Raw genomic sequence first — 144,179 nt, 5'->3', positions numbered from 1 at the left:
TGTCCATTTATTAATTCAGTTATTTGATTTTTTTTTGCTATTGTGTTTTATGAATTCCTTATATATTTTGGGTAATAACCTCTTATTGAATCTGGGGTTTGCAAATATTTTCTTCATTTCCTACTCCACAAGTTGCCTTTTCATTTTGTTGATGGTTGCCTTTGCTGAGCAGAAGCTCTTAAGTTTGATGTAGTCTTACTTGTTTATTTTTGCTTTTGTTTCTTTTGATGTCAAATCCAAAAAGCATTGCCCAGACCCATGTCTGTGGAACTTACTCCTATGGTCTCTTATAGGAGCTTTATAGTTTCAGGACTTACATTTAAGTCTATAATCCATTTTGAGTTGATTTTTATGGATAGCGTACAATAGGGGTCCATTTTCATTTTTTGCATGTGGCAATCTAGTTTTCCCGACACGATTTATTAAAGACACGATCTTTCCCTGCTGAATATTCTTGGTTCATTTTTCATACATTAACCATATATGTGTGGATTTATTTCTAGGTTCTGACTCTGTTCCATTGTTCTATGTGTGCATTTTTATGCTACTAACATACTGTTTTGATTTTGATGACTTTGTAATACAGTTTTTTTTTTAAGATTTTATTTATTTATTTGACAGAGAGAGATCACAAGTAGGCAGAGAGACAGGCAGAGAGAGAGGGGGAAGCAGGCTCCCTGCAGAGCAGAGAGCCTGATGCGGGGCTCAATCCCAGGACCCTGGGATCATGACCTGAGCCTAAGGCAGAGGTTTTAACTCACTGAGCCACCCAGGTGCCCCTATAATACAGTTTTGAAGTCAGAAATGTGATGTCTCCAGCTTTGCGCTTCTTTCTTGAGAATCCTTTGGCTCCTCAGTGTCTTTTGTGGTTCCTTACAAATTTTAGAATTGTTTTTTCTATTTCTGAGAAAAATGCCCTTAGAATTTTGATAGGAATTGCATTGAACCTGTAGATAGCTTTAGATAGTGTGGACGTTTTAACAACATTAATTTTTTGTTTCTTCTACCATTTTTTTCATCAGTGTCTTATAGTTTTCAGTGAATAGATCTTTTATTTCCTTGGTTAAATTTATTCCTAGGTATTTTATTCTTTTTTAAAGTGATTGCAAATGAGATTGTTTTCAGATGAACCTTTTTTTCAGACTTGAAGGATTAATAAAGCACGAGTTTCAGAGAAATTAAGACTATCATTTTTCTTATTCCCTGAACTCCTTTCAAGAAGTTTCTATGCTTAATGGATCCTAAGGAAAAAAAGATTGTTACTAAGATGATGATTGCAAGTATGTACAGATTGCAAACATTTGATGTCAACTTTCATTTTTTAATTGAAAGTTAGATAATGAGCAAATATTTTGTTAAGAACTGCTCTTTCTCTCTGTGTAGAGATTTTCTTTGAAGGTTATCAATTTCTTCTGACAATCTCCTCAAGTTAGTAATATCTCTTGCTTAGACTTTACTCTCAGGAACAAAATGCTGGAATGTTGTGAAGGCAAGGAAAATTTTTTCTTTACTCTCAGCATCTTCCAGAGAGACACATTAACTGGAGAAAAAGCAAAAGTTTTATTACATGTGCACAGAGGCCCAATAATGAAGTTGGGTCCTAAAGAAATGACGAAGGCAGGCAGTTTTTGTACTTTTTAGACAAAGCAACAATAAATCTGTGAGGCGTTGACAGGACAAAGAAAACTTAATTTTGGGAACTTGAATTAGTAAGGAATTCTCAACAGAATTAGGGTTGTGGTGAAAATCAGTAAGAAGTAATAAGTGTTGTTTATACAGCCTTCTCAGCTCTAAATTCCCCATGTCTGATGATAAGGATGCCTCTTTATTTCCTCGTACTGGGAGGGTACCTTCCACGAGAGATTTATTTCTTGCTTCCAGGGGCACAGGAGAGGGTCGGAGTGTCTTTCTTGCCTCGACTGTCTCTTAAGTAAATTTTATTTGGAATAATCAATATGCCAAAGTGGCCCATTTGGGGGTAGCCTACCTCTGGCTCCCACATTTGGAAATAAGAATGAGGAATAAGAGGGACATATATCTATCTCATTATTTGTTTTAGCTCTTGACCATATTGGAGATAGTGTGTGTGTGTATGGGAAGGAGTACGGTGGGGATTGTCCCAGGAAATGTGGGCAAATGACAGAATTTTGAGACTCATTTGGGAAGATTTTACATTTCATTTGCTCTTAATGATAGTTCAGTGTATTTAATGAATGTTATATCATTTGTTTTTGTATAGTTGATGGGACATGTACTTCTCTTATTTTATTAAGGAATTGAATACTTATTTGGAAATGTTACACCATTCCTAAAAGGCAATAAAAAATAAAGGGAAGAGTTAGATTCACTAAGTGGAATATTTGTCCCAGGTTTACTCTATATTTCTTTTATGTGGGTTTTCTAGTCAGTATAATGGCATTGTAAAACTTCCTAAAACTTTAGTAGCAAAAAACATCGTTTATTATTTTCAGAGACTCTGTGGGTCAGCAATATTTTCAGGGCATGATGGGCTGCTTTGTCTCTGCTCCATAATATGTAGGGCCTCACCTGGAACGTATGAAGACTGGAGGCTGAAATTAGTTGAAGGTTTCTCTGGGCATCTCTGCTTCTAGTCTCTCTATGTGATCTTGCTAACTGGGTGGGTTTAAGGTAGTTGGACCAATTCTGACAAATTGGTAGAAGACTCAAGTCTCACAACCAGACAAAGAGAGGGAAAGTCAGCAGAAGCTGGATTGCCTTGATTTGACCTACTCTCAAAAGTCACACAGCATCTCTTCCTGTATTCTCTTTGTCAAGGCAATCACAGAGTCCTACTCAATTTCAAGGGGAGGAGAAATAGACCATACCTTTGGTGAGAGAGTAACAAATTTCCAGAAAATCATGTGGGACCAGAAATCTCACACTGGCCATTTTTGGAAAAGATTATGGTGCATGTGTTGAACTTTCAACTTAAACTATGGTATAAGACTATAAAATTTCACATAAATTACTATGACTTGGTTTGGGAGTATAGGTCTATTTCAGACTACTATTCTAGATTTATTGTTTTTTGGGTGGTGTTTTTTTTTTCCCCAGGATTTTAGAACTTCTTAGTTTTTCTTAGTAAGTTGCTTCAGCAATGGTCATATGCTTGACAGCAAAAAATAAAAATTAAATGGGCATATTTAAACAAATATATACTCCTACAATGATTTCCCCAGAAATAATGACCATGTAAAAGTAATTAGAACTTCAACTGTATTAAAGTTGTCTTCCTTTTGCTGACTTGGTTCAGCAGACGCTAATCAAGCTTAGGAGGACGATTGTAATTTCAGCATACAATATCCAGAAATAAAGTGAACGTGAAAGACTCTGTGACCTTCAGAGATAGAATTATGCCCTTTCTAGCAAAGCCTTTTATTTCTAAAATGTGTACTGTTTCCAGCAGACCTGAGTCATTAATGCCTGTCTCCTTTCCATATTGTTCTGGATGGCCAAAGCATCATTATTGAGAAACTACTTTGTGCAGGGTACACTTTTTTCCTAATTGCTTTGCATAGAGATGAGTGCTTTTTCAAGGTTGAAGGCTTTGGTTGAGATAAAGACTGCTATTGAGCTAATCAGAGCATATGTGGGGAGGGTAAGGGGGTCAATGTTGTTCTAAGAACAGAGCCTTTTTCTCTTTACCTTTTTCTCTTTTTCAAATACAGATCTATTCTAAGTCTTTAACATTTTCTTATTGTTGTTTTGCTTTATTCCCATCTGTATATTCATTTTACCTTTCACAGTAATACCCCTTAGACACACATACACACGCGCGCGCGTGCGCACACGCACACATACACCCACACACACACATATTAATTCTAAGAAAGACTAAAATCTGTATTTCCATGATATGGGCCTTCTTTTAGAAAATAGTTCTTTTGTGTTCTTATGAATATTGCAATCAGTTGGTATATTTCTGTTAACCCACTCTAAATATATACTTTATAGAACTGAAGGCAAAGAATACATACTTTGGCCTGCAACTTTGTGCTTCTAGAGTAGTCAAGCTTTTAGTACATGTCATGCTCTAACTAACCTTTAAAGCATAGTCATAGACCACTTTTTTTTAAAATAGACTTTACTAGGTTGATAGTAAAGTAATAAGTGAATATGTTGATAGTTTAAGTCTATACTTCAAATGCCATTTTATTATTCACTGTAGTTTTTATGCATTTTGATTTAACTTATTGTATTTTTGCCCTGAGATAATTCATGCAAACTGTGCCATTCAGAAAAGCAGAGTATATATATCTACATGGTTTTTAATGTATTTTTTATATGGACTTAGAGAGCTGAAGTGCAAAATGAAAATGGACTTCTTGCTTCAATATTTTGGTCATTGTCCTCAGGCAGGTGAAAGTGCTAGTGATGTAACTTCATGAGGTGCAGGTCTTAGTGTTAACAGTACTTGAAGTAGAAAAACTCAAATGAGGTTTTTGTGATGCACTTTTCTTGCCCACACCCATATTTGTGTGGCCCAGTGACATCCATAATGAGGTATCTCTCAGGGGCAGGGGGCAATATTAGTTACCAGCATTCTGTGATTTCTCCAATAATTCAGTGAACCACTAGTATTTCTAGTAATGAAATAGGAAGAGGAAAAAAAAGAGGAAAGGGGACAATGCAAAAATGAATAAAGGAAAATACAGCTAGATGTAGGCAGGAAAGCAAAAAATTAGATTAGCCATACGGAAGCAATTCCTGTCTGATTTCTTAAATAATATAATTTGAATAAGTGAAAAAGGAAAATTAAGCCAAAGGAAATAGCATGGGCATATGGACCAAATTGAGTCAAGATTATAAAATTAGAATTTAATTTTTTTTTTGCCATCTTCTGTTTCTCTAAATGTTTATTTCTGTTCAGAATCTATGGCTATAAAGACATATGCATCTTTTCTCTGAATGTTTTGAAATGCTTTTTCTGAAGTCTGGGCTGTACTAAAAATTTCAGTTGTTTATTATAAACTTTAGGTGACTTAGTAACTTTCTATATTCAATAATAATAATGCCAACAATATATTAAATATCTACTCTGAACCAGAAATTGTACATACATGCATACACACACATACACACACACACGCAGTCTACTCTGAACCAGAAATTGTACACACACACACACACACACACACACACAAAGAGTAGATGAAAGTGTGCAGAATTAACCACCTCAAAATATTCCTTTTTGGCATATGGGTTATTTTAGGCTGGTTATTTTTAGGAAACAGAGGGCAGGAAAAGCTCTGAAAACAGTAAAACTTACCCTTTCATAAAAGACATTCATATATATATATATATATATATATATATATATATATATATATATATAGGAAAGCCCTCTCTGTACCATGAAGTGGATGACCCCAAGTCTCTAGACACTGCTATTAGTGAGGAAGGCAATGACTTCAATCTGCATAGCAGCTTTACTCTTGTTCACTGTGCTTTTCTTGATAACCTCCCATAATGGGATCCCTACTACCTCAACATGTTCTTTTGTCTTTAGCTGGAGATGGTATTTAATAGCTTGGGCCATTTAGAGTAGTTAATCAGTTTTCCAGGATGTTTCTCATGCACAGTGGAGGTACACATGTTATTAAATTTCTTTTTGTTTTTCTTTTGTTAATCAATCTTATTTTACAGGGGGGTCTCAGTCACGAAACTTGAAGGATAAAGGGAAAATTATTTCTCTTCCCCACATAGATCATTTTGATTCTATTATACATATGGCAAAACTGAGATTCAGAATGTTTGCCCAGAAGTACATATTTTTTAATTGGCAGGCCCAAACTACATCTTCATAAAAAGTCTGTTCTTTCCCCACTGTTCTGTCATATCTGTTGGTCACAAGTAAGTCATAAAATTTAGAACAATAGTTCTTAATGTGGCTTCCCCCTCCGATTAAAAGGACGTTCCATTGTAAGTGGAAAAAAGGCTTAAACTTGTGTCAGGATATTTGAAGTTTCCTATTGGTATTATGGGTTGTTGTTGTTGTTGTTCAGTTAGGTCATCTTAAAAAATGTAATCTTTATCTTTTACTGGCTAACCTACAGTGAAAAGGTCTTTTTAGAAGAATGAATTAGAGATCAGAGGTTTATGTTCATAAGCAAAAAGATCAGAAAAAACTTTATCTCTGCTAATAACCCTTATTCAGGGAAAGATCCCCAATTCAGATTTTTGTGTGTGACTAAGGGAAGGACAGAAATTTCTCTTGAGCCTATGGGGTCTCAAGTGCCTTCTGCTCAAAATAATCCATATTCTGGGGGAGATATTCTGAACCCCTTCATGTTTGATTAATTATTAGTTATTTACAAAAGTCTCTTTTCTGTCTTCTAAGCGTAGCCCTAGGGTCCTCCCCCAAAATTCATCTTACTCTTTCATCCTTAATAACATCTCAAAAAAAAAAAAATGTAGGTTAACCAAAATAAACATTACCACTTCTCTGTGACTTCCTTTTATCCTCACATACTCTTAATTATGTTTCTGTTGGTGCAAAAATAACAAATCGTCTGTTGGCATTTTTAGCATGTGCCTAGCACACCAGCAGAAGAACATAATGGATAAGAATTATTATTATTATTATTTTTTAAAGATTTTATTTATTTATTTGACAGAGAGAGATCACAAGTAGGCAGAGAGGCAGGCAGAGAGAGAGGGGGAAGCAGGTTCCCAGCTGAGCAGAAAGCCCAATGCAGGCTTCAGTCCCAGGACCCTGAGATCATGACCTGAGCCAAAGGCAGAGGTTTACCCACTGAGCCACCCAGGTGCCCCTGGATAAGAATTATTAATTGAAATTTCAGAATCTAATATAAGTAGTCATAATGGGCAGAAAGGTATCTCTGGATAATTTTTATACCAAGTGTATAATTTAGTATTATTTGTGAATTACATGTGGAGGCAATGAGGTTAGAAATGAGGGCTAGGAATGAGACCTTTAAGTTTATAAAGATATTAATTCCTCCCTGATTCCCATTCACGGGTTCACAGATTTCCATTCAGTTTAGATCACAGTCATACTACTTACCTTCTCTCCTGCTTGATTTTCAATGTGGGTTTTCTCCATAATATATCCTATGAACAAAGTAAATCCTTCTATTACTTCATTCAGTGGATCAATGTCCTATGACATTGTATTTATTTCCATATGTTAGTATTCGCAGCTGCCTTTGTTCAACACCAGCATGCAGGGCAGTTTGATATCGTTTGGTTCTCTAGCACAGAAGTGAAGTTGTCCTGTGGCTAAGCAGACACATAGAATGACCTGGTGGTAATTTGTGGATATTTGTTCAGGAAGGCATGTCCTTTAGGGGCTCCCTCTATTCCCTTCAGTGCAGGAGCTGGACTTCCTATTTAAATCTTGGGATATAATGAGCTGCAATGTAGTTATTCTTTTAAAAAGAAGTGTTGAGGGGCTTCTGGGTGGCTCAGTGGGTTAAGCCTCTGCCTTCGGCTCAGGTCCTGATCCCAGGGTCCTGGGATTGAGCCCCGCATCGGGCTCTCTGCTCAGCAGGGAGCCTGCTTCCCGCTCTCTCTCTGCCTGCCTCTCTGCCTACTTGTGATCTCTCTCTGTCAAGTAAATAAATAAAATCTTAAAAAAAAAAGATTTTATTTATTTGACAGAGATCACAAGTAGGCAGAGAGGCAGACGGGGCGGGGGCGCGGGGGTAGCAGGCTCCCTGCTGAGCAGAGAGCCCAATGCGGGGCTCAATCCCAGGACCCTGGGATCAGGACCTGAGCCAAAGACAGAGGCTTAACCCACAGAGCCACCCAGGCGCTCCAAATAAATAAAATCCTTAAAAAAAAAAAAAAGAAGAATTGCTGGTATTTCATTCAATTCCTACATTTCTGAGAAAGGCCTACAAATATTCCTCTTTTCTGTAACATTAGTCTAGTTGTAGTTTTAGTGGGGAAAATGCCTTAAATAACTTAATTTGGGATAGACAAAAATTAGATGAACAGACACAGAGCTTGAAAGGTAAGTAGAGAGCTGAGCTGCTGTAGTTGGTCTTTGTTCTTGAGAAAGTTGCCAGACTGCTTACGAGTGTGAAAGAGAGGATGTGTTAGGGTCCCATGGTGCCTATTAAGGCTTTCTAAGTAACAACTGAACTTCACTGGGCTCTGAGTGCTTGAGGTAGATAGATGGCTGATGCTCAGATTCGAATGCTACTCCTGCCTGAAGGGCCTATTTTTTGAAATACTGAGATAGCTTGTAAATTCGCTGAATGCAAGGGAATAAAAGCGACTGTTATTCACCAATTAAATTCTTTCCTCCCAGTGCAGAAATCAATCCTGTACTTTAGTCAGTGGGGGAGATAAAACTCTAGGACAGCAACCAGCTGTGGTGGCAGAAGGAAAGGCAATGAGAGTTTAGAGACAGGAGCCACGCTTGGCTAAAACAGGGGAAGAAAATGGACTCAAATTGGCATTGGGTGTTCACTCAAGGGCATGTATGCTCTGTCCTCGGCATAAGCTGATAGAATCAAAATAGACCACATGGGGCAAAGGGCTGGCTTGGAAAATCAGTGCAAGCAGCTTGGTTGCCTCTCATAGATGTGGAGGAGCATTCTGCGGTCACATCCCAAGGGCAGACAGGAAACAATACTCAGTTTTCACTTTGTTTGCCGTGACTATTAAAGAAAAGTCCAGGAGATGGCTGTTGGAGTAATGAAACCAGCGTATTATGAGTGAGTGGAGACCAGGTGACTGGGAGCATTGTGGACTGAATGCAAAGTACTTTAAATAAATAACCCAAGGCAGTGATTGTAATTGAGTGAGATTAAATTGGAAAACTTTCAGAGGCCATGATGAAGGGATTACATTGTTCACAGCGCTAGGAGAGAACATGCATGTAAATTAATTGAGCTCACGTAGGCCAGAACTTGGATCAGAACATCTATATTTCACAAATGGTACTTATGGAAAATTATGTATTTTACATAGTGGTACATAGTGGTAGAAAATAATTCTTTCCCTCTTTAGGAAAAACCAACCCAGGAGTCCTGGAATAGTGAATTGGCTCTAGAATTTTCCCCATGATCAGTTTCCCTTCCTTAGCGGATCCCTACCTTATAGAAACAGGGACTGTGATTTATCCCTGCTGTGGAACAGGTGGCTCCAGGTCCTTCATTATAACTGAGCAATTTGTGATGGTCCTGTCACACTCTCAATTTGCTTGCCCATGGATTGGTGGGTCTTTCTGGGTCACAGGAGAAAAAAGCAATCCCAGAAGTTCCTCCTTTTAAAACGGTATTCTTAGGATAATCTAATGTGTTCGCTATTTTACATCAAACGCCACTGCAAGAATAGCTCACAGGATTGCAGCCTTGAAGAAGCATGGGGCTGGAGCTTCAGAAGCCCCAGCTTACCTTGTGTTCTTTTTTGTAGGGCTCTCAATAAGCCATACACAGGGAACATCACAGTGGTAACTCTGCTTAGTGATCACAATTTCCTGCTTTGTGTTTTTGAAAAGTTTTACTTCTCAAAGGGCGTAGATCAGTAAGCCCTTTACATCAAACTTGGACAGAATTTTTGAAATTTCATTTAAGCACAGAAATTTGAAGTTGCCTATGATTGTGGCATGCCTTATCCCCAAAGTACATGAGTTCACTTGTTGGGCTCCTGTGCAAAACAAAATTGTACACATCCACACATGTGTGCATCCACACACACGTTATGTTTAAAAGGTGTTTACTTATCAAAAGTGTTTTTGGTGACCACATGTTCAGCCTATACAGGTAGCAAAAGCACAGTCATGTTTTATCCTCGGAAGTGGGGTAGGTAGCCCTATTATGTCTACTTGGACTTTGGGGGAAATTAGTTTATAACACACAATAGCCAGTTAGGAGCAAGGATGTGAGTGAACAAGAAGCAGAGGATGATACAATGAAGAAAGAAAGGAGAGAAAAGGATGGTGAGGAATGTGTCTTACTTGGGGGTAGTGCTTATATGACCTGAAAGATGATATCATGGGAGGTGGGAATGGAATTTGGGAAGCCCAACTCTTGACAATTATACGTAGCTTTAAATCATCTCTTGCTGTTAGTCATCTATCCTTAATATTGCAAGGTAGCAGAGTTGCTACTCCAAAATATCTCTTTGTATAAGGATTATCTTGAGCTGCTTATTTTTAGGCAACAACGGACACTGGAGAAGCTCTGAAAACTGAATAGAAGTTAACCTTTTGTAAGAGGCATTTAGACTTATAAGGAAAAAATCTCCATTTGTACCAGGAGGAGGAGGAGGACTAAATCTACCCTCATAGGTAGAGCAGGCAACTGACTTAAATCTGCAAACAACCAGACCTTATTTTACTGTGCTTTGCCTGATCATCTCCCATACCTGATTTCCCTCCCACACAATATCTTTCCTCTTTAGCCGGAGATGGTATTTAAGGTGGTAGCTTGGGCTGTTTCAGGGAGTTACTTAGTTTTCCTGGGTACTTCCCGTACAGAAGTGTGGGAGGTACATAGAAGATACATATGACATTAAACTTCTGCTTGCTTTTTTCCTATTAATCTGTCTTGTATTACAGAGGAGTCTCAGCCAGGAACCTAGAAGGATAGAGGAAAACATTTCTCCTTTCTCTAATAATATTTTTCATTTATTGCATTGGAAATTCAAAGTCTACCACCTTTCTCTCTCTCTCTCTCATTCCCTCTCTCTTTTTGGGGAGTCACCCCATTGTTCTACTTTTCTTACTCTATCTGGAAACACAAGAACCAAAATAACATCATCAACAAAAATAATAACTCTTTGCATTTTTAAATTCCTTTCGTTTTGCTTATTTATTGCCTCTTCAGGTGTTCTTCTGAAAAAAGGTTTGCATACAGGAGTTAAGTAAATATGAAGCTGGCCGCATCAGGGGTCATACAGTTGAACCTAGTGATCTCAAGTTTCTGACTTCTTGGCCTGTTTCTTATGCTTCTAAGCATAAAGGCCAAAAACCTAATTTGTGTCTTTGCTCTATTTCTTATACATGAAGAGCTCTGATGCAATGACATTGGTTTGATATCTTTAAATCACACAAAAGTTACTAAGTGTAACACATTTTTCCAAATTTTATTTTGCTTTTTAATTTGTTTTTACTTTTTTGACATGAATGCTGTTCAAGATTTTACATACATGGAAACACACACCTACATATACACATAAATATGTTTTTTTTTCCTTTCTGAGTTATTTACTGTTTTTTAAGCTCTTTCTCTTTCTGAATCAGTTTCTTACCAATGTCTTTATTTTTCCGATACACTTTTTTTCTTTAACTTGAATCATCTGAGATTTGTATCAAAGTGTGCTATGAAGTGTAAATCTGTCCTTTTAAAAAAATAATTGTTTCATACCACCTACTGAATAATTTATCCCTTTGTTATTGGTATCCATGATCTTTTATATCACATATTAAATTCTTTTGTACACAGAGGTCTGTTTCAGGGTATCTTTGTGGTTTTCATTATGTCTGTAAATTTTCTTGCCACTATCACAATATCTTATTATTGTAGATTTATAATACACTTTTGTATTTAGCACAATAAATTTACTTCCATTATTTTTCTTTGTCAAAAATATATTAACTTTTAGATGAGTTAATTCGTGTTTGTATACAAGGAATCGCTGTGCTAACTTCAAAAACTGTCCATCTGAATTTTATAGGCAGTGCCATTAAATCTGTATATTAGTTTGGAAGAATGTGTACTCATAAATAAATCAGTTTGCTTTTTCTTTTTAAGGACTTTATTTATTTATTTGACAGAGTAGAAGAGAGAGAGCACAAGGAGGGGAAACAGCAGACAGAGGGAGAGGAAGAAGCATGCTGCCCACTGAGCAAGGAGACAGATGCAGGGCTCTATCTCAGGCCCCTGATATCATGACCAGAGCCAAAGGTAGACACTTACCTGACTGAGCCATGCAGGTGCCCCAGTAAATCAACTTTCTGATTTATACTAATAGAATAGTTTATGATTTATTCAAATCTTAATATTTTATATGTTTTTCATGAAGATCCTCTGAAATTTTATTCGCTATCTGGAAGAAATTTTTTATTATGGTTTATAGTAGCTAATTTAAATTATTTGCTTTTATTATTTTTTTCTTAATAAGTGTCTATACTAATTAATTCCATTATTAACTATAAAATTTTATAATAGATTATATGGGGTTTTCTCAGAATGGAATTATACTAATGAGAATATTGTTTCCTCCTTTCTAAGTGCTATGTTTTTCTTCTTGTTTCACATCTTGTGTATTTGTTAGAACATTTAGAAAATTGTTAAATAATATTAGGAAATTAAATATGCTAATCTCATTCCTGAAACCTTTAGAATTTGATGACCAAAACTGGTTTTGGTCTGATTTTAAGATACGTTAATGGTGAATTGTTCATTTCTTAAAATACATATCAAGAATAAGTATTGAATATTATCACATGTCTTTTTGGAATCTATTGAGATTATTATTCTCTTATTTGAACATATTCCTGTTAAAAAGATTTTCTATGATTTGTATTCCTGAATTGAAACTGACTTGGTCATGCTAGATGCACTGTTGAATTCAAATTGCTTGTATCTTATTTAGAAATATTCATATCTATATTCATAAATGAATTTTCCTTAAGGTTAGTTTTATGTGTCAAATGTATAATATTAATCAAATTAAAGTTTAATATTGAACAGAATTTAAGTGAATATAGAATAGCAGAACATTTTCAAACTTTTTATGCCATTCTCTGCCAGGTACCCGACCATGCTTTTCTTAAGACAGTATAGTTTTGAAAAGCCACACATTTGCATAATGTCTTTGCTGTTGTTCCTTTGTTCTTTGAGTTGTACTGAACCAATTGCTTTAGAAAGTTATTTCCCAAATTCTTCCCACAGGTAACATTTAGGTAAATAAGGCTCTTCAAAGTTAGAATCAAGGACTTGATACTGTTGGTATACATCCTGGAACATCAAAGAGCAAGGCCAGAGACTCTGAAGAAACATAACATCAAAAACTTCTCCCACCACTCCTTTGGTTAAAATGTCTGTTCTGATTAGAAAGGCATCAAGAAGGAACCAGGAAAAAAGGCAATACTGCTGCTGACAAAGTCTTAGGGAAAGGCATTCCTTCACATTGATTCTGATGAGGGAGTTATATCAGACCGTCAGTAAACTCTCTTCAGATCCTTCCATCCATTGTCCATTTTTCCTATCTTCTTTCTGTAATGGTGTATATTCCAATTATCTGTTCCTTGGGAATGGGAAAGAAGTTACTGATAAAACTTTCTTTTGAGACATTTCATAATTTCTTTTCACATTTCTACTTTATATAATGGCTTTTGTTTTCCTCAGGTTTTCTGCTTCTACTTGAACTAGATTTTGTAACTGTGGTTCCCAGAAAGGAGTATACTGACACTTTTAAATTTATCATCACAGAATTATACATACATAAGTTAAAAATCTTCTCTGTTGTTGCTTATGTAGGTCCTTTGACAATTAATCATTAATTTGGTAAACTATTTCAGGTGGATCCCCCTGAGCTGTAGTTCACTCTGAAGGTTTTGCTGAGATTTTTCCATTAATTTCTAATTACTACAGTGGAATTAAATTTCCTTTTATAAGCTTTCTTGTACTATATATGGCAGTTGTAACTTTGACACCCTTATCGTGTCACTTGGATTTCTGTGTCTGGATGCTCTGTGGGCACAGTGTCTTTTCTTCATTCAGAGTTCTAAATTTGCCCTTGGCAGTGAGCTGTCTCTATTTTATGACATGCTGATCTATGAGCTATGTCTCTCCTTTGTCTGTTGTTGTAAACAAACCTGAGCTGACTGGGAGTATTTCTCTGGTGAATGCATAGTCTGCTTAACATTCTACAGTTTCAAGCATGACAGTATAAGAGATTCATAAATACCCTGGTTGTCTTGCCTCATCTCTGACTTTCAGGAAATCATACTTAACTTTCATATCTTTACTTTGGAATGAAAACTTGGAGGTCTTCTGAGAAGCCTGAAAACAATTTCACTGAAAGATCAGGGAATTCTTTGTATTAGCCAGGTATGGAAGTAAAGTACATCTGGTTATTTTCTACTCTTTCGGCTTTCTATTGACCTTCAATGGATATGAAATTTAATTCCCTCAGTCTCCTCACAGCATATGGTAAATGATTAAGAATCAGTGATTCCCATCAATAGTGGAAAATGACAGGACAAACATCATCTGAAGATGTGAACTTTTTTTTTTTTTTTTAAGTGTAATGACTGATTTGCCATAAGCCACCTACATCTCTCTGTTTTCCCTTTCACCAAAGGCCTGGATCTGCCAAGCAGCTCATCTCTTTATTGGGCATGGAATAGAATTTTTCTTCCAAGTGGTGATTAAAAACCTACTAATTGCTTTTACTAGAATCATTCTATAGTATAGAAGCATAGTCTCTGCTTAAGCCTGATCTATTTTACAGTAAACCTACTGTATATGCTATATATATACTGTATATGCTATATATGTACTGTATATGCTATATTGTTTTATTTAATGATAGCCTTTCTCACTAGCTAAAATTGTATTTTATATTTCAATTTATTTATTTGTATCTATTCTATGAAAATATAAGCTATATCAGACTAGGGTCTTGTCTGTCTTACTCTCTGTCATATCTCTGTTGTCTAGAACAATGCCAGGCATTTAGGAATAAATCTTTCTAGACTTTCTGATATATTTACCCTTCTTTTTATTAGTGTGGATTAATATTTACATTTTAAATTGAATAGTCTCATCTATATGTATGTTAATATTATAAACTATCTCAAATCTTTTTAAAATACAGTAGAGTACAATGAATAATAAATAAGAAGCCAACCAGTATAATGTACTTGCAGATATGGCTTGAATTTTCTTAAATTATGTTGTGATTTAAAAAATATGTCAACAGAAAAGGGAAATAGATACTCTCATGTACTTTTGTTGAGCATATGAATTGGTATAACTTTATGAAGGGTAATTTGGCGGTATCTAACATTATATAAAAAGCACACACCTTTTGACATAGTGATATCATGTTATCAATGTTAGAAATGTTTATAAATATAGTCATTCCAGTGCACAAAGATTTTTGTAAATGAATATATATTTCAGTATAGTTTTAGTAACAAACAAATCAAACCAAAACCAAACCAACCTGCCCCATGCCAAATCTGGAAGAAAATCCAATGACCAAGAATCATTCAAAATTATTATGGGGAATGATCTGATGTAAGATTACGAATCAGTTAAAAAAAAAAAGGAAAAGAAAAGAAGTAGTTCGTAAGTTCTGGCATGAAAAATTGCCCAAGACACAAAATAAACAAATTGCAGAATAATGAGGTTGTATAATTTCATTTTTAAGAGGTTTTTATTTTCATATTTATATAACAGTAATTTATAAATACTAGTACAATTACCAAAGTAGTTAGATTTTGTATTTTAAGATTAGAACTAGTTTGTCAGAAACATAAACCAAGTAAAAAGATTAGTGTAATGACTTAACTTTTGGTGAATGTATCACAGAATCATAGATATTCTCCAGGGGAGGATCTAAGAAGTGATTTTGTTGAAGGAGAGGAAGAAATTTTCCTTAGTCCAAGGTTCTTCCACCCTGACAAAGAATTAAATTTAGATGAAAAAGACTAACAGGAGGAAAAAAACCAAAGTGTTTTAAGTGCACATGGAGGCCCAATAATGAAACTGAGTCCTGAAGAAATGACCAAAGCAGGCAGTTTTAATACTTTTTAGACCAGGAGACAATAAATCTGTGAGGAATTGACAGGACAAAGAAAATTTAACTTTGGGAGCTTCAGTTAGTAAGGAATTCTGACAGAATTTGCACTGGGGTAGTAAATTAGTAAAAAGAATTAAGCATGTTTTTTATGCAGCATTCTTGGCTCTAAATTTCTTCTTATTGGTGATAAGGATGTCTCTTTACCTTCTGGCACAGGCAGGGTACCTTTCAAATGAGAGATTTATTTCCTGCCTCCAGGAGGACAGAGGAGATTCTGAGTGACCTTCTTGCACAGGCTGTCTCTTAAATAACTTTTATTTAAAATAATATGCCATGGGCGCCTGGGTGGCTCAGTGAGTTAAAGCCTCTGCCTTCAGCTCAGGTCATGATCCCAGGGTCCTGGGATCAAGCCCTACATCGGGCTCTCTGCTCAGCAGGGAGCCTGCTTCCTCCTCTCTCTCTCTCTGCCTGCCTCTCTGCCTACTTGTGATCTGTCTGTCAAATAAATAAAATCTTTAAAAAAAATTAAAATAATATGCCAAAGTGGCATATTTGGGGGCAGCTTGCCCTTGACCTCTACACAGTGTAGCAGATAGGAATGTAATTTAGAAACTACAGATGGGGTTGATTTTTAGCTATGACCTTTGATTGCTATGTAATTTCAGATCATTACTTAAATTCTCTGAGCCCCATTTGCCTAATATGTAAACTGGAGATACTAAGAATGGTTGATATGCATTGAGGGCTTACTATGTGCTTGAATACTTGTTTAAAACCTGTATCACCAAGCCTGTAAGAAAGTAATTATTTCTGTCTTACAGATAAAGAAACCAAGGTACAGAAAAATTAAGTAACTTGTCCAAATGATAGAGTTAAGCAAGTGTTAGACTTGACATTCCAATCCCTGCAGCAGGACTTTGTATCCTGGCCACTTAACCAATACTCCATACTGTTCTCTGTCCATACTCATAGCTTGTTTTGCTAGAAAAAAAGTGTATTTGACTATCATAACAGAATGCCTGACATCTGGTAAGTTGTCATTAAATATAGTTATTTTCTTATTCCAGAAATTATGGTACCGTGTTCTGTCAGGTCTAGACAGTAGAGGTCTAAAGAGCCAAGCCTTCGTTTAGTATTTTGGACTTTGACAATTTAATGAAATATATGGTTGCAAAATATAAATTGTATAAAACTGATTTATATGTTAAACTAAAAAATAATTAATACCCAGACTTATGAAGTTTTCCCCCATAATCAACAAGCTAATGAAAGGCAGAACCTCTTCTTCTTCTTCCTTTCTTCCTTCCTTCCTTCCTCCCTCCCTCCCTTCCAATTTCTCTCCCTCACTCCAGTCTTCTTTCTTTCTTTCCATACATAGCGTATGTTGGGAAGGCGTATAGTTGGAACAGGGGTCTAAGCTACCTTTAACATTAAAATCTGAGCACCTAAGTTAATGAACTCTTCATGAAACTGCTACAAGTTTGGCATACCCATAAAAATAGTAACGTAATTTGGAGCTTGGTCACAGACAGCTGGAGGTGTGGATCTGAGGGTGGGAAAGAGTCACTCTATGGCTGCCAGCTAGATGACTGTACACCTGCAGGAAGGAAGGATGGGTGCCAAATAAACTCAGGTGGAATCCTGGTACTCAGCAATGGAGGATAAAACAGATCCCTGGTTAGAAATGTACAGTTGGGAGAACACTATATTGATGGTAAGCCTACAGTGACGTGGCATGTGAGATGGCAGTGCGCTACAGTTATCACACCTCACGTTTGAGGGAGGTTAGCAGAGCTGTCTGTGCACACTGAAGGATGGAAGGTGATAGCTACTGGAAATGTAGTCTAACAACAGTCTTATAGTAACATAGACTATTAGGTAAAGAGCAACTTAGAATCCCTGTTAGTTGTCATGGGCACTGGGTGTTATATGCAACTAGTGAATCGTTGAACACTACATCAAAAACTAAAGATATGCTATATGTTGGCTGATTGAACATAATAAAAATAAATACATAAATAAAAACAATGGTCACCAAAATCAACCAATCAGTCCATGTTTGTTCTTTTTTTTAAATTAATTATTTTTATTAACATATAATATATTATTTGACCCAGGGGTACAGGTCTGTCTTACGGATAAAGAAACCAAGGTACAGACAAATTAAGTAACTTGTCTAAATGATAGAGTTAAGCAACTGTGAATCGTCTGTGAATCATGTGTGAAGGTCTGTGAATCGTCAGGCTTACACACTTCATAGCACTAACCATATCACATACCCTCCCCAATGTCCATAATCCATGTTGGTTCTTAAACTTTGCCCAGTAGCAGAGGTGAATGACTTTATAGTTCTCAGGAATTCATTCCTGGAATGCTTCAAAAATGTTTTAAGAATTTCCAGCATGAGGGACAGTGGTAAGCTGAGAATGTGTGTATGTGGTAAGGGAGGAAGTAAGGAAGTGACTATCCTATAGCAGTGTTAGGCAGGAGCAATCCAGTTTTATTTCCCAATTCTTATGAACCATATGGGTAATTTGACACAGAGCTCATGTGATAGAATTAATAAGTGTAAGTGATGCTCTTATTTCAATTTTGGTCTATAGATCTTTGAAACTTTGATATTTCATTATTTTGCTGTCAGTTTTCCCTGGAGTAGACCTTGGCATAGGATCATTTGATTTTTTTTTTTTGTAGTTTTAATACTACTTCTGCTAGATATTTATTTTTAGCAACATTGTCAGGTTTTATATGATGTATTTTCTCTGCATCTTTGAAGATACATTTTGAGTTTTTAAGGTATGTTTTTGATTGGCATTAAATCATTGTCAAATGCATTACCACACTGCCATCCCAATTCTTACTCAAATGTACAAGATAGTAAAAATTCAGTTTTTTCTTAATAGAAAAAAATAGAGTAATCTCCAAATTGAGGAGGTCAAGGGGGAGAATATATTAATGCATATTTGATATAATTTAGAACATTGATTAGCTTAGTCTGTGAGCTGTTACTCAGGTATTGAAAGTAAACTTTTCCAAACACTGGGATAAAATAGAATGCTGCTTATTATCATTAGAATCCTATTTTTTTTTTTTTTTTTACAAACCGAATTTCTTTGCAACTTTTCTTTTAATTCAAAAAGGTATAGTAATTAGATCGGCTGATGATCTAGATGTTGATCACACTTATTTTTAAGTGAATTAATTTTTGAGTTGTGTAAAAATACACTAAAGCCTATGATATATTTTTTGCTTTTTAAAATTGAAATAACACCAAAATTTTTATTGTTCATGTTTTTTAAAATAATTTTTAATGTCATAGAACCAAATCCTTTCTACCTACAAGTATGTTTTAGAAATTTTATAGTTTTGCTCTTTTGTACCTGAGGATTTCTAATGAAGCGTGTGACAAAGTGTCTACTTCTCTGGGTGGAACTGAGTATTGTTTCTAAAACAAAATGTCTCCCCTCCAGGGTCTAAAGGTCTAAAGGTCTGAAAAGGTCTAGGGGTATGGGTTTATCTAATGAAAAGTAAAAATAAAAGAATTAAAGCTAGAAGCTATGTAAATGAATCAGGATGGCTTTTGTTTAAAAATAAATCCAGCATGTGAAACAATTAGCAAATATTAATATAGACTCATGAATAGAATCCCCTCTTAAATTAAACCCCTTTACCTAAATTTTAGTATCAACCACGTTGATATCATGGAGAACTGTCAGGAGAGCTGACATTCTTAGAAGACATAACATCCCCTGTAACCTTTAAAGAAAGCTGCTTTCTGAAAGCCCTAAAGGCAGACTGGTCAGACTGGCATTTGTATAGTGTGGTAGGAGATGTTAAAATAGCAACACACGGAACCCTTTCAAGCAATTTTTATGCCATGGACAGTGAGGCTTTTGGAAAGAAATCTATAAGTAGTGATTTGTCACCACTTATGTAAAGTGGAATAATTTCGGACATTTTTTTTTCCTAGATCAGAAAGTGCTATACCCAAAGTGAATAATAAATCAAATTTGAATCTTCTCGTCTTGATATATATACCTCTGAGGATATTATTTTTAAACCTAACATTTATTTCTTCATTCTCCACAGAACTAAAGTCCAATTTTATAACTTTGCAAATTTTTTCAATCACTTCCTTTGGTGTAACAATTACAAGTGCAACATATTTGTAATAAAACTGTCAACCATGGTTCAATTCAAAATGTATCATGGGGAAGTCAGACTTCTGAAGTGGAAAAAATCTGGTACTTTTCTTTGAGAACCAGTAAAGGTAAACTCACAGGATACTTCAGAATCAAATAGAAATTTCCCAAACTCAAGAAAGTTTGGACTCCAACTTTTCATAATTACAAAACAGATTTTAAGGGTACTTAATAAACTATTGTCTCCACATTTTTGAGCCAATGTGGTGTGCATCGTTTTCAACTGTTGTCTACCCTGAGAAAAGACTGACTTCATATTAGAGAAAAAAAAGAATATCTATTTATATTTCACCCTCAGTCAGTTGTATTTTTACTATCAGTGAGGCTTCTGAGATCAATGTGACTCTATGGTTTCTTGTGTGTGTTTGTGAAGTACAAAAATGAAGCTATCTATCTCCCCGCTATCTAAAATATCCCGGGAAGACTTGTAAGTCCTCTATTTTGTATGTACTTTATAATCTGAATATACTCTGTAATTATTTACTGAGATTGTCCTCTTCAAGTTTGTACATCAGAGATTTAACTTAATTGCTCAAGATTCCACATTTGTTCACAGGATTCACAATTTCGGTTATTCATAATTGAGTATGTGATGATCTATAGTGTTGACTTTGTTTAATACCTTCCTCTCAACAATAGTTTATAAGGTAGATGCAGGAGGTATTTTAGCTGAGGTTTTGGTTTCCTCACCATCAGCTTTTTGTGCTACAGTACAAAAACAGTCTGAGATTACTGATGATCTTTTTCTACTTAAACCAGGTTGCTGACAAGGTTCAATGCACATAAAGAAGTTGGGATCTGCCAATTCATGAATACATTAACGGCTAAGGTTCAAACCGTAGTATAGTAAATGTACATAGTTAGGGGTTTTACTCTTTGAATGCTATCCCTTAAAACAAACATCTATTTGTGATTTTCATATTTATGTCTTCTCTTGATTACATTTTAACACCTAAAGTGTAGAGGTCTTATTTGTGCATGTTGAATATATATGTAGGAATAGATATTCAGTTGCCAAGGTAAAACTCCACTTTTCTATTGACTGTGAGGATTTACTAAATCATGATAGGGGTATTTCGGTAGGGCATATGAAATTGCTGAGTATAAATGTCAGGATATTGTAACTTTACTTATAATGACCTCATGCCTTCTAAAGTAACCAGGCAGTAGTAGTGCTATGTAGATGTTTTCCTGGGTGAACAGCCAGTCCATCCATAGGGAATAAGTTTAATTATCAGTTTTTCTTTGCCTCTTTGATCATTCTAAACCTCTGAGTTATGAATACTTTACTCTGAAGATACATCATCTGGGAAGGTTTCCAGATTCATCTTTAAAGAACTGAACTCCCAATTTGTGATTCTTTAGGTCATCTTCTTACATTGGAAATATGACCAGTAGCAGTACATTAATACTAAAAGATAGAATAAAAATTCTTTTATATTAAAATCCTTTAGGAATCATTTTGGAAATTACTTGTGAGTGAAAAATGTAAAATATGGTGTGTGTGGTTTTTTTTTTTTATTTCTGGCTAAATTTTTAGTAAAGTAAATTCTTTTTTTCCATCACGTAGGTTTATTTACTGCTTAGAAGTCCATAATTCAATTTCGATAGAGGATCCTATTTACCGATAGCAACATAATGTTTTGAAAACATTTATTAAATTGTTACATATTTCCACAAGTGACTTGTTCAACATTAAAAAAATCATTACTTACTAAGAAATTCTTTATCCTCTGAAGTGGAATAATGTAGAATGTCATCTCATTCCTAGATAATGGCGATACAACTCAGATCCTTTTAGTTTTCTTGTCAGAGGACAAAAAAAACCTATTCTAGAATTTACACACTAGTGAAGTCACTTTGCCGAGATAAGATTATATAATAAGGAACACCCTTTACTTGAGATATTTGAGACAGTGCCTTTTTCCTAAAAGTTAGACAGACAATTGCATACACACACATGCATGCACACACACACAACCTTAGAAAATATATATTGATCTTATGACAGACTTTTAATTCACTGAGTTACTTTTTTGGTAAAGTTCATTATGACCACATAAAAGAGAGAAAGTGATGTTTCCTAACTGTCTTTGAGATAGCTATATCAACTCTTTCTTCTATGGCACTGAAATAAGATATAAAATTCAGTGGGAGCCAACCGGCCCTTACTGCTTTGATGTTTCCTACTGTAGATGTCAGTCTTTTGAACCTTAAACGTTTGACTTGACCACTATTTCTCTTGTGTCTGTACATACTTCCTGTGTTTTTGGTTGCATTTCAGTAATTCTAATTATAAAAAAACAATGCCGTTTTCCTTCAAATGGAAAGGGACTTAGCCAAAAGCAATTTGTTCAAAACAATATTTTGTTAGAAAATACACATTTCTAGTTCCAGGGTTTTTTCCATTCCTTTTTTTGATTCTTTATTGTTTCATATTCCTCTTTTAGTCATTTAATTTTACCTTGTGCTCTTTCAATGCTAAAATATTTTAATACTGAAATATAACATGTAAGTGTATTAGTTGAAAAAAATCTATTAGAAAAACAATAAATTCATATGTTGCATATTTAAAAAGCTATCCTGAAGAATGTGACTTGTGTATATGCATGTCCATACACATGTCTGTATATACAAGCCAGTAACAGAACTGGACTTTGGATAAGTTAGAAGAATTATGGGTATTATAGATTTTCATATCTTGAATTCTCTTGAATGAGCCTGCATTGCTTTCATACAGTGAATTCTGTTTCCATTTTTCATTGCTTCAAAACAAAGAAAGCCTAGTCCTAGGCTTTGCATGGTACCTACAGTGAGAGTTGCAAGACAGAATTGGGTTTGAGGCAGAGAATGAAAATACCTCAGGGAAAATGCCAGTGCTACACAAATGTGAGCACATGTCCATATGTGTGCATATACACACACCACACACACACACACACACACACACACACACACACATAAACACACACACAGTTTGCTTTTCTCACATACCATTCTGTCACATAATAAAGTAGTACTTTGAGAGAAAGATTCCACTAATAACACTCAAATGCTTTATAAATATTCACAGTGGTTTGCAAGCTGGATGGTGATCCATTCTGCCCAGTAGTTTATTCTCCCTGTGACTGCTTTTCAGTGCAAAGGAAACGATACTTGACTAAGCAGACGGGATCAGCATGATGCAAATACTGGTAGAAAATGCATAAAAGAATGTCACTTGAAGAACAAAGTCCTACCTCATTTCAATTTCAAAATATTTTTAAACATTCTGTAATTTTGGTCAGTGTGTGGTTTTGTATTTGCAGTTATAAAGCATTGCATTTACACATAAATTGCAGACTCAATGCAGCGAGCTACTGGCTGGCATAAAACATTGACAACACGTTAGACAGCTTGCATGTTTGTATGAAAGACAGTCACATATAAGGGATGAGTTCCTGAAAACCAAGAATAATTCAAAGTTATCGTATTTCAAGAAAATTTTCTTAGAAGAATAAATGTAAACAGTGAGTGCCTCCTTTGAATGCCTAAATATTTAAGTTTGTAGCCTATTTTAAAAATGCTTTTTATTTTCTCTAAAATAGTTACAGTAATTTCTCTAATAGTAACATCAGGGAGAATCAGAGTCATTCAGTCATCACTTCTGTCAGTCAGTGTCCATTCAGAAGACAAAATCTGTGGAAAGATTTGAAGGAGGAGAGTTATGTTAAAAGGTTTGGTAGTTAGAATTCTAAAGATTATAGTATTACTGATACAAAGAGCGGCTCTTACCCCTAGGGATGAGATAGAGCACCCAAGGAAGAGTTACCTCTCGACCACTGAGAAGCAGACCTTGAAGGAGGTGGCACAGCTGGGGCTTCCTGGATGGCAGAAAAATTATCGTACTGCTGCCCTGGTAGAACCTGCTAGAAACCTGCCCTCTAGAGCTTGCCAGAAATCCACCTCTGAGAGTGCTGGGGTAACCGCTTCACCATGAGGTGTCTCTCCAGAAAATTCTCAACTACAAGACTGTCTCAGCCAGGTGCTATGGAAACTGCTGTGCTCCAGGTGCTGGTGGCTAATAGAAAGGAACCTGCCTATAGTGCAGGCTAGGCGCACACCAGAATCAGGAAGGAACACACTTTTCTCATGCAATGTCCTTCTCACCCTCCTGACAAACCTTAACATCCTGCCAGCAAGCGAAGGAAAAAAAAATACTTAGAGGGTTCTATTTTTTCATTGAGCAGGCAATGAAAAATGTATCAGGAGCCAACAGACAGTAAGTTGGTAACAGGCACAGTCTTTATCTTAATATTTTATTGCCTCTAAATTTTACTACCAAATTATGGATTTCCAGATTTTTTCCCCTACCACCAAGTGCCATTTATGGCTAATCACTTGAAAAATAAAGACTATAAAAAGATTTTATATTACATTGAAGGTGAACATTAAAATAATGTCATGAGATGCACTCAAATCATTAATAGAAGTATTTAAGCCCATAAAAATGTGTTGCTCAGATAATAGGAATCTTCACCGAATGAAATGAAGTTAGAATTTATAGTTCAGTCACCATGATTTTAGAAATTAGGCAATTCTTGATGTGTTTCATTTTTCGATATTGGTGTTATATTTTGCATACAATGAGATTCATAAATATATTTTTTTCATATTACTTTAAATTTTCCAAAATCAAGTTCATGGAAAATACGATTTCACTAAGGATATCCTCCATCATGTGGTTAAACCATTACTCTTTGCTGTTGGACAAACAGACGAGAGTATAGAATGATGATCCTGAAGCTAATCACTGTAAGGGAAAGAAGTTGTTCCATCTTCCATCCATCCCAGTGAGGAACTGGTCATTTTTCAACACTCTAACATTGTCATTTAACCTGTGCTTGACTCATTCTCGCTTACATAGTTGAAATTATACTTGGGGGAGTTTCTTCATCTTCTTAAGCCATTTTACCTTTCATAATTTCACATTATTTTTAGAGAGTAGTAGTCTGGGGCTCTGGGCCTGGAGCCCAGCCCTCTATCCAAACCTCTAATTTGAATTAGTCACCCTATAAAATCATGTAGGTCATTTAACCCTTCTCTTTAGCTTTTCAGCCTCTGAAGAAGAGGTACTGTTTTCACTGATAATGCTGAAACTGAAGTCATTCTACTTTAAAATGACATTAAATTTAGAAAAAAAAAACAGGCTTAAGTCACATTTTATAAGCAGTTTTCTTCACATTGAGCTTTCCTTCTCTAAAACTGGTGCTAATATTACAAGGAGAAAGCATTTTCCAAGACGGATACTTGGTCGACATTCCTGGCTTATGAAAGACAATGATTTCATGTAAGAGAGTGCCAGGTATGCCTTTGGGCTTTATATTAATTTGTGAAACATTCCTTTCATTATGTTTCCTGTTCAGAAATTATGCACATTTGAATCAAAGCCCAATGACAGTGTCTAGTAACTGAAAAATATTTATTTCTCCTTGGAAATCTTACCTGCTTAATTACCCAATCTTTTGGGAACACAGCCAAAGCCTAGAGTGAATCTTTTGTTGTAGGAAGAAAAGTGAAAAATAATTTGGTGCTAAGGGGAAACAACTCTCTTACAGCTCTTGTGGACCATCTTGTCATGTTTGGAGTCGCTCTGCTAGGCTGCTCTTGTTATCTGGCTTTGTGTCATTATGGTTCACATCATATGATAACCTCAAGGTAAAGAACTCATTTCCTTTACCACCCTTCTTTTTTCTTCTGCTCTCTCCTATTCATGTCCAACTTGCTCTGGCTTGTTCATATTCTGGGAGTAATGGGGTGAAGTTAATATAAGACCGTTAACTCTCAATTACTCAGGGGCTAATTATTCAGTCTATTGATTGCACAGTCCAGCCTTTGCTTTTCCTGCCTTTTAAAGGGTGGTTGGCTGCCCGTTAGGACTTGAACCTGACAAGAGTAGGGGGTGGAGAGAGAAAGCGATAAAATTCAAATCTATCTCTTTTGCAGCTTATTAGCACTGGTTAAGAGCGTAGGTGAATGGCAAAAATATAGTTTGGGGACACCTGTGTATTTAATTTAGTCTTACTTTTCCGTGTCATCTTTTACCATGGATAATTGAGTTGGCTTCATTACCTTATGTTCATATAGTTAATTCTCAGAAGTTGGGTTTTTTATTGCTTCAAGGTAGTGACTTAATGGATATTTAAGGCATTTGAGGAAGCTATGGGTAAGCTACATAAACTTCATTTTTCAAATAGGGAAGTGGAGACACAGAGTTTTCAGAATGAAGAAGGGCATTTGGTGGATTAATGGGTCAAGTGATTTTTCACTCTTTGGTCTGAGCTCACAGATGTATAGATGTGCTAGAACTACCTAATGCTCATTTGTCTCATCCAGTGGTTCCCTACAATAGTCAGCAAATCTAATATAATACAGCCATGAGGATTATGAGGAGAGTTGGCATAGGGTTTGTCTCTCGTTTGTGTAACTTCTTCTCTTCTTGTGTAACTTCAAACTCTTCTTGCGTTTGATATGTAAATACATTTCACTTAGTGGGATGTTATGGAATGTAGTAAGTACTCAATAAGGGTCAGCTTAATTCAATTATAGTAATCATAGGTGTAATGGTATTAGTACTACTACTAATGAGGTCTTTGGTTTTTTAATATTTCAAGAATAATAAATAAAACCATGCATTTACCAGTGGTAAGACTGTGTAGGTAATTAATTATATCAATTAATTATGTAGTAATTTAATTTCATAGTATGGTTTTATGAGATTTCCTTAGTTCAACTCCTATATTTTATAACTACAGAAACATGGGTCTAAAGAGTATAATTATTTTTCTAAGTTCACCCTATAAAGGCAGAGGTGCCAATGGAATAAGGATGTAGGACTAGTGGCTCCTAACTCACCCCCCCCTTTTTTTTTTACAATTGTACTGATGTTGGATCACCAGTGATTTAACTCCTAGAATGAATAAGTGACCTTCACTACCAGTGTTCTTGATGTTCTGATTGGAAATGGGATAGAAGAATAACTTCAATGAACTAAGACCTGGGAGGAAGGATAACAGCAGCAAATTCTTAGGTGTTAGTAGGCAAACAAAATGCATGGAATAGTGGTAGAAGTAATGTATGTTACTTCTAAGGCAAGCCTTTTAGAAATATGCATGCCATTTCCATATTCTTTCATGTTCTACCGGCTGGGTACAGAAAACCATGAAATCTTAGGGGATAGAAAACCTATAAGATAGAAATTCCAGTGTCTCTGGATTGCTACATGGAGGAAAACAGCTTTTTAAACAGGAATATCTGCATCAAACTGCAAGGACAATGAGAAAATTCCATCATCATAAGATAATGACATTTGGGGGGTATGTTAGTAGTACTGCAAATAACATCTACACTAATTTTTTGCAAAAAATGTTATAAATTTGCAATGTCTAAACTATAATACATATAAGCATAAATATTATATTTTCTTATGAAATGAAAATTCAGGTTGGCATAAGTAGTTACTGTTTATTTTAAAGAGGCTTCTTGTAGTTATTTGATAAGGCATTCATAGAATACTATCAGAAATAATGAAATATAAATCTATATTCTTCTCAAATAATATCTTGTTACGGCGAACAAAACAAATTACATTTCAAATTATTTGGACTAAAAACAATAGTGAACAGAGCGTGCAGAATGGCACATACAAAGTATGCAAGAATATATGAAGTTAAAGCAACAGTAATGTGCCATAATTTATAATAAGTATAATACTTTTTATTCTGTCAGAGAAAAGTTGAAATTTCACACTATGAAATTTATGTGAATTTCTATAACTAATACATCTCTTTGAAAATAAAATTAGATTTATAGTTTCTTTTTTTGTCTTGTTTTGTTTTGTTTTATCACTTCACCAGTGTCTCAAAACTATGGTAATGTTCACAGTTTCTCCTGGTGCCACCTGCTATTTAATCACATAGATTCACACACAGAGACGTGAGCACATTTTAAAAGAAAAACTCCTACATTTGACTGTCACCATACTCCAGATCCCCGTGCGTTTGTCTTTAAGGCTTTAGCTAAAACCTAATGCCAAAGCTTTCTTCATGCTCCTCTCTTCCTGCCAGTCTCATTTATTCCCTGCTTCTCATCTCAGAGACTCTTTAAGAGTATAACCAGTGGTTCCTTTCCCAGAAGACCCCATTTAGAGGACTGAGGCTTAGAGCTGACTTAGAGAAGCAAAGTCTCTGGGTCAAGAACCTACAGCTGATCCTATGGGGGTGATAGTTAAATCATTCTAGATTGGGGCTGATAAAACCAGGAAGCTGTAAGCTTCCAGACTGCATTGGCTATCAGTGTGAAGAATTGTGCTGCCCACTCCACCCTGTAATGTTGCTGCCCAGCATGACCTGAGAGGAGATTCCACTTCTCTCAGATTCAGTTGCTGTGTGCCTTTCACACTGCAGGCATATCACAACATTGAGAAGGATCCAAGTAAATATTTTTCATACGACGTACTTCCCATACTTCATCTAGTACTCAACTAAGAGACAGTAATCTAAGACCTCTATGACTGGAGGGAAAAAAAAAAAAACTGGCCTGTGTCACTGTTGAACTTACTGAAAAGATCATCATTAAGCAAAATTGTTGATGGTTGATTCTACATGACTTTCACGATATAAACAGACTTTAGAACCTAAGTTCTGAGTAACACATGGGAATCCTGGTCCACTGGGATTGGAAGTAACAGATAATGCTTGCATATGGCTTCCTTGCACCCACTGTCCCTCTCTAGGAATGCCTTTTCCCCTTCCTACTTCTCCCCCTCTCAGCTTCTCTTCTTTCCTCCATTCCTTACTCCTTTTCTTTTCTTTTTTTAACGGAGACAGCTGCATCAGATTTTTGGAACCTGAGAATTAAGTATGCGGCCCTTCTCAGGTTGGTTATTTCTATGATATAGAACATACAACATTTTCCTTCCATCCTTCTGATAGCACTGAATCAAGCTTGACTTCACAACTGGTTCTGAGATGTAGCTGGTACAACTTTTGGCAAAACAAAAAGATTTGCCTGACTTTCTTCCAAAAAATCTATTTTGTTCCACTTTCAGCCTTACCTTTGCCCTTGAATAATACATCTTACCTTTCTTCCTTTCTAGCTGGGGATAGTTTTTCTGTCTCAGGAATAAACATTTGGAATGCAGATATCTCAGGAAAAGTCAATTCTTTGACTTAAAATCATTTGTCCTGGGAGTCAGAAATTGCTGTAAATGTTTGACCTGAGACAAAGAACAGAGGGAGTTTGCGGTATATGTGTCTGTAGGGGTGGGAGTGGGGTAAGTTCTTGGTGGCTGGGGAGAATTCATGACTCAGAAGGATTAGAGACCACAGAAAGAAGCTTGCTTAGATTTCCATCTTCTTTTTACCCATGGCCAACTCTGTTCCTCTTCAACTATGTGGATGCAAATAAAAAAGAGAGGCATTGAAAGTATGCTACTGGCACAAACTACTCTTTCATATTCCTTTGTAATATGGTTCTCTATCAAGTTACAGTTCTAATGAGAAATTGCCTCTTTGCAACTATGGAATATGTACCAATGTTCTGGAATAATCTTGCTGAGAATGCAGGAAAAACACAAGCAATAGACAGAGCATTGCAAATCAACCCATTCGAGTTTTTTGTTATGGGCGGGGGAGGCAATCATACTCCATTCCTGCTGACAGAACTCTGGCTCAGAAATAAATATTGGCAACATCTCTTTTCTATACCAAATACAATGAATAATTTTTTTTCACTATAAATGCCATAATAAACTTGCTCTGTTAGGAAAGAACAGAGATGAATGAAGCTTGACGTTCCCTGGTTTATACTCAGAGAATAGCTATTCATTGTGTTTTATTCTTGTGCTACAAAGTAAAATATGCAAGTTTATCTTTTAAAATTACTCAGGGAAAAAAATAAAATTACTCAGGAAATGACAATGAATTGCGAAATGTAGCACAGGAATCTGGTGGAGAGAAAATAGAGGATATACTAATTAATAGAAATGTCTTGTCTCCCCCATAGGAGATCAAGCTAAAATATAATAAATTTTTCCTTAACATAAATCTGTCTTAATGATCAATAATTCAATGTCTTATTTGTTTGGGTTTTTAAGCTTCAATGCAAGTTGCAGTGCTTTGATATCCAGTCCGAATCTGTTATCATTGGCTGATGCAGTGGGAGAAGTTGCATTCTGCCCAAGGCTCTAACAAGCCTGCCTAGTTTTCCATCAAAGGACTAAAAACAATCAGCGGCTTTTTTGTTATTATTTAAAAAGAATCTGTAGTGGGAAAAGTGACTATTCTGGAAGAAACAGTTAATATATTCAGTGCTTTGTTCAGTTAGACCCCCAGTTTCTTGATGGCTACCATGGTGTTCAGCAACACTCTATAAAATTAACATCTAAAGCACAAAAGACCCCCAACAAATAGTTTTAACAACAACAATAACAACAACAACAACAACAATCCCCCAAATTGGAAAAGAAGCAAAATGTGAACTGAGGAGATCCTTAAGTTTGAGACAAATGTGTCAGGAGATGTTTCCAGTTGCAAATCACACGAGGTAGGAAAAGTACAAGATTATACAGGTGCTACCTCATAAAACTGAACTTTAACACTGTACTTATTTTTTTCTTTAAAATGCAGTACAAAATGGACTCATCCTTATTGTAGTCTTTAAATAATTATTAGGCTTAATTGCCACAGTTTGTAGAAATTTTAAAATTAGCTAGTGGTGCTTATCTCTCTGCAGTGCTTAGTGTTAATAAAACATGCAGCTCCATAAACACATTTCACATCATATTTGTCCATGATTATTTCATTGTTTTTCCAAGTACAGATGCCAAGAGACAAAGTGTTGCTGAATTCCTGTAATTACAAGCATTTCCCTCAATTTGTGTCCATGAAGTATGTAGTCAATCTCTATTGTCTTCTGCCTTAGTTTTGAATCTGTCCCCAGTGCAGGAATGTCAAAAACACCATTTAGCTACACAGCCTGCTCAATTAAAAAGAAAAGAAAAAAAAAAAAAGGAAAACCGTATTCAAGCTACTAATTAAGAAAAGAAGAGAAGTGAGCTGTGAATAAAAAGAACTGCCTTCTAAAAGGCTTTAAAGAGAAACTTGCAACTATGCTGCTTTCAAAAAAGGGATGATTCTTAGTTATCAAAGCTAAATTCTAATATAGCAGTCAGAGGCAAATTTAACTAACTCCTTAATATTTTAAAAGCAGCAATGTGAATGAGAATTCAGGTAATATCCATTTCTTTTCTACCTTTAAAGGGGAGCTTAGTTAATTAATTTTTTTTCCCAGTTAACAGATGCTTGTTTTTCTAGAAGCTGCTTCTGTCTCTTTAAGATCATTTTGACAATTTTGTTAAATATGCATTCCTTTGAAAAAAATGCAGTGATATCCTATAATGCACAGATATCTGGCAAAATTGTCAATAGTGTTGTCTCCTCAACAGATAATCTTCAAAATGATTTATTTCAACAGCTCCTCAGATATACTTAGAATAAACCGTATTGTGAGAACCATAGATATAGGGTAAATGATTTAGACAGGTCAATAAATAGCAAATAGTGAAAAAATTCTCCTTCCATTTAATGTTGCAATGTAGAATTCTCCTGCAAGAAAAGGGTAAAAAATTCCAGATATAGAACTGGAAGTAGAATCTAAGCAGGCTCTATAACCATATCTACCTTGAGGGCAGGAATGTCATATGTTCTTTTGAAATTCATTCTTCATCATTTCAATGCTCTGTGTATTGATTGACAAAAATATGGAAAGTTCTATATATTCAGCAATATGTTACTTATTTTGGTTTAACTGGATAACTGTGCTGGAAGAATACCATATATTAAACTATTTGGATATCTTATGTTTCTTTATGTTCCCCCCACGATGCTTTGAACAGGTAGTAGTCTAGTCAGTTGCCCTTATTTCCATTGCTATTCTCCCAGAAATGAGAAGCCCATTGAAGTCCATCAATAGTTCACCATGTTTATTTACAAATTACAAATTCTCATTTTTGGTACCTTAGGACCTACGTCCAGGAGCACTTACATAAGAAGGCCACTAGATGCTGCTAGTATTCTTTCCATTGCTCAGTATTCCGCAAAGCCTTTCCCTTCCAGGAGGAGTTCTCAGACATTGAAGTCTGCCCTATCAAACTGGAGCCATTTGGCTTCCCACCTTTAGGAGTAGCTTGGTTGCTATCATCAGAGTATTCCTTCTCTTAGGCAGGAGGAATTAAAGAAGGTCCAATTTTGGAGACTTATTGTCAAATGACCTTGTAGGATATTGTACCAAGACCCAGTTTTTACCGAAATTCTGTTTCCTCCATGCCTGCAATTCTGCTTTGGACCTCATGCAGCGTCTATGAAGGGTTGGATACTTGGCAGTCTCCATTTTTCCTTCTACCTTCAGCCCCAAAAGATGGAGTTTTATTTTTCAACCTGATTTTGACAGCTGGGTCCCTGCCACCTTCTGAGAAATGGCCTGTCTTCCAGTTGCTGATAACCATCTGAGTGTTTTTGTTGGTTAAAATACATGGTCTGTACATATATTCATAGTTAGTTCAGATGGAAGGACAATATGACTTCATTCTGGTGACCAAACCAATACAAGGGTTTCATCTGCTAATCTGACTAGCTGGAACAGTTTCCTTTTCCTTTCTGTAAGTACTTCTTATTTCTACATCACTCCACTAACTTATTTACTAGAGTGAAATAGATGAAGATAATGTTTGTTGGTATAGGAAATCATTCTTTGCCCAAGGTTATGCAAGTAGCCCCCTTTCCTATGATACTAAAACTTTTGGTCTTACTTGAGTGAATCATGTTTCCTAAAAATTAATACTTAAGTGTGTTGATTATAATGAGATTATTTTTTAAACTAGTAACGTTTCTTGAGATTACTATTGTAAATAATATATTTTTGTTTCAAAACTACAAAAGGAAATTGAAATAAGGAAAACTTCAAAACTTCAATTATCTGTGCTCTTGTATGTTATTTCTATTATAAATATATCTAGAACTTTTAACTATGTACCAATATTCTACTAAACCCTTTATAAGGAGTATCTTTCTAGGTCACATTATTAGGTAGGTAAAATATTTGCTCTATTTTTTCAGGTGAGAAAACTATAACCCAACTATAACAAAACTATAACAGAGAGAGATTGCCCAACATATCCTAGTTCCTACAGTTCCTAGGTAGTAGGGCTTGAATTAAAATACAAGTTGGACATCAGATTTCAGTCCATCAATCAATGTAGTACATCCCTCCTCTACTTTAAGCAAATTTGTTTGCAAGAATTAGAATAGCTAATAATTCTTCACTTAAATTCTTCACTTTTTATCCTTTAAATATACTTCAGTGAAAGAAATTACAAAAAATGAGCTTTATTAAATTGTTTGCCGTAAATATGTATTTGCTCTTTTTATGCTGGTAGTCAGGCCCTTACAAAGTCTCATGTTTCACACATTTTCAGTGGAACTATTTGGTATGAAATGTCCATGAAGTTCTTAAAGCAAAAATATGTCTTTAAGGAAAGGCTAGTATTATGTTGAGAACATTATTTTTTTTTTTTTCTCACAGGTTTCTGAGTTCTTTAGGGATCTGAATTTCATTTAAATTAGTGGAGCTCTGATCAGATTGTTCACTTTTCACTTATGATGCTTGCTATCTATAATTTAGGAGAAATGCATGGATCCGTTTTGTTCAGTGTGGTCTCTAAAGGACAAGATTGATATGGAAAGCATTGAAAAATGGTAGCATGTAGTAATTTATGGATTTTTAAAATACACCCTCTATAGTAATTGGGTTTCATCTAAAGACTGTAAGGAGAGTTTTCCCCCTAATTCTGACAATAACAATTATTCTTATCTAGTTTAGTTAAGAAGGAAAATAATTCAGGTACTCATAGCTCAGAAATGATAACTTTGAAACCACTCATAGCTCTGCAATAATTCCATAATCTATAAAGAGGATAGGAACATATCCTCCTGCAAACAATACTGAGCTTATTGGGTGAAAATGAATTACCTATTATCATTTGTTGGAAAAAGAATATTCAGATGTAGATCTGAATATGAGGATATGTGGCAGAAAAAATGCAAGTGCCATTAAAGATAACATACTGTGGTGTCAAAGGAAGAAGCCTATCTTCTACTGGAGATGATTTTGCAAAATATACCTGGGTTAGTGGACATCCTTCAATAAATATTTAAAATATGTGCACCGTAACTACAAGTAGGCTTAACAGAAAAAAAAAATACTATACATAGCATATAATATTGTAATAGATTTTAAAGACTATAAAGTCTATTCATTTGCTTTTCAACATTTCTATCTGATTTGATGAACTCTGAGCCCGATTTCTTAAGTGTGTATTAATCAATGTAACTTGGAGGTCTACAGTAGTTGTCAAGTAAGATCTGGGCTCTATGTTTAGACTTAACATGAACTACTCATGATAACTTTGTTAATGATCTTTATGCCTCAGTTATTTTATTTCTAAATGTGGGATACAGTTAGTCCTCACTATTTCAGAGAGAAAATTGTGACACACTCTAAGTAAAAGCTAACATGAATTGTTCACATGGGAAGAGAGTTTACCAAGGGAGATTGTTCAGGATATAGGGAAGGAGGGAAATAAGAGAAGGGAGGGAGGGAGGGAAATAAGAGAAGGTGATTAAAACAAAAGGATGGAATAGACACAGAGAGAGTTGTTCCCAGTGGAATTAAAGAGGAAGGAGAAAATTTAGAGTTTTTTAGGGGTGGAGAACTGATCCCATCTTTCAGTGGACAATTCATCAAGATATCACCAATGAGAGATCTATGAATTCCCATATAGGTATTATGTTTTGGAAGTTTGATTATGAAGTCAAGAGGATGACCTTGGAGGAATTGTTTTCATTGATCCAAATACCAAACGTAACTGCAAATACCAACCATAGCTTTACTCAAAATGACATGAATTATTACTTTCAAATTGATACCTGGAAACATGTATTTAAGTACCAATGATGGGAAGGACTACTCCTAAGCAAGCAAAGAAGGAAATGAAAAATCGTCATATATATTCATTAAATAATTTCTACCCATCCTTTAATTCTTATAAAGATATTAAAAATTTTAAGTTATCTAATTTTTTTTAATGGTTAGATTTCGAACGTATAAAGTCTAACTCCCACATAAAGAGTGAGACTATCTTATTCTAAAGAAAAAGACCAAGGAAGAAGATAGTTAATTTATATATTGAGACAAAGTATTTAAAATATAAGTAATACATATTTTAGAAAGAAGCCGGTCATAATATAACAAAAGGATTGTCAGAGTCACTTATATTAGAAGAAAATCCACTTCAAAAGAAGCAAACAAGAGACTCTCCTCATATTGGCTAAAGCCTGATGAAGGGAGAGAGAATATTTGTATTCTGCTTATTGCTACCTAACTGTAATTATGAGCAAGTGCCTTCATCCCTTCAAGTCACCTTTAAGGGGGAAAGAGTAAGAGGACCATTAACTGCAGATACTTGGTTAGAAAGCATCATATTGAAAGAATGGCCTCCAAAAGGAGGGAAGACAGGCTGAAAATATTGCAGAAGTACAGCTGAAGTTTACTATTACTTAAAAAAAAGTTTTGTTGACACATACTCCATATATAATACAATTCCCCAATTTAAATTATATAATTTGATGTTTTTTAGTATATTTGCAGGCTTAGGCAACCATCCCCACATTCAATTTTGGAACATTTTCCAAAAAGTACCCCATACCTATTGCAATGATTCCCACTTAGTAACCTTCCTTTCAAGGCCATCCCTAGGCAAACACTTCTATCGATTTGCTTATCATGGACCTTTCACATAAAGAGAATCCAAGTAAATGGTCTTCTATTATTGGTTTCTTTCATCTTGCAAAATATTTTCAATGTTCACCCATTTTGTAGCATGTATCAATACTTTATTCCTTTTTGTACTGATATGCCACATTTTGTTTATTCATTCATCAGTTATTAGTTTTTACTTTTTGGCTATTATGAATAGTGCTGCTATGAACATTCCTGTCCAACTTTTTATGTGGAAATATGCTTTTATTTCCATGATTACTTTTTGTATCAGAAATTTTTTATATCTGATTAGTTTAAGGTAAATAAAAAGTATGACAAAGACGCTAAAGGAAACAAACAATACACATTAAAATTTGTGAGGAGCAACCTATTTGCTACATTGTCCTTGAGGAAAATAGTTTATTCAGAATAAGACTTATAAAGACATGAAATAATTATAAATGTAAAAGTCTTTTGAGCTACTCTAACAAAAGGCAGGATATTAATCTAAGTTTTGGGGTACTTATGTTGTGACTCTGGACTGGGAGACATGTTGAAACTGAATTCTATCATAAAGGAGGAGATAGCTGGTATAATTAAGAAGAATGTTTTGCCAATGAAGTCAGGCTTCTGATTATGATTTCAGTGTATTTGAGTTCAGTATCCCTTGATAGTTTATACTGTAGAGGTCATATTGTTACACATCTGACATCATGTCTTTTAGGGAAATTCTGTCTCCACAATACCAGGTGGACTTTCAACACATGATACATCCCTTTGGAGCAAATTAGCTGGGAGCAGAAAGATGTGGGTGTGTATTTTCTTGTTACTAAGTGATTAGTGAGAATAGACTATAGTGATGAATATAAATAAAAAATTAAGAAAAATAAGTAACTGCTCTCTATTTAGATGTGGTAAACATATTTATTCCAAAATGAAGAAAAAGGATAATTTTGATAACTAAGGAAGTCCTTAATAAGTGGGTTAATACATTCTTGACTTTTAAAGTTACCCAAACAAATAACATTCTAATTCCAATACAGAAGTTAACATAAAAATTGAATTTGAGTTTAAACTAAATGCTAAGATGCTTGAAAAATCTTTTTAAAAAAGCTTTTTTAAATGTTGTTTAAGAAAAAACAAAGTTTGTTTTTTTTTTCTCTATCCTTGAAGATGTAGGCTCTAGTCCCAAATAATAATAATCACACAAAATTCATAAGTATACTGAGAAGAGGTGCCCAGGGAAGTCCTAGTAAATGAATAAGCACATGTGTAGTGCTGTGATTAGAATATAAAGCAAAACCCTGGGGTGCCTGGGTGGCTCAGTTGGCTAAGTGTCTAACTCTCAATTACTGCTCAAGTCATGATCTCAGGGTTGTGGGATAGAGCCCCACCTTGGGCTCTGCGAGGGGTTGGAGCCTGCCTAGGATTCTCAATCTCCCTCTCCCTCTGCCTTTGCCCTCTCTCTCTCGCTCTCCAGGGAGGGAAGAAAAAAAAAAAAAAAATATATATATATATATATAAAGCAAAACTCTGAAAGGCACTAAGTTGAAGTTAAGTTTCAAATGTCTAAATACGCTTTTTCTGGGACTGTATTTTTAACTTTAAAAAAATTGATATTCTTCAGACACCTTATCTCAGAGTACATTATATTCTGATACTCATATGCCTATCTGAATGTCAGATTCTGTATTTACATTTATCTTCCAATTGGTATATAGCTCAATTTTGCACTCCCAACAAGAAATCTTTTGTGCAAGACTCCATACAGTTTGTAAAAAATATTTCTTCAAAAATAAAGCAGGTGATATTGCTTTAGTTCTTACAGTTCTAAGCCTGAGTTTAATTGTCCTTGGTCTTCCCTTGTCAACTCTTCTCAGACATAGGAACCAGTTAGATAATAATGACTAAGGTTCCTAGCAATTGATTTTATTTTAAATTTTTCTGGGGGAGGGAACTTAATTGAAGTAAAACACTAGGGAAAACTTGAAATGATACAATTTGATGGATATAAAAGCTTTTATAGAAGATACAAGCATAATGAAAATAATACAAATCTGCATGTTTTTTAAAGTAAGGACAAGCATAAAATCTTACTTCTTTTGCTCTTTAAATTTTTGTTTTTCATTTTGATTGCCTGTTTGCTTAAGTTTATATTCTAGTGTTATAAACTATCTTGTTCCATTTGCATCAGTGCAATGATGATCATAGCTAAAATTTCTACGTAGTTTTTCATATATGCTGTATATTGTTCTTGGTACTTTCACATACATTATAATAATTGTTATCATCAAAACAAATTATGCGAGAGATAGATTATTTTCACGTAAAGAAATGAGAAGTGTGGAAAAGTTAAGTAACTTCTGCAAGGTCATCATACAATAATTGTCAGAGATGGGATTTGAGTTTAAGCAGTCTGATTTCAGAGTTAGATAGTTAAAAATTACTGCATCTGTCTTTCATATGTTAGTATTATAAGCAGTCTCTTTTTGTGTGTGTGTGTATGAAGGGGCTTGATGTGTATCTCTAAAGATACATTCATTATTTGCCACATTTGTGTGTATAATATACTTATTCCTTAGCAGTATTTGGCCAAATATTAAATATTGGCCAAATATCAAAATCAAAATAAATAGTTATTCTGATATTACCTGAGACAGAGGAAACTTCTGAAGGAAAATACATTATTCAGTCCTGTCCTTGCCAACACCAAAGTTTAAGGTTTCAGGTTCCCATCCTGTTCATTACATGGCACTTCCCTCTAGGAATTAAACATATCATCAACTAAGTGTGTCAGATCTAAATCAAAACCTATAGCTATATTTTTCAGGACCTCTAGAAAAATAATAACCTTTGTGGAGTAGAGAAAATAGGGATTTATCATTTTGTTTTAAAAATAGATGTTATGATATTTTAAGTATCCCATAAACTTTACTGTCAATATTTTTAACGGAATAGGACAAAATAAGTCAAACTAATTTGCTAAATTCTCCGTAGTGCTTCAGTATCAATGTCTTTCAAGTATATTTTTTCATAACTCCTCTTCTGAAGACATATCTTTCATTTCTCCAGTGTGTACACTAAAATTAACTATCATTTTTTCTTTTTTAAAATTTTTATTTATTTGTTTGTCAGAGAGAGAAAGTGCACAAGAAGGGGGAGCAGTAGGCAGAGGAAGAAGCAGGCTCCCCACCTAGCAGAGAGCCAGATGTGGGACTCCATCCCCGGACCCTGGGATCATGACCTGAGCCGAAGGCAGCTTAACCAACTGAACCACCCAGGCATCCCACTATCATTTTTTCTAATATGAAATTGCATTTAAATTAATATAGAGCATTTAGTTTTATTTCATGTAAATTTCATAACAACCCTTATCATAATGTTTTATTATTTTTATTCACTTGAAATTCAGATTCCATTTTGTTTTCTTTTATTCCATGTCAGGATGCAGTACCTTCAGCAATGATGAGACCATGGCAAAGGGCTAATTTACAGTGTCCACTACTGTGTCTGTCTCATTGTTTGGTTAATGAGGGCCCCTTTAGGGATCGTAACTAGAAGCTTTGGCAATTTTATAAATTCAACAGAATCAGTATCAAACCATGATTCTAAGGTGGTGGGGTTTTGGTTTTTTTTGTTTGTTTGTTTTTACCTTCCAAAGCATTTTCCTCTCTGTGGAAAAATTACTTTGATGTGGTGTGACAGACTACTGGGTATTGATACCTTTTAAAAATCTACTTTAAAATGGAAAGACACCCAGCTGTGACAAAATGACAATGCAGAGGAAACAGGTTGATGTAGTTACTTGCCTCCATATCTCATTAGGAGCATTTAAAGATGACTTAAAATTCAGGAATTGGGAATGTGTGTGTGTATATATATTTACACCACATATATATATATTTTTTATTAAAAATGATTGGACTATAAGCTTTTAGGACAAAGGAATTCAAATAGTGTTTTGAATAGTCCTTGTAAAGTGTATCTACTCGAGTGCAATTAAGTAGCCACTGTGGTAATTATCTCATCTATATTTTGCTTTCTCTCTCTAGCCTTTGGATACTCTGCTCTCTGACACAGCAGGTAGCTGAGATACAAGAACTTTGTCAAAAGCACTTTGAATATGACTCTGACAGCCTTAGTGGCTAGTAGCTTTTGTGCCTTTTTAGGAGACAGAGTTGTAAGTTGCCAGTCACAAATACAAATGAGCATTGCTTGCCAAAACTAACAAACTAATAAATAAATAAATAAATAAATAAATATTTGAATTTTATTCTAATGTCCTATAAACCAGACTACATGCTTCCTAAGGATGGAAAGATCTATAGCTTTGCAATTCATCTGAATAACAAATATCAATTAGGAATACTTCATGAATAATTCATCTGAGTATTTAAACTACACAATGTTAGGAAGCAAGGTGTCTGTAGAGGTAGTTGGCAGGTGTTTCTGGTATGTGTGAAGCTACCAAAATTGGGCTGTTGAAAAATATTATTCTTTTATAACTACATCTTTATTAGAAATGCAGGAAGTACTTACAATGTTATTTGAAGAGCCTCCCAACACGTAAGTTATGTGGCAAAGCTTAGATGTGGTAAAAATATGATGGATTAGAAAGAGGCTTTACATCTTTGAAAAAGAAAGATGTTCAATTGCATTGTCAAAGGAACTATACTTATTTGAATTAACGGCTGCTGACTTTTGCCTGGGGTTTTTTCCAGATGTCAACAGAAAGGATAAACATAATCCTCAATTACTCCCCCTGCATCTGCCAAGCATTCAAGCCAAGTCCAGGTGAACAGCATTAGAGAATCAAGGGGAAAGGAGCCCTGCCACCCCCTTCCCCATTCCTTTAAAGCAGAATTAATGCCATGCTAATTGAAATGGTTTCATTTGTTCAGAGTATTTCTTGAAAATTCAGGTGCTGTAAAATGTCAGTTGTTATGTTTTGGCTGAAAATGGATTTTAAAAATACTTTAAATGGTGTTGTTATTGATCTCTTGAAAATAACAGTTGAGTACAGTGCTCTAGAAACATACTTACACAATAAAGTCCCAATCTTTTCCGTTGAGATTTAAGAACACAATGATGACAAATCTTCCCTCAAGTGGGCTATGGGGTTCTCAGAAGCATCAGGATTCCTTGATTAACTTTTGCAGAGTGCCTTGAGGAAGCAAATTTCAGGAGCAAGAGATTGCTCTAACAATGCAGTACCTGAGAGCAGTCAGACAATGTAACATTGACCAAGCACCCAACTTTTACCGGGGTCTAGTTCCATTTGTAAAACCAAGAGGAGTAAGGTCCTTCTTTTTGGTGGGTATCTTAACCACCTGAGAGGACCAAATCTCTGAAGGTTCAGTCTTATTCTACATCTGGTAATATTTGTAGATTTTGCAAGAAAATGGCTATAAAAGCTCACTTTAAGGAGTGAAAGAATACACTTCTTTGGTTCATTTTTCTTTTGTACTAATTATACTAAAGCATTTTTTTCCATCTTTTCAACCTCCCTCCCTCCCTTTCTTGCTTCCTTTTTACCTTTATTTCTATTTTTTGTCTCAGATGCTTATGAAAATCAATGAAAGCAACTGAAACATCTGCTTGAGTTAAGATGCTTATTGGTTTTCTTAAACCAGAAGTTCAGAGATACACTGGATTCAATTGATAGTTGATCAGAGGCAACCCCAAGTACTTAGTTTCTTTACATTTCTGTACTTTATCCTCTACAGGGTCAGTTTCATCTTAATTCAAGCTTTTCTCTAAAGACTACCTCTTTTCTGATAGCTTTCATGGGAGATCAGGAAAAACGTTTTCCTTGAAGATCATCTATTCCCATAGCCAAAGCTGGACTGGACCCAATCCTGAACTTCCTGCCAAGCAGATGGAATTTCTGATTTGCTTAAGCCAAGGAGCTTCAGTTAGGTCTCAGTACCACCTGAATTGCCTGGCCACAAATGGAGGATATGGAGAAGTGATTGACTAAAAGGAATCGGCATGCTATACTCAATTTCTACTCGGTTTTACCAGGTCATGATACTTTAAATTTAATTCAACAACAGTGTCTCTAAATTATATATGGATAAGATATATAAAAGGTACTATATATATATGGTACTTTCCCGTGCCTTTCAAAATTATATATAGATATAATTTTACATAATCTATAGTAACCAATTAGACCAGTTCCCTCCCTTCTCCCCTTCTCTCTTTATAGATAGATAGATAGATAGATAGATAGATAATAGATATTATGTTGTTTGTGTACTCAACACCTTCACTTTGATGTGTACATAATAGACCCTTACAACTGAGATTGTCTCAAATCGAACTCTTGATTTCCATTCTCTGTCCACTATATTCTACCTCTATTCTTTCCTGTCAGTAAAAATTCACCCAGTTGCTGAGCACAAACATTTTGAAGTTATCCTTGAGTGCTTGCTTTTCCTGACATTTCATATCTGTTTGGCTCAACATTTATTATGTATCCTGTCTTCTCCTCCCTCCACTGCTACTGCTCTCGTAAGGCTACCAGCCCCTCATTTCTGTAATGACCTCTTGCTTTCCTTGGGACTTAAACTCTCACTACGTTATTCTACTCTACTCACTATTAAAAGCATGATATTTTATAAACAGATTTTTGTCAGAAACAGTAATGGCCTCTGATCACACTGAGAAAAAATTCCAAAAAACATCCTTTATAATCTGCCCCTTGGATATCTTACCACTTTCATTGCTTCCCCACTTATAAGCCTATTTCAGTTTTACATCTTTCTGGTAGTTCCTCAAAAGTAGTAAGCACATTTACTGTATTTCACTAAAAATCTATTTTTAAATAGATCGATAGGCAATTTTTCCAAGTTGTACCACCTTACACTCACTGGTAATGTGTAAAAATTCTGTTCGCTCCACATTCTTACCAAAACTTTTGTCTGATCAGCCTTCCAATTTTACCCATTTTGGGTTCTGCTATTCATTCCTTCTTTTCCCTGCTCTTCTCATTTCTTTCCGTTTTCTTTTCCTTTTCTTTTTCCCTTTCCCCTTCCCCTTCCCTTTCCTTTCTCTTTTTCTTTTTGTGTGTGAGTGTGTATGTGTATGTCTGAAGGGCTTGCCTTTAACAGTTTTGCTTGTGCATAGAAACCATTAATGAGTAGAAATTATATATCAGGGAGATTATTTGTAATGATTAGATTAATCATCTGTTCTATTAAGGATGGATCCTTTTTCTTCTTTTGGTGAAGTATTATTTACTGAGCAAAAATAGTGTCTGCCAAAATAGAGTGTCTTGAAGTCCTAGAGTTCACAATCATGTCAATTTATTATTTTTTTCTGGATATCTATGTTTTTATATAAGAAGTAGTAGGCTCGTTCATTTTGTGTTTAAGCTATTTTGCCTTTCCTATTTGCTTGGATGTTCAGCATGAGTGAGAGTCTATGAGACTTTTCTTGTGCCTTTGAAACATGAATATATATTTGGGAAAGCATTTTAAGAAGGTTTTATTTTACACCATCTATTTGTTATGTTATAATTTACTAGTACCTTGTTGGCTCCTCTCTGTTGAAACATGATAAAAAAGGTAATTAACTATAGGCAAAGTCTAGATGTGGGGATTCTATCTTCCATCGTTAGAATAAAAAATTGCATGGACCCCATTTGTTATGTAGATTCTTATGTATGGATAAAACATGACTTTTTTTTTAGTCTGTAGGTATTAAATTATTTTATTATATAAACAAATAAGTACATGACTTAGGGAAAAAGTTTTATGTCATATTTCTCTTATTTTGTGAATACTAATCTTTTGGAATGGTTACAAATTTATTAAAGGAAATTATTTTCTGTTTGATGAATATTTTGTTTTGTTTCTCTTTAAGAAGTTAGAGTAGTGTAGCTTTGGAAGAAGAAATGGAAATAAAATCTTTCTGAAGTTCGAAATCCTTCAAGATAAAATATGCAAAATTTCTTGTAACTGCTTTTTATATGTAAATCCCAATGTGTAGCACATAGTAGAGTCTCAATAAATAGTTGTTTTCTGGCTTTTTTAATGGTTGAGGAATAAACCACAGAATGAAAAAACCATGATTTATTTATCTGCTCCCTTGTGATAGACATTTGGAATTATTTTTTCTAGTTTTGGACAATTATAAATAAATCTGCAATGAAAAATAATAGCTAGCTAGCTAGATAGATTTCTCACAGATATGTTTTTATTTCTATACTATAAATATCTAGGAATAGACTACATACAGATAAGTATGTATTTTACTTTCAAATAGATTGATTAGCAATTTTTCAAAGTTGTACCACCTCACACTGGCAATGTATAAGAATTCTGTTTGTTCCACATTCTTGCCAAAACTTGGTCTTATCAGTTTTGTGAATTTTAGCCTATCAGGTGGCTGTGTAATTATAGGAATGTCATTGTGATTTTAATTTGCATTCCCCTCCTGATACTATTGATGTTGAACATCTTTTCTTATTTTTTTTCTGGCTATTTGATACTCTCCTTTTTAAATGCCTTTTCTTTTGCCCATGAAAAATTGAGTTATTTTCATTTACATCCCTACCTTGATTTGTAAGAATTCTTTATATACGCATGATACAATTCCTTTGTCAGATGTGTGAATTGCATATAACTTCTTGTAGCCTGCACATTTTTGTGGGATCAATTTTAAGTCAGAAAAAGTAATGAAATGTTTATCCTGATGATACCAATTACTATCAAGGGTGAATAGAGTCAGACACTTTAACTGAATGAGCCACCCAGAATTTCACTTGTTGTTGCTCCATTATTAGTTTATAGGAATGCCACAGCTTTCTATACGTTGATTTTTCATCCTGTGACTGTAGAATTCATTTATCAATTTTTGTAGTTTTTTGGTAGAATCTTCAGGGTTTTCTAAATACAGTATCATATCATCTGCAAATAGAGTTTTACTTGTTCCTTACTAATCTGAATATTTTTCACATCTTTATGTTGCTGATTGCTGTGGCTAGGGCTTCCAGTAGTATATTGAATAAAATGGTGAGAGTGGATATCCTTGTCTTGTTCTTGACCTTAGAGGGAAAGCTCTCTTTTTTTCCCCATTGGGGATGATGTTACCTGTGGTTTTTTCCACATAAGGCTTTTATTATGTTAAGATATGTTCCCTCCAGACCTACTTTGCAGAGGATTTTTATCATGAATGTATGTAACACTTTGTCAAATGCTTTTGTCTGCATCTATTGAAATGATTATATGGTTTTTATCCTTTCTCTTATTGACATGATGAATCATGTTGATTGTTTTGTGAATATTAAATCACCCTTGCATCATGGAATAAATCCCACTTGATTGTGATGTATGATTTTTTAATATATTCTTGGATTCAATTTGCTAATATTTTGTTGAGGATTTTTGTATCTATATTCATGAGAGATAATGGCCTGTGGTACTCTTTCTCTCTCTCTCTCTCTCTCTCTTTTTTTTTTTTTTGGTAGTATCTTTATCTGGTTTTGGTATCTGGGTGATACTGGACTCATAAGGCACCTCTACTCTTAGATTTCATGAAGGCCATTATTTTTTTTTCCTGCTCAATTCCAGTGAATAGACAAAACCAATTTTTTCTTAAAATTCTAGTTACAGTGGCTTCATGATATATTTATCAGCCTAAGATTTCTCAGGACAAGGACATATCCTGCAGAGAATGTGAGTTCCATGGCCCTGGTGGCACTGTTTGGTACTGAGATGTTGTGACATTGTCTCAAATATTGGAGATGTAGATGCACCTGCAGTTACTAAGGAATTGCATTCTCTATTACATTTGACTCTGTGTTAAATGCTGCTGTGAAAAAGGGGCAGATAAGTAAGAGACTCTTGGGTATAGAATATATGGGAAGGGGCATCTCAGCCAATTCAGTGACCATTCTTAAAGTCAGTCCCCCCAGTCCCACTGAAACAGGGCGAACACAGTATTTTAAAGGTCTGAGATTAACACTGTGTCTTCAGGGTGTATCCACTGCTTCTTTAAACCTCTGGAATTGCTTTCACGGTGATGAATTCTGGTGCTACTGATATGCTACATTACAAATGTGACAGGGGACACTTGAGAATTATAGCAGAGTGTACTTTGGAGAGGTCCCATTTTCTATATGTAAAAGCCACTGGGTTCACTCTTTATATAATTCTAACTTGAAATGAAAATTAATATATGGTAATCAGAGTTCATGTCATGAGAATACTTATCTTGAGAATACCTCTTTTATCTAAGTGTTCATTAGCAAAGGTAATAAATCTAATAATCTCTCCCAAATAATCATGCATAATAAAAACTATTCCTGAACAGGGATACAAATGTGTGTCACCTGAATTAACTAAGGAACAATTCTGAAGAATTTAAAGATCAATTTTAAGCAGGTGCTAGGATTTTATTAACTGTTTTTTACTTGCCAGAAAAGAGAGCCATTTCTCTTTATCAATCAAGGCTCATACACTTCATTTAGAATTTTTGACATTTGTAGTTATAAATAGAGCGTGCGAACAAGAACAGGACATTTAGGTGACTCTTTTAGTAGAGTTGTGAAGGATAGGGTTATGCACACTAATAATATGATTATCAAAATTGTTTCTGATGATGTATAGTATTGAAAAATGGGTATGATGATTTCTTAGTCTGTACTCTACCTAAGGGAAATGGAAATAGATGAAAAGATGTATAGCAGTTAAAAAGATCAGGATACGGAAAGAGCAGTTATCATTATTACAGTAAATTTGGTCTGGAACATTTGAAAATGAGCCTGAGCACTTGGTTGATAACCATTGCCCTGAAGAAACCTACAAATGATTTCCCCTGGAAGTAGGCTAAGGAAGATAATTCCAAAAGGACCTTCTTGATTATAGTTAATAAGCTTTCAGCCTGTAATGATGTCCATGCACACGGAATGAACAAATTCCTGAAGTGGACTTCTGATTTCAGTAAGTCCTCGGGATTTTCTTAAGTAAAAATGGTCCTTTGTGTGTATTAACTGTAGAGGTCCATATGTGTAGGTCCATTTGTATATGCAAATTGTAATGCACATGTAGGCTCTATTTAGAGAATACAAATTCTCTTCTCCTGTACATTTAGCTATTTGCATTGATGTCTGTGAGACTGGATATTATTCAGCAGGAATGGCATAGTAATTCTCATTTCATTTACATTTTATAGGTTTGTACCAGGTGTATGTCACTTCATGTATCGCATTTATGACTCAGAAACAGCTCTATTTCAAGCCTGTATTTGTGAGTATATATGTGTTTGTAGGTTTCTATTTTAAGAATTTAAAGGTTAGTTATATTCACCTGAATAGTGTTATTCACCTTTGGACGGGATAGCTTAAGATAGGGAATTATATTAGGCAAAGCTCATGGTAATGAAAATCTCAAAGGAGAGGAGGCTTTGAAGCAAGACAACTTGGCCTTGAATCCTGGTTATAATAATTACTAGCTATTTGGTGTTAGTCCCTAGTTTCTTCACTTGTAAAATGTGAATAATGATGATAATAGCACCTACCCCATAGGATGTTTTTAAGATTAAGCAAGATAAGAAATGAAAAGCACCTAGCACATTACTTGAATGAAACACAGTAAATCTTGAGTAGCCAGTAGATATTGCTGTAATTCTTTCTAGATCAGTAAACTTCATGAAAGCGGTGGTGATGGTGGTAGAACTGCCATCTATTATATTTCCAACACAAGCAGCGGCCTCACCACTGTGTGCTGTGGGCCAGAAGAGCAAAGAGATTACAGATGGTCTGGAACAAGTCATTCCTTCCTCCTGAGAAATAATTTAGAACGAATTTTGAAGTTTAATCTTCGTAATTCATCAAGATTCTTTAATAGACACTTTAATAGACAAAATTAGAAGGCTGAAAGAGGAACGGCATGTTGAGTTTTCAAAATTGGGTATTCCAAGGCGTTTTTGGAAGAACTTACTCAAGATAGACGTCCATGCCAGGGCTGTGGAATCAGAATGAAGCATAGAGTTATTTAGAGAACATTCACAATTCCAAAAAGACAATCTGGGTAATTCATAACAAATAGTGGTGGCTTTAGAAGACAATTATCATCAATAAACATTCATAAGCATTCGCAAGGACCAAGACCATACCTGGAACTAGACGTTACTGAATGATTGATTACTTAACTCCAAGTCTCACTTCAGTTCTGGAGACCAGGTTATCCGTTGATGCATCAGGGAGTAGTTATGATGGGAAATGATCACAGTAAGCTTTTATTGTGGCTACCGAAAAACATGTCACACATGGTTTCAGATTTTTGATGGAGCGACTGAAAATAGGATTATGTTCAAATATGTCCTATTCATCCACATGACTTTATTTAATGGAGGAGCTGTTCCAATGAAATTTTTAAAAGACTTGCAAACAACATTTCTTTGATGTTGTTTTTGTATCACTCTACGCTATCCCGCTTTTCAGTTAGCTTTACAACCACAGCTTTACACATACACGCACACGAAACCATGGGGGAATTCTCACAGAGAAATACTTAAAGATTCCAGCTTTGTTTCAGGCTACAGCAGAATAACTTAGAGCAGACAGAGTGAGTACTAGTGATTGTACTAAGTGAGACTCCCTAAACTCTATTTTGTCAGTGGACTTGGGGTAATTCATATCAGCATGGAAAGAATGGACAGTTTGGGGTTACTCATATATTGTGCTTGGCTCATGAGCAACATTAATGTACCTTGTTAGGTGACTCTATATATCTCAGCATTGAATGCTATGCACATAATTTTAAGATTACCTTTTATTTTCAGAAAGAAGCTCTTAATTACTACATTGGTTACCTCTATCTTTAGTAAAATATCCCCCCCCCCTTTTTTTTAGACCTGGGGCTTCTTAGATTTTGTATAGACACATCATGGGGACCTATTCTATTAAAATGCAGATTGTGATTCATTAGATTTGGGGAGGGACCTGAAATTTTGCGTTTCCAACAAGCTCTCAGTTGAGGCCTTTGCTTGTAGTTCATGTACTACAGTTTGAGTAGGAAAGCCTGAGTGAACACACTGGCAGTTACTCTATTTTAAATGGAAATGCCTCAAATTAGGGAAAAATGTGCCTTTGTCCTTACTGGGATCTGGTTGCTTTCAGTTCCAGAACTATGAGGTTTAAAGACATTCTAATGACATTCTATCAACCTGAGAGAACAAATCCTATATCCCAGGATATTCCTTGTTTTATGTAAGACTTCTTTTAGATTTCCTGACAAATGTCAATAGTGAAGCCACATTTTTTATTTTGTTGTAAATTTATGAGGAGAAGCTTATCAGAAAGTAAGTGTCATCTTAGAAACAAAATCTGAAATGTTTTATTTCCATTCCTTTGCAAATTAACATGGATGGCTGTGTTTTCAATCTTGTATCCTATTTTTATTTTTCTTTTGAAGATTTTATTTATTCATTTGAGAGAGACAAAGAGAGAGAGTGCCCAAGCAAGGAGAGAGGCAGAAAGAGAGGGAGAAGGACTCCCCACTGAGGAGGGAGCTTGACATGGGACTCGATGCCAGGACCTAGAGATCATGACTGAAGTGGAAGGCAGATGCTTAATCTCTGAGCCACCCAGGTGCCCCTTTTATTTTATTTTAGTCCCTCATTTATTATTGGGTTAAATTTTTGAAAGAATACCAGAGGTAAGTTTCCCTTTTACATAGTTCTTTTTTCTTTGCATCCTGTAACCTTTCTCCTAGTAGAGCTTGATCAGGAGGCTGAGGCATACTACCCACTGAAACAAGCATGCAAAATAATCTAAAGGGAATAAAGAGTCAAATTCTTGACTTTTGAGCTCGTAGGTAGACATTTATAAATCTGCTATGAAGTCAAAAGTTTGAAAGTTGAAACTCTTTTTGAGCTGGAGTGGGTAGACTTTAGTCAGAGAGAACAGTTTTGTTTGAATTCCAGAAGATGGGCTCTGAATATCAAGAGCAAAACCTAGGACACTCAGGACCCAGAGTTGACACAGCAAACCACACATTAGGGAAGACTGTATGAATGCCATGAAAGCATTGTGCCCATTCACATGGAGCCAGTTTTGATCACTGGTTGAGAGAAGATCGGAGGGAATGTGACTAGAACTCGGAGGCTGCCTAGAATTGTGATCTGGGTGGTGGGGGTGAGGAGTGGGGCTGGGCAGTTTATACATACACAGATATGTTTAGGAGAATCTGAGAATAGAAGACACATGTGACCGGCTTCACAGAATATAGTTGGTGAGAACTACAAACCTCTTTGAAAGACTTGTGTTTAAAAGTGTATTGTTAAAGAGACAGAGAGGCAGAGGCTGAGAAGAGCACCTCTAATATACCTGGTGGACTGTCTCAAAGTCCTGTCCTCTTAAGATGGGGAGGGATATCTGAGAACAAAGAAGCCTAGGTCAGCATGATGAGTGTATACATGCTTGGGCTGGATCAAGGCTATCCCCAGAAAATAACAGCAACTCATGAGGAGACTAGAAGAGATGAGTTACATACAACATTGAGAGTGGAGCCCTGGACCAAATGCCCAACCATACAGCCAGCCTTTGAAAATAGAGATTAGCTCAAGAAAGAAAGGAAAGGATGGTCAGAATGGAATGGAAGTCGTGGAAGAATCCTAATGCATGACTGCTCTTTGACGAAGTTATATACTAAACGGAGATCAAGATTCAAACTACAAGTGATTGTGTTTAACTTGAATTGCGAAGACCGAGTTACCATCTCATCACTGGGAATTGGGGAATTGAGGCTAAGTGAGCTAAATTAAGTTTAGCAACATAATAATGAAGTTACAATTTATTAACCTGAGCTCTGTGCCTAGGTCAATTCATAATGTCTATAGTAAGACAATGATAATAATAATGCTAGCCCTACTTACTTCAATTTTAATTAGTAGGAAAAAAAACACATTCCTATTGAAATTCAGAGTAGGGCTCAACCTCAGGGATAATCAGGTTTTGTCATTACTCTTCTTACAATCTTTGAATACTTTTCCTCATTTTCTGCATAAAGCTCTAAATCCTTTATGTTGCTGGGAGACCCACAGGATCTTGCCCTTTAGCCCCATCTTTTTCCGGTTGCCCTGTCACTCTCTTTGTTCCAACTACATATTCTTTTGGTTTTTCAAACCTGACCTACACTTCCCCCACCTCAGTGCCTTTTCAGATGTAATTCTCCCTGCTTGGAAAATTCTCCCCTCCAACCGCAGGTGCAAGTCAAGTTTCCTTGTTAAATGCTCCGATATCACCCTGCGTTGCTTCTTTATAGTACTTATCACAGTTGAAATATGTATTTGTTGTTGCTGTGGATAACATAAGTCTTCCCTCATGGTCTGTGGACTTCAGTGCCTCAGAGACCATGCCTATTTTCTTCTCTGACGTAGTCCCAGGGTATAGCAGGGGCCCGACGTGGTTACTTACTCATTAATACTTGAGGAGTGAGCAGGTGTATGAGTGGATGGTATGACCCAATACTCTCATTTTACACATGAATATATAGGGATTGATGCATCTGCATTTTCCAGATGTTGTTGAACTATAACCAAAGGTGTTTTATTATACCTTGGGAAGAAGATGGGAGGAAATTTTTTCTAACCCTCGAAGATACTCAAATGAAATTCAAGAATATCAACTCATTTAAGAAATCATTACCCCATCTCCTACTGTCCCAGCCTTTTAAAATATATATTATTTTATGTTTATTAGTAAAACTTGTTCTTAAAAGAATCGTTGGTCATACCTATATCATATCTTATGTATTGTGTTATGGCTAGAATATAACACTTCTATTTATGAACAGCGAGTTGGTGTCCTTGGCTAGCTTCTTAAATCTTGTGGGATGTTTTGAAAGACAAATACCCATCAGACTGATAATGGCCTCTATAGGTATTTTTTTCCCCATGTTAGCCAGAAAGGTGCATAATATTTTAAAAAGATGTTTGTTATACCATCAATAGTGAAGCGATAGAGACCATGGAAACAGCCATACATGTCACTAGACAAAATAAGAGTCTCAGCTTGTATTCTCTTATACAAAATTACACAATTTTAAATTGCACTAAATTGGTACTAATTTGGCAATCTTAGCTTGGATATGCTTCCAGTCTTAAAATTCTAAGGACTCTAGACTTGAGGGGAATTCACACCAGGTTTAAATGAAATGTATTTACAGCACAGTGGGAGAAAAGTCTTATTTTATTCCTGGTTTTCTCTATGCTTCTTGGTGTGGAAGCTGTGGAACTAACCAATCCTTATCAATATTTAGCATCTCTTCTTTAAAATGACAAGCTTTTGGAAAATAATTCAATATCAAGATAAATAACCATAGTTCTGGCTGCCTAGGTATGTTTTTAAATACTATTGAGGAGAGGGAACATTTCTCCTAAGAAAACTATATGAATGTCAAGCAACTGTTTTTTTCTATAAGGCCTTATAAATAATAACTAACATTGTGCTAGGACAATAGAGGATTTTCTCAATCTCCTCTGGGTGCCAGGTGGAGTACTGGCTGTTAGCTCGCATTTATGACAAAGTATTATTTTTCTGCTAAAACAGATGGATTTTGAATTGACATTTTGACATCACAGGAAAATACATACTGTCCTTTCAAATACTCCTCTCGGATATATCAGGAAAGCAACTATTAAGTGAAATGTATGACAGCAGGACTTCATTCTACTTTTCTTATTCGAGTGTTTATTTGTTTGAATTGGCCATGGATAGGTTCCTAAGGATTTGAACTGTGTCAGAAATGATTTGATTTAAGTCAAACAACGAACGCAGTCACACCTTGTCACCACTCCCCAAATGACTTTTTTGGGGGATGGGCCACCTTCGTGGGCAAAATGTAATAAGTTCAGTAAAGCTTTCCTGGGCATTGTCTCATTTGTAAGATATATTTAAGACTGGAAAATGACATAGGAATATTTACCAGCTACAGATATTAACAAAACAATTTCTACTTCTATAAATGTGAATATGGAGTGCTTAGAGACAAGTATGTGACAGCTTGAAAATAGCATATAAATTATATAGCATACCAGATAGAGATATTACCAGAATAATTTCTGTATCTGTAAATGTAAACTTAGAGATATGTTAGAGTTTTCATTATAGAAGCATTTCCTCAGGGGAATTATCACAGTGGGGATTTTATTGTAACTGTGTGTGTGTAATGGGCAGTTGGTAAAGATTAATTGATTATTGTATTTAATTAGGTATAGGGGAATAGTCAAATCTATTTTATTTTTTTATTTGGGAACTTCCTGTTATTCTTTATGTGCAGACTTCTCCAAGTTTTCACATATTTGAAATTTAGATTTTTTTTCTCGATCTACTTACTAAGTTCATTCCTTTGGATTTATTTTCTATTCAGATATGAGATTGTTTCTAATGTAAAAATACACCTTATGCATTTTGACAACCCCATTGAAGACATACCTTCTGGTCACAGTTGCCTTATCCACACTTATGTCTGCCTGTATGAGCCACCGTAGCAAGCTGTAGATCATTATACCTCAATTCTTCTGAAATCATTCTCAATCATTCTGATAAAAGCTGTCAGTCCTTATTCATTTTCCCTTTCAAAAGGGCTCAAAAGGTGCTGGGTTCTCATTTGCGTGCCTAATCCAGTGCTGTGTTATTAGCAGTACATTTTGCTTCTCCAGCGAGAACTTAGGTATTATTTTGTTAGGACAGTAAATGACAATATAGGCAAAAGTATTATTATTATTACTATTGAGATTACTATTACAGACATTTAGTTGTGACTTTTTTCTCAAGAACTTACTTTGTAAAGCTGGCTAAAAATTATCTTCAGTTTATATTAACTTTACCTTTTAAAAATCATGTTTCTAAATCTTTTGGGTAATATTGTAACAAAAGAGTGTTTCAAGGTCCCCTTTCTTTTACGTGAAACCAGTTCAGTCAGCAAAGTGATTCTCTTCTTAGATGTCTCCTTATTTGAACGATCCAGCTTTGTCTGCAGTGATTACAGTGAATCACAGGAAAATGAATATGCCGAAATATATATTCCAGGAAGTGCGGGTATTTTTAAATTGCCTGTTCATGTAATTTAGACCTCAAATCCATATCAACCTTATAATTTAGTCAAAAGAAAGATGTTGTCAAGCAATTATTGTGAATTCCTAATGTATGCCAGGTACAAGCACTTTGTCATTTGAACCATACTGGTGGGGATGACTCTATGCAGATGAGGATACTGATGCTTATCAAGTTTCAATAACTTGAGTAGTTATTGTATAACTTGACTTCTGAATGACAGAAGTGTGAGTCAAATTTGTGTCTTTCTGATTCTAAAGACTGAGATCTACTGAACTTTTGGATTAGGTTCTTTCACGTTTGTTTTCCTTATCTCTAATGCTTAATGGTATGCTTTCAGACCTTGGTAATGAATCCATGGATACAAGCTGAGTCTTAGATTCTTAAGGTTTCCATTGCCAACATTTTCCTCCTCTTCAACCGATTTTTTTAAATGATTCAAGACAAGAACTAGGTTGGTTGAAACCTAAAATTTGAGATAAGAGACTCAATAGTAATGCATTTCAAAATTCAAGCTTTTCCCATCATATGAAAATCTCTCTTATGGTATTTGGAGATAGCAGTGAGAGAACCTCAGGTTCTCAGGTATCAGCCATATTTTATATGGTCGTTAATATTTGAAGTATTTTACTAATGATCTATCTGTTCAGTTTACTTCTGTTGGGGGAGATTATCAAGAAGATATAACTGCCAGTCGACCTGTGAGCTGAATCTGGGCAATTGGAGACTCTCAACCACCTCACCTGCCTTAGAATGTGTGTTCTGCTTGCTTTCCCTGCTCCCGGAGGTTGCTCCAAGCATTCAGCCTTGAGATAGGAATGTGTTGAGGCTATCTGGACTGGGTATGTGGCTAACCCCGGTTAGGGCCTCTATATAAATCTCTAAGAGTTGGCTGGTGAGTGCAGTCCACTGTTTTGAGGCTGCCCAAGTCAAGCCTCATGCATCAGTTCCTTTCATTACTAAACTGGCTATCCACTAATCTGGATTCATCTGCCTCTTAGGTCTCTCCCTACTCTTCATGTATGGGGGCCAGTTTCAGATTATATTGGGAAGTTTCATTCCAACTTTCCTCTTGTGATTGAGTTCCAGCTTCAGAGTGTTGTGGTCTGAAAATATGCAGGGAATGATCCCAATCTTTTGGTACCAGTTGAGACCTGATTTGTGACTGAGGATGTGATCTATTCTGGAGAATGTTCCATGTGCACTAGAGAAGAATGTGTATTCTGTTGCTTTGGGATGAAATGTTCTGAATATATTTGTGATGTCCATCTGGTCCAGTGTGTCATTTAAGGCCTTTATTTCCTTGTTGATCTTTTGCTTGGATTGTCTGTCCATTTCAGTGAGGGGGGGGTGTTAAAATCCCCTAGTATTACTGTATTATTGTCGATGTGTTTCTTTGATTTTGTTATTAATTGGTTTATATAATTGGCTGCTCCCATGTTAGGGGAATAGATATTTAAAATTGTTAGATCTTCTTGTTGGACAGACCCTTTGAGTATGATATAATGTCCTTCCTCATCTCTTACTATAGTCTTTGGCTTAAAATCTAATTGATCTGATATAAGGATTGCCACCCTGGGTTTCTTTTGATGTCCATTAGCATGGTAAATTGTTTTCCACCCCCTCACTTTAAATCTGGAGGTGTCTTTGGGTCTAAAATGAGTTTCTTGTTGACAGCATATTGATGGGTTTTGTTTTATCCATTCTGATATCCTGTGTCTTTTGATTGGGGCATTTAGCCCTTTTACTCAGGGTAACTATTGAAAGATATGAATTTAGTGCCATTGTATCGCTTGTAAGGTAACTGTTACTGTATATTGTCTCTGTTCCTTTCTGGTCTACTACTTTTAGGCTCTCTTTTTGCTTAGAGGACCCCTTTCAATATTTCCTGTAGGGCTGATTTGGTGTTTATAAATTCTTTTAGTTTTTGTTTTTCTTGGAACCTTTTTATCTCTCCTATTTTCAATGACAGCCTAACTGGATATAGTATTCTTGGCTGCATGTTTTTCTCATTTAGTGTTCTGAATGTATCATGCCAGTTCTTTCTGGCCTGCCAGGTCTCTGTGGATAAGTCTGCTGCCAATCTAATATTTTTACCGTTGTATGTTACAGATTTCTTGTCCTGGCTGCTTTTGGGATTTTCTCTTTGTCACTAAGACTTATAAGTTTTGCTATGAGATGACGGGGTGTGGGCCTATTTTTATTGATTTTGAGGAGGGTTCTCTGTGCCTCCTGGTTTTGATGCTTGTTCCCTTTGCCATTTGGGGAAAATCTCTACAATAATTTTCTCCAATATACCTTCTGCCCCCCACCCTTCTTCTTCTTCTGGAATCCTAATTATTCTAATATTGTTTCACCTTATAGTATGACTTATCTCTCGAATTCTCCCCTTGTGGTCCAGTAGTTGTTTGTCTCTCTTTTTTGCTCAGCTTCTTTATTCTCTATCATTTGGTCTTCTTTATCACTAATTCTCTCTTCTGCCTCATTTATCCTAGCAGTTAAGAGCCTCCATTTTTTTTAAGAGCCTCCATTTTTTATTGCACCTCATTAATAGCTTTTTTTTAATTTCAGCTTGTTTAGATTTTAGTTCTTTTATTTCTCCAGAAAGGACTTTTATTTCTCCAGACAGGGTTTCTCTAATATCTCCCATGCCTTTTTCAAGCTCAGCTAGCACCTTGAATATCGTCATTCTGAATTCGAGATCTGACATATTACCAATGTTCTTATTGATTAGGTCCCTAGCCTTTGGTACTGCCTCTTTTTCTTTTCTTTTTGTGGTGAGTTTTTCCACCTTGTCATTTTATCCAGATAAGAATATATGAACAAGAGAATAAAATACTAAAAGGGTGGGAAAGACCCCAGAAAAATATACGCTAACAGAATCAGAAGAAACCCCAAATTGGAGGGAAAGAAAGGGGATAAAAAGAAGTTTCAAAAAATAAAATAAATTTTAAAAAGTATATATTAAACTGGTGAATAGAACAGATCCATGCACTTGATTTTGGGCATATTTTGACTTCTTAAAAGAAACTACCTTCCAAAATTTTAAAGAAAGAAAAACTTAGATATATACAAAAATAAGGGTAACCACGATGAAGGGATGGACTATGACTATAAAGATGAAAATTTAAAAAAATTCTAAAAACAGAATTGATAAGTTGGTTGGAAAAAGAAAGTGGAGGGAATTTGCTTAGACTGTAGACTAGAACAAAGCCCTGTGCTAGATTTAGGGTATATTTTGATCTATTAGAAGAAATTGTATCCCAAGAATTTTTTAGAAGAAAAAACCCTATATGATACAAAAAATAAAGTTAGGTATGATGAAGGACAAAATATGACTGTAACAATGAAGGTTTAAAAAGATTTTTTTTTTTAAGAAAGGTATTGTTAAGATAAACTAGTTAAAAAAACATTATAAGAGGAAAGAAGAAAAGTTAAAAAAATTAGAATAAGAAAAAAAATTTTAATTTAATTAACTTTGCAAGACTAAAGAATCATGGGGAGAAAGCCATGAATTCCATACTTTACTTCCTCCTCCTCTGGAATTCCGCTGTTCTCCTTGATCAGTGAGCTTGATCTTGGCTGGATTTCTTGCTGATCTTCTGGGGGAGGGGTCTGTTGTAGTGATTCCCAAATGTCTTTGCCCAAGGCGGAATTGCACTGCCCTTGCCAGGCCCTGGGCTAAGTAATCTGCTCGGGTTTGCTCTCAGGAGCTTTTGTTCCCTGAACGCTTTCTGTAGAGCTGTAGAGGACGGGAATGAAAATGGCGGTCTCCCAATCTCTGGCCCCACTCCTCAGTGCGCCCTTGTAGAAAAGCGCTCAATCACTCCTGGTCTCCAGCTGTACTCTGAACTCACCCGGCCTGTGACTGAGCATTTCTGTCTCTGGCACACAGCCCCATTTGGAGTCGCCAAACCCAGCAGATTCCTGCCTCCAGAGAAGGAAGGTGTATTTCCCTGGACCTGCCACTTGTGGGTTTCCCTAGATCTGCCACCTGCTCAAAGAGCAGTGGTCTGACTGCCATGGATCACAGTTTACGATAACCCAGAGCTGAGAGCTTGCTCCTCGGCTCCATCTCTGTAGCTGGCTTCCCTGCTCTGATACCTGCAAGCTCTGTTGCACTCAGACATCCCTGATCCTTCTGTGACCCTGCAGGACCTGAGACCATGCTGTCCCTGCGAAGGCTCCACCCCCCTTGGCCTTTGGAGCTATGTCCCTCAGTGGAGCAGACTTTTAAAAGTTTGAATTTCATACTCTGTTGCTCTGCCACTTGCTGGGAGCCGGCCCCTCCCCCGGTGGTCTATCTTCCCGTTGCTTCGGATTCACTTCTCCGCACATCCTATCTTTCAGAGAGTGGTCGATTTTCTGTTTCTAGAATTGCTGCTCTTCCTCGATTCAATCTCCTGTTGGGTTTGTAGGTGTTTGGAATGGTTTGATAACTATCTAGCTGAACTTCTGCCACCTGATGTCGTCTCAGTCTGCTACTCCTCTGCTATCTTGACTCCTCACTCCTGTAGTGGGAAGTTTCAGAAGAGCATTCTAACCAACAACTTTTACCACTGTAAAGGAATAAAAGTGAGTAGCTATTTTGTGGGATGCCTTGGTTATTTTGCTCTTTCACTCAGGGTCCCCTGTTATAGTATTGGTCTAGAATTTATTCTGAGTTTCAGATGATGGTTGACAGTGAAATCATCATTAATATTTGTAGGGGTTCCACAGGGTATGTGATACAGATGGTGAAAAAGAACATACATCAAGAGATTTGCTAACACATAGCTTAATCAAACTCACTTGTATCATGGAATGATAGAGGCCAATGAGTATGAAAGGTATCATATTCTTTTAGTTGAGGAAAATGGAGTATAAAGGAATAATTAATTGATAGTAGAGCCAAGGCAAACACCTGTTCATCCACAGAGCCGATCAGTGAAGGAGCCTTGATTTAAAGTGGCTGCTTGAGTTTCCATCCCATTATTCTATATTGTCTATGAGGTCTGGATATCCCCTGAGTAGGCCATTGAAGGGTTTTTGGAGGAGGACTGGGTTATATATTTCCTTCCAGTGAGTTCTGAGTCTTTTAGGCAGAGGTGGAGTGTGTGTTGCTCTATGGAAGTGACCTCACATCGTGTCCCCCACAGTTGTAGAGTAAGCTGCCTCCACAATATTCCCATCCACTGCCCCACCAAGCAGTTTGTGTTGCTGCTGTAGGACTTCAGTGGGGCTGCCAGTCCAGGACTATTCTGAAGCTCTATACGGACAGGTTCAAGTTCCTTCTCATCAGTGAGTCCCAGAAGTTACTACAACTCCAACACCATCCATGCCATTCCTAGTCAGGCACCAGGCTAAGAGTGTTTTCTCTTTATCCCACAACTTTGGATAAGATGGAGAGTGCTGGCTTCACAGGGCAGATGAGGATACTGAGGTAAAGAGAGGGAAAGGGACTTGCCTGCAGTCACAAAGCCAGGAAACAGCTGGTAAGAACAGATCACTGATATAGCCGTTTCTTCTTTGCAGCAAAACTAGAAGAGGGGTTGATTTCCCCCATCTTATCCCCTGAGGAAGCTGAGACTCAGAGAGTCTAAGGAACTTGTTCAAGGTCACAGAACTGTGAAGGAGGGAAAATAATAACAACAACAGGAATAATAATATTAAGATAACATTCTTGATAGTTACTATATACCAACCATCATCTCAATGAATGCTCACAGTTCTAGGAAAGGAGATACTATTTACCCCTATTTTGCAGATGAGGAAACTGAGGTCTCAGAAGTGAAGTAACCTGTGGAAAGCGCATGGCTACAAAGTAGGGATGAAGAGAAAAAGAAGCTAACCTTTATGGGTTGTCTTGCTATTTAATTCTCACATCCCTACTGGGAGAACTGGTGCAATTATCTCCATTTTGAGGAAAATTGGGCTTAGAACATTTATTTGATGAAGGTCACACCATTAATAAATGGAAATATAAAAACAGTAATAATAATACTAATATTAGCAATAGTAAGCTAACATGTATTGAGTACTTACTGTGTGCCTAGTATTATATCACTTAGAGAGTTAAGAGATTTGTGCAAGACCACAGGCCAGGAATGACAGAGTGGGGATTTAAATTCAGATCCCTAAGAGGGCAATCCTACTGTGGGAAGGGAAGTTGCTGAACACCGAGGCCCTTCAACTTGGAGGACATCAGCTGTTTGGAAGTCTTCCTGGCACCATAGGCATTTGCAAGGTAACTTCCTCACCTATTGTATTAGTTGCTTCAAGACAGGGTAAGGTCCACGCCAAGAACATCTCCCATGATGCAACTCAGTGTCTCAAGATACAAGCTTGCCAACAACTCCTGGCAGACATCATGCATGACATCAGGGTGCTGACCCCCAAAGACAATGATGAAGCTGGGTACAAAGACAAAGAGGCCAGGGGATCTCAGAGCAGGGGCAAAATGACTGATGACAACCACCTGCAGAGGCATGGAAAGAGATGGACCTGTACCTCCAGCCTCTGAGTCTCACTCACATTGGTAAATGCCATCTCCAGGCTCCTTCCCCATACCTGAGCGGATCTCCACTATTGGTGGTTTTCTGTAATGTGCCACCCTAGTTCTGTCCCTGCAGTACCAAGAACGTTCTGCAGGGGCAGAGGGGCAAGAGAAGTGATCCTGAAGTTCTTGATCAGAGTCCTGGTTCTGATGAAAGGTCCCACTTTGTCCCACTATCACCAAGGTAATTGGTCCCAGGACACCCAGCAAACATGTAGCTTGCTGGAGGCCAGGGAGGAGTAAGGAGGGGGTCTATACTTCCTGGCCTGACCCACAGAGAGAAGAATTCCCATAGTTCTGAGACCTCTCTGTTAGTCCTATTTTACAGGTTGGAAAACTGGGTTCAAAAGAGGGAAAGGGACTCAAAACATTTTTATTTTTGTCCTCTGACTTTTTGTATCTTATTTTCTACTCCAATATATTGTTTGTTTTAATAACTTTTAAATCATTATGAAGAATCTATAGTTTTAACTTTATTTGAATAAATGTAGAATCTTGTGTATGTACTAGGAGTCTTTTGTATATGGTAGCTATTCAATGACTATTTGTTGATTTGAGTATTTTAATTAGAAAGAAAATGGAAAGGAGTATCTTCATACCATTTCAGAGAATCCATGAGTCCTATTGATAAAGGGATTTAAACCAAAGTGCTATTCAAGAAAGGGTAAGATAATAAGCCCCACAGGTAGGAAGAAAGAGTATGCTAAGGATAACGACTCTCATGCTATGAGATTTAGGGTCCTGACGGATAGCACAAGTGGATTTAAGAGGACGTGAAAGCAAATGTGCCTATTCAGTTGCTGATCAGAAAATGACAGATGGATTCCCTGAGAAAGCTGAAAAGGCACACCAGAAGAAGAAAAAAATACTATTTTTTAAGATAATGGAGACATTCTTCACAGATCATTTCTGGAAAAACCAGCCAGCAAGTTTATCCCCTGATTGAGGCACTGCATACTTCTCAATCAGAGCACAATGAGTTGACCTAATAAAAGTTTTCAGAGCAAAAGTAAAGCAAAATTGAAGACATTATAGGCAGCAAGCGTTTTACCTTTGTACATTTTGCAGTGCCATTGAACAATTACATTAACCATCTTAAGGCAGTGTTTCTTAAAGTGTATAGGGGTATTCTGAGACCCTTTCAGGGTTTTGTGAGGTCAAAACTATTTTTATAGTAATACTAAGATGTTATTTGCCTTTACCAGGTTTATTCTCTAGTGGATATACAATAAAATTTTTCCAGAAGCTACATAAAGTATGATATCACAAGATGGAATGCAGATTTGTGACTATAGAAGTAAAGTACCTTTACTTCTATTTAGTAAAGGTACTGAAGAGGTTTCCAAGAATATAATAGAATACCCTTCTCTATTTTTTTTTGTTTCATTTGGAAATCTAGTTATTTTTACTAAAAAATATTATTTATGTATAGTGGGTATATTACTATTCTCCTAAATTTCATTCATAAATTTCTGAGCTTTAATTTCAAATATAATAAATATTGGTAGATAAAATAAACATCAAAAAAAGCCCTTAGCATTCTCAATGATTTTTTTAAGTATGAAGAGATCCTAAATCTGGAGAATTTCAGAACCTCTGTCTTTAGGGATATGAGAATATTTCTTCTAAAAACTGCCTGTGGATGCTAAAGATTGCGCATGATCACCAATGCCCATTTTTCTTCCCCATTTGGAAATACGGGAGGAGAATACTTTCTCACATCCATACAAATAAGCAAACCTATGTGACTAGTTCTAGAATGCATTGTGGGTAGCAGTGATACCTATGTGTCACTGTTTGTCAAAACGTTTGATGACCAATATGAGATTTTTTAAAAACTCTCTTTTCCTGCCATTGTGACCATGGCAGCATGTGTTGACATAAATGTGCCAAAGATTAAAGCAGCCTGGAATACTGAGCCAACCTTAGGAGAAGAGTGACTCTGGGGGACCACCTGGACTGGCAGTAGATCTGGCATGAGCGAGGAAAAATTTTTTGTTAGTGATAAATCCCTGAAGCTTACAGGCTAGTTAGTACTGGTTAGCCTATCTTGGCTTGTACCAGAATCAACAGATAATTTTAAGGGCTCATTACATTGACAGCTAAGGGAAAGTCCTCATACTATTAGAATATATGGTGATTCAAAATATTTTTTCAAAATTATCATTGATTATTTTTTGATGCTTTAGAGGTAATTAAAAATTACATCAGGCTCTGTGTACCTAATATACCTAATATAGATATATACTACCTGATATAGATAATCCTTCTCTTTAGGTACATATGACCAAAATGCTGTGTTTTGGCGGGGGGCTGCTTTGGGACATCCAGAGCTCAGATGTAATAATCATTTGCATTTACAGAAAGTAACATTTTCCTATATAGTAGCTCACTGAATGATGGTTATTAAATGATGACTATGTAATATGCACACTCTTGGAGATAACACAGTGACAAAGTCTTCAATGTCACCATTTAACTTAAAGGTAGGAACTTGAGGAAAAAAGGGCAAACTCTGAATGCCAAGGCAGTTGGCACATTTTCTAGTGCTTTCCAGGATGTCCCTGCAAGGCCTTAGGTTGCATCTTATTGGCCACTCTTAGCTATGAGGAAGGTTGGAAATCACAGGTTTTTTTGTTAGGTAAACTGACACCCTGCAGAAAACTGGTGGTTCTCAATAAGGTAGAAGAGTAGATGGATGTTGAGTAGGGAGCCAGGCATGTCTTCTATACTTATCCTTGTTTTTTTTTGAGGATCTTGCCACCTTAATTATGGGCAAAACATGAGCTCTCATGTGCTAGCAAGGCATGGAGTTCTCAGTTCCTAGTGCTCCAGAATATCACTGTATCACCCACCACCCTGTCTCAGAGAGCTTCTTCAGGTCCAATGGCGTTCTCCTTCTCACATGTTACTTTAGAGGCTGAGACATCTTTGAAAACTGCCTGTGGATCCCTCTGCAGCAATGTACCACACAGTCATACTCTCCCCTGGACTCTGCTCTGGGAGTCAAGCCCAGGTTCCCTTTGCTCTTGGACCCACAGACTTCTGTTCTCACAGTGTCTTCTAATAGCAAGGAAATTGGCTTTTCTTTATGTTGTAAACCCAGTCATTTTGCCTATACCTAAAAATCCTCTCCATCTTTTGGAAGCAGGACTCATGGACTATTTTTTCTGATGACTATTTTTCTGATGACTATTTTTTTTCTGATGACTATTTCTGACTATTTTTTCTCCATAAAGCAACATTTCAGCACCAGCTCCCCATTGGGATAGAAAAGAGGGTGAAGAAAATACCAGTTACCATCACAGTGTCATTCTACTACATTAGTGACTGGTTTTCAACATAAGGATGTAAGGTTTCTGATATGCATATGCACAGCATGCTATGGGAAGCCCTAGAGATCCATTCTAGGAGCTCTCAGTGATGACTTCCTGGAAAAGGTGATGTCTAAACTGAGAAGTTAGTTGAATCTATCCAGTTGAAAATAAAAGAAGGAAGGAAAGACCAAAGAAGGGAAAGAATGAGAAATATTGCAGAGAAAGGAAAAAACATGTGTAGAAAAAGAAAAAAATAATAATTATGAAGGAGTCAAGGGATTGTCAGTAATTCAGTCTATGGCTTGAGAATACAGTGTGAAATGGAGAGTGGTAGGGATGGAGAAGGAGTAAGAGAGGAAAAACTCATTTGGATTTTATCCATGAGGAAACTGAGCTATCCTAAAGATTATACTTTGGTAATATCTCTCTGACTACAGTTTGAAAAAAGGATTCAAGCAGTACAAAATTGGAGTTAGGGAGACCTTCTAGAGATCTGCTGTAATTCTTTTGATAAGAGATAATGTCAGGTTGACCTCTTGTTATAGTAGTGGGAAGGAAATAATTGAATGAATTGGAGGGTTAGTATGGATATAGAGTAATTGCAACATCACAAATCAACCTTTGTCTTTGGATTGGCAGTTGAGTGTATTTGGTGACATTCTCTGAGACAAAAAACATTAGAGGAAGATCACATTCTATGAAGCAGCCTGCCTATCTAAAGTCCCTCCCCATTTCCTGCTCCATTTGTTTTTAGGACTTATTAATATGTGTTATATTTTATTTTTTCTGAGTTTGTACATTGCCACTACAATGTAAACTCCTTGTGGAAAGACATTTGTGAAAGTTTAGTTCTCTGTTATATCCCTGACTTCTAGAACAATGCCAACCACATGGTGGCTACTGAATTAATATTGGATACATGGTTGAGCGACTGATTGACTGTCTAAATGAGTAAGAATGGGCCAATAGTAAGATAAATAATGTTCAGTATTTAGACCTTCTGTGTGTGAGTTGCCATTTGACATTCTTTTGGGGATATCCAGGAGACATTAGAGATATAGTATGAAGCTAAGATGATGAATTGATGTAGAAATAGAACTTTGTATGGGTCTCAAATTATGCATAGCCTTTTAAATAGTAAGAGTGAATGAGATGTCTATCCTGTGATTCAGCTCTTGGTTAAAGAAAATATCCTCTCAGTAGCTATTCTACTTCACAGCTACTTTTGTTCATGATAGAAATTTCATTTCTTCATCAAGACCATGGAAGACTCCTTTTTGAAGGCAGCTTTCCCACACTTCCCTCTCTCAATATTTTCTTCACCAGGAATATAATCTCTTCATTGAGATGTATTGATTTTTATGTTTCATGTTATATCTTACATGTCATGCTCTATCTCATGGCTTAAGTTACTTAGATACATGGGGACCTTTTAGGATTTTGTGATTGACAATTAAGAAGTTGCCAGAAGCAAAGGCTACTTATCTTGCACTCTTTCCAGTCTTATTTAAGTGTTCTTGAAAAATGTTATATTCACATAAATATTTTCCTAGAACTTCCCATTTTCTTTCTTCTAATTATTCCTTTTTACATTTTTAAAATGACCTGCACCTAAGTGATTTTTCTCATGAGAAAAAGTTTAAGATATCAGACAGATACTTGCTTTTTCTTTTCCTTTTCTCTTTTCAGATGGAGTTAGACTCCAATTGGCCTCTGTTTGTAATAACAGGAACTCAGAATTCTTCCCACTCATCAGAAACAGAGCCAAATTTCATCAGTCAGTTCTAGAAGGTAGAGGTTAGTGGTGGCTCTCTGTAATAGTTATTTTGGAGGTAACTTAATTTTTTTTTTTTTTTTGCTTTATTTTTTAGAGTAAATGTGAGAGGAATCCTCAGATTGGAAAGTGTTGATGTTCATAAAAGTGGCTGGAAATGTTATGGGGCTGAGGAACTGATGGGGGCCGGGCATCACTAGTATGTTATTTTCATCCCAGGCAACAAAGTACACCATAGGAGTCTTAGGAGACTCAAGACAGATTCATGAGGTGGGGGATAAATTGACTGACTTTAGTAATACGAAGAAATATTTCTAGGTTTTCTGTGATAATTAGAGTATTAGTTTCCTTATAGATTCTACTTAATTGATAGTGTTTCTTTGTAAAAGCTTAAAAGAACTTGAGGGTTGCAGATGTGAAAAAGGGAACTATCTGCCTAGTATTTTCTTTTTCAAGAAATTATGCCAAATTATGTTGAGATTCCTTAAAAGTCATCTAGGCTCTTGTAGTAGCTTCTGTTCACCCAGTGTGAGGGATGGCTATTGGTTGTTATAAAATTGTTTGCAATCAGTCTATAAATGATTCTAGAAACATGAATGAAAATATCAAAAACTTGGCTTTGCCATATAAATTGTAACATTTGTGAATCAGGGCCTGTGTGTTATTTTTTAAAAATACTATTCATCATATGTCACAGCACTTCATACAAATGGGATTAAACACATATTTCTTGGTCATTCATTTGTTAATTATACAAGTAATTTGAAATCATGCTGTAATACATGATTTTTTTTTTTTTTCGGTAGTAGCTCTGTATTTGCTGTATGCAGGATGTTTGTTTTTAGCTTTTAATTCCCTAACTTGGAAGTCTTACAGGTAAGAGTTTGAGGCACAGAGTACTTTACCTAGAAATTTATTAGTAGAATTTTAAATGGAACTAAAGACTTTATATTCTTAGTGTTTTTTTATTTGATAATAGAAATGATTCTTAAAGTGTGTTTTCCCCTGTGGATATAATAAGCCCTTTAGGAATCAGTTATTCCTCAACTGTACAAGGAATAGTTTTCTCCTTATCTTGGGAAAAAAAAAAAAACTTGGAGATCAGCAGATATTCATTAAGGGAGTGGTTTGAGGTTGAAACATGGATCCACCCATTTGCAGGGCAGTTCCTAGATAGTTATTTGAAGCTCTAAGCAGAGGTCTCTATATTCCACACTTACCCTCCTTCATCCACAATCATAAACAATTCTGACGTAGTTAAAAAACTTTTATAGTAACAATTTAATCTTCGGTCTTTGGGGGAGGAGGCAATGATAAAATAATTATTGTCCATAGAAACAGCACCAGCTCTTCATTGAAAATCCAGTAACACATTGCACGTGGAGTCAAATAAAAATAATCTATTTCCCTCCAGTCCCCATAAGTTCCAAAGGCAGATTGTTCTTTAACCCTTCTTCCAATTTTTTTTTTTTTATCCCTAACACCAATCCCTGGCATTGGTGAATAACATGATTTTAGATTTTAGCCTGTTTCCTACCTCAGGCTTAACATTTAATGTCACAGTTTTAATAAAATGATTCATTGTGGAGAGGTAGAGAGCCAAGCAATCATGTTAGGTACTGGCTATTTATTAATAATAAATGTAAAATACCCAGAGAAAATATACATTCTTAAGCTAATCAGACAAGTGGCTTCAGGAATTACAACACAAAATCTTTCATCTGTTTCTTGAAAACACTGGAGCACTGGAGTTCAATATTGATTGAAAAAAATCTGTAAGCACAGGCATGGAATGCACAATGAATCTCTTTGTGTAGTGTACACAGTGAATGTGTTTTATGTCAGTGTATGTGCATGTACAGCACAAGGAATCTCTATCTAGGAAAGTGTGACTTGTGGTTAAAGGACTTGCTCAATTGAGCTAAATTACTTTTAGGTACGTGGCTCTCAGTAATGCCATGTGATTTAGTGTTGCTCCTCCTGATCCATTCGCTTCTATGTGACAGAAACTTCCAAGGAAGGTCAGTGGTATATCTAAGAGATTATGACAGCTGAATTATGGTTTCAAACAGGTTTGGCTTTTATACTACCCTAGAAAATGAAATAGCTTTTGATTTATAGTCATTTTACATTAATATGCATTTCTCTCTTGTATTTCACTTGAAATTAGGCAGGCCCGGTTTATACATTCCACATTACTTCTTGAGATGCCTTCCGAATTACATATTTTAAACAAATCATTCTAAGTTGACATCAGGTGCAAACAATGAGAGAATAAGTAAGAGGCTCTGAATTTCCCTAGCTATTAATAGCAACATTAAAGTTATCGAGACCTCTCTGTATGACATGCTAGTCATGGTATATTTCTCTGTTAATGATCTTGTATGCAGCAAAAATTTAAAAAGCACCAGATTAGAGGTTCTATGATATCCATCATTAGGTTTTTTACGTTATGAATAATTTGGGAAATAAATTTTCAGGTTTCTGGGTCTTTGATGATAGGAAAATAGGATAGGAAACTGAATCCCAAATTTTATAAACTTATCAATAGTAGAAGAGAATACATTTTCTTCTACCTGCTAAAATGTACTATTTCCCTTTCTGGATGGTCTTGTGATTTTCCCTATTACGATTGACTGGATAGAAACTTCACATTCCTCTGCCTCCTCTTTCAGTCTACTCTGGATGACTTTCAAGGGCACTTCAATCCAAGCTTTAGAAGGTTAGGAAGAGTGTCAGCTGATAGTCCCAAATCTTCACACTGTGGTTGACTGCAACTTTTTGAGCTTAAAAATATGCTACTCTGGGTTCTCTTAAGTCTAGGTTTTGAATGTAAAAAGAAATGTATTTTACAGCACAGGAACACTAACTTACATTTGCTTTGCCTCACTCCGTTTACTGTATGGAAGAGTAGATCTGATATCACTAATTCATTGATTTATTCAACAAATGTTTGTCATGTGCCTATTGTCTACAAGATCTTGTTCAAGAAATTGAGAATACAGAGATGATTACAACAATGTCCGTGACTTTAAAACACTAATTTCTCACTAATGAATTAATAATGTTATTTGTATTATTTATTGAAATTAACTCTGAACTCTTAAGTTTCCATGACCTGATGAAATCTCACAACCTCTTACCTATAAAAGGAAGGGCATATTAGGAGAGAAAGAATAATTTCATGTGTAAGTAATGGGGGTTGAAAGGGAGGGAAACGTTCTGCAGGAGACAGTGATGCTGAGGCCCTTACCCATGCTTCATCCATCAGGAATGGCCTTTCTGTTGTACAAGAACACTTTTCTTACATTTTAATTCAGATAGTGACTCATTCCTCAGTAAACCAAAAGCTTCCTACATGCCTGATATATTTATCTAAATTATGTGTAATAAGGCATCTCTTTATAGTTTTCAGAATGCTCAGTTTGAGGAAACTATTTTAAAGAGAATTATACAGTTTTGCCAAGGAAAGAGACATGGGACCCCATTTAAAAAAAAAAAAAAAAGATGACCTGTAATAAAGTTGCATGGAAGTATTCTCACAACCACCTGAAAATCTATATTTAAATGCAACTGAGTTCTTTGTTAATAGAAAGTTTGCCTTTATTTTGGAGTATTAGAAGCTTTTGCTCTTATAGGGACCAGTTAACCAGGAGCTCTGATCACCACAGCAGGAAGTATTTTTTCTTTAATATTACAGATTTATGCCTGAATGCATGAAGCTGTTTGTGCTGCTGGAGCTGATGATCCTCCTTTTATTCTTGTCTTTTTAGGCAAACCTCATTTAAAGATCAGGTCTGTGCAGGCCTGCTTCCAGCTTAATCTGTTCTTCTCCATATATTGCTGTCTGCATCATTATTACTGATTTGCTAAATAGCAAATCAAATTCTGTGCTACATGCTTCCCTAAACATCGCTCTGTGCCTACCACGTGCTGTGTTCCAATCAACAACTTATAAATAAATAAATAAGTAAAAAAAAAATTCTTTAACACTGAAGTTTGCAGGTTAGTGAGGTTACTCTTCACTATGGATGAACATTAGACTCAGTGGAAGACTTTAAAAAATGTGGATTCTTGGGGCACCTGGTGGCTCAGTGGGTTAAGCCTCGGCCTTAGGCTAGGTCATGCTCAGCAGGGGGCCTGCTTCCCCTGCCCCATCTGCCTGCCTCTCTGCCTACTTGTGATCTCTCTCTCTCTCTCTGTCACATACATAAATAAATAAAATCTTTTAAAAAAATGTGGATTCTTATTCCTCACCAAGTCTGAGTGGAGAATTATATCAGTACCTTAAAAATTTTCTCCATGTGATTTTACTGCATGTCTGCATGTCCCTTGGAAGTGGAAGAGATGGCCTTGACAACAAATAGATATTAAAGAATACAATAAATATTATTGTCTGGGTGCAGCATATAGTGAGCTTACAGATGGGAGGGTGCCTAGCTCTGCATGGGCAGGTCACCTGACTCAGGAAATGATATTAGTTTAAAGATGATTAGAGTTAGATCTGTAGAGTAGATAGGGAAGGTCAGTGTATGCAAAGTGCATAGAGGCATGAAATAACTAATATTATAACAGTTTTCTAGTACATTAGAAAAATTCCAAAAGTTGTGTGGTGAATACACATTTACCTTTACCTATATCCCCAAACTGTTAATATTCTAAAATAGCCTTTTGGGAAAAACAAAAACAAAAATAAAAACAACCAAAACAAAGAGAAGAACCAAACCAAACTCTAACCAAACAACAGAACTTTAGCTTCTTCTTAATGCAAATATCAATGAAATAAGGCCTTTGATGTTCTAGTTATACTTTTGTTGATGCATAAATAATATGCCTTTTAAAAAATTAATGTGCCCTATCAAAATAACCTTACTGCATTTATGAGACAACAGTCTAGTTTATCTGTACAGTTTTAGCTAACTCTTAAAGTCTGATTCTGTGTGTGTGCATGTTTTCTAACAAAATAGACATATATGCTTTACATAAATATATCTATTTTTAAAATAATACTTTATAAAAACCTCTCCTTCTCCCTGCAATTCCAACTTGTGAGAATTTATTGCCATATTTCTTTGGGAAATTATCTGATATAATCCAGTTCTGAGATGCTTATTTGCTTTCCATGAACACCTATGATAATACTGAGGAAGAAAAAAGAGAACTGTCAATAGAGTTATTTGACAGCCAATATACAGTGGTACATTTTCCATTAGAAATTTGAGAATTAGTGACTCTGGAAAAAAGGACGAGAGTTAATGTTTAAGATGACCACTTTTTTTTCTGGACACAAAAGTAAATGTCAAAGGTAGGCAGCGTATTGGCTTTCTTACCATTTTTTTTTAACCATATATTGCTTATAATCAGAAGCATGTTAGATAGTATCCATCCTTAGTCCTATGTTCTGTATTGAATTGTATTTGATTTTAATTCTGTAATATGTGCTATTAGAGCATTAGTAATCTCATGAAATAAAGAATTGACTAAAATGTATCTTAATCACCTTCTAAGACATACGTCTCATAACTCTATGTAACACATCCTTTAGAAATTGTCCTAAAGTATCATTTTAGTTCATAAAACTATTTCAGAATTTTTGGAATTATTCCAACTTGCTCATTAATTTTCACTATTTACAATGTATTTCTTGAGCAACACACAATACACAAATGGTCATATTGTGTAAGATGTATCTGTGTTACAATAATTATTAACTCAGGAAATAGAAAAGTCAGGACCACTGAGGTAGAATTTAGAGTTTTGCTCAGTGTTCAGCATTATTTTATTAATTATCACATTAAATTGAAACCATTTGAATGTACTTTTGGTAACTTATTTTTGCTCAAAGCAGATAGTGCTTATGAATTGCAGATATGTGAAACATCTATAACATTACATGTTATTAAGGTTTAATGTTTGTGGTTGTCAGATCAGAACTATCAAATGCAAATTTCTCTCAGGTGTTCATGCAGGCAGGAATGATTTTCAGGATAGATATGCTAGTTTGAGGCATGGATTAAATCATTTCTGAGGTGATTCCACTTCTTTTCCTTTGGGCTGGACTAACTGCTATCTCTATGTTAGATATACAGTGACTTATAAATGTGAAGCCTGAGCTGTAGCTCTAGAAAGAAATAATAAATTGTTGGTCACCTCAGGCATTTAGACTGCTGCTGGTAAGCAAGGGTATTTATATACACTATCACTTGAGGAGGGCACTTGTCCCAGATTTCCAGTGTATCCTCTGCTGTCCTGATATGGGGATCTTTGAATAATGTATATACTTTCTTATATGTTAACAGGCATATTTTCATTAAGGGGTAGTCATTATTATTGTTATTATTATCATCATCATCATTATTTCCTTCAAAATCAATGCTAATAGTTTTGTCTTGAGGTGGATAAGTCTTTAAAATTTTTACTACCCAGCATGAGTTCTCATTTCTTAGTAATACTCTGATTTTCTTTTGAAAAATCACTTCTTTCTCATTGTATGTAGTCTGGAAAGTGTAGTTAACCATATTGTACTGTTTTTTTGGCCTGTTGAATTCAGCTAGAAGTTCCCCCACATCTCAATACTCACATATACTCAAGGGGTACATGTGAAACCCAAGTTTAGCCAAATAGAATCTCTCTTCTAGGATTTTAAGTCTTGAGTAGAATGAAACAGGGTGGCAGAAACAGCTAGAATTTATTCATTCCAGCAGGTTGTTTGTTTGTTTGTTTGTTTCTTACAGAAAAACAGCTGTAGTCTGGGTTTTTGCTGGATTCTCATCCTGATTCTAATTTTAATCTTGGTTATCCACAATTCCATCCACTTGTAATGGCCTAATATTCTTCTAGTAAGTTTATTTTTATTAAGTTTATTTAGAATGGGTTTCTTTTGTTCACAAACAAATTAATATAGCTCACACTGAAGTTAAGTTATGTAGTTAAATAACACCACTAACTTTGAACAAGGAAATTAATATAGCTGTTAGGCTTCTGGTCCAGAAAACTGCCACCTTTTTTGAATCTTTTTTTAACTTTGAAAAGTCCTTTTGCTCTTGACCTTCAGAAATGAACAATTCTAATAAAATATTAAAAGATATGGACTTGATTTATTTTAGTAGAATGAAAATGAAAGGGGATAGGGTTTTTTTTTTTAAGCTTGACAATATCGATGTCTACTTCCCTCTAATTTTAATGCAGAAGCTGTCAGTGTACATTAGAGACAACTCAGTAAATCTTTACAGAGAGGAGACATTGAAAAATATTCTCCTGATTATCCATTTCCCTCTTGAGACCAGAGCTACACTACACATGATATACAATATGTTTCAACCAAAATGGAAAATATAGCTAATTACCAGTTTAGTCAAACACATCAGGGATTACAAAAAAAAGAAAAAAAAGTAAGCAAATATAGCCTATTTCTAATTATCCAGGGAGAGAAACTTTGTGAATTGTTTTCATAGATCTTCTTTCTTATTCTCTGTTTCTCTCTCTCTCTCTCTCTCTCTGTCTGTGTGTGTGTATGTGCATGTGATCACCTATTTGAAACTTTCTTTTGCTCATTTGCAACAAAGAGACTGCATAAGCCAGAGTTTAGCCCATGGTGTTCTCATAAAGGGTAGATGGAAAGCAATTGCTTCTATTGAAATCATGGCCATTTTACTCAATTTAACTGATATACATACTTACATAAATAAGCCAGAGAGCTTCTTTAATATTCTGGCAATTTTCACTGTAGTGGAAGCATTTGGTCCTGGTTACACTGCAGCTGCTTATTTTCTGTATGACCTTGTATGACATCTCTTAACCTTTTTCAGGACTTGCTCTTCATGCTGCATAATGAAGTGCTTGGATTAAGTGATCTCTAAGGACTTTTTTTTCCCTCTAAAATGAGAAAGGTAGATACTGTTACAAACGATTGTCAACATATGCATCCCTAAGATCCATTTCTTCAGCTGAGTGAAGTCAAATTCTGGTAACTAATCTACTTTTCTGTGGAAAAAAGCCATCATTAAAGATTGTGTATAATTGCCGTGTTTCCTCCGTATTAGTTTTAGGTTTAGCAAGGGTGTCTCTTTATGTAGTGCAATCTTTACTTAAAATATCTCATGAACAGGATAACTCATCTAGTTTTAAAATTAAATCTTACCGGCCAAAATATGGTATTTGAATCAGATCCTCTGAGTTTTAGGATGAAATTGGAGGCTTAGTGTTCGCTTTTGCTTTCGAGTGGTTTGCTAGCTTGAATATAAGACCTTTATGCTCTGTGTGAAGAAAGTATTTTACAATGTAGAGTACTATGTGGTTTATCTCTTAATTTAAAAAAAAATCTTTTCCATATATCTCAGAATAAGTTTAATTTGACAAACATTTATTGAGTACCAGGAATGGTTGTGGAAGATAATGGTACAAAATAAAATAATAGCTGTATTATGCAATAGTAAGCTGCAACAGTCTACTTACTGAATACGCCTTTCCAAACTTCAGCTCCTTTTTTCCACTGTACCCATACATTAACTTAAAGGTAACTTTTAGATCCTTGATTTTTCAATTTTCTATCTCCATACCCTAGCCTCATTTTCTTCTGCATTTCGTCTTGAAACCATGAACCTCGTTTTTATCTCCTTTTCTCCCATAACCTCAACAGCTTTGTCTCCCTATCTTTCTCAATACCTGCATGTTGAAGGCTTGTTGTCAGCCTGGATTATCTGTTCAACTGTGTTCAAGGAACTAAGCACTGCTAAAGGAAATCACATAACTATGGAAAGATGAGACAGAACAGATTTATGGTTTCTAGCTTCAGTTGGAAGCTACTTAAATCTTCATGGAAATCCTTTAATCTTTTCATCAGTCTCTCTTCTATGCATTATTATTCTAGGCTCCCATAACTCTTCCCAGATTCCCTAGCCTACTCCTGTCCTTTGACTCACAGAAGTCAACTCTGCCTTGGAATTCATAGAGAGAACAGACCAGACTAGGAGGACTTTTCTAGTTTTTCAACATATCTGTATCCACGCTAACCTTTTCCCTGTCTTCTCAGAGGAAGCAGACATTCTTTCTGTTAAAAAAAAAAAAAAATTCCCCTACTTTGCTATGGGTACCATCATGCCCATTTCTTCAGGGATATCAATCCATCAAGTATCATAGCCGGATCTTATAATCTTATAACTGTAAGATTCCTGTAACTACTTCTTTCAATAAATTTCCATTCCTGCAACCTAAAACAATTAATAAGCCCAGAAATCACTTCAATCTTGTATATTTTTCTAACCTTCACACCATATAATTCTGTCCATTAACAACCAAGTTTATTGAAATAATGCCCCTCATCTCTTACTCATGCCACTTATACATATGTGATTAGAGTCCTATCCTTGGAAATTACTGGAACTACTCTTGCAAATATTTCCCAAAACTTCTAATTGTAAAACTGTATGGTTCTTACATAATTGATTTCTGAGTGGTATTTGATAGTAGAGTTGACTTCTTCATTTCCTTCCCTTTAAAATGCTTTCTTCTCTTGGCCTCTTTGTTTTCTTTCGACTTTTTGAACTGTCTTGGCATCCTTCTTGGAGATGTATCCTCTACCGTACTCCCTATTTCTGTGTTTCCCATGGTTTCATCTGAAGCCCTTTACCTTCTCAAAAAATAAGCTAAGTGACAAAGGGCAGATTCTGCTACATTTTCTGTGACCTCACTATTACCCTCAGCTGCTTCTTTGGTCTCCTCAGGAAGGAAAAGCTTGGGAATCAGGTTTCTGAGAAGATCCATGGCTGTAACAAAGAAGTATAGATTGATGACTCACAATGCCTGACTCAAACACAAACTTGCTGCTGTGCCTCTTAGCCAATCTCCAGTAGTTCTGTTTGCTCCTGTTAACTGGCCAGTGGTACCTCAAATTCAACTTGTATAAGACTGAATGGATGATTTCTCTGCCCTAAATCAACGGTTTCATTTTATCCTTCTTAGTAAATGGCACTTCATTTTCATCTGATTTCATAAGCTAAAATTTGGAAGTAATTTTTATTATTATTCCTGCCCTCCTCATTGCTGTTGTTTACTAAATCCTGTCAATTTCTAAATATCTCTTCAATAAATTCTGTTTGCTCTGTACTCAGACTCTATCTTAGCTATGTTAGCTTTGTTTAGCATAAATATCAACTGTACTATTTTAGTAGTTTTATAATTAATGCTTTTGTCTCTCACTTAGCTTTTTTTTTTATTTTTAAAGACCTGATTGTTCAAACTCTTTTTTTTTTTTTTAAAGATTTTTATTTATTTGACAGAGAGAGACCACAAGTAGGCAGAGAGGCAGACAGAGAGAGAGAGAGAGAGAGAGAGAAGCAAGCTCCCTGCTGAGCAGAGAGCCCGATGTGGGACTCGATCCCAAGACCCTGAGATCATGACCCGAGCCGAAGGTAGCAGTTTAGCCCACTGAGCCACTCAGGCACCCCCTGATTGTTCAAACGCTTGTGTGAAATCTTCAATTGTTCTTTATTACCTTTAAGATAGATTTAAACAATCTTGGGTGTAAAAAACAAACAAACAAACATGTATTTATCTTATTCAGTCTTTCCCATGTCTTTCCTTCCATGTAGCCCCTTTTTGGACCATACCCTAATACATGCTTTTTTTTTCCTGTGACTCTTCACTACAGTCCTTTAATGCTTCCTTTCTTTGCTTCAGGAATCACTATAAATATAATCTCTCAAAAGCATTTTGACGGTCCTCAGCAACCCACTCCCAACCATACCTATTGAATTCTTTTGTGCTGCCCTTCTCATGCCGGTTCTTATCTGCTAGCATATCACCAATGTATATTTTAATAGTTTGACAACTTTCTATTTAGTTTATGAGAATGTGAGATCTTTGAGGATAGGAGTTATATCTTTTCCTGAGTGCCTAGCATCTTTCTTGTATAAGGCCTATGAGATATAGCTAATACAAAATGAAAGACTGATAAATGAATTAACTCTAGTGACTTCCAGAGTCTAGTTAGTTCTATAAAAATACTTAACAAATTTGTAAGGTGAGTGAGATTTTTAAAGGTAAGTGGGCCTGGCCAGTCATGGACCTGGAGCTCTGATTTTTAACTGCTCTCTACTATAAACTTATAAATGACAAAAACCTTCTCCAGTCTCATGTTAGACAGCATGTACTCATATCAGAATGATGTAAACAAGTTTGTTGATGATTAATGAATTCAATGGAAAGAAAAAAAAAAACTGTACCTTGCAATGTCAGGAGAATTTCTTTGTCTGGACAGATAGTCAAGTTTCCCACAGAAGGAGCTAGGGATATATTTATTCTTAGTTTTTTTTTTCAGGCTGGAATGGCTTATTCAAGTTAACTTCCGAATCTGCTTTCTGCCAATGGTCACAAGTCATAAAAATTGTTCCACAAAACTCCTTCAGTTTGCAATATTGACTTTCCTGTCCACTAACTTTATTCTGTCTCTTGATTGATCTTATTTGCCCTTTGGATTCAGTACAGTTTTCTTGCTACAAACTTGGACCATAAATACTGTCGTTCTAAATCCCAGTTACATAGCCTCAGGCTTCCTTTTGGTATAACCCTTCCTTGGTTAATCTAGGCCAGTGTTTCTCACTATGGCAGTATGCTATAAATATCTGGAGAACTTAAAAAACACAGATTAGCAGTTTCTAGCCCAGACCAATTAGAGAAATCCCTGGATATAGGGTTCAAGTGTGGGCATTTTTAAAAAAGCCAGACATGAGTATTATTGACAGAGACCCATTGGCCCAACACAGTGAGAATTTTGTGTTCTGAAAGGAGAATAAAGGACACCATCCTCTGTTCTTTGGAATAGGGAGTTGAGAACAGTCTGTAACTCAGTATGGAGGTATAGTTTTCGATCAAGGCAATATTCCACTAAAGGGATTCACAGGTAAGTAGAGTAAAGTAAGTTTTAGAATGGTACCATAAATAATTCACAGAAATTACTAGATCATTGATTCAGTTTAACTGTGTTCCAAGACAAACCAATTTCCCAAAACCTCATCTAAAACTTTTGATGTGGAAACACCTTTGTAACAATACATGAAATTTTATTTTTCTCCTGATTACATTGAGTAGAGGATATGCCTAAGATTTTAATTTCCAGAGGTTTAATTAAATTTTCTTTCAATTAAAATGTTAAGTTTCCTCTATTTGAAATTCAATCTAGTAGTAGCAGTAGTAGTAGTACCAAACTATTAAAAAGCTATTAGGAACATATACTCATATACTTATCCATTAATGGCATTAGTATAATAAAAGTTTGTTTCCAGCATTTTTGTTTCTGGGGAGGTCTAAAAGCTGAAAAGCTTAATCTCTGAACACATTGTTTTTATTTGCAGGACAAAAATGAAATAAGTTTACTTTGAAATTAGAAATTGCTAATCCTATTTCCTAGAGTTGTTAACAGTGAGTCACTGTTTGCAATTGGATTATCCACTGAACCAAGGGCCGCATACCATGTGTGATGGAAATTGAAAAAGCCCGTATGACTAGCTGCCATTGATTTCATGTTACTGCACAATGGTAAATGTGCCATCTCTTTAACACTATACTCTGTAGCTCTATTAAAATGCACTTTCACGATTAGAAGCACATCAAAGTAAGTCATTGGTGAGGAGAAAACTTTAAATACAATTATAATATTAAAGAAACTGACTGAACTTTTGGCTGCCCCAAAATAACAATTTTTTTTTTTTTTAGGAAAGCATTTATAAAAATGTGCAGGTGTCATCAAAGTCATCATATCATTCTAGGAGATAACTATTCTTTTCATTTTGTTTTCATTACCGGATAACATGAGTTGATCTCCTGGTCCTCATGTTAGGATGTAAATGTTATCTTCAGTACTCTTTATGTAACAGTATATTACTCAGGGTACTGCAGAGAAATGGAATGTGGATGTGTGTGTGTATGTATAATGGCATCAGTACAATAAAAAATTCTTTTCCAACATTTTAGTTTGTATATCTTCATCAGTATCTCTATCTGTCTATCTCTATTACTATCTATCTATCTATCTATCTACCTATCAAGAGATTTATTATAAGGAATCAAGGAATGGGTTCAAATGATTACAGAGGCTGGCAAGTCCCAAGATCTGTAGGGTAATTCAGCATGCTAGAGATCCTGATGGTATAGTTCTAGTCCAAAGGCCAGCAGAGTCAAGACCTAGGAAGAATTGGTATTTTAGTTCAAGTCTGAAGGCAGGAAAAAATTTATCTTCATAGTTCTTCCTTATCTGAGTATCATCTATACTTGGATTCTCTCTCTCTGTCTACATACACACACACTGAAATCTACTCTTTTTCACTGTGTTTTGTTTTACTCTTACTTAAATATTAGCAATAATAGAACATTCATAGTTGTGTGTGTGTGTGTGTGTGTGTGTGTGTAATTTGGGGGTGGGGTGGGACTCATTGCAACTATATACACCATATATGTTTGTAGAGAATAAAAAGTGATAGTGTGATTTAGGTAGGGCAGAGAGTTAGGTGAGGAAAGCAGTGGGGGGAGTGCCCCAGTATATTACATTCTTTAGAGACTATGTTGGGGAATGCATGGGTGTAGGTGGGACTTGATAGCCAAGATACTGACAAGAAATCTCTTTGTAGCCTTCTCTCCTTACTCCCACCCAAGGGAGTCTGAAGGCCTGGGTTCTGCACAGGACCTGAGTTCATTCTAGAATGTAGAGTTCTAGTTGACTTTGCCTAGATGCTTATAGAGGACTAGGGTTTTATATAGGCCACATCTCCAATTTAAACCATGGCTTCTGAGGAAGTCGGTACTAGAGCAAGAAGACGCCATGCCTGGGGGTGGCAAGCAAAGGACAGGGTGAGCTAGAGATCAGGGCAGCCTTTGTGCTAGAGATCTCCTTGAGCTGGAGCCTGCTCCTGCTAGAGTCAGCGAAGCGAAGCTTGTAGGGCAAGCTGTAAAAGTGAGATGAGGAGAAGATCTTGACACACAGGGTCCTGGAGTTTCCCTGTCTGCCTTGCTGCTTCTCATACTCACCCTCCTCCTACCAGGGCCAGTTCCACCTACCCATTGGTCAGCATACCTGACAGGTCCAACTACTAAGTGCCATGTTCATTTTTTCTCAGTCTCTTCTGGGAACCTTCTTGTGGGGGGTGTGGGCAGAGGGAGGACACAAACATTAACTTTGTGTCTCCTGGAGTCCAGACTGGGTTTGCCTTGTGCAGTGAGTGTGAAGGGTGATGAAGAATACCTCCCCCCATTATGGGGAAGAAAATCCATGTTTCACAACCCCAGGGCTGCAAAGGTCTTGGCTGCCCCTCCACTTGGGGAATGGAACCAAATCCACTTCTGTCCTACCTCCCCACTCCCCCAAGTGATTCTCACTCCCTGCTCACCATGTGAAAAGGATGCCTTGGGATCAGTGACCCCAGCTCCAGAGCCCTGAAGCAGCAGGGATGAGTGTCAGTCATGGAGTCATGGTGGGGACGATCAGAAGAGAGATTACTTTTTCTTGAATTTGTTCTGCTTCCACAGAACAGTTTTTCAAATCCTTCAGGAGATAGGGAAAGTACCCTTGATAAGTCCTCACTTGACAGACCCATCTCAGACCTCATCTGATCCCCACCCAAAGGAAACTTGATTCACCTCTTATTGTTTGCTACCAGCATTTCATAGTGACAGATCTGCAGGCCTGACCTTCTAGGCTCACTCCCCCTGGGCTGAAGTCTGTGGACTGTAGCTAGCTCAGGGTGGTCTCACCATAGTCAGAGAACACTTGGACATCCTGGGTCTTGGGGAGGTTTGAAAGGGTGTCTGATCCAATAGGAACTAAGTTTTCCTTAAGTAGGCAATGACTTTTTCATTTCTTCCTTCAAGATCATCTTTCTCGAGTTAGAGAGTCACCTTACTGAGTTCCTGTCTTTGACCCTTCCTGAGACCCTCCATCTCTTTTCTGTCATTATCATCTTCCTCTACCTCTTTCTGTGATGTCTTCTGCTTCTTTCTTTCTATCTCCACAATGACCAGTGACAAACTGCATGACCAATAATCAATTTCAATCTTGGTGAGCAGGTTGGAGTCTGGGGCTGGGCTGCAGGGAGCATGGATGACTACATGGATGAAAAGGCTTGTGCTGAGAGCTGCTATCCATGGATTCTCTCTGCTTATGGATCTGTGTCTGCTTATACATGTTGGAATCTGATTAGGATGATGATGGAAATGGGCCAGGGTATTCTGGAGGGTCCCAGTAATTCTTGGGGCTAAAGCCTGGGAGATGGTTCCAGAGGTCCTGCTCTTTACCCACACTTCTGGGGATGGAAAGGGGAGGGAGATGTGGATTTGGTGAAAGCAAGATCCTGGCTTCTGAGCAGTTCCATGTGTTCCAGGAAGGAATAGGGACAGTGGAATTTGTAGATCATGATGAGGCAATTATGTCCAGGATAATTTTGTCCTTGGGGATGGCAGCCAAGTCCTTGTAGCCCAGAACCTTAATATCCATGATGTTTGTGTGCCAGCACAACTAATAAAATATTTGTAAAAATTCATCTGTGTATTATGTAAAATAAGTCAGGTTACCACCAACAGCTTGTGATAAATTAAAGCTGTGAAAATTTTTGTTAAAGGACTGTAATACCAGTAAAACTTGAAATGTTTAAAGCTACTATTTTTAAAAAACAAATGTTTAATTTTGTGTAAATGCCTTAAAATGGGCTATATGTGGGATTTTGGTAAACTAGATGTAAGAACAATGGGCAATAAATTTGATTGTATAATATTAACATTGTTAGATTGATAATTTAGGTCTAAATATGAACATGGGTGTATTCCTAAGTAAATTCAATGTGCTATGTAATACATATGTATTACATAAAATAAGCCAGGTTACCACCAGAAGTTGGGATGAATTAAAGTTTGTGAAAATTATTTTTAAAAGACTATAATACCAACCATAACTTGAAAAGTTTTTTATATATATATATATAAAATGACATATCTATAACATATAAATGACATTAATGTATTCTATGAGCTGGAAAATATAAGAATTAAAAATTTTAACAGATGGTATGTACATATGAATTGAAATGGATATGTAAAAATAGTTTTTTCTACAACTCAGTTAATAGTCTTGAACAACCCTGAGTGCTTATACTTGCATTGGGTCAAATCTGTGAATCAGTGTCAAAATCTGACCGCCTCGATGAATCAGTGATTTCCTATTTTTTGAAGACTCTCCATTTTTCCCTTGATCTCTTGAGATGCGGTTGTTTGTTTTATTATCTCCCCTCCCCAATTTCTAATTATTTGAATACTCTTATTTTAGTTGTGTCATGGTAGTAGAAGAACAAAACAATAGATTGGGAAATCAGGGAACAACTACTGCAGAGCCAATATAAGCAGATTTAGGTATACTAATTAGTGGTTTTCAAGAATGTTAAACATAGATGTATTTTCCTAGAAAAGCTTCAGCTCCAAACAGAACAGAGATAGCTGAGTTGGCAAATAGATACTTTGCAGATTGCGGACTCAGTGTTACATTACTTCACAGTTCTTTACTGTGAACTTAAGGGCAAACAGGACTCCTTTAGCTTTTGCTTATGAAGGCAAAGGGAAAACCTTCTGTTTTAAGTAGGATGTGGCTTATAGAAGCATCTTATTAAAATGACATTCTCCCTGTGGGCATATGTATTAAGAACCAGTTCACCCAGCCTAAAATCAATTACTTCTGCCTATGGCAAAGAAAGTCTGAGTTAAACATAATTCTCAGAGGTAGTTAGCATTCCATTGAAGGTTATTGCTTCCATCCAAGAGAGGAGTTATCCAATTTAATCAATTCTCTGAGTGTTAAACCTCAGATAGTAAACAACTTAAATTATGAACAGTGCAATTATTAGGTATAACAATTAGGACACTGTGTTTTAACTGGATAATTTGCCGAGTAATCAATGGTTAGCCAGAGAGTTCTCGTTGTTTAATACTTATTTGAACTCTTTCTCAGAAGTGAACACAAGACACCTTTGCAAATTCACTTATTTCCATGGCTTTAGACTTGCCCTCCTCTTGTATGTTTTGCACATTGCTGTCAGAGTTTTCTTTTCAGAGGAAAAACTTAGGTTGCTCTTCTGCTTAAAATAATCACTTTGCTCTTCCGTGCTCTTTTGGTAGAATTCAAATAAATTTATGTGGCTCAGTCGGTGCTTCGTGATCACCCTATTTGCTTCTTTAGCCTCATCTTTTATCTCTGTGTGTCTTTCCTTTCTTTGACTTGACTTCTACCCTCCGGGCATTCTGGATTTTTTTTTTCTTTAGTTTCTCCAGACGTGATATAATCTCTCACTTCCTAATTTATTTTGTCACTTAGTTTTCAACATAGATACCAATTCCACTGGACATCTTTCCCAGACTGGCCAAGATGAAATTGATATTCTTGCTGCATGGTCCCAAAATGCTCTGCTTTTCATCTATCCTGTGTCTCTCCATGTGGAACTTGCTGGTTTATTTAATCCTATGCCTCTTCTTCACACTGTTGTATTCCTATAGGCTAGGCATTAAGCAGGTAGTAGTTGATCAAACAAATGTTTATTGAATGATTGCATGATAAACTCTGTTAATGTAAAGGTGTTTCTAAATCTCTTATGGATAATAAAGAAATAATTCTCAACACATCCCAGAAATTTGACACACTTCCATTAGAAGTTACAGATTACCTTGTAATGATTTTAATGGCAAACTGGAGGCATAGGAAGATCTCTATTATAGGAGTTGTGTGTGTGCGGGAGGGTACATTGAGTTAGAAAACTTCCCAGGTAACATATATTCCTCTGCAGCAGTAGGGCTTCTGAACTAGAGTCAGGTATTTAAGCACAGACGTTTGAGCTCTTCCTAAACCAGCTATCTTTTAAATATGACTTGAAAGTCTTTATACTAAACCTTGGGGGAGGGAAAAAGAAAAAGACCTCATCATTTGGATGTTACACGGAAAGGAGAAAATGGCTAAGCAATTACCTGTGCCTCTATTTTCCCAGTCTAGTTTTAATAGTTTCATTTCCCACTTGGGAATTCTTTTACTTTCCATTAATGTTAATGGCTCCTTCAAGATCAGGACTTAGCTGTACTAGCTCCCTGTTTAAGAGGTATATGGAAGGGCTTATTAGGTCCTAGGGTTTACCCAGATAGCATGAATCTTAAATTACAGATAGAAATCTTATCTGTAAGCAGCTACTGTCCCTTTCTCTAGTTATAGTTCATTAAAAGATTTGGGCCATGTATTCATACTAAAAAAAACAAAATAATACATAGATAGTAGAAGGTAAAAATGTTTAGAAATTTTTTTAAAAAAGCAAATATTGGCTTTTGGAATCATCAGCTTTTAGAGATAAATTAGGAGGGAGCTTCAGAAGCTTCAGAATTCTCTTATATCAGTAAGGAATTGGCAGCTACTTTCTTAATCCTGGACAGGATTTACTGAAGTGTTGGGAGAGTGTAAAGAAAAAATGGCTTTACTGATTTTTTTTTTTAATTTTAATTTTTTTAAATTTTAATTTAACCCTATATCTTAGAGAAAGAATGCTTTCATAGAGAAGAACTTACTATTTGAGAACAAAACATTGAGGATCATGATGGATGGGTCAATTAATGGTATGGAGATAGGAAGCTCTCTTAGAAAAGCAAATTTGACTCCTGTATCACACAATGTAAAGTTGTTGATGACTTAAATGTAAAAAATGTTTTGTAGTGTTTGAGGAAAAATAAGTAAATTGTATAACTATTGACATTAGTAAGTCATTTAAAAACAAAATACCATATTGCATGGAGCACTGGGTGTGGTGCATGAACAGTGAATTCTGTTACACTGAAAAGAAATAAAAAAAAAGAAAAACAATTCCTCATTGACTTTGTTTATTATAGTAGACAATAATTATATGGAGAATATTGAAACACAAACCTTAAAAAGGAGGATTTCTCAAATATTGAAAAATATTAATCATAAGTTAGAATCAAAGGTATAGCTGTTTTCTTGTATGCTTAGAGCATATTTGTATTTTTAAAAAAATATTCAGTAACAGAAATAAAAAAAGAAACAAAATACCAGAAGCCAAAATCATCATAAACCTCTTTAGTAAAATTTACCACAAAAAATTTTTAAAAATAGATATTTTTCTATCCTATATACATGTCGGTTTGAGGACATGTTTGAAAAATACATACCTAACAGAATTTTCTTAGTTTATAAGGAAATGTCACAAATAAATTGAAGATAAAAATGAAAAAAAAATCTTTCTGTTAAAGGGATAAAATAGGCATTTCATACATGCAAAAAAATAACCGGGGCGCCTGAGTGACTCTGTGGGTTAAGCCTCTGTCTTTGGCTCAGGACATGATCTCAGGGTCCTGGGATTGAGCCCCGCATCAGGCTCTCTGCTCGGCCTGGAGCCTGCTTCTCCCTCTCTCTCTGCCTACTTGTGATCTCTCTCTGTCAAATAAATAAATAAAATCCTTGAAAAAAAATAACCAATAAAATGAAAATGTTGAAAATCAGTAACAATGTAAAAAGATACATTATAGGGGTGCCTGGGTGGTTTAGTTGGTTATGCAACAGATTCTTGGTTTCAGTTTAGGTCATGATCTCATGAAATAGACTCTTATACACCAGTTGTGGGGTATGCATTGATACCATTAAAAATATTCAATTCTATTAACTTTGAAAGTTTGCATCCAGCCTTTATTGTAAAGATACACATAAATTAATGATACAGATGCATATACAAAAATATTATTGTATATCCAAAATGTCAAGTTCCATGGGGGCATGGAATTAGTCCGTTTTATTCTGTTTAGTGAAAATTATTGGAACAGTGTCTGATGCATAGTAGGTACTTAATAAATATTTATTTTTGATGTAGTGGTATGTAATAATGATAAAAAGCAATTTAATGTGGGGTGGCTAGGTGGCTCAGTTAGTTTTAAGCATCTGATTCTTAATTTCAGCTGAGGTCATGATCCTGGGGAGATGAGATTGAGCACTATATCCGGCTCTGTGCTCCGTGAGGAGTCTGCTTGAGATTCCCCCCTCTTTCTCTGTTACTCCCCCTGTTCATGTTCTCTCTTTGTCTTTAAATAAATAAATCAATAAATAACCCCTTTTTTAAGGAAACAATTTAAAGTGTAAAAATCTAGAAATGGTTATGTAATTAGGATGTATTCAAGAAATATACTTTTATGCAGTTATTTAAAAGAAAGATATAAAGAATGTGCTATGCAAGGACTTTTATTATATTTTAAATATATACATATGTCCTTTAGAAAGCAGGTAGCATGATGCTCAGTATAGTCTCAGGTTTGTAAGTGTTTTTAAATGGTGCACACTGAAAGGTTAACTGTGGTTAGATGTCATGTAATATTTTTTTCTAATGTTATATTGTTACCTTTTACTTGCCAAAGAAAATAATAAAGTGAATTAGTAAAAAAAATTCATGTTAATAATTCTCCACAGCTAATGGAACACATTTCATACTGATTATTTTTATGTTATGTTAGTCACCATACACTATATTATTAGTTTTTGATGTAGTGTTCCATGATTCACCGTTTGTGTATAGTATGGCTAAAGTCTTGTGATCTTACTCCCATTGTCCTTTGCATATTAATCAACTACTTTCTCTTCTTGTACCCTTTGTTATGGGCAACCTGAGTCTCTAACTTATCTACAAAGATAACTTTATTCTGTGTATTTTAATATTACTTCAAATATTTTCTTTTTCTGAAAATTTTTTTCTAAAAAAATAAAGTTACCTTTTATTTCTGTTAAATTCTTTTATATGTCCAAAATGTATCTTAATAATAAACTTTCAATTTTTGAAAATATAATTTTAATTTAAAATTTTTTCATTCTTTTATTTTGTATCCTTCTTGTGGCATTTAACATATATATTATGTTTTTTCTTTAAAGATTTTATTTATTTGAGAGAGAGAGAGAGAGCAGGAGCAGGGGGAGGGTCAGAGGGAGAAATAGGCTCCACACTAAGCTGGGAGCCCAATGCAGAACTCAATCCCTGGGATCATGACCTGAGCCAAAGGCAGACGCCCAACCAACTGAGCCACCCAGGTACCCAATATATTTGTGTTTTCTAAACATGTAATTTTCACTCATAGAATATGATTTTTGATTATATGGACTAATGTGTTACTTATCACTTTACACTGTAAAAATAGCAAAATAACTTGAATAGAGCTGATGATTTTTTTTGAATTCCTAAAGCTGAGAAGATGTTGTCAGAAAAGTTCAAATACGGTGTTACTCCTATAGAAGGAAAAAAAGGTAACATTTATAAGGTAGCTTACAATTCTAAGGAGAAATTTCAGAGTATTTAGCAAGTTTTTATTTCACGTGCAAAATAAGAGTTTATGAGTATATTCTTAAATTTAACTCAAGTATAGAGCATTAGAATGAGGGATATTTTTAAACCAATGTTTTATTAACTCTGGGTCATTGTTTTGTTTCATTTTACAGCAATTAATATATGTCAGTGATCTTATCAGATCACACATGCAGGAGTCAGAGCAAATGTAATTTTGAAGCTCTCCTGAGTAAGAGATTTGGAACTGATATATGCCTGCAGAAGTTTTTGTGATTTTCTCCAACTTTCAAATATCTGAAATCTTTCTGAGCTGATCTGTTTGAGAATTTAAGACCAGAAAGTTTAGATAAGCATCTTAGGAATTATGACTATGTTTTCTCAAATGTGGCAGGTGTGCAGCACTTTATTTTGGCTTTCATACAGAATCTTAATCCATGCAGGAAGTATGCCACTTTATCTGTCTCAGTCATTAGTTCTACCGATACCACTAAGTTGGGAGATCCAAATGCAATCACGGATAGCACACACCTGTTTAATACTTAACAGATCTTGTCATGGTGGTCATTTAAAAAGAAGGTGGTTCTAAATGCATCCTTATCTCCTGGGCAAGTCATTGTGGGGTCAGCACATTTCCTCACTGAGACACTTGTCTGACTTTGCTTCTGTGTCCATCATGTCCTTTAACTCTGCCATTAGCAAGCAGTCATTCAGCAAAAGGTCCCAGTTGCCTCAGCTGGACCCTCCAAGTCTTCTGAACTATAGTACTCAGATGCTCCAGGACTGACTGTTTTTATTTCTGTTTTTCCCAAGAATGTCCAAGTAGGTATGTGTTAGACTCGAGTTTATGAAAGAGCTGAAGCAAAACAGCCTGTTCCACAGTGAAAAATCGGGAAGTCTCACGATGAGTTGCCCCAACTCTCTGAGCTGGGGATAAAACAGGGCTGACTTATTTTGAAAGGGTTTTTACTCAGATCTCATTACAGGGCTTAAGAGGTTGCCCCAACTGTCCTCAGGTATGAACAGGAGAATAAACTACAGCCCAGGGAAAGGGTTGAGCTCAAATGTCCTATTGAGATTGGGCCTTTTTCTTTATAATAGACAGCAACAACATTAGCCGCGACCGTCACCGCCACACACACACAAAGGTATTTTCTATTTTTTATTTATGCCCACAATGCATGTCTAGTCAGGTTGCACATTTGCCTGGAGAACACCACTAAACTGCTTTCAGACCATTTTTCCATGTTACTCATGTGATTATATTGTGATGTTGCAGATGTGATCACGGATATTTAAAATATACAGTTTAATTGTATTGTAATTTGCTTTTTTCCCTCTGTTTTCAAAGCTCAGGCATTTTAACAGTTTAGAAAAATATTTTAGGGTTTCATTTTTTTCCAGATTAAGACAATGTATGCCTATAGCATTATTTAAGAAAATGGTGTTTTTCTCTTTCAGACCCCAATTTCCACTCATTATCAGAGAGCTGAATCCTAAATCAGAGACTGCAGAGGAGAGATGTGCAACCTGAATAAAACATTTCCAGAAGAGCCTGAATAATGGTTCTGAATAAAGAGAACTGAAATGTTCTTGAATTATAATTGGGAAAATTTTAAGTATGTGTACTCAGGAACACATGTACTAAAAAGAGGTTAGTTATTATTATTCTTTGTGGTTTTTAACATTTATGGGGTCCCCAAAGTATTTTTAGTTCTGAATTGAACAGAAGTGGTCTCATAAGTGAGCTCCCCTCTAAATTACCCATGTGGAGATTCACCTGTAATCATTCTCTGTGAGGAGAGAGGCAGCATTGATAAACTGCTCCTGAATAAGTGGGCTGTTAATGCTAGCCATAGAGTCTAACTCACAGCAAAATAAAATAATTAGTTCAGACAAATATGGCCTTTAAAAATATCACTTGACCCTTTTTTTTTTTTTTACCTAATTTCTCTGTGGCGGGGCATTCAGAAATTAGCAAGCACATTTATTGGATTAATACAAGATTACTGAGAAATTTGGAGAAGGAAATAAAGATGGAAAGATGAGGAAGACTAAAGATTAGAGTCAATCTCTGACTCCAAGGGCTTTATGCTCCATAGGTAAGTAACCGAGTATCTTTTCTTCTTTGTCTCATATCAACAATATAGAATAAAGTGATGGCTACTCTAGAGAAACTGCCTCTGATACTTAATTCTGTAAAGCTATGGTAGAAAAATTTCTGAGGCAATGAATATTATAGTCCAGAAGAAACTTTTAAAAAGAGAGCTTAATCCTATGATAATTGAATGTTAGAGTCAAGAAAGGTAGATATGTGAGCCATGATAGAATCTGTAAGAATGAATACATGCTTCTATATGTAAGTTTCTGTGCCTGTTAATTTATAGGCACAAAAGTAAAAAATGGTCCTACCACCTAAGAAGAAACCAAATATCCACCCATAATTATAATATGGGGGATGCTTTGAATTCTAAGTTAAATATAGACTTTATTCTCTAGGCATTGGGAAGCTATTGAAAATATGTGAACAGGTGAGTGACATGTCCAGAATTGTGTTTTATGAAGATTAACCTGATGGCATTTTCAGGATTGATTAGTGTGAAGCCTGTATTGTGACAGAACAGATTGTGGTAATGCAAGTCTGAAATATGGTGGTGGCAATGAGAGTAGAAAGGAAGAAATTGATTTGAAAGATCCATGACAGTGGACTACGGGACTTGCTTATTAAATATGTGACCTGAAGTAGGGAAATGTCAGTGATGACTCCAGACACTTTGAAAGTGGATGAGAAACCAAGTATGGAAGGGAAAGAAAGTCTCGACTGTTAGTGGTTTATTATTATCTCTTGGATGCTGTGAATCATGTAACTGATTACATTCTAAAAATCTTGGGTCCAAATCTGTGTTCCACATCTACTAAGCATGCTGTGTCATCCTACCATTTATTTTTTGCACAGTCGTGCACTGCCAACCATAGGTATGACATTACTAAGAAGTGTACCATGTGGCAAAACTATAGTTGACTATACCAAGAGAATGCAGAGATATGTGATTTAATGTATTTTTAAAACTTTAACTTCAGTCAATAAAAATTCTAGTAAAAATCTACTTCCAAGATAAACGAGATCATTGAGTTAGAAATCTTAAGTTTATCTATCTCACTGAAACCAATACTAGACAAACACACATATACACACACACCCCCCCACACACGTATACCACATAGGTAACTTTTCTCTGAGATCACTGTTCAGGAAATATTGCTGAAGTGGTGTAATGTGCTAGGGCACATTCTTTTAGAATTTTTATATTATGCAATGTGTATTTCATTTTAAAGTTTTCAAACCACCCCTTACTGACTTGAAAGTTAATGTATCTCACACTTACATTCTCCTTTGCATTTTTAGCAAGTTTCAGGCAAGTTCTTTTGTAATTGCTTCACATGTTCACAAATTGCCAAGATCCTGAAGGACATGTATTTCTACTCTTCCCTCCACATATTAAAGAGTATAGGCTTTAAGTAGATGCCTTATACTTGAAGCATCCCATAGACTTGTTTAAATGGTTCAGAAAACTGGGGAAGTAATAATTCCAGTAGACTCTTTTGCTGAAAAGGATTAGGGCTATTCTGTGTGGAAAATATATGTGTGGCACTTAACAATTTTATTCATATATAACTATTATGCAGAAAAACAAAAACACAATTGGTAAAGCCACAATTGGGAAGGCATTTTACTAACTTCCATTGTGATTTCAAATATTCTACCATTGTTTTCCTCTTTTTAAATTTCTTATCTTTATAACTTCATTTTCTTTAACAATATGTGTTGTCATTCTCAAACTGTGGAGATATCATGGTGGTACATAAAGCCAGAGGATAAATGTCACTATCTTTATGGAAAGTGTGAAAATGTTACTCTATTTTTTGGGGATAGGTTCCAAAGCTTTAGCAGTAAAATAAACATTTACTGTTGTTTTTGTGTATAGGCAACCTTCACAGGAATTTAAGTGATAAACTGAAAATTTCAAAAGGATGTAAGGTTTGGAACAGGAAGCTATATTCTCTGCCCATGATTTTTGAAGGACTTGCTCACAAAGTGATGTAAGTTTAGTGGCCAAGTCTTCCAAGTATTAGGATCAAACAAATCTAGTTTGAGTTCTGATTCCATTATTAACTATCTGGGCAGCTCTGGTATTTACTTAATTTCTGTAACTGTTAGCTTCATTGTTTGTAACATAAGACTATTACTATACTCTGTGATTATAAATATGAAATAAGATCTTGAGTGTAAAATACTTAGTACACCCCATTGCATGATTAGTGGTTCATATAGGGTTTCTTGTATTAATTTACACCTGCTATTAGCATTATATGGTAGTCATAAGAGAAGATACCTTTTGATATTGTGAATTTTAAAACACCTTCCTAGGGCACCTCATCAGTTAGACAGTTGTTTTTCTCTTCATAGCTTTGTCAACTTTGTGTTCTTTCCTTCATTACCCCATACCCCATCTATATTGTCATTGTGATTTAATAATTTGGTTGCCTTTGTTACTCAAAGGAAAGTGTGGGCTTCCTGAGTACTTGTTCTGGGAGTGGCTATGGCTGTCTCATTATATGCTAAGTGGGGATAGGTTTGTGTAAGATCATATCTAAACCTAAAGTTAAAATATTGTTCATCACAAGTTTTGTGTATTTCCATTCTTTGGTTCTATTCTGAACCAAAATACTTTATTAACTTGATAAAGTTATTTATATTGAGTTTTAATCAAATTTAAGTAATGTGTAAGTTTTAAACCTCTGTTTCATGGTATATTGTGGACAAAACGGGACAGTTGGTACCTCTGCAAGGACAAGGAGAAGGAGTAGATCACTTATGAGATGAAAGTCCCATTCTAAGGGAATACAAAAAATGCAAAAGTTTCAAACAGATCATGATCCAATTAGACATTCATTTCCCAATTCACCATATGGGAAGGTGTTAATAATACCCATATATTATTCAGTTTCCTCAAGAACCTGATTTATTATTTTGAAATTAGATACAGATTAATTTGAAGCAAAACGCTGCTGTATTAAACTTTGCTCAAATGCCGAAAGATGCAAGTATATTTTCAGTGTAACGATAAATTTCAGAAACAGACTTGAAGGTTGAGGGCAATCTTTTCTTTCCTACCCCTGAGTTTCTCTTTCTGTGATATAAAATAGGAACATATATAATCTTCTTTTATACTTAATGACACTTTAGCAACTATCTAATTTTCTTCTAAGCCCCCAAATCAGGCATAAAATAAAAATAACTTATGTCAAACTTAACACAATAAAATAAACCACATACAAAGTAGACTTAAGCAAATTAGAATATCTGACTCATCATGCTAAGGCCAGTTCTCCTTAAGCAAACATATGGATAGAGATGCTTACGTTGGTGACTTAGGAATAATGTCCATCTCATTTTAGTCTGAGTTACCTTGGCAAATTGAATCATATAGTTTTACGTTTTTTCCCTCTATAACATGGGGAATGATCCTGGGGATTGCCTGGGTTTCTGTTCTTCAACACAGGCTAAATTTTGGAAGAGAGAGAGAGAGAGAGTGTGTGTGTGTGTGTGTGTGTGTGTGTAAACAAAGTTATTTAAAGTTACCACTTAATATATTCTCCTTGTCAAAGATTGTTGGGAAGAGATAATTAATGCTTGGCTCTTCAAGATTAAAGTATTTTTAACATTTTGAGAATTTCTTATATGTGGAAAGATTTGATTTGGAGCTGTCCTTCATTCATAGGTGGGTGTGAGATTATCTGAAGAGCAGTGTTCTTCTCAGACTGGGACTCTTTGAACATGGATTCTCAAAATGCAGGGAATCAATGATCACTGCTAGGACATGAGCTAATTTTAGGTACTAGGAAAACAAAGCACTTTTTAACTTTAATTAGTTGAGATTTTAAATTTAAATGTGGGGTAGGAAAATAATAGCTAGCAAAATAAACCATAGATTTCATGAGATAACTGGAATTAGTGTGAAATCAAATAGGTAGTGTCAATAGCAAATATCTGGATTCTTTTTCATGATATGCAGCATGTCTTATAAGGATATGGCCAGAATTATGATGATATTATGTAAGTGAATGAAGTTTGGGAAAAACTGCCCTTAAAAGGGAAAAAAAATAGGCGAATCATGTATTTTTTCCTCTGTCTTATTTCAATGGGGGCTACTGAGCATTTTTTGCTTTCACCACCAATGAACAAGGGTGAATGCATTTGGCTAATGTCTTCCAATGGAAAGAATATAAGTAACTTTGTATGTACTGTCTGCCAATGCATTTCTTTTGCTTACTTTGGTTTAAGGTAACGCAGCAACTGGTTTTAAATTACACATTGTGAAGAAAGCTCATCAGTTTTAAGTAGGGTTCATATTTCAGGTTAGAAAATTTAAGTATTCAGAGAACACATGTTGGTTAAATCTGTGTGCGCATTTTTTCATTCACTTGAATATTCAACAAATATTTATTAAGTTTCCATTTTCTCTTTGAATTAGCCATAATATTCTTATGACAATATTCATATTTTAAAAATTTTAGTTTAATTTTTGTTGCTGTCAGGAAAAAGAAAGCCACCCACATTTATTTGTTAGGTAAAATCATGGATCTTATAATTTTTCTTGTTTTAAGAATCTAAAGCAGTGTTTTGCAAGTATGAGGTTATGCACCATCTTAAGAAGTCTCCTGAGATACCTTCCAAAATATAAGTTCTCTACAGGTGGGGTCTATGAGTCCATAACTGTAATGAGTTCTTAAGGGATTTCTATTTGTACTTCAAAGATTGGGAGCCACTGAAGAAAAGAGTAGGGACTGAATCTAGAATTTGTGCAAAATTCTGCATATAGATAGATGTTAAACACACTCCTTAAATAATAAATAATTATGGTTCTATAATTGAAGGAATAGCTGATTAGTTTTATTCTTCTTTCATTCTCATCTCCCCTCTTTTCCTTCCTCTTTCTCCTTCTTGCTTCAAACCCCCTCCAAAGGCAACCTCACACAGGTCCTCAACTCCTTAATTAAGACTCCCTTGAAAAAGTTGATTCCTCTACTATTATCTTTATATACTCTTGGAGACCACCCAAGTACAATGTTTCAATTTCATTTCCTTTTCAAAAATGCTTGGGAAGTGAACAATGCACATATGATGCTCTCCATCTAGAAGCTGAAAAATAAAGTGCCTTGTTTCAGAGAATGCTGTGGCTTGAATAGCTGACTCTGCTTTAAGATATTTTCATTGATTCATTTGATTCACTTTCTGTTGAACTGATCACAAATTGTCAGAGCAATTGTCAGTCTCAATAATAATATTACTACTTCTAGCTGTACCTTGGCGAGGAAAAAAAAAAGGAAAGTTAAACACATCTTGTTCTAATGCAGAGATGAATAGCACTCAAAGAGTCCCATTGTGGTGCTTCTGGCATTGGTCAACAAAGCTGAAAAGCAACGTGGGACAAACAAGGAAAAACGGGGCAATGTTCCCATAAATTCAAAATTAAGTTCCTTCTTCAATTTCCGTGAAGCAAACTCCCCGTGGTGAACATCTGGCAGACCATTAACTTTTGTTACTTTATTTTATTAAAAATCTTAAGGTGAGAGAAATTTCTCCATTTGGAGACTTGATTTAACATTGAGGCTGAAGTCTGGGCCATCATGTTATCATTTGCATAGTACCCATGATCCAAGACAACATATTGTCCATACAACCTTTATGAAGCTTTCCACCAAAGGTTGCAATTCTTTGTCATTTTTAAAAATCATTAATCCTGAGAGTTATATTTTTAACATATAAATCAGCTGATCAGTGGCCTGTATATGCTGGAGGAAAAGTGACTGTGAGATTCTTCATACTTTATAGCTTCTTGCTTGCATTTTTTTACTGTATTATTTTCAACAGGAGCTTGAACGTCAAAACTATTTACACAGAGCTTTTTCAATGATCCATCAGAAGGATGTGAACTGTTGATTGCACCATTTTCTTTATTTGCACAGCTGCTATAACCTTCAATCTAAATCATTTTCTTACTGTGTCTTCCCTCTTTTTTTTTTTTTGTAAGCTGTCACTTTCTAAAGTAAACATTTCATATTCCACCATCAGAACTATTTGTGCACATTAACTTTCAAGCCATGCACTTGCTTATTAGTCAAGTTATTTTCTGTAAAAAATACTGGGTAAATGTTAGAGAAACAAATGATTTATTTTTTGTTTAATTTAATGTAATTATGAACTTCCGTCTTTATAATGCATTTCTTTGATTGCATGTATGCAGCTATCATACCTCTCATCTATCTTAATTATTTGACATTATTTTTAACCTAAGCAATTTTAAGTTGAAACATTTATTCAGTTTTGGGAATGATTTTAATAGATTTTTCTCTAAAATAGCACAGAAATACAGTTTCTGTTTCTTATAGTTACCTTGTCTCTGAACATTCATACAATAATTACAACAAGCTGCTCACCAACCCTGTATCTTTCGAGAGTATTTTGAATGTTCTTCTTTTAGTTTTACAAAGCCTTTTTGAGTATAGGCAGGTAGTAAAACTTCAATATTGACTTCTGAAACTATTCCAATGCCTTTTTTTTTTCAGTTTATAACAATTTTTTGATGATAATATTTTCAGATGTAAAAAAATTAAGTAGCTAAATCTTAAGCTTTGTTTTTGAATTCTCATATATTTCTGCATAGAGTTACATTAAAAATAAAAAGAACTTTGGTTGTTATGTATTTTTCCCCAATAGTCTCAACTTAAATATATACATCTGCACAATCAGTATACTAACTACTCTGCTGTTTGCAAAGTGAATTTTATAGAATTACTTTGTATTTGGTGGTAGCTCTGAAAGTTGAGTTAGGGTAGATATGATTATGGAGATGAGAAGTCAAGTAGGAAAGACATGATTTTGAATAGGGAAAAATAAGGTTCAGATTTTAAGGGATTTTTATAAATGTTTATATAAAAAGTAAATGCAAAGTTTTATGGTTCTAAATGTGCTGTTCTTTTCTATATAGTGGGGTTTATTATATTTTTGGAGAATTTTTAATTTTCTTAAGCCATTTTTAAACATATATACAAAATAGGTTATAAAAAATTCAAACAATTTTTGATGTATAACTGAATCCCATAGCTCCTTGAGAGAAATACAGGACTCATAAAGAATTTTATATTTGTATTACTATTTAATTATATGAGTAATATAGAAACACTTGATAAATTATTCTAAATCCCTGAAGTATATAGAATTAAAACAGGCAAACCTGCTTTTAGCTTTTAGAATTTTAGGAATTCTAGTTCCTTCTACAATGTAACAGTGCAACTTCTTTATCTATTTCTGCTACTTGATTTTTTTTCTTTCATTTAAAATATGTCTTGGAGTTCTTTTCATATGATTTATCTTGTTCTTTTTAATTACTTCAGAGTTTTCTATAGTAGCAATATGATATAATTTTATTTAGAATTCCCTCATTATTGAGCAATTTACTCTTATTTTTGCTGTTAACAAACTGCGCTGCAGTGTACTTCTTTTGTGATATGTTTGTACACGTAAGTAAATATTTCTAACAGGTATGTTTCTAGGAAAACAATTATTGGTTCACCAAATTCTCACTTTTGGGTTTGACACATCTTGCTATAGTACTTTTCTCTAACAACAACATATAAGTGATCATTTGTCTCTCCCAGTGCCAAACCAGATATAATCAATTATTGATTATAATTATTTTCTAGTAATATTACATTTTATCTCAATTTCTATCTTGTTGATTATTGAGAGCATAGATCAGTTTTTCAAATGTTTATATTTTTCCTAGGAATTGTCTGTCCCTATGTTTTGACCATTTTTCTGTCAAGTTTTTTTTCTTATTGATAAGAAGAAGTTATACTTTATGTAATCTAGTCAAAATCTAAACATAAAGGAGATAGAAGAGTGAGGTAAGTTCCCAGCCCTGTGTTGTAGCATCTGCAAAATATGGACATTCAAGGTACCTTTCTCATAGTAAGGGCTGAATAGTTGTTAGTTTTTATTAGTTATGACTATATATCTAAATCTACAGTGCTCTTTCTAAAGAAGTCTATCGAGACTATGGAGCACAAGAGTACAAAATAGGGTAGACAAGTTCCAAAAATGTTAATTATGTGTATTTCTCTTACCTAACCTGCAGATTCCCAAAGGGAATGAATCTTTAAGAGGGTCTTTGGGCACTTTCAAAAATTAAGTGGACATTCACTGTCTGATATTTAATCAATTACCGACACAAAGGGAGTTTGCTTAGGCCTCCTCTCCAAATATATGTCTTTCTGATTCATTTAAACTTATTTCTTGTATGGGATAATTTAATCAGATAATTGCTGATTGCTAATGAATTTATTATTTGTAGATACAAGTAATGTACCTATAAAATTTGTGGGAATTTATTTCCAAATTTAATGGCTAGACTATTCCAGATTACTAATAAGTTTCATGAAGTCCCAATATTAAGTCTATTTTCAATGACTCTTTGAATTTTAAGTTCCACTTTATATTTGTGTATAGGCATATATATATATATATATATATATTCAGAGAAAGATTATTTAGAGAAATGGAGGAGAAATGAACCTAAATCTGACCAGAAGACATACCTTATTCTTGAAGAACAAGAAACTTATTCTAATGTCCATGCAGGCAGATTGTGATAGGTGATTTTAATATATAAGGACTTTTCCCTGACAGTGTTCTCATTATTGCAATTCCCTAAAATTCCTAGTCATTCCAAAGACTTGAATACTTTTATCACCTTACTGTACTTTTAATCTTTTTTGAAGTTGCTTATGTATTGCTCTTTTATTCAGAGCCTTGATTTTTACCCACTTGATCTGTTAATTGGGATTTTACCTTCTGAGGTTCTTGGAGCTGCTTTCTTACCAGCTGACCCTTTGCGCTCTCAGCATGCTTCTTTACACTCACCCTCTGCCTTTTCATCTTTCAATTTATGTCATCTCTCTCATTCCTCTTTTCTTCAGCTGTACTGAGCTTGTTTTATTTTGTGCACATAGACAAAAAATGCCCTCATGACAAGAAATGTCACCACTAATCTTATTTTCCATTTCTAGTGTGTATTTTATTAAATTTTTTTTTTTCATTTCTTAACCTACATAGTGACACAGTGCCAGGCTTATTTCAAGATTTTTAACTCAGTCAACACCAACTGGCATGTGTTAAACCAGGAGAAAAAAAGAAATCAAACAGAATAAGAATTACCGGAAATCAACTGCACTTTCTGGATGAAGAACTTTGGTAATTGAATTGTTACGTAGCCACTAGGTGTAGAGAAAGGAATATAGAATGCCCAAGATAAAACTGAGGAGAATTATTGAGTCTGTTAAATTAGATTTGAATAATTTGCTCCTGTGATAGAACCTATTCCTATAGGAAAGCATCATATGACTAAACCTGAAAAGAAAATTACTGTCAGTCCTAAAGCTCAATGACGAAGCAGCAGCAAGCCAGATATGTAGCACATTAAGTAACATAACCAAGTGCCTGGTTATGACTGACCATTAACATCAGGAAACAAACATTGCATATGTATTAGGTGTAGAATAGCTTTTTTCTGTTTCTATATGTGCGAGTAAGAATGGGCAAATGGAAAGATTTGAAGTTTTCCTGTTTTTGACATTTTACTGAATAAATTGGGGCTAGCCTGGAATTTTAAAGTCTCTTGAAAATATATTTTCACTGTTTTCATTACAATCTAACTCTTTGCACATTTTAGTGTATACATTTGTTTGAGTAACCCTACACATGTGGGTGTATGCCATAAGGTGAGGGAAAAAAGAGTGTCAAATAGCAAAATTTTGTTCTAGAAAGAGCTTTTGATTTCTAACAATGAAAAAATGAAATTGAATTTTAAGTACAATGAGAAATATTAGCTTATGTTGTATCAAAACAGTGCATTGTAGTGATCTTTTCCAAAGCTGGAAGTCATCCCAACATAATTCTAGTGTTTCTGAAAAAAAATTGTTATTATTTATGATTATTTATACCTTATAACCTTTCAAAATAATCTCTTATTTTGATGTTTACAGAATATCCTCTACTTACTTAGGTGGTCTAACATAATCTTTGAGGGCCAGATCCCTTGTTGCAGGATGAGTTTACTGGTCTTCCATAACAACTACAGCTTTGGGTTAGGTTTTGATGTCTTACATCCTGAAAAGGAAAAAAAAGTTGAGTTTTCATTTTTAAATTTTTAATATTTATTATTTTAAAAAGATTTTATTTATTTATTTGTCAGAGAGAGAGAGTAAAATAGGGGGAGCAGTGAGCAGAGGGAGAAGCAGACTTTCTGCTTAGCAAGGAGCCTGATGCAGGACTCAATCCCAGAACCCTAAGATTATGACGTGAGCCAAAAGCAGACACTTAACTGACTGAGCCTCCAGGCTTCCCGAGTTTTCATCTTTTTTTTAATAAAAATGATGAAAAATATAGTAACCTAAAAATAAAGAGTTTTTAGGATAAACAAAGAGTTGGGATGAAATTTAAATGTATTCTTACATATCATGGATAGATTTTGTGTAGCTTAGATTCATAGTACTATTAGTCTTTTTTATCAAGCTGATGAAGATACATATCTCATCAAAAATATGTTGCCATTTTCTTATATTTTGGTGTAATTTGACTACTTCCACTTCAAAAAACCACAGTTGCCTGATGGGATTTAGTACTTATGTCTTGTGAAACAGGAGAATTTATGCTAAGGCCATCCCAATTTCCCTGCATTTATTGAGGATTAGCAACAGATTGGTAGATAAATGATACCCATGGAAAGCTAAGGATACATTGAACTTATAAAGCTATTGTTTTGTTTTGTTTTTGCAGGGATGGGCTTAGCATCAAAGGCCTGCTGTGTCTGCTTCCAATGCTTTGCACTTTATCACTATAATCAAGAAAGGCTCAAACCTGAAGCAGCAAGGGATGAGTCAGGTCCTCAGTTCGGAGGCAGTGTTGGGGACGTAGGTGAAAACTCCTGTTTGCTCAGGGCTCTGGGCTTCAGCTTTCCTGTCACTGCCCTATACTTTCTCAAATGTTAGAAAAGCACAATTGGAATGACATTCCACATGACTAGTGCACAGGCTAACAATGTCGATACAAAGGGTAAACAATAGCTGGACCCACATATTTTATGAGAGACTTGGGAAAGAAACAGTAGCTAAAGAAAAACAGCAGACATGCTAAATACTGAGGAAAAAAGAACATTTTCTCATACATTAAATTGCAGAAATAGATATTTGGAACAATTTTGAAGTCATTGTTGTTGATGGGAACAAATAGGTAGTGTTTCTATATATATATAAATATATATATATATATATTTTTTTTTTTTTTTCCATTTTCTCCAACTGTTTTCTATCCCTTCTCGGCTGATGATACTGCCTTTTAGATGATTGAGGAGGACTTCCTTCTAGGAGCTCAGATTAAAATATAATATTTTAAAACATTATAATTTATAAATAACCTTCATATTCACTATCTACTTAGTATGGCCTTAATTATGTGTGTTGTGCATTTTATTCCTTAATATTTAAGGATTAAAAGGAAGACATTATCTAACATAGTTTAGTGTTCCCCAACTTACTTCATACGGTTTTCTGTAAACCAAATTATTGATCCCATGAAAAACTCCAGAGCTAGAAACCATAAAGAAAATAAAAGGACTAATCAATTTAAATAGGTAATAAATTTTATGTTTCTGAATGGGGGAAACATAAAACCCATATGGAATGATGAGGAGAATAATGATGTGATGGTATATGATTTTCGAATTGCTATCTATTCCTTTAAATTTCTTTGTCCTAATGAAACTTTTTCATTCAGACAGCTAAGTATTTAGTGTTTTGGTTCAAGAAGGGATAAGATCACAGAAAGTAGAAAAAACAGCGCTTGAGTTCTGTTATTCAAATTGCCAGTTCAAATTAAGAGCTAAGGATTATGGTTCTTTTTTTTTTAATGTTATTCATTTATTTTGAGAGAGACAGAGATACAGAGGGCAGAGGGAGGGGCAGAGGCTAAGGAAGAGAGAGAATTTCAAGCCGACTCCATGCTGATCATAGAGTGCAACGCAGGGCTCCATCTCAGGACCCTAAGCTTGTGACCTGAGCCAAAATCAGGAGTCTGATGCTTAACTGACTAAGTCACCCAGGTGCCCCATGGTTCATTTTTATATCTTACACTCCAGGAAGAAAAATAGAATTGGAAGAGAAATAATGTATATCACAAAAGAGTAAGTGAATAAGTAGGTATATAGATAGGGTAGATCCCAAACAAGAGGCTTTTAGCGCCATTGCTTGCCAGGAATGGACCTGGATAGAGCACTGATGTTTCAGGGTAATTTGAAGTCATAAATGATCTGCTCCTCCCCCCTACTTTTTTAAGATTTTATTTATTTCTGAGAGAGAGAAAGATGGTGGGGGGGAAAGGGCATGAGCAGCGGGAAGGCAACAGAGGGCAGAGGGAGAGAAGCAGACTTCCTGCTGAACAGGGAGCCAGACTCAGGGCTCAATCCCAGGACATTGGGATTATGATCTGAGCTGAAGGCAGATGCTTAACTGACTGAGCTACTCAGGTATCCCTGCCTTCCCTTTCTGTACAAAGTTCAGACTGCATCAGGACACAGAGAGGAAGTGGCTATAAGCCATGCCTCGTCGGGGAGAAACAGATGGGGAGCAAAGTAGTTAACTTCACTCCAGTTAAGTTCACAAATAACAGAATGAACTCATTTGCCTCTGGCCAACTTATATTAGTAGTGAGTGAGGAGGGCTTTCTGAAGAGGCCATGTACTTGGAAACAGGGATGGTTTAATTTTCTCTATAGGTAGTGATGTTTGTACACCTGATAGAGCTATGTAGAGTTCTGTGCCACTCCTGGCAGAATCTAATCGCCTTGGGGGCACCTGAGTGGCACCCGTCAGTTAAGCGTCTGCCTTCAGCTCAGGTCATGATCCCAGGGTCCTGGGATTGAGCCCCGCATTGGGCTCTCTGCTCAGTGAGGAGCCTGCTTCTCCCTCTCTCTCTGACTGCCAGTCTCCCTGCTTGTGCTTGTGCTCTCTGTCAAATAAATAAATACAATATTTAAAAAAAAGAATGTAAGCCCCTTAAACCGAATGCAACACTGGGTATAGTTAGGAGGAGGCTTAGACTGATTGAAACTATGCTTCTATCACTCAGTGGGACAGAGATTAATAAATACATTTTTTTTTTTTGGTTAAATTAGATATAGCAGATTAAGGCTTACCTGTTAAGGAGAAGGCCTTCTTTCCCTGACTAAAGGAGATGCCTTGGCAACATGGTTATCGGGCTTCACAAATTTGGCATTAATTTAAAAGGTTAAAAGTAAAACTAAAAATTAAAAACAAAACAACAAAAACATGTCACATGTACTGGCTCAGAGGAGTTATTAATTACTTGTATTTAAATATTTAATACTAATTTTATGTGATTACTGTGTTGTAACTAAAAAGGAATGATATAAAATAATGTGTAATTTTGATGACAAATTATTTAAGGTAGCATCTTATTATTTTTAGTATTTTAATGGTTTTGACTATCAATTGCATACTAATTATGCTTCATATTTCTGAATTTTGTCTCTGGTTTATTATGTAAATTTTAATCTCCTATTATGAGTATAGCCTTTTAGCTGTTTCAGAGTGGCTCTCTTTTTGTTTTGTTTTGTACTTTTGCTAGACTTTTTCTTTTGTTTAACTGTGTTTCAAAAATGCATATTCAAATAAATTTTCCTCTTTATATTTGTGGCCTGCTGGCTCATTTGGTAGAAAATGCAACTCATCTCGTTCAGGGTTGCGAGTTCAGGCCCCACATTAGGCATAGAGTTTACATTAAAAAAAGAAAGAAAAAAGACACCATTTTAAATGGGCTGTCTGTTACTTCCATGTCTAACTTAGCTAACGATAGCATAATTTTGAGTTTCACAAGTCTACCAGTTGGCTTGTTTCAGTTGGAGGCTAAATTTATAGTAACTTATAGAAACTCAAAGCAATTGACATCATTCAATTACTTGACTCTTCCAATAGCCACACATCTTCTTCATGAGAGAGAATTTGTATATAATAAGAGCTAAAAATCTTTAAGTGGGCCTGGGAAAAAATGGATAATGGGTAAATACATGCAAAAGCCTGAATGATCTTTTTAAAATGCAAATAAAATCATATCATTTCCCTCTTAAAAACATACTATGGCTTCTCGAGACATTTAGAATAAAGTGGGGGGAAAAATACTTACCTTTACCAACAAAGCCTGGTATGTTCTATCCCCTGCCTACCTCTGAAACTTAACCTCATGTCTCTTCGTCTCCTGCAACTTTATTGACCTTTTTCAGTTCCTCCAGCATTTCCTGCTCTTTTCCAGCTTTAGTGTCTTTTGTATGTACTGCTTCCCATGCCTGAAAGCTTTTCTTCCCGACCTCTTCAATCTGGCTCTTACTCACCTTTCAAGTCTCATCATGAAATATAATTTCTTCTGTCTCTCTGGACACTGGAGTGCCATTCTGTCATTCTAGTCAGAATTATGTAATTGCTCCTGAATAGTACTTTTTCATGGCTTTTTCTATTACCTGGCTCCTATCGTGATATATTAAGGGCATTCAAAGAATGTGTATTGACTGAGGGGTCATTGGATTTCTGAAGTCTCTCAGACTGTATTTCTTAAATATCAGTACATCTTTATGTGAGAGTTACTGAGATCTTTGCTATTTCACTACCTCATCATACTTCATACCCCAGTGACTATTCGCTTCCATTCCAAATTAGTGTTTAGTTGCAAGTTCAAGAGCTCTTGATCTGGAAATTCATTGATGTAATCTTCAACACTCAAATTCCAAGTCTTTAATGTTTTCCCTCTTTCCCCAAGTTCTATCATAAGGGCCGAATAGGAAAGACAGTGCTGGGAAGAAGTTGAGCAGAGGAGCTCAGACATTCCTCTGGAAATTTCCATGTTTATGGCCCTTGGAGATGAGGTAACAGAACATGCTCATGTTAGCCATCAGATAAAGAAACTGCTTCCTAATGTTTTATGTCCTGATGTAAATGGGTGAGAAAATATGAGGACAGATAAGAGTAGATTTCTCAGTCTGTAAATTTACCTAAAAGCTTGATGGCAAGCATTACATCATGGGGTATTTATATCTGTCTGTGGATTTAGAAACTGCATTTTTTCCCATTGTTTTATTTCCTAGTTTAAGTTTCTTTCTCTTGCGTAACTCATTGTGTAGTGGGAGTCCCCATGGATCAGTTGGCTAAGAAACAGTCTGGAAACTCAGGTGCTCTGTAGCCCATCCCCTGCTGGGTTTTTAATTTGCTGTGTAACCTTGAACATGCCTCTTAATATCTCTGTGCTTCAACATGAGGATCTGTGAACAAGTGGAAAAAAGTATTAAACTCCGGGCATATTTGTGAGGAAAAACTAGTAAATGTGGTTGAAAAGCACTGTGAAAATATCAAGTCCTGACCATAAGAAAAAGAGGAAACCAGACAAACCCTAGAACAACTGAGATATGTACTTATAGCCGCTGATGGAGAGATTGAGTTTTGATGTGAGGAAAATTTTTCTGACAGTAAGTTGTTAAAGTAGGTTACCTCTTTGGTTTATAATATTTCCCTGCTGTTTCACATTTTATTATGTCAATGCCAATCTCTCATCAAAATATATGTGGAAGCCATAAAACAGAAATTGTCATAACTACAGCCAGTTATATGAGACATCGCCAGGCTTTGAGTAAACAGCCTTTGTTAGTGGTCACATTTTATCTATAGCTCAGATAACTACTAGGCTGGTACTACCAGATTTTGTCAAGTAAAAATAATGGTTTTGTTGTTGTTGTTGTTGTTTTGGTGGCTTTAGAATTTTACAGCTTAAAGTATTGTTCTTTCCATGAATATTTGCTTAATTAAATACCAACCCAGAAATTGCAAATTGTTGAATTTTAGGCCCTTGAGAACAGGGGAAGAATGTGTAACTATGTACTTTTTAGGGGCTACAGGAACCACATTCTATATAGTCATTTATTTTCTTCCTATTTCCAAATTTATTACCAGACTTATTTAACCTCTTTCTTGAATATATCTAAAGGAGCTGACATCTGATAAGGAATGATCTTCTGGAGGAAAAGATTAAAATAGTGATTTAGGAATTGATGTGGACATGAAATATTGTTTAAGGAGATTCTAAAATATTTCCCTTTAGAAGTCATATAATGAATTCATATAAACCCATTAATTTTCAGGAATCCAATGTTGTTCTCTTCAACTTTAATATTAAAGATTATTAGATCTACTTTTTTATAGTTGGAATATCAGTCTTCTGAATGTGTGCATGATCAAAGACCCCACCTTTGGAATCAGTGTTTTTGCAGTGATATCTGAGCAAGATTAGAATGTTGCTAATAATGATGAAAGTCTTAATTAAATATAAAATCCAATGTAAAAATTCTGTGGCATTACCATATGGTTAAGAGGTTTGCTTTGCATTTATAAAGATTGTCCTAGATATGTCAATAAACTCTGATGGATATGAATAATTTTCCATCAATTTATCTGAAGTAAATCTTATGATTCTTAACATAAAAGAAAGGTGCTTGAAGATTGTGAGATCATTTTGGTTTTATCTACAGTTTTTAAGTTGAAATACTTAGTAGTTTTAGTTCAAGTTTGAGTCGCTAACTTGTCTGTCCTTGATGAAGAGGCTTCAAAGAATTTAGAAACATGGTTTCAATAAATTTGTCAATTTGCAGTTTTTCCTAATTAAATTGAAACTTTTAAGCATACAGCTTTTAATTGTAGCTATAGTATATTGCATTTGATTGTTTAATTATTGAAAATATAGTGCAGGCCTTTCTTAACATGTACTTCATATATAACTTTCAGTTTCTGAGCTATGGTCATGTCTTAAATGGATATTAAATTATCTATGCACACTTGGCTTGAAGTTTCTTTCTGATATAACCCTTTTATTTTTGTTTTTGGTTTTTGAACTTATAAAAAGCAGTGGTGGCGAATGCTTTTATGAATTACGGCATGGTTAAAAAAACTTGAATCAATATCCAATACAACGTATAGCATTAATAACATCTGAAGCTCTTGATTGAGTTTTCTTCTTGATCACAGTAAATATATCTTTTTCCAAGAGGAATATACACTGTTTGCCTTTAACAGTATAGGTTAAAATGAGAGAATCTTAAAGGAATAATGGAAGAAAAACAGATCCAATGAAGGCAGAAGCTATATTTTACTTAGAAAACCAGAAACAAAATTTATAGCGCACTCTTTAAGTAATACGTTATTTTGACTCCTGCTGTGCTATATAATTTCATACATTTAATGTGAACTTGGGGACTCGTTTATATTTGGACCAAGTTAATCTTACCTACATCTGTACCAAGTGAACTGAAAGGACAGGCAGGAGAAGCAGTAGCTTATACATGTCAATTTTCTGAGACTAGTTGAGTCTTACTGACTTATCACAAAACATTTGTTTGATATAGTGTGCAAAGCAGCATTTAGTATGTTAAGACTTCCTCATGTGGCATAAAATTCTACTGGTCATTAATAATATTAATACTTCTGTAATTCACATGATCACTAAAATTGAAATTACGTATTCTGTTCACAAATTATGTGCTCTTTCACAATGGAAAGTGAAGAACTCAAGAACTGACAGTTACTTCCTGGAGTATAATATATTGGCTGAATATAAACAGTTTAATAAATATCTTGCCTTCAAACTTCATCAATAGGACAACTCTTTCCCTAAGACCTATTTTACACATACCTCTCAGTACATCACGATATTTTTCTTTTTTTCTTTCTTGGTGAGGATTGACTAGTTAATGTTTACAAAGTATTTTGAAGGTGTCAAGTGCTATGCAAGTGCTAAACCCAATAAAAAGCATTTTATACTGAATCTGATCGCTGATTTGTGCAGCATCGAGCCTTGTGAGTGAATAGAGCAACGATGATTAAAATCAACATCATTTGTAATTTAAAATACTCTGAACAACAAAGAAGATCCAACTATGGCTTTCGTTTTGGCAGGCTGCAAATATAGATTGCTGAACAGCAGTAGTCTGTCAATATAAAGCATTTAGCACTTCACTAAGCAGCTTGAGAGTTTTCTACTTTAGGAAGAAAAAAATACAGATGAAATCAGATTTGGTGTAACATTATTTTGATAGATTGACTATATCATTATTAAAAAGAAAACTAAAACTCAACAAAATCTGAGAAGAAATAGTCTTTGCTATAGAACTTATCAGCGTGGTGAGTGTCCGGAATGAAACTCTCTCCATGAAGTCTCCTCATTCCATCCTGAATGCACAGAGTGATGATGACAGAAGCCAACTGCACAGGAAAATAAAGCACAGAATTCATAAAGAAAGATTGACAATGGATAAGAAATTGGTAGCCACTCATATAAGAAGTTGTTTTGGAATCCAGTTGGGCAGTTTCCACAATCAGTTTCAAAAAGGCACAAGACTCTTTTATTAAGTAATCAATGTTGATTGAGTCCATAAAATATTCTCAGGCCTTGGGGGGAACACTTTTATTTATTATGTTTATATAATGCCAGTCTTAAAAATAATTTAAGATTGCTCTTAAGGGATATAAAATTAGTAGGACACAAATAATAAACTCACAGAAGTAATAGTTGGAGAAGTATAACACAATGCCTAAGTAAAATGTCTATACTACAAAGGAGAATGTGGAAGTTACATGAGTAAGATATTGATTCGACATTTAAGGAATTCATAGGAAGAGATATTGCATCCATCAGGGGAAATCAAAGACTACTTTTAAATAAGGTGTTACAGATTTGCCAATAGAGAGAGATCTCTCTCTATCTCCCTATCTCTCTCTCCCTATCTATCTGTCTCTCTCTCTATCTATTGAAATGTTTCTGAGAGAAGAATTTAAGGTAACAAGAGCAATATAAATAGATTAATTTGGTTCATTAGTTACAGAAATATTTATCCTGATTCTTATATTTAAAAATAAAGGTCTTGTATTTAGGAAATGCATTACTTTGCAAATAAATCAAGGCTGTGCATTTGCGGTTCAGATTAGTTTTTTGTTCTGTTATGGAATATTACTAAGACTAGTGTGTTTAAGAATAATCAACATGTAATTTTTGAAAAGTTGCAACAAGATTCATTCTCATATTTCTACTTAAGTTTTGGGCAGATAGGCAAAATCATTATGCTTCAATCGTTCCATTGGCCAATGGACTTTCTCAGTAACAAAATTGGAGATATGACCTGCCAAAGAGTTAAAGAGAACTAGGCACTATGATAATAGTAAGACTATATTTTTATTATCATTCTAATCCCTTCTACTGATGCTTTTACTCTTTAGCTTATAATCTTTATATACCTAAGACCCCCATACTGCTTCTTAATTTCCTGCCATCTATATTCCTGCTCTCCCATCACTAACCTGTTTCCTTTCCCATATTAGAGTTTCTCGTGTATCTGCTTTAATATGCACACTCCTTGGAGAGTATTTTAAAAATTCAGAAGTATAAGGATATTAATAAAATCTCTCATAATCTCACCATCAGAGATATTTTTCTAATATTTTAGGGTATGTCTTCCAAATCATTTTTTTCATCCCTACACTTTAAAAAGTTAGTAGACTATATAAATACATATTTAACCTCATATCATCAACTTTCCAGAGGTTTCTCTTGGAAGATGGTAGTGGTGTCTTTTCACCATTCCTAAAATCCGAAGAAATAGGAAATAGCAGTGTATGTAAATGTACTCCAGGATGGAAAGATGTTAATTTGTAAAGCTCCAGGTCAAAGTATTGTGTGAACAAGGCCAGCCTTACTGTTTTTCTGAAATATTTGAGTATGGAGCATCAACCAACATTTATTGAATTCTCATTGCATGCTGGGAGAGCACTATATTCTAGAATGGAATGGGGTGTATTGGGATGGCAGGACTATTGCTCTAGCAAGCCTAATCTGTGCATTCATGGCATAATAGTTTTTGTGCATCTCCAGTTTTTCATTAAACATCGGGCTTCTTGAGCCGTAAGATAGTTAAATTCATTTTTAGATCACCAGCACCTAGCACAAAACACAACATACGCAGCGGTTAATGAGGGGTTCTTGAACTGAATGTCAAGGCTATCCTAGGTTACTTTAAGATGACTTGAAGTCCATTTTTTTGATGAATGATTCCTAAGTTATATATGAAACACTCGTAACTAAAACAATGACTATTAATTCTGGTCCTTCCCACATGGCAAGTCCTTACTCTGTAACAGTCAGTGTGCTTTATATGTATTGGCTGATATCACCTACAGAAACCTTAAGGAGTAAGGTCCCTTACTGGCATGATTTTACGATAACTGAGGTTCGGAATCTTGAAGTAGTTTTCTCAAGTTCATGTAGTGAGCAAGTGGGGAACAGTATGTGGACCCAGTTCTGACTCGAGTGTAACCATTATGCGAGACTGCCTCACAGAGGACACCAGCTAAAGGGAGGCACCAAGGATAAGAAAACAGAGCTCCCAGAACTTAAAATCACTCATCTGTTCAGTTCAAAGGTGATCTGAGAAGGTCCTTAAACTCATTTGCATTTGCAGCCCCTCCCCCGCTTTTTTTGGTCAAGAATTGTGGCATGCTAGGCCAGATGAAATAACTAAATTCTATTAAGTAGAGGTAAGACATAGAAGAACCATGAGAGACTATGGACTCCAGGAAATAAACTGAGGGTTTTGGAAGGGAGGGGGGTGGGAGGATGTGTGAGTCTGGTGGTGGGTATTAAGGAGGGCATGTATTGCATGGAGCACTGGATGTGGTGCATAAACAATGAATCTTGGAACACTGAAAAAATTAAATTAAATTAAAAAAAAAGGTAGGTGGGTGGGGGGATGGATGAGCCCAGTGTTAGGTATTAAGGAGGGCCAGATTGATTGCCTGGAGCACTTGGTATTCTACGTAAGCAATGAATTGTGGAACACCACATCAAAAACTGATGCTGTACTATATGGTGACTAACATAACATAATTAAAAAATGATTATGAGGCAAAAAAAAAAACGGACCTACTAGGAAGTTTTCTTGTACTGTATTCATTTCTAAATGCTTAATTCTGAGAAGGATATTTTCAAATTGGGATTTATCCCACAGAGACTGAAGAAACTAAAACCCATTTCATTTAAGAGCTACAGTAATGGGGTTTTAAGAGCTAGGAGAAGAAAAAGAAAAGAGTGTATGTATGATTTTGAGGGAAGGTTATTTGTAGGATGTGGGGGTTGAAGCGAAGTTTGGGGATGTTGACAGGAATCGAATCCTATTCGAAACGTTGTATGTATGATTTTGAGGGAAGGTTATTTGTAGGATGTGGGGGTTGAAGCGAAGTTTGGGGATGTTGACAGGAATCGAATCCTATTCGAAACATTCCATGTTGGAGTGTGGATTTGCAGAAGTCTGAATGAGAATCTATTACATGTGACTATGGAGTTCAGACTTAAGAACAATGGATGAAAATTCCCAGGAGACCAAATCTAACTGTGTATAAGGAATATCATTTTAACAATTTCAGCTGTCCCTCCCACCAAAGGGCAGGTGAATGTGCTTTTGATCTTTTTTATTACCAAATGTCTGGCAACATGCCTGACTTGCAGTCAACTTCAGTGTTGGTTTAGTAAACACTTGAATGGGTGTTCAAAAGCAGTCTAAAGAGCTAAATGATGACGTATGGATTTCTATTAATGTAAGGTTCATTCATTCATAGTCATTGACAGGGACTGTCTAGTATGCTGTGGAATGGTTCTTGAAGAGCCTGGTATGAGGAAAGCCTGGCATCAGGCAAAGTGCAGAGGCTTTGCTACGAAAACCTGGTTGCCAGGTTAGGGTGGAGGTGTAAGCTGGACAATGAGCTATGGATTCCTGCTTAGAGACCAGATGAGTCCCAGTGCTCGGGGTGGGGCTGAGGCGGCCAATCCGCACTAAGAGGTTCCAGCTGTCAGGGAACAGGCAGGCCATTTACATGAGTAAGTCTTAGACAACTTTGATATAAAAGATTTTAGCATTTTGATGAGTTAAGATTACTTGAACGCTTGGAAAAATAAAATTGCAGATCTTTTCATAAACTGTTAGTAATTACTAAAAGAAATCATTTCCAGAAATAGTATGTTCAAATCAGTGGTTCTCAAATATGACAGCATAAATCCCAACTGAGAGCATTAATTCTGATTTAGGAGTGGGATGAAATTATTTCTAAGTTAACTTTTCTCTTTTAAAAGAAATTAATCAGCCTCCTCTTCTCTTTCCCCAACCAATAAAATATAATTATACAGATTTTTTTAAGGTTTAGGGTGCTCTCTGATATACGGAAATGATTTTTTCACTTATATTTATGAACATCAGTGAAATATTCAGTTTAAAAATGAAATTTTAATTAGCTTTTGTTTACATTATGGTAAATAATAGATTGTTTTCAATTTAATTAGACTGAATCATCTAGTAGTTTGGGTTTTTTTTTCCCCCTTCTAGGAGGCTAGTAGTCTGTTTTTAATGTTTTTAAAATGAGAGAAAAAATTCTGTCCATTCCAAATATCAATTATTCTGCTCTTCTTATTAATAAGAACCCCAAATTTTAGCTGATGACCTTGATGTCCATTGTAAAAGTTAGGTTTCCTTTGAAATGGTTGTGGCCTTATGAGTAAATGTTGATCAATGAGAACTAAGTGTTATTTGCAACTTCCAGCAAATATCCTCAAAAGGAATGAGGTTTCCATTCTGATACTCTTTCTTTATTCCTGGGATGTGGACATGATGATCAGAGCACAAGCAGCCATCCTGTGAAATGAGGCAGCACACAAAGGATGGTAAAGTAGCAGGAAGCTGCAAAATAGCTCTGGGCTGCCTAAATCTGTTACTGAAGGAGAAATGTTGACCTTGTTCATCCTTTTTTATTGGTGGTTTTTGCCGCTGTTATATATTGCTGAACTTACTGCTGCTATGCCAGAAGATTTAACTGTCGAGGGCATACGTATACACACACACACACACACACACACACATTCACATTTGTGTAACACTATTGTAATTGATTTGTGTTGGAGCTGCTCAGTAACCTTTACAGTTGTGACAGTGATTAAAATTTACCAAACACCTTTGGCGATTTGAACTGTCACAGTTTGACATCAATGACTGATGTATTTCTAGATTTTGCCTTCTGGGAAAGAGGAAAGCTGCCCTTGAATCTTCCTCCAAACAGTATTTTCTAAGTTGTTGAAATCTGTGTTTGGAAAATAAATCATACATGGGAAAGAGAATTTAGAAGAAAATAATACAGTTTTTAGGTTAAAAATGCATTTTTGGCACTTTGAAGTCTACAATAGTATAAAAATATTTCTGATAAATAATTATTTTATTTAAAAGTACTGCAGCTTAGGCTGTTCATTCAAATGATGTGGAAATGATGTGGAGTAGTGTAGGATGGATTGAGTCCCAAGTTTTTGCTTTTCCTTGTGGTCTGGTACCTTTTGATCCCATGGGTTTGCTCTTTAGCACAGACTTGACTGCAATTAATTAACTGAAATCTTGCCGAATTCCGTTTACGGAAGCTGGAGCCAAAAGCATGCCTTTGGATGCTAAGGGCATTGTGCCGATACTTTGATTTGAGGTCATGTTTATTCCTTTATTCATGCTGTTCACAATGTGGCTGCTAAATGTACACCTATATTAAGAATTCCTGCTGTTAGCGTAGGTATACCAAATGGAGTCCAAATCATGAGTAAATGCTCTACAGGGAAATTGGGCAAAGTCTGTGAAACTTTTTTTTAAGCCCTAGGAATGTTTAAGAACATCTTTAATAGAAAGAACTAAATTACATTTCCATTTAAGTCTTGTTTTAAACAATAGTTCACCCAAGGCAAGAGGAATATGTAAAGAATTTTGTGACTCTAAGATCCGTGCAAGAAAATAATTGCAAAAACAATTTATGCTGAAAGTAATTCTAGCTAATTGTTTTTAAAATGTGTTAAAAGTAGCATCTCAAAGAGTTGTGTTGTAGAGATTTACAATGTGTTATTGTGCAAAAATTACTAATAAATGTACTGTTAACCCTGTATCTATAATAGCAGACTGTCCTTATATACATTCATCTACACAGATGAGCCATGTAGTAGAGAGAGAAAGATTTGTAATTTCACTTAGCTGATTCTGATGTAGGACTAGGGGGTGTAGTTTGAAGAAGCTGACTTGCTTATCTCATCACAAATACAGGGAGGTCTTATGTCATATAGTCATATATATATGCATATGTATATATGCATATATATGTTATTCACTTATTCTCACTCTTTTAATCTGTCAAGTATATATATGTATGTGTGTGTGTGTCTCTATATATACATATATGTATATAAATGTGCATGTGTTGTAAGTGTGCAACTCGATGGATTTTCACAAATTCAGAATACCAGGCAACTAGGACTTATGTTAAGTAAAAGAAAATTTCTAACTTCCCAGGTGCTCTTGTTCTCTTCCAGTCCCAACTCATCACGAGGATAAGTAGTATCCTAACTTCTAATGATATAGATTTTCTAAAAATATTTTTCTCAGTTTTAAAAATTGAGGAGTAAAATATTTTCATTCAAGCAGAGAGAGTACAAGAATTTTTAAGAGTTCAGCTTAACAAATGTTTATACACATTATATACTCATAATAACCATCAGTCAAGTCAAGATACAGATTTCTATCATGCAAGAAGTTTTCTTCCTCCCCTTTTCCTGTCAATACTCATCCTCTCCCCAGAGATAACCACCACTCTTACTCTTAATTATTTATTCAGTGAGGCTTTATTGTGTTAACTGCTGTGCTGCCTGCTAGAAATGAACAGCATGTCTCTGCCTCTAAGGAGATGATTGCAGAGAATCTAGATCCATAAGCAGGAGATTTCAATATTTTGTGCTGGGGGCTATGATCGAGATAAGGTGAGAGTTCCCTGGGAACTCCTAGAAAGAGCAGCTAAATCCAACTTAGACATTCCATAAGGCATCCTAGTGGAAGGGCTGACTACACCAGAGGTGAAAGCTGGGGGGGAATTAGCCAGGTAGAGGAACTGCAGAGGAAGCCCTTCTACTGAACCCTAGAGACTGAAAATCGAATGACTTGGAATGCAGGAGGACTGGATCTTAAAATGTTAGATGGAGAGACAGAAAATAAGCTGCAATGATAGAGACCAGGCCACGTAAGAAATCTGGGCTTTGTTTTGAGAGTTTGTGGCAGATATGATATGAGCAGATTTGAATTACAGAAAGTTCACTGGCTGTGGTTTAGAGACTGAATTGAAAAGAGCAAGAATGGACTTAGGAGATTCAATCTTGAATTGAAGAAAGGGGATTGTCTCAATATTCTAAGTGACCCTTGAACCAGAAACAGGAGTAATAAGAACTACATCTAACATTTTAGCCCACGTTAACCAAGCCATTAACCTCAGGCACTGCCGAGTGCTTTCATAACCTACTGTTTGTGGATCCTCAACACAACAACAGGGGCAGATATAACCAACTCCATTTTATTGGTAACAGACTGAGGCACACAGCTGAGCAACATGCCTAAAATCACACCGTGAGAGATGGAGCCAAGATTCAAACTCTGAAATTCTGACAGTAGGACTTGCCTTCGTAACCACGCTGAATAGAACTTCTCTGTTAATACATTTGATTCAGCACTGGCACGTGTCTTCAGTTCACATGCACTGTGAGCTGAGAGGACTTTTCTCTATGGGGAGAAAACTGTTGAGTTTTGTTTTCTTTAACCTGTACTCCCATCTCCACTCCCACATATATAAAATGTTCTTTACTATAAGTTAAGGTGTTTTAATAATAAAACTCTCTTACAATTTTCTGATTGTTCAGTTAATAATTAGCTTAATGGTCTAAGCCATTCATTAATGATTTCTTTTCTTTTTTAATTTTTTTTTAAAAAGTTATTATTATTATTTTTAATTTTATTTATTTGATAGCCAGAGATCACAAGTAGGCAGAGAGTTAGGCGAAGAGAGAGAAGGAAGCAGGCTCCCTGCTGAGAAGAGAGCCCAATGCGGGGCTCAGTCCCAGGATGCTGGGATCATGACCTGAGCCGAAGGTGGAGGCTTACCCCACTGAGCCACCCAGGCACCCCTTATTATTTTTTTAGATTTCTCGTTTTCTTTACTACAAGCAAATTAAACAAAATAAACCTTGTTTGTATTCTATGTTGGTCTAATTGCCATCTGAATCCAGTGCACGGTCCCTAACCCAGTACTTCAGATCCTCTGAAATTCTGAGGCAGTCTATGGCTACACTCATTTTTCTCTCTCCAAATCCCAATATATCATAAGTCAAACTCCACCTGAAATACTTGCTTTTCCTTGTGCTGCCCTGCTCTCTCACACTTGTTTTTGTTGCCATCTTGAATGATCTCTGCCTCTCTGTTGGAATCCAAGGCACTCTTCAGGGCCTCTTTAACCCCTCACACCTGTCCCTTAGACTTCATTTAAAATGGCTTCCTTCTCTACTAAACCATTGTATTTCCAGAGTATTGTACTTTGTTTATAACGCTCCGTGAGAATTCTGTTTGGTGCCCTTTCAAGGAAATTTGGAAAGACTGCTTGCCTGCTAAAGTGATCTCACCATCTGGCTCCTATTGCCTAAAGTTTTACAATTAAAACCAAAAGCGGATTTGCCATGAAGCTAACAAAGTTTCAGCTTCAGTGCCCCTCACTTGAACAGGCCCCTGTGAGTGCTGGGAGTTGAGGAATGTTCTAGGGGAGAATGGAGACAGGTTGCTCTCAGGAAGCATGTATGTGTAATCATATTTGTAAATTTTCTAAAGATATCTAAAAATATAAACATGCATGACTCTCTCAGGTCTTCAATATTTTGTTGGGATTCTTTTCTTATTCTAAAGCCATGATCACTTTCATACCCAATTTTGCATTTGTAATGTTGTATTCTCTTTCTTCGTCCTACAAATTATACAAGCTTCAGGTTTCCTCGAATCTGGATCTATCCCTAGTTATCACATTATTTCACTTACTTAAGTCAGAGTAATGCCTTACCTGGTTTCATATTCTGACATATTCCATTTTTAGCTGAGATAAAAAATTGTTTCCATTTTTATTGCTGAGGATACTTAACCATCTTTCAGATAAACGTCAGGCCTGGTTAGAAATCAGTCTTATTCCCAACCCAAGCATGAAAGCAGTAACTCAGTCTGTCTGCAAAGGTTAGCAATGTTTGGATCCTTTTGTGGTCTTGTAGTCAGGTTCTAGGAATCTGGTACCTGTTCCCTGTTGTTATCATCACCTGTCCTATTCTAATGACTAAATCACTTTGTTTCCTTGAGTCCCTGTCTGGGATATTTGTTAGGGAATATAATCTCAGAGCTGTAGGAAAAGACATACTGCTTAAGAAAAGCTTTGACTCAAGCCTCTAGAAAGACTAGACACTGGATTGTTATATCACACACGGCAACAGCAAAACAGCAATAACAATGGCAATAAAAAGGCAGTATTGCAAGAATGAGTAGCTTGAGTGCAATCAGCAAGCTGGGAATGAAGGACAAGCAGGGAGCTGCCATGATAAGAGATGGGTCAAAGGGGCAGGGTAGGAATTGGTTTGTCAAAAAGGACACTGGGACATAGCTTTGGTAGCTAAGAATTAGATTACCATTTATCATGACTTGCCCTGACAGTATAGTAGCAGAGAATATTTCTGATTTTTCTTTTTTAAGTGACCCCTGGATATATTTTGATGTCTACTGAGTCACATTAAAAAGTTAGCATTTGTTTATAGATAACTGAAGTATATAGGATTCAAAGTATATTGATAGTACATGAACAAAATTATCTGTAAATGTTTTCTGGTTAAGGTCATGGACAATTTGTTGCATCCTTTTTTTTTTTCTCTCTCTGCCAATTGTTCTGCATTAAGCATTTAGTTGTTTTTTAATTAGGGGAAAATAAAACTACTATTGTTAAACAATGTTTGGAGGAAAAGATATAAAACTAAACACAAAAAATATACTAAAAGATCATATACCAATTTATTTACAATGATTACCTTTACATGGTTGAAATACATGGGTTTTATAAACATTACATTATTATTATTATTTTACTTTGTGTCAGTTGATTTATCCACATTTTCATATTTTGGTATATTTTATTTTTGAATTAGGAAAATGAATAATGTTATAAAAGGACATGGGAAGAAATATTCTGAAATATTAAGAATGATTATCCTTAAGTGGAGCCAAGTGAGAAGATTTCCTTGTTTTGACATTTACTTTTGAACAATTTCTATAATGGAAACTGTGAGCATTTCAATTTTATTTAAAATAAGTCAACATATTAATATCTATTGTATATAGATAAGTTTGTGTATAACTATTTCTAGAAGAACAACCATCTTTTCAGGAAGTATATTTTATCATATATTCTAAATAAATAACTAACATATTTCTTAACATACATATCTTTTTGACAATATCTATTTTGAACGTCTCATAAATTTTCTTGAAGTATTGGATGAATTCATTGCAGAATGCAATAAGCATAAAGTTAACATGAGTTAAGAATTAAGTAGTTATTCATTTCTTCTGCAGTAGTATATCAAACTTCTTTCATTTTAATAGTGGCAATGTGATAATAAATGAAAATATTTTCAAGAATGATTCCATCGATAGCCACTCTAACACACATGATTAAGTAGAAAACCGTAATCTGTACTTACTAAATGATAGTTTCATTCCCTTCAAAATAGATATTCATCTTGGTTAGCTATTCTAGTAGAATTTTGTTTAAGACTCTAAGAATTGCATTAGAAGGCAGATGTGACTTAGTCTAACTTTAATTCTTGTTAATATAGTACACAAAGAAAGGACAACTAGTCGAAGATCCAAAATGTATACATCTTAATCCTGAAAGTGATATCATTTCAAAGTGAATTATAGCACTCTATGGAAAAGGCTTGCGTTGTTATTTAAGTTCATCCATTCATTTCAACAGGATTAAAATAAACGATGCACTTACCTTACATAGCATTGAAATTCCTGGTGATGAAAGGAAAGGGTGAACTTCAAAGGTGCAATGTGCAAGATTTAAGATCTGATGGAGGGATTTACTTTTCAAATTGTCATTGCCATTGATTGGATTTACTAATCAATGAGCAAGAATTGACTGAAATGAGAAGCTGTGCCTAAAACTGGTAAATCTATATATTTCATATTTTACTTTTGCCTTTTGAAAGACAGGGCAATTTTGATCAGTGGCTGAGATAACATTATGTATGAACCTCCAAAACTTATATCCTGGATCCTTACAAAACCACTTCAAAAGCACATCTAAATTTTTTTTGAAATCTATTTATTTGGAAATGTTTTTCTAAAACAATGTTTTATAGTTTTAGATTTTAACAATGCCTTGACTCTTCTAGCCTTGTGACTTCATTTTTGTATTTCTATGTTTTTATAGCCTTTGACATAACTTTTTGCTCTTGTTTATTTTTATTTTCTGAGCTATTTTTTCAATAATTAGTATGATTTTTGAGGTCATCAATCTTAATCATTGAAATTGTATATTATACAAAAATGTATGCTCAATTAGATGAAATTTATCAAAGCTACTGTATGTATTGTGCAGGTTTAGTGATGAGTTACAGTGGTTTTACACTTTTCCAATAATTATTTTAAGCTAATTCACTTCTTTTTAGAAAATACATACATAACTACCAATCATATTACTTTGAGGTTGCATTGACCATACCTTATGGCAACCATAATAGCAAAAACCATTCTTTTTTTTTTTTTTTTTGATTAACAAATAATGTATTATTTGTTTCAGGGGTAGAGGTCTGTGACTCCTCAGTCTTACACAATTCACAGCACTCACCATAGCACAAACCCTCTCCAAGGTCCATCACCCAGCCACCCAGTCCCTCCCACCAACCGCCCCCCTCCTTCAGCAACCCTTAGTTTGTTTCCTGAGATTAAGAGTCTTTTATGGTTTGTCTCCCTCTCTGGTTTCATTGTGTTTCATAGCAAATACCATTCTTTAAAAATGTTTTATTTTACCAAGTTTCTGTTTGGTGTGGTGAAATGGTTTGGAAATATAGTAGTGACGGTTGCATAACATTGTGAATATAATTAATGCCAGGGATTTGGACATTTAATAATGGTTTAAAGTGGCATATTTTATGCTGTATATTTTTAGTACAATAAAACTTTAGGAAACTTTTAAAAACTTCAGAAAAATATTAAGTTCTGTGTGTTTTGCAATCAAAATAACATTTAGAAACATTAGGGTTGGGACAAAAGACTGCCACTGTATTCTGACAGGCTCATGTCGATGATTCAAGGTCTTCATCTGGAATTTTAGGAAAGAGGGATGCCTGGGTGGCTCAGTCGGTTAAGCCACTGCTTTTGGCTCAGGCCATGATCCTAGGGTCCTGGGATCGAGCCCTGCATCGGGCTCTCTGCTCAGTGGGGAGCCTGCTTCTCTCTCCGCCTCTGCCTGCCAACTCTTCCTGTTTGTGCGTGCTCTCTCTCTCTGAAAAATAAATAAATAAAATATTTTTTTAAAAAGACATAAAAGTTGGAAAGGAAGAAGTAAGATTATTTTTAAAAAATGGAATTTTAGAAAAGAAATAGTTTGTAAGTTGCTCTCATTGAGAACTTTTTAACGAGTTCACCATGGTTGAATATGAACTTGACTTTCAGAGTCCTCTGAGTGACTCTGTGGCATTTTCAGTTGATGATGTTTTGAAATTTTCCGTCTGATTTAATCAACAAGGGGGTTTTAGGAGTATCCCTCTCCAATATGGAGGTTGAGGTGGTTGGTAACTTGATCCTTTTATTGCTCTTGGCCACCCTCCCCTTCGCAAGAATCCCCAACTCTCCACAGCAGCCAAGTGCTGCTTAGAGGCATGTGGGGAGGCCAGGAGTGTGACTCCCACATCCTCTTAAAATTCTGCCTTTCTGTTTGGACTAGACATCCCAGTCCTCAAAACCATCCCTGAGAAATGGGAAGGGAAAAGCTCAGGGTGAGAGAAGTGGGATATTTCAAAATTTTGCCAAAAACAGCAAGACCGGAAAATCCTTGGCAAAACAGAAGAACTGGCTACTTTAACACCTTTCTCATTCCTGAGATCCCCTGTTAACTGCAGTGCTACTGTCCCTAAAGGTTCTGTTTTTGCAGGTGGAAAAGCAGTTGGAGCAGCAGCACCTTCTCTCCAACTCAAACATTCTTTTCCAGGCCCTCTGTGGAGCGGCTTGCTCCAGTGAGCACAGCCTTCAGCTATCAAATCCCAGAAGACCCATTAGACCTTAACCAAATGACAGCCTGTAAAGTTCCTTGGAGTGAAGAATTAGGTTGAGCGGTTAACCTTCCCCATGCAAAGGACAACAAAGAAATTCTAGTAAGAGGTAAAAGGACAGAAACTCAATTTACTATGTTACTATTAAATTCTCATCCCTCGCTCACGGTGGAGAAAAAAATGCATTCGCTTTCACAGCCATTTTCCTTTGGCAGTTGGCATAGGAGTCTACCTGCAGCAGCAGCCTCTGCTTCTCTGCCACTTACTATCCATTCCCGCTCGCTGCCTACTCCACTCAAGCACCTTGTATAAAGGGATACTGCTTAAGCCGAAGTGCTAAAATCGGCCTGCCCTAAATGGGATATGAAAATGTGGGAATATTAGCCCTTAAACAGTAGGCTAGAATTTCTTTCATCCATCCATCCCTAAGGCAAACTGGGTTTTAAAGCCAAAATCACAGGTTGCCTTTTGCTTTGTAAATCAGCAGTTGGATGTGTAATTGGGATTTTTTTTTTTTAAATGTCAAAATGACTCTTGGGTGTTGATCTGGCAAGTGGAAATAACATAGAAAGGCTGTATAAGTAGTTTTAGAATGGCAGTTAAAATCTCATAATCTGACTTTAACAATTGATTTTGCTCCAAATTTCCATATTGGTATTATTCAGCTTTTGGCTGAAGATCTGGAAATGGAACTTTTCCCAGTGAAACTTGGACTAAGCCTAATATTGGACTTATCGTGTTCATAGTTTGGGTAGGTAAATTTTATACATCTAATTTGCAGACCAGCTTATAGAAACAGGAGATGAAAAGACCATTTCATTTATTCCCCTGGTGGGGTGGAACATTTTCTCCCAATATGTTTTCCAATTTACTTTTGAAATTTATGGAGCTTAAGAAAAGTACCATTCCATTATCTAATAGTTCTTGCTAATAGGCAGTTTCCTTAAATACCCAGCCTAAATTTTCCATTGCTCATCTGACTTCAAATCTTCACCATTTTCCAATCTTATGGACTTTAGAACTTAATGTTTGCTAAATCCTTAGTTAATAGCCATTCTCAAGATTGTGATTTAAAAAAAATGTATATTAAGTGATTTTGCTCCCTTAGAAATTCTATAAACTACTGATGGAATGTGCTAAACATTTATGCCCAATTTCTAAAAGAGCAAAAAGTATTCACAAACTATTGCTCTGGATAGCAAGAGATGAACCTATTTCTTCTGCCTTGGTAAGATAATTGTTTTGCTTAGTTTGATGCTATCAAAGTATCTCTAAGAGAGAATAAAATGTGGATTGATCATGTTTGTGGTTGTTTTCTGAGGTGGAGCCAAGAATGGTACATATGGAAGGACATAATACATTTAACAGAACTGGAAAGCAGCAATTTCTTTCAATCACTAGTAACCTGTGGGGTGTTTTAATCATTGACCTACCAGCAAAAGACTGCATCTTCCATTATTAGTTCACTGATATATTTGGATCTTTTAGTCCACTCACATTTCCACTTTTTTTTTTTTCCCTTAAGATTTTATTTATTTGTTTGACAGAGAAAGAGAGAGAGAGAGAGAGCGCGATCTCAGGCAGGAGGAGTGGCAGGGAGAGTGGGAGGGAGAAGCAGGGAGCCTGATGGGAGGCTCCATCCCAGGACCCTAGGATCATGACCTGAGACAAAGGCAGACACTAACTGACTGAGCCACCCAGGTGCCCCACATTTCAACTTTTATATTATATGTTGAAAATCTGTCTTTACTAGACTTGTCAGTTTGGCTGCTGTATGGATAACAATTATTGTGAATATTTTCTGCATGTTCCTCTTTATAATTAATGTCAGGTCTTTGGTAATAATAGCTAAAATATATTGAATACTTACTATGTACCTAGTGTTATTTGAAGTGCTTTGTCTTTATTTATGTAGTCTTGACAGAAATCTTATTTGTTAGGTGTATTTATTATCCCCATTTCACAGGAGAAGGAAATGAGATACTGATTAATTCATTTGCCTACGGTTTCAGCACTATGATGAGGCAAAACCAGAATTAGTTTCCATGTATTCAGTCTCCAGAGCCTATGGTTTTAACCACAACTCTACAATGGTCAAAATGTGAATATTTTTATTATTAAACAATACTTCACAACAGCATTTATGGAGTATTCTTGCCAAAAGTGTTAATCTGTATTTGATTAAGCTTTTATTTTACTTTTTTAAAGATTTTTTATTTATTTGAGAGAGAAACAATGAGAGAGAGCATGAAAGGGGAGAAGGTCAGAGGGAGAAGCAGACTCCCCATGGAGCTGGGAGCCTGATGCCGGACTTGATCCCGAGACTCCAGGATCATGACCTGAGCCGAAGACAGTTGCTAAACCAACTGAGCCACCCAGGCACCCTGATTAATCTTTAAGATGCAGTTTCTAATTTACAGGAAATACGATAGTGTTAAGGAACCCATAGTGATGTTGTCAGTAAAATCCAGACTAAGGAAAATTGGTGGATAGTACACAGAACCTACTTCCTTCAACAAATAAAATTGCAAGGAAGAGAGGGTATGCATGTTAAATTGGTATATTAAACAAAAACTTAAGAATCTGTACTCCCATGTTCATTGCAGCATTGTTCACAATAGCCAAGAGGTGGAGAGTATCTAAATGTCTATCACTAGATGAGTGAATAGAGAAAATGTGATCTATACATACAACTGAATATTACTCAGCCTTACAAAAGATGGTGGAGATTCTCCATTTGTGATAACATAGGTGAATGTGGAGAACATTATGCTAAGTTAAGTAAGCCAGGCACAGAAGGACAAATGTTATACGATACTACTTATACAAAGAATCTAAGGTAGTTAAACTCATAGAGGTAGAGAGTAGATTGGTGTTTTCCAGAGCTGGGGAGGAGATAAAACAAGGTGGTTTTAATCAAAGGGTGCAACATTCCAGTTATACAAGACAAATAAGTTGTAGAGATCTGCAGGCCATAGAGCCTGGAATTAACAGTGCTGTATTACATACTTAAAAATCTTTTAAAGAGTAGATCTTATGTTAAATGTTCTTATCACAAAAAAGATAAAATAAGTAAACAGGGCAGGAAGAAACTGTTGGAAGTGACAGATATGTTCATGACATCGATTATGGGGATGGTTTCATAGATGCATACTAACTCCAAGCTCATAAAGTTATATGCTTTTACTTTTATGCACCTTTTACGATGTCAATCATACCTCATAAAGTGGTTTAAAAGAAAGCAGGAGATTTAGTGAAGTTAAGGCACCAGTAACAATTAGCATTAATTAATTAACTAATTAATTAATTTTAAAAAGATTTTATTTATTTGAGAGAGAATGAGAGAGAGAGAGCATGAGAAGGGAGAGGGTCAGAGGGAGAAACAACCTCCTTGCTGAGTAGGGAGCCCAGAGAGAGATCTGAACATTTATCAACCAGTAACTATGTAGGGAATTTTATTTATTATACAAGAAATTTATTTGTTATTTTTAAATTTTATTTATTTTTTATTTATCATACAAGAAATTTTTTATACAAGAAAAAAATTAATAAAGACATTGAGACTAGAAATTTGATCTGAAGATGTGATGATATTAACAAATCATTGTAAATTTTTGAAATGTAATTATAAAGTGGCTAAGTTTAAAAAAGGTGTCTTTAGGGGCACCTGGGTGGCTCAGAGGGTTAAGCTTCTGCCTTTGGCTCAGGTCATGATCTCAGGGTCCTGAGATCAAGCCCCATGTTGGGCTCTCTGCTCAGCAGGGAGCATGCTTCCCCCCACCTCTCTGCCTGTCTACTTGTGATCTCTCTCTCTCTGTCAAATAAATAAATAAAATCTTTAAAAAAAAAAAGGTGTCTTTATCTTCGTTATGTGTATATATATATTTGAAATGAATATTTCAAATATTCATTTATACCTATTCATATATATATTCATTTCAAATATATATATGTTCATGTACATGAAATATTTAAGCATAAAATTATATGATAGCCAAGATTTCTTTCAAAGTAATATTGAATGGGACAAGGGGGTCAAAGTAGAGAAGAGAAGAGATTGGTCAGGGATTAAAAACCAGTTGACATTATGTGATAGGTATATGCAGGTTTATTCTATTTTTGGTTTCTTTTGTGGATTTGAAATTTTTAAAAATTAAAAGTAAGAAAAAAAACAGAAAAAGGATAATTGACGACAATCTTTTCAGTCATTTGTGAAAACTGTGATTTATAACAACGTATGAAATTAATTACTACAGAACAGTGAGCCAAAAGGTTTCAGATACTTATGGTTTTATGTTATGAGCTGTCATTCTCATATTTGAGCTAGCTTATGTTTTCTTTCATGAAGAACTCTGCAGGCATCATTGTGACTTTAAGGGACGATAGTGGGAAAATTTATTTTCAAAAGGAGCTGACAGCAAATAAAAAGATTGCTGAAATCCTTCAGAACAGAATATGATCAGATTTACTCTAAGTGGTACTCATTTACCAAAAGTGATTAAATTACAGTCAGGATGTACCCTGAAGTACCCACTTCAGTAGACAGCTGGGAATATATTTAGGAAATATAGAACACTGCAGTACCTCTGTGTTTTATCTCACACAAACTATTCTTTGGTTTTCATGATACTAGAATACACGACCTGTGTTTTCACTGCATATTTCATTGGGGCTTAAAACATGAAACTTGTTGCAAAGGAAGATCATATTTTTCCTAAGAAAAATTGATCAAACTTTATTTTAAAAAAAGGCACTATGTGCCACTGTTAATTTTTTTTCTGTGATGTTAGAAGAAATACGTCCTAAGAAAGGTAATCCCTGATTTAAAAGAAAAAAAAAACAGGTAGTATAATCATAAAAGTTAGAAAATGCCACATATGGGAATAACTTCAGCCACAACAGAAGTGCTAACTTTTGTTGGTAATGCCTGGCTGACTTCCTTCAAGCAAGCATAACTATATGCTTTGGGAAAAGTATATGCCCTACTGGTTATTAGATGTATTTTCCTTCAGGAATGGCAGAAATAACTGCTCTTAAAATTAACTATCAAAGTAAGAATTCCAAAATATATAATCTGTCAAAAATCATATTTTGGCCTTTAATACCCAGAAGGAAATCATTATGAATTTATGGGGCCAGAGCCATAAATATATATAACATCTGCAGGATACTGTGCTTATGAGAACTATTTCATCTGCTAGATTAAGGTTACATTTATTGCATTTGAGTATAGTTAAGCAGAACACTTCATTTTACCGCAGTTTACTTCTCTGCCATAAATTACCAGCACTTTTAACAGAACAGACAACATGAGAGGTGTGCAACTTCTGATCCCCCTGTTTATCTCTGTTCTCTGTAGCAGAAATTTCAAGTTTACATTTTCATTCAACAGTCTGCAGGGGAGAGGAATCTGACAGACTGTGACGAAAGGACATGCCTGATGAAATGCCTGTTGCACTGCCCGGCACAGCATTGCTGCCGCCAATAATGGTGCGGTGAGTAGCAAGGTTACACCACCACAGCAGTTCAAGCCAGTTATTTCAACAGGTTTTGTGCAGTAATACATGATATGCTGGTTTTTTAGATCACATGGCAAGATGCTAGTGAAATCCTTTTCCAGGAAAATGCTAAAGACCCCTAATTGGCTATCATATTTTACGTTCAATATTCCACTTATTATTTAGCTGCTTGGGAATAGGTAGAAACAGAAGTCTTTTTGCCAAAGTCTTTTTGCCAAAGTCTACTTGATTTCTAGGAAATTTGGTGTTTGCTCATTGAGTTTCGTATCTAAAGGGTTTTTTAGCATGATTTTTTTTTTTTTAAATTTTAAAAGATTTTATTTATTTATTTGACAGAGAGAGATCACAAGTAGGCAGAGAGGCAGGCAGAGAGAGAGGAGGAAGCAGGCTCCCTGCCGAGCAGAGAACCCGATGTGGGGCTTGATCTCAGGACCCTGGGATCATGACCTGAGCTGAAGGCAGAGGCTTAACCCACTGAGCCACCCAGGTGCCCCGCCTAGCATGATTTTTAAAGCAGATATTTTATTTCCAGTGTTCTGGGCACTGTTTTATGTGGTGTATTTACCTTAGAGAGATGAGGTAAGCTATTATGAACTTTTGTTATATACTTGGACACAAGGATACTGTCCTACTAATTGTGACTCACTTTTTCCCTCAAGAAAAGGATGGTTGAAAGTTAAAAGTAATTATTAATTAATTTATAGTATGACAATTATGATTCCCAAGAAAATAATCTTCTGTTATCTGTACATATCTGTGAATGAACAGTTAGTGGTTACATTATGCAATTAAAATGTTTATGATGATTTGACTTATCCCTCAGTGTCACCTATAAAATTTAAAAAATGAAAGGATGAAACAATTGGGTGAAGATTTCTTTCCTATGTTAAAGTAGTTTCAAGAAAATGTATTACGAAATGAGTGATGAGAGATGCCATTATTGCGTGTATCATTTTACACAAAGTTCTGATTTTATGTCCCTGTCATAAATACTAAAAACTGGAAAAAACAATGACTTGTCACTTTCTAGTTTTTCTCAATTCATAATTTCCCCTTGAAAAACTGATTGTACTTGAAATATTTCTGCACATAACAAACAAATATTTTGCTTCACAGTCAACCATTTGCTTATCCCAGAGTGACCATTATTTCCTTCCTGGTTTTACAACTTTTCTAGCTATGTAACTGTTATCAGCACCCATTTTCACTCTGAAATAGTCTGAATTAGAAAATAAATCTTACGGTCAATCGAGTCCACACCTGTGTACGTAACTAGTTCAAACATTCTAGTTGACTTTAGAATCCTGCTCTGTATGAAATGAATCTTATGCAGTTACAATATGAGTTCTGTCTTGTGATGGGGTTCAGGATATGCTCCCCCCCAAATATGGCAACTTGGCACACTGATTATTTTAAGCTGAAGAAGTTTGAGAAGACAAGCAGAAGCAGGAAGATCACTCCGGGGACTTTCTCCTGCCTTTGCCCGAAATAGGTTAGAAAACCCCCATGTGAGAAATACCCTTCCTGTTCCAGGAGGAAAGGAACATCCTTATGAAGACAAAAGTATGCTGAGTACAATCCTAACAAACTTTCCCCCAGTTTACTGCACGTACTTCATACTCCTTGATCTATCATATTTCTCCATGACTGTCCATCTTTCATCAAATCCAGTGTAAAAATACTGATTTTTTTTTTTTTAGGTCTTCGTTTCCTTATGAGGGCTCCATGTCACATAAAATTTATATTACATACATTTGTATGCTTTTCTTCTGTCCGTTTGTCTTTGTCAGTTTAATTTTCAGTCCCATCAAGGGGCCCCAAGAAGGTTGAGGAAAACGTTTTCCTCCCCTACATTTATGGTTGCCTTTTCTATGAATATCAAGGATAAAACAAAGAATGCTGAAAATTTAAAGGACTTTAAATAAAGTATGACTTTAAAAAAAACAGATTGGAAAATATGAATCAGAAATTAATACATTAAACATTCATATTTTATGAATTTTGGAGAAAAATAGATTATAAGGAGTTGTAAAAAATGTATTTGAGCAATAACATATTGATACATGAGTATATGGACAAGAATTTCTCAAAAATGAAAGTATATTAAGGTGATGAAAATTTCAACAAATATTTTTTCTGAAGCAGTCTGTTAAGCAATGTCATATAGTAAACTACTAAAGGTAGATAGATTCAAAGTATTACAATGTATTTGTTATGTAAATTATATTAGAAAGTTAATATGCATATATATATATTTAAATGGGTCAGGTACAACCTTAATTGATCAATGGGGAAATCAGTTTATGACATTAGATTCACCCTTGACCTCCTGTAAAGTAGGAATTGTTTCCTGTGTACTTTTTAAGGACATTGGGCTGGCATCAATTATCTGGGGAAATAGAAAACCTGAACTGACACTTTAAAGGATAAAGAACCTTTTACGCACCTCTAAAGTGTGTTTTAGTAAACCATGCAGATTGATGCAACAGTATCCTGAATGTAACTTACAGAATGAAATATGGATAATAATTAGGTAAAATGTTATTTTGAGATTTTTTATTCCCAAATGGCTTATTGCTTTCATATTCTAAATTCCAGTGCCCTTGTAGGTCCAATTAAGATGCATAATTGAAGAATTCCAAGTAAGTAGACTGCCTTGGCACCCAGAGGGTATCGTGCCTGGTAATGATAACTCTGAGTTGGACAGAAAGAATATTCACAAATGTTAGCAGAGAAGCACGTATTTAATACATGAAAATAATGTATTTTCTAAGCATAAAGAAAATCAAGCCCGAGAATCTGGGGTTCTGTGGTAACTTAGAGTGCCCTTGTTTTCTTTCTTCAGGTCTAATTCTTTTTTAATTGAAGTATAGTTGACACATACAGTTGACACATGTTGACACATGAGTTTCAAGTGTACAACACAGTGATTCGACAAATTTATATACTATATTATGTCCACCACAAGTGTAGCTACCACCTGTCACCATACAATGCTATTACAACATTTTCAGGTCTAATTTTATACTCCATTCCTTAGTTCTTTCTTCCATAATGCCTTCAGTCTTAAGTAATGGATAAAAATAAAGGCAGATCTTGATAAAATCCCAATAGTTCATTTTTGCCCTTGCTTCCCTTGCCTTTGGTGATGTTCCTAGGAAGATGTTGCTGCGGCTGAGGTCGAAGAGGTTGCTGCCTGTGTTCTCCTCAAGGATTTTGATGGATTGCTTTCTCACACTGAGGTCCTTCATCCATTTTGAGTCTATTTTCATGTGTGGTGTAAGGAAATGATCCAATCAAAGCAAAGGAAACAGTTAACAAAACCAAAAGACAACTGACAGAATGGGAGAAGATATTTGCAAATGACATATCAGATAAAGGGCTAGTGTCCAAAATCTATAAAGAACTTAGCAAACTCAACACCCAAAGAACAAATAATCCAATCAAGAAATGGGCAGAGGACATGAACAGACATTTCTGCAAAGAAGACATCCAGATGGCCAACAGACACATGAAAAAGTGCTCCATATCACTCAGCATCAGGGAAATACAAATGAAAACCACAATGAGATATCACCTCACACCATCAGAATGGCTAAAATTAACAAGTCAGGAAATGACAGATGCTGGTGAGGATGCAGAGAAAGGGGAACCCTCCTACACTGTTGGTGGGAATGCAAGCTGGTGCAACCACTCTGGAAAACAGCATGGAGGTTCCTCAAAAGGTTGAAAATAGAACTACCCTATGACCCAGCAATTGCACAACTGGGTATTTACCCTAAAGATACAAACATAGTGATCCGAAGGGGAGCGTGCACCCGAATGTTTATAGCAGCAATGTCTACAATAGCCAAACTATGGAAAGAACCTAGATGTCCATCAACAGACGAATGGATAAAGAAGAAGTGGTATATATACACAATGGAATACTATGCAGCCATCAAAAGAAATGAAATCTTGCCATTTGCGATGACGTGGTTGGAACTAGAGGGTATCATGCTTAGTGAAATTAGTCAATTGGAGAAAGACAACTATCATATGATCTCCCTGATATGAGGGAGAGGAGATGCAACATGGGGGGTTAAGGGGGTAGGAGAAAAGTAAATGAAACAAGATGGGATTGGGAGGGAGACAAACCATAAGTGACTCTTAATCTCACAAAACAAACTGAGGGTTGATGGGGGGAGGGGGGTTGGGGGGTGTGGTTATGGACATTGGAGCGGGTATGTGCTATGGTGAGTGCTGTGAAGTGTGTAAACCTGGCTATTCACAGACCTGTACCCCTGGGGATAAAAGTATATTATATGTTTATAAAAAATAAAATAAAAAAATAAAGGCAGAGGTAGCAAATTTTAACTTATTAACATTATTTTCTGGTTTTTGTCTGCAACTTCCTTTGAAATGCTGGGTGAGGCAAGCCATTTTACAACTACCAGGCACTCCTTCCAAAGTATTCTATTAGAATAATCAATGTTTTAGTTTTAGAGAGAATTGCATGCACATATTTGATTTTGACATGTGCATTAGCAACCAAGTATACAGGCAGTATGTTGAACCAACCCATTGTCATGATGCACTTCAACTCTTTTATGTAGGGACTTTTATTATTTTACCTGTTATCTGTCTTATACATGTGGAGGCAGGTGTTCTCTGTACTGTGGATGAATAACACACAAAACATGGTGAAAGGGAATCACTTGTGCAGTATTTACATTTCTCTGATAAATTGTGTGACTGTAACTATGCTGTCTTTAACATTTCTCTGTTATGAATTATATTTATGTCTTATTAGAGTGTCATTCCAAAAAATAGGGAAAAAGGGTAATTGCTAATAACAGTACCATTTATCTTTGTAAAAGGAGTTTAGGACTTTATTTATGACATATAATTTATCTGTAAATTATATATTTATAAATATATATATATAGATAGATAGATATACAGACACACACATATAAATGAATAAGAGTAGAATAGAATATTCTATTTCTATTCTAAATTCTAAAAGGTATTTTATTTATATTTGACTATGGGTTTGTCCAACTATATAATGAGAAACAAATGGAAAGCTATAATTGGATATAATCATTTTCTATTTCTATCTGAAGATGATTACCTTATTAATATTTTCTCTTTGCAAATAATAAGTAATTGTGAATAATTGTATCCCTGCCCCCACTGCCCTGCTCTCCTTGGTTGAAACTACCCCTTTTGTGTTTGAAAGTCATTCCTTTTTCCATCCATTGGCATTTTAACTGAGTACTCAGACCAACTTTTGTAATTTCCATATGGTGATTTTCTCTGAAAATAATACCAGTAGTGCTAATGTTCCTTTCACTGACCAGCAAATATTGGTAATCCTTATTCACCAAGCAGAAACAATCTCTGCCATATATCCTGCATATAAAACTAGTGTCCTAGCTCATGGGGCAGAAAGCAACACTAAAAGTACATTTGTGTTGTTACAGGGCTGTCTATTGGTCAAATATCCCTGATTATTGCTTGTTTCCAGTTTCATTTTTCTTCAGATTTAGCACATTTTGGAATCATATGTCTGAATTAAACAAATGCTGCTCATGTTCAAATATTTTATAGTTGTCAAGAAGTTAAAATACATTGAATTAAATCACTTTTTATTCTACTTATCTCTTAAGAGACAAAATCTAGAGGAAGAATTAACATGGAGCCAGCTTATACAAGTCTTTTTGCTTAATTTATATGAGGAATTGAACTGTGGACTTTTCTTCCTACAGGTGATGTTTGTGTATTTTTAAAATATATAACAACAACAACAACAACAACAACAACAACAACAACAAAAGAATATACTTTTGCCACAATTCAAACGATTCCTGCCAGCCAAGCTACTCCATTTGACGTCAGTCTGCATCTTCTGTATACTCAGTCCCAGAGAACTGGGATTAGATGTAGTTTCACTTCCAACAGGTGTTATGAGAGAATTTTTCAAAATCAATATGTTCGTCGTGGGACTCAGCTTTGAAGATTTGTTTTAGTCTTTCTGTTTGCCCTTCTTGTTGAAAACTGTACCCTCAAAAGGAAAACCTTCCTTCAACCTCTTGACTTAAATTATTGGTATTTAGTTAACGACTGCTCTTAAGCTTTACCAAGACTCCTGGGAACAAACTTGGTGAAAAAGAATATAGAAAATTATGAAAAAGTAGAAGAAAACAAGTGTTAGGAACATGGTGTATAGCAAACAAGAACTTTTCACCCCAACGAGATTGCTTTAGTTTGTTGTTTAAGTGGTTTTGGTCCTGGAAAACTTGATCAGATAAAAATAAGGTGGCTTTATTTTTAATGAGAATAAAGAATGCTTATTAAACATGCATTCTTTTTTATGAACTTGTGTGTTTAGCTTCTTTTTTTCAGAGAGAGCAAAATGTTATATTTTTCCATTTCAGCATAATTTTAGACCACTGAAATATTTATTTGCCATCTGATAGGAATGGGAATACCTTTCAGGTGCTATCTCAATCAAGAGGGCATTGCTACGGGCAACCTTTGCCTCTCATCACTATACTTTCCTAAAGATAAGACAAAATATAAGCATCTGGGTTAGACAAATAGTGCTTATGTTGAAATAGTGCTCTTCATTCTAAATCTGGCAGGCAGTGGAATTTGAATTGGCTTGTTCCTTATGCAATACTACAGTGCCAGGATTTACTGCTTTAATGGTCAAACCTATCAAAGTATATAAGTGTGAATGTGGGTGGGTGTGTGTGTGTGTGTGTGTGTGTATTGTGTTGATGAGGAAATGCTGTTTACAGGATGTTTCAATTGATATTTTATTGAGAATGTGTATGTAATTCTTTTTCTATAATGGCTATATCGAAATGTTATTTTTATTTATTTTTTAAAAAACTTTATTTTTCATCTTTTTACTTATATTTTTATTTAAGTATAATCAGCATGAGTATTATATTAGTTTTAGGTGTACAACATAATGCTTTAACCATTCTATACATTATTCAGTGCTGATCACAGTAAGTACTCTTAATCTCTTTCACCTATTTCACTTATCTCCTCCCCCCCACCTCCCCTCTGGCAATGACCAGTTTGTTCTCTATATTTAAGAGTCTGTTTTTTGTTTGTCTGATTTCTTTGTTTATTTTCATTCTCAGGGTTTACATATGAGTGAAATTTTATGAGATTTGTCTTTCTCTAACTGACTTATTTCACTTAGCATTTAATCCTCTACATCCATCCACGTTGTTGCAAATGGCAAGATTTCATTCCTTTTTATTGCTGAGGAATATCTCATTTTTACATGTATACCGCTTCTTCTTTATTGAGTCATCTATTGATAGACACTTGGGTTGTTTCCATATCTTAGCTACTATAAATAATGCTTCAGTAAACATATAAGTGCATATATCTTTTTGAGTTAATATTTTCATTTTCTTTGGATAGATACCCAGTAGTGGAATTGATCAGTAATATGGTAATCCTATTTTTAATTCTTTGAGGAACTTCTGTACTGTTTTCCACAATGGCTGCTTGAGTTTGCATTCATTCCCACCAATAGTTTAAGAGGGTTCCTTTTTCTCCACATACTCACCAGTACTTGTTTCTTGTCTTTATGATTTTAGCTATTCTGACAGGTGTGAAGTAATATCTCATTGCAGTTGAGGATCTTTTCATGTGTCTGTTGGACATCTGTATGTCTTATTAGAAAAATGTTTATTCATCTCCTCTGCCAATTTTTGAATTGGATAATTTAGTTTCTTTGGTGAAAATACATAAGTTCTTTATGTATTTTGAGTATTAACCCCTTATTAGATATATTGTTTGCAAATATCTTCTTGTATTCAGTAGGCTGCCTTTTTGTTTTGTTGAAGGTTTCTTTCACTGTGTAAAGCTTTTTATTTTGGTGTACTCTCAATACTTAATTTTGCTTTTGTTTCCCTTGCCAGAGGAGGCATATCTAAAAAATATTTCTTTGGCTAATGTCAAGAAATCACTACCAATGTCTCCTTCTAGGATTTTTATGGTTTCAGGTCTCACATTTAGTTCTTTAATTTATTTTGAGTTTATTTTTGTGCATGGTATAGGTAAGTGGTCCAGTTTCATTATTTTGTATGTAGCTGTCTAGTTTTCCCACCACCATTTGTTGAAGAGACTGTCTTTTTCTCATGTATCTTCTTGCTTCCTTTGTTGTAGATTAATTGACCATGAAAGCATGAGTTTGTTTTGGGGTCTCTGTTGTATTTCATTGATCTGTCTGTCTTTTTTTGTGAAATTACCATATTGTTTTGATGACTACAGCTTTGTAGGATATCTTGAAATGTGGGTTGTGATACCTCCAGCTTTGTTCTTCTTTCTCCAGATTGCTGTGGCTATTCAGGACTTTTGTGGTTCCATACAAATTTTAGGATTATTCTAGTTCTGTGAAAAATGCTGTTAGCATTTTGATAAGGATTTCATTGAATTTGTAGATTGCTCTGGGGAATATGGGTAATATGGATATTTTAGCAACATTGGTTCTCTTAATCCATTAACATAGTACATCTTTCCATTTGTTTGTATCATCTTCAATTTCTTTCAGTGTTTTATAGTTTTCAGAGTATAGGTTTTTCACCTCTTTGGTTAAGTTTATTCCTAGATATTTTGTTCTTTTTGATGCAATTGTAAGTGACATTGTTCTCTTAATTTCTCTTTCTGCTACTTCATTATTAGCAAAAAGAAATGCAACACATTTTTGTATATTAATTTTTACCTGTGACTTTACTGAATTCATTTATCAGTTCTAGTAGTTCTTTGATGGCGTCTTTAGAGTTTTCTATATAAAGTATCATGTCATCTGAAAATAGTGAAAGTTTTACTTCTTTCTTGCTGATTTCGATGCCTATTATTTCCTTTTGCTGTAAACTATATCTCCTGATCTTGAGTGTAGTGGTCTTGTGAAGAAGAGGTTCTGTAGTGCCTTGCAGTGCATTGTTTCTTGTTCACCAGAACCAGGTACTTCAGGGATGTCTCCTGTACATGTTGCATCTGACCCACTGTTGTGGTTAAGCCACATTTGCCTTTGGTCCAGTCAGTTGTAATAGCCGCTTTGTCTGTTGTGGGCAGGGTTTGATCCCTGTGCTGTTAAGGGGCCAACCTGGGCCCCCTCAGTCTTATAGTTGGGTTCAATCAGATGCCTTCCCTCATCCCATTTGCTGGAACTGTGGTTGCAATGAACTCTAGGGTGCTTTCCTTTCATCATCCCCTGAGAGGCTTTTGTTGGTGGGTGTGGTGTGCAGTCAGACCAGATATCTGCTCCCAGTCTATCTATTGGAGTTTCAGTGACCCCAAACTACAGGGCTCTCTCTTTGTCCTGCCCCCTGTGAGGTTTTTGATGGTGAATAGGACCAGCAGTCAAATCAGATGTCTTCTCCCAGCCCACTGCTCCTGCTGCAATGGAACTAGAGTCTTCGATAATCTGTCACTCTCCCCAGGGCAGAGGTCACTTTGGAGTGGTGCTGGTCATTATTGGGATGTCAAGAGAGCTACTTTGGAGGGATTCCTGCCAAGTGGGGTGGTTTAGATGGGATAAGTCAACAGGAGAATGCATGGGCAGAGCGTGGGTGTTAGTAAGCCTAGATGGAGAGTATTTGTTCTGGTTTCCAAAGATTTCAGACTATCTAGGCTGGGGTGGAGGGAGAGAAATGACACCTGCCAGCTCTTTTGTTCTTGGAGAAGTCTCCTAAAGATCCCTGCCCCTTCAGTGCACCTTCTGAGATTAGTAAGAGAATCTTCCCAAATAGTGCAGGCACTTTTCCAGCTGCTTCTTCAATGTGGAGTTGTTTGTTATGTGGTCTCTTTAAGGGTGGAGTCTCAGTTTCCTACTGTCCTCTGGCTTTCCCAGGGCTTAGTCAGCTGATTTTTTAATTACCCACCTTAAGCTCCATTGATTGTAAAATCTGGCAAAATTAAGCCTCACTTGTTTTCAAAGCCAAGTGTTAGTGGGATTTGTCTCCCAGTGCAGGTCCCCCATGTCTTGGGTGCCTGTGGTGGAGTCTGTTCTTCTCCCTTTTCCATGCTTGTGGCATCCCTCCCAGTTGTGGCCAGTCTCCCTAGGAGTTTTGTTTCTGACCACATATCCACCCCTCCTACTATTTTAGATGTGGCCTCCTCTTTATGATTAACTGTGAGGCTTCTTTTCCCAGTTTTCAGGAAGTTTTCTAGCTTAGTTGTACTAACACAGCTATAATCTGGGTGATAGTATCTGTGGGACAAGATGAACTTAGGAACCTCCTACTCTGCCATCTTCCCAGGATTCCCTTCCTATATCTAAATTGAACATTGTAAAATAATTTTATGTTTGAATAAAAGTTGGGTGAAGAATAACAAGTAAATACCCATTTGGAGCAAATTGTCTATGAAACTTGCTTTTAGACAAAGCTGTGTTTTAATTTGTATTAAGCATTTTTTTAAAACTATGACTTAATATCGGCATATAAATTCCCACCATTTGAATTGAATTACTAAATTCAGTACTTTTAGATCAGAAAAAAAAAAAAAAAGACAACAAAATACTAAGTAGTACCTTACCGAATGGACAAAACAGTTACATGGGTATTTACTTTTCTGTTTTTAGAAAGAACTAAGTCTCTTATTTTTTGAAATTTCTCATAAAAAAAAGAAATGTGTATTATCTTTTATTCAGGTCATTGTAAGTAAAATAAACAGCCTGACCTTAATAACTTTAACTCCTCTATTAACTTTGTGCATGCTCAAGAATTATAGGCACAGCTGAGTAAATTACAGGAAGAATAATTAGAAAAACAAGGACAACAGGTGACAATTTGGTAAGGCTGCCAAAATCCTATGTTATTAATTTATTTATCTATCCTTTCCCATTTTACAGTTTTCCTCTTGATATTGGATACTGTGCTCATTCCCTATTGCTCATTTTAATGAATACTTAACCATATAAAATATTTGTTCATTTCAAGGGAATTCCCTCTGGTTTCAAAAAAGAATGCAGAAGCCATTTCAGAGCTTAATTAGGGAGATTTGGAACCTCTATGCTTGTTCAATAGATTTTTATCACAAGTAAAAGCATTTTAACTATTCCCTTTGTCTACACAATCATTTGCAACCCAGCAAAAATATTCCGTTTCTTCCACAGTAAGCTTAACTAAGCAGGACAGTCAGTTGGAGTGAGGTCACACTGGAAAATGTTTTTAAAAGGTTTTATAAACCCTTTAAAATTTTAAGTTAAGTTTTAATGAGCATTGCAGAAGAGTTAGATCCCCTGGGGGCAAATCAATTTTGAGTGTTACAGTGCCTGTTCCTTTAGCCTGTGAAGTACCACCTTAACTGACTTCTCCCTGGTTATGTTGAGCCAGATATTTAGGATGAAAGAATGCAAATATACAGCCTGTGAATTTCTCCCTTACCAAGAGTCACCAAATCCTTCAGCCATTTTATTTTTTCAAATGGTGAGAAGGATGGAATGGGTGGAACAAAGTAGTTGGCTATTTCATCACTAAGAGAAGTGTGAGATTTAAGGTGAACCATGGAGGATTTGGGAACCTTCATCTGTTTTTCTTTGTTTGTTTGTTTGTTTGTTTGTTTCTTCTTTCCCTTGGGTCTAGATCACTCCTGATATAGTAAATTTAAAATTCAGTGTGGGACCCACTGCGGTTTAATGTGATTATTGAAGGATGAAGGAAAGCTGCCTAATGAAGTTCAGAGGCCATGTTTACTTTCACTTTTTCACTCAGATGTGCTTTGTTTTCTGGATTTTTAGACTCTCATATATTGGACATATGAGATTCTCTCCTACACAGTTGCACAATTTCTTCTTCCTGTATTACCTCAAATAAACTGACACCATGCATCCCCCTAAAAAGGGCATTATGCTCCAGAGTGTACTTCTCTGGAACTATTTACTACATTCTGCTGTCTCCCTACAGTAAGGAAATTATATATTAAAGATTAACTGAGCATATCATTTCCTCTCTCTAGGCTGCCATGAAGTAAGTCTCACTGCTGCTCAGTATTTTTACAGCTTACCCCTCTAAAAGAAAAATTTTAAGGCTAGATGAAAGCATGTTCTTCAGCCCATCTGTGAATAAATATTTAGCCTTCTACAAATGCTAAGTAATGTACTGTATTGAATCCTAGAATGTATTTCTAGAATGTTTTTTATTACTACATTTACCTGTTATCTTCTCAAATTTTTGTTTAAAGGTCATCTTCTCAGTGAGGCCTACATAACTGTCCTATTTAAATTTTGCAACATGTACCACAACCCTCTTTTTATTCTCCACCCTTGCTCTATTTTTTTTTTTCCTCATTGGATTTTGTACACCTAACATAGTGTATCTTCATTCTTATTAGTTCTGTCTTTTCCCCAGGGAAAAGACATAATGCATGCTGCCATGGGCCAGTAGTTTTGTCTGTTTTGTTCACTTGCATATCCCAATTACCTAGAACAGAGCCTGGAACAAAAGGAGTGCCAAATAAATGTTACATTATGTAAATGTATTCAATAAATATTATTATTATTAAAATATAGATTTAGATACATAAATACATATAAATTGATACAAACTAAGCTCATATATTATTATATTCATTTTTTCATAATTGCATTTCACACATGATTTAATATTTATAGCAAACCTATGAGTAGCTGTTAGTCCCATTTCATTGAAGAGGAAACGGAGGTTGACTAACTGGTTTGAGGTCATATGATTTGTAAGAGCTCAAGGTGGACTTTAGGCCCATTTGTATCTGACTCCAGTGTACATATTCTTTATACTTACTATGAGATTTTATTTATCCTTGATATGTTTGAGAGAAGCCCTTGAATAATATATGTAATCATATTAGTTTCTTCCTGATTAGAAACTTGCTTTTTTTCTATCTGAATTTGCTTTGGATATTTCAGTTCTTCTATGGTAGAGTAAATGATCCCTGACTTTAGATAGCTCAGTTTCTTCTCATAACTAGTCTAATCACTGACCAGAATTTAAAGCTGAATTTAAATCTGTTGGCTCCTTAGCGGTTTTTTTTTTTGGTGGGGGGGTTAACTTTGACTTTTATATAATCCTTGGGCTTCTGGTGCTAAGTGACACTAAGGGTGACTGGCATCTTATTCTTACACTTAGTTATTTTGTAAACATTTTGTAGCTGCTTCATAAGAAATTGCTTGCAAGTATAAGGCACATCAACAACAAAAACCGTAGCTAATTTAATGTAATTTTTCCTGGATGAATTATTTTAAATGTTTTTAGAGTGAGGATGTAATTTCTTTTAGAATTTTTGATTGGATTCATCCCCAGTTTGGAAACACAAAAGAAGAACACAGGCTATTTAAAAATCTCATCAGCAAGGGAGAAGGGGGGGTTAAAAAGTTATTTTTTTAAATGACTTTTTCAATACATTGTTACATTAAGTGGGATAGGTTAGATTATAATGAAATAACAACTTGAAAAATTGAAGTGGTTTACAACAAACTTATTTCTCCCTTCCATCCCTCCCTGGTCAGTTACTATTCTGCTCTATCCTGTTCATTCCAGGACTCAGGCTGATGGATCAGCCTCTAGCTAGAACATTACCACTGGTTTTTCCAGAAAGACAAACAAAACCTGGCAACTTGCATGTTGGTTCTTAAAACTTTTGCTCAGAAGTGGCATTTCACCAACCTAAACACACCACACGTTCATGCCTGAATTCAACAAGGCAAGGAAGGAGCCACCTGCTGCACTTGATGACAATGGGGAAAGGGTGCCTGATAGTTTTTAAGGGAGGTAACAAGTAATTTCAAACATTAATAAGATCTACTTAAGAGATCTTTTAAAATGTAACTCACTGGCTTTTTAAAAAATTGTTTCTGTCTCCAAATAATGTGAGAATGTTTTTCCCGTGTTTTTGTTGTATCTTAAACATAGCTAGGCAAAACTATATTGTGCTATATACACACTTGCATAACACTCTAAGATTACCATGCTTTCCACTGATGGTCAAATTAAGTAAAAACAACATTTCCTACCACATTTTTTGGGAAGTAACTTTGTATTTACAATAAGAAATAAAGTCTTTGTTCTGAAAATCACTAATTTAGATAACCCCACCCTAGACTGGCTCTTCCAGTGTTCAATTTTACCTCACGTGTTTACACACACACATTTGTTGTCATACCTCTGCCAAACTGGAATAATCTGTGTCAACCATGCTATCCAAACTGTAGTGCGTTTTACATAATGAAAATGCAGCTGGCACCGTGGATTGATTCCACATACTCTGAACATATGGCTTGGAGAAGGCCAGAGAAGCTCTGATCAGGAAACTTGATTCCAGTTAGAAAAGATGTATTAGAGTCCGTAGTCCTGTGAAGAAAAATATTGTTTCATAAATACAGGCTTCATTAAGCACCTGTCTGCGCAATTTACTGAAGTTATTCAAGTTTAAAGTAAGAATAGCAATGAGGGATTATGCATCGGTTTGAATATCAAAATTTATTTTGACTAAGGTCGGGACTACAAAGTGAAATGAAACATAAACCTCTTTATGCACCTCTTACTACTGGAAATGTGAAGGTTGACTTCACTGTCCATTTGGCTTTCTAAATCACTAACAGGCTAATATTTTTCCTCTTTGTCCAAAGAGACATTTAGACAACTTTTGTCCTCTTGCCTGACATATTCAAACAGTAAATGTTACACTTCTATTCCAAGTTATTGTGTTCCCCAAGAATGGGCTAGGGGTAGGAGGGATGGAGATTTGCTCAGTGTCCTATGGGCTTAAGACCTTGGTCAGCCTTGACACAGATTAAGATGGCTGCTTGCACTATGTCTTTTATCTCAGTCATTATTTGCTATGGGTACTTCTTTATTTTTTAAGATTTTATTTATTTATTTATTTGAGAATGAGAAAAAGATAGAGATGGACATCCAGAGAGAGAAAATGAACAGGGGAAGGGACAAAGGGAGAGAGGGTGAGAGAGAAGCAGACTCCCTGCTGAGCAGGAAGCCCACCACGGGGCTTGATCCCAGGACCTGGAGATCATGTCCTGAACCAAAGGCAGATGCTTAATGGACTGAGTCACCCAGGCCCCCTGGTTTTTGGGTATTTTTAAGGCAAACATTTTCCTCACTCTCAGAGCTGGGTGTTAGAACTTTGTCAGCTGCTCCTATAGGTTTTCCCTTATTAGTCTTGAACTCCAGCATCCTTAGTAGAAAGTTGCTCCAAGGAGCTTCTGGTCAACAACCATGCCCATTTTTAGAAGTAGAGAGCAATGATTTGGGGCACAGACTCTTCCCCTCCCTCTGTAATCAGTTACGTTATTCATTAGTTCTATCACCTAGAGCACCTCTTGGGATACTATATTGCAGAGCATTATTCCTTCAGGCAGAAGCTACTTAGGAAGCACTTTTTGATCTCCTAGGATTGTCTGGTAAAGTTAGATTTGGAAACACAGTGTGAGATCGTTGTATTCCTTCCACAGCCTATTAGTTAAAGGTGATTTCTAACACTGCATTAGCATATATTGAATATTGGAGCCAAATGCTCCCTCTGTTAGTGGTTCTCCTTAAAGTTATGAGATCTAGAAATAAGTGTTCTTGTGCACAGAACTTGGTGGGAGCTCAAGGAATGGCTCTGAGTTTCCTACAGCTTGTGAAGAGTCAACAATGTGTTCCAGAGATTTTCCAGGTATTCTCCATTTATCCCACCATATCCATCATTCTCCATCTTGTCTTGTGCCTCAAGAGGTTATCATTTTGAACTGCATCAGTAGGTACACTTGCCCTCTGGCTTCTGGTTTGGTCAAGTAAGGCACTGATAGGAGAATGAAAGATGAAAGGAGAGTGAGATAGGCACATTTAGTCCCATGGTTCCCACGGTATGCCATTTTTTATAGTGGCTTCTCCTTCAGTCCTAACAGGTGTGGTAGTTCTCCATGTCCCAAACCCTGATAATCTGAACCATTCCTTTTTTTGATTTACCTTAAAACTACCCACACGTCGTAAATAGTCCCTCAGGTAAACCCTCTTCCATAACCCCTTTTGATACATCTCTTTCTTCCATGACTTTGGATGATAGGAAAGCATTTCGTAATCAAATGATTGTGCTTGTAAATAACTGATCCAACAAATTATGTACCACCATTGTGCATGGTGCATTCCTAAAATGTTGTTTGCTACAACTTGTGGATGCAGTTGATCCTGTTTAATGGTATCTCACTTTTATTCTACTCTTGTGTTCTTAGTTTCCTGAGATAAAACCTCTCCCTTCCCTTACTACATAATCTTCCAATGTTGATAATACATGTTCCGAGATTTGGAATCTAACAGTGTAGGGATATTACTTTTCTATTCAGATTGACCAGATGCAGCTCTTTGTTTTTAGGAGAGTTTGGGAAAAAATGATTAGAATGAAGGATGAGCTAGTTTTGCTGTTGATTTTGTAACTCTTGAGTAAGATTTTTAATGTCTCTAGGTTATAATTTCCATTTTTGTAAAGTGAAAAATCTGGGCCAAACAAGTGCTTTTTTCTATGACTACAGTTTTAAGCCTCATCTATAGGCTAGGCACTCAGAAGACTACTGATGATCTATTAAATATCTAAAGCAACTTAATGGGGAATTGTGCTAGGAAGTGCCATTTTTGTTCCAAATTATTTTCCCTAATTCTAGCATTTCCTAAATTGGGATCTGTCATCTTTTGGAAGGCCCATGGATGATCTTTAGGTAGGGTGTATAGTCCTTTGAAATTACATGTTAAAAAATGATGTCCATTCATGTTTTTCTGAGGTGAATGTCTACCTTTGACCAGATTCTCAAAGGACTGATGACTTCCTTTGTCACACAAAAAATCAAGGACCGTAGTCCTTTCCCTTACCCCTACTGCTGTGAAGACATGGGGATATTACAGTTGCAGGCTGCCAAATACATAATTTATGTATAACCCACTGCCCCCATAAATGCACTTATGATGTACTGTGAACCATCTTTTTTTCACAAGTTTTCACATTTCTTTAGGATCTACTGATGGATTTTCAGATTAACTTTTGACTCATAGGTATGAGAAAGAGGCTTTTTGTCTATGTGACTTTCTTTTTAGCTATAAACAGCAAAAATATTCAAAGATTCTCTTAGGATAAAGAAAAGAAGCAGATTTCTCTCACAGAGAAAAATCAAATTAGGAGACTTTATTTTAAAATAAAGTGTGTATGTTCTGTTTCTTACTGTGTTTTTCTTTCTCCGAAGTACTAACTGATCTTAACAGAATTCTCATTGAAGTTTCTATTTCTATTACACTGCTCTATCAAGCCTTTGTTTTTCTTTCATCGACTTTTTTCTCCTGTTCTCCTTATAAAAGGCATCAGGTCACATCTACATGATAGTAAATAGAGTAACAGATCAGTACTTTCATACAGAATCAAACTCTAGAGGAGGCAGAAAATTACTTGCCTATGGGTGGTGTTTCTTTTTTCAAAATATATCCCTCTCTCTTCAATATATTTCAATCCATTTCCTATCCTCAATATTCCCCCCAAACACTTTAGTTTAACCAATGATTGTGTATCTGTCTCCCTATCTACCTACTTTTGGTCATCCTTTTTTTTTTTAATCTTTCTGTCATCTACTTTTATATCATTTATTTTTCTATCTCTGTTTATCAATCTTAAGATAGAATTTTGAGACATCATCTTAAGTAGTTTACAAGAATTAACTCATACATTATAAGAATTACCTTATCCTCAAAACCTATAATTCTAAATTTTTTTCATCAGAAGCCCTTTATATTTTTAACCACTGAGCCAACCAGGCGCCCCAGAAGCCCTTTATATTTTTACAGTTATCAAAGATCTCAGAGGATTTTTTGTTTACATAGGCTTTCTCTGTTGATGTTTTTTCATATTTGAAAATCAAATTGAGAAAACTTCAGTATTTGTTAATTTAAAAAAGTAACAAAGCCATTGCAAGCTTAAAATAAATAGTATTTTATGATGAATAAAAATAGTTTCCAATACAAAAGCAATGTATGAAAATAGTAGCACTGTTTTATATTTTTCTAATGTTTTTAATGCCTATTTTAATAAAAGATATCTAGATTCTCATATCTTCTTTTGCATTCAGTCTGTTGTGATGTGATATTTTATAGGAAGCATATGAAGAAATTCTAGCCTCATTTAAATATCTAGTTGGAAAATGTATAACTATTTTAATAACCTAAAGGTTATTTCAATGTTGAGTCCAAAATCATGTCAATAAGTTTTTTATAGTCTGTTACATTTGAATCCACTGGAGTATTTTTCACATTGAATGGATATTTTTACCCATGTAGAGTTTTGAAACATCATGCATTAATCATTTGAAAAATGTTGGTTCATAGATATGTGTGGATCTTGGCAATGTTTACCCAGTCTGTTATATAATATAAAAGAACAAAA

The 144,179-nt window shown here is 35.5% G+C and overlaps 1 pseudogene; it reads right to left on the bottom strand.

Annotated features, from left to right (window-relative positions):
- Positions 1-79,975: 79,975 nt before the first annotated feature.
- LOC116859769 lies at positions 79,976-80,984 on the bottom strand (annotated as a pseudogene).
- Positions 80,985-144,179: the final 63,195 nt, after the last annotated feature.

This window comes from Lontra canadensis, unplaced genomic scaffold (assembly GCF_010015895.1).
Source record: "Lontra canadensis isolate GAN:19392208 unplaced genomic scaffold, GSC_riverotter_1.0 scaffold4, whole genome shotgun sequence".
In the NCBI taxonomy this organism is placed as follows: Eukaryota; Metazoa; Chordata; class Mammalia; order Carnivora; family Mustelidae; genus Lontra; species Lontra canadensis.
The sequence above is the reverse complement of the archived record's forward strand: the minus strand, read 5'-3'. Positions and strand labels throughout refer to the sequence as shown.